General features: G+C 42.8%; 4 protein-coding genes and 1 pseudogene across 17 annotated transcripts; 2 read left to right on the forward strand and 3 right to left on the reverse strand.

The window, feature by feature from the left end:
• The first annotated feature begins 283 nt into the window (after positions 1 to 283).
• Positions 284 to 27,138, forward strand: TGM5 (transglutaminase 5). Its single transcript, XM_045901744.1, has 13 exons — positions 284 to 329; positions 3,400 to 3,579; positions 3,697 to 3,942; positions 6,963 to 7,081; positions 9,815 to 9,943; positions 10,511 to 10,688; positions 19,483 to 19,621; positions 20,467 to 20,570; positions 20,672 to 20,911; positions 24,459 to 24,824; positions 25,311 to 25,471; positions 26,665 to 26,798; positions 26,985 to 27,138. The coding sequence occupies exons 1-13, from the start codon at positions 284 to 286 to the stop codon at positions 27,136 to 27,138; spliced, it is 2,196 nt and encodes a 731-aa protein (XP_045757700.1).
• A 3,984-nt stretch (positions 27,139 to 31,122) lies between these two features.
• On the reverse strand, positions 31,123 to 64,673 carry CCNDBP1 (cyclin D1 binding protein 1). Of its 4 annotated transcripts, none has more exons than XM_045900244.3 (12): positions 64,468 to 64,673; positions 64,233 to 64,292; positions 63,888 to 63,967; positions 60,886 to 60,967; positions 60,037 to 60,133; positions 59,560 to 59,633; positions 58,714 to 58,790; positions 57,952 to 58,232; positions 56,380 to 56,440; positions 55,114 to 55,160; positions 54,748 to 54,858; positions 31,123 to 31,440 (listed from the first exon to the last, which is right to left on the reverse strand). In XM_045900244.3, the coding sequence occupies exons 1-12, from the start codon at positions 64,574 to 64,576 to the stop codon at positions 31,425 to 31,427; spliced, it is 1,095 nt and encodes a 364-aa protein (XP_045756200.1). In that variant the 5' UTR covers positions 64,577 to 64,673; the 3' UTR covers positions 31,123 to 31,424. The 4 variants fall into 4 exon arrangements, 3 of the variants coding, with proteins under 3 accessions (XP_045756200.1, XP_045756199.1, XP_045756201.1); XM_045900243.3 differs by lacking the exon at positions 31,123 to 31,440 and adding an exon at positions 53,069 to 53,259; XM_045900245.3 differs by lacking the exon at positions 31,123 to 31,440 and having other exon boundaries at positions 54,384 to 54,858; positions 64,468 to 64,672.
• On the forward strand, positions 36,161 to 53,202 carry EPB42 (erythrocyte membrane protein band 4.2). Its single transcript, XM_045900246.1, has 12 exons — positions 36,161 to 36,467; positions 37,293 to 37,526; positions 40,490 to 40,608; positions 41,997 to 42,101; positions 42,972 to 43,152; positions 43,538 to 43,676; positions 43,975 to 44,078; positions 44,861 to 45,103; positions 47,377 to 47,676; positions 50,368 to 50,534; positions 51,628 to 51,761; positions 53,040 to 53,202. The coding sequence occupies exons 1-12, from the start codon at positions 36,284 to 36,286 to the stop codon at positions 53,200 to 53,202; spliced, it is 2,073 nt and encodes a 690-aa protein (XP_045756202.1). The 5' UTR covers positions 36,161 to 36,283.
• Positions 40,873 to 43,955, reverse strand: LOC123861996 (cytochrome c oxidase subunit 7C, mitochondrial-like; annotated as a pseudogene).
• Positions 64,674 to 64,835: 162 nt separating the features above from the next.
• Positions 64,836 to 98,341, reverse strand: TMEM62 (transmembrane protein 62). Of its 11 annotated transcripts, none has more exons than XM_064570559.1 (15): positions 97,887 to 98,332; positions 97,399 to 97,624; positions 96,019 to 96,156; positions 93,131 to 93,176; positions 88,713 to 88,854; positions 86,240 to 86,364; positions 85,980 to 86,102; positions 83,729 to 83,884; positions 81,433 to 81,592; positions 80,075 to 80,170; positions 76,602 to 76,715; positions 74,609 to 74,693; positions 70,993 to 71,097; positions 68,917 to 69,035; positions 64,836 to 65,689 (listed from the first exon to the last, which is right to left on the reverse strand). In XM_064570559.1, exons 1-15 carry the CDS (start codon positions 98,064 to 98,066, stop codon positions 65,363 to 65,365), a joined length of 2,142 nt encoding a protein of 713 aa, XP_064426629.1. In that variant the 5' UTR covers positions 98,067 to 98,332; the 3' UTR covers positions 64,836 to 65,362. The 11 variants fall into 11 exon arrangements, with proteins under 11 accessions (XP_064426629.1, XP_045756203.1, XP_064426631.1 ...); XM_045900247.3 differs by having other exon boundaries at positions 97,513 to 97,624; positions 97,887 to 98,327; XM_064570561.1 differs by lacking the exon at positions 70,993 to 71,097 and having other exon boundaries at positions 97,887 to 98,333.
• Between the last annotated feature and the right edge of the window lie 9,123 nt (positions 98,342 to 107,464).

Genomic DNA, 107,464 nt, shown 5'->3' on the forward strand with positions numbered 1-107,464 from the left:
ATTATGCTTGTATTTCTTTTATAAGAAACCCCATACCCATTAGCAGTCACATCTCATTCCCACCTCTTCCCAGGCCCTGTCAAACCCTAATCTACCATCTGTCTCTATGAGTTTACCTATTCTGCATATTTCATACAAACTGAATCATATAATATGTGACCTTTCATGTCTGACTCCTTTCACTTAGCACAATGTTTTCAAGTTTCATCTATATGGGTATACCACATTCATTCATTCAGTAATCAGTTGATGGTCATTGGGTTGTCTCCATCTTTTGGCTACTATGAATAATGCTGCTATCAACATTCATGTACAGATTTTGTGTGAACGTATGTTTTCAATTTCTTGGGTACATACCTAGGAGTGGAATGGCTGGGTCATATGGTAACTCTATTTTTTGACATTTTGAGGAACTGCCATACTGTTTTCCAAAGTGACTGCACCATTTTACAGTCTCACCAGCAATGTTATAAGGGTTTCAATTTCTCCACATCCTCACCAACACTTGTTATTTTCTGTCTTTCTTATTAGAGCCATCCCAGTGGGTATGAAGTGGTATTTAATTTGCATTTCCCTAATGATTAATGATGTTTAGCATTTTTTCATTTGCTTATTGGTCTTCTGCATATGTTTTTGGAGAAATGTCTATTCAGATCAATTGCCCATTTTTTATTTATTTATTTTTTTTATCATTAGGTCGTACAAATTCTTTATATATTCTTTTTTAAGATTTTATTTATTTAAAAGAGAGAAAGAGAGCATGTGCAAGAGAGAGCATGAGCAGGGGAGAGGGGCAGAGGGAGAGGGAGAAGCAGGATCCCTGCTGAGCAGGGAGCCTGATGTAGGCCTCCATCCCAGGGCCCCGGGATCATGACCTGAGCCAAAGGCAGACGCTTAGCCAACTAAGCCACCCAGGCGCCCCTCTTTATATATTCTTGATACAAGTCCCTTATCAGATTTATGATTTACAAATATTTTCTCTCATTCTGTGGGTTGTCTTTTCACTTTATTGATGATGTACTTGAAACAAGAAGTTATTAATTTTGATGAAGTCCAATTTATAGTTTTTTCTTTTATTGCTTGTGCTTCTATTGTCATATCTAAAAAAACATTTCCTAGTTCAAGATCATGAAGATTTACCCCTATGTCTTCTTCTAAATATTTTATAGTTTAGCTCTTACATTCAAGTCTTTGATTGATTTTGAGTTCATATTGTATATGGTGTGAGGTAGGGGTGCAACTTCATTCATTACAAGTGTATAGAAATATAATTAATTTTTGATGAATGTGAATGAATGTGTCTACTAATTCCAAATTTGTGTGTGGATTTGTCAGGTTTTGCTATATTCAAGATCATGTCATATGTTAATAAAGATAATTGTACTTCTTTCCAATGTATATTGGCTAGAAAATCCAGCACAATGTTGAATAGATGGGGAGAGAGGAGACATCCTTGTTTTGTTCTTAATCTTAGGGGAAGTATCTAGTCTTACACTGTTAAGTATGGTTTTGGCTGTGGATTTTTCATAGATACTTTTTATCAGGTTGGACAAGTTTACTTATTTTCCTAGAGGTAATTTACTTGTATTTTTATTACAAGAGGGTGTTGGATATTGTCAAATATATTTATATTTGGTTTATATTTCTTATAATCTACATACGGGCTGAGACAAAACAGCTAGGCCTCTATCCTCATTGGCTTACATCTCGTGGTGGAAGACAGACAAATTAAAAAGTAACTACAAAAATATCTGAACATCTCATGCTGATCTTGAAATTAGTAGGCTCTCAGTAAAAGTTTGTTGATAAAAATGAACAAATGAGCATGATATTAACTAAACAAAGCAATTAAGTTTCTTGGTAAGTGATGAAGTTAAGTACTGTAGGTCAGTGGGAGATAGGGAGAAGGGTGGGTCAACTGGGGCAGGCTTCATGAAAGAGGTGGGTCTTCAACAGACCTTGGAGGATAGGTGGAATTTGGTCAGATATTTGGGTGGGACAGATGGAATGAGAGGGCATTCTAAGTTGGGGTTATAGCAGGATCAAAATACATGGACAGGCAAGGCTACCATTTGCTTGAGGACAGATGAGCTAGAGGAGAGGGCCCACACTGGGAATGGTGAGAAGTGAGAATGCAAGTGTAGGTAAAGACCAGGTGTGGAGGGTCATAAATGTCAGGTTAAGGAGTGTGCCTTTTGTATGGTGGGCTGTGGGGTATCTCAGAACTTTTAAAGCAAAACGATGTCATGATCAATTTGTCTTGAGGAAAGATAATCTGGTGATGTGTTAGGAGGGGGTAGTGTAGGAAGCAGGAGACCTGGTGAGGCTGTTATGGTCACTGGTATGAAGTGAGGAGGGCAGAAATGTGTAAATGTGGAAAGGGACAGGTGGACACCAGAGATATTTTAATGGGGTAGAGGGACTTGTCCACACATAAATGGATAAAGACTAAGAAGGAGGTAGGTGAGCCAATTGTGCTTTAAAGCTTGTGAGCCCAGGTGTCTGGGGACCACTATAAGACCATGGTCAAACATGGAGAAGTCAGAAATGGAGCCCTTTTGGGGAAGACACCTTGGAGAACAGTGAGATCAATCTGTATTTTATTAGAAGCTCCAGAAGGTGGAGAGTGGGCCTTTTTCTTTTCTTTTTTTTTTTTTTAAGATTTATTTTTATTTGAGGAGGGGGAGGGGCAGAGGGAGAAGGAAAGAAGAGGAAACCCAAGCAGACTGCCCGCTGAGTGTGGAGCCCTACTCGGGGCTCAATCTCACAACCCTGAGATCATGATCTGAGCTGAAATCAAGAGTTGGACGCTTAACCGACTGAGCAACCCAGGTGCCCCCGCGAGTGGGCCTTTCTTTGACTGTCCTCAGCATCCGAGATCCCAGAGCATTAGGCACATGGCATTAGTGGTGGTCAGAGAGTCAGCAAATTGCTGGGAGCATAGTACTAACTACCATTTCTAGATGTGGAGGCTGGTACAGGGGCAAGTGAAACTGTTAACTTGAGTCCAAAAACTGGATGCTAGGGTGAATCTGGAGACATGCTAGGCTGAAGGGAGTGATCACACTTAGCCAGGACTACAAAAGGGGTTAGACAGAGGCAGAAAACCATGCATCTCCAGGAGGAGGGTGTAAGCAAGATGGGGACAGAGGGTCCTGGAAGCGAGGAAGGGAGGGAAGAAGGAAGTAAAAAAGAGGCACTGGCATGCATGGATCCTCATTTAATCCTCATACCAACTGTGTAAGTCTGATATCATGGATTCTGTTTTACTGACTTGGAAACTAAGGCTCCGAGAGGTTAAGTTTCTTTCTCAAGTTTGTACAGCTAATAAGTGGTGGGCAAGATTGGGCCAGGCTCCACAACCCTGCTCTTTCATATGCCCCTGGCTCCCTGTTGCAGGGCTGGAGGTGGCCCTCACAGACTTCCAGAGCGCCTGGAACAACATGCAACACCACACAGACGAGATCAGCTCTGACCGCCTCCTGGTCCGCAGGGGCCAGGCCTTCAACATCACTCTGTACTTCAGGAACCGGGGCTTCCAGCCAGGCCTGGACAATATCATCTTCGTGGCTGAGACTGGTGAGGACCCTTGGGGGGTGTGTGTGTGTGTGCGTGTGTGTGTGTGTGGTGTATTTAGGGAGATTCTGGAGGGTTGAGAAGTTACTGCAGAGAGCCTCTGTTCTGCTTCCCTCCCAGGACCCCTACCAGACCTGTCCAACGGGACTCGAGCCCTGTTCAGCCTGACAGGTCGTCATGGCCCCAGCCCGTGGATTGCCTCACTGGAGACCAACGGGGCCAACTCCCTGGAGGTGATCCTGTGCGCCCCTCCTGTGGCAGCTGTGGGTCGGTATCTCTTGAAAGTTCATATTGACTCTTTCCAGAGATTTGTCACAGCCTACCAGCTTGGGGAGTTCATCCTGCTCTTCAATCCCTGGTGCCCAGGTAAGGCAGAGTGCCTGTGGGGGTCTCTTGTCTCTGCCCCTTTGTCAATGCCACAGAGAGCCAGGCTCAAGGATTTCTAGATCCCTGTTCCCTGGCTACCAGAAACCTCCTAACTGCATGCACTCAGCATCTACTCCCAAACACCAACAAACAGGGCAGGGAGAAGTTGCTATTTATTTGCTTATTTAGAATTTTAAAAACATGAGCCAAGTCATCTTTACTTAAAAAGAAAACTATTATAATTAAATTTGACCACTATTAACATCTACCTTTATCACACATTTTTAAAAAAGATTTTATTTGTTTATTTGGAGAGAGAGAGAGCAAGCAAGAGAGAGAGGATGAGGAGGGTGCATAGAGGGAGAAGCAGACTCCCCACTGAGCAGGGAGCCCCAGGCGGGGCTTGATCCCAGGACTCTGGGATCATGATCCAAGTCGAGAGCCAACACTTAACCAACTGAGCTACCCAGGCGCCCCACCATACATTTTTAAGTTAACTTAGTTTTTTTTCATTATAAGAGTAATAAGCGCATTGCATTGAATGTGGAATGAAGTAAAGGGAAAGAAAGAAGAAAGAAGGAAAGAAGAAAAGAAGGAAGGGAGGGAAGGAAGGGAGGGAGGCAGGGAGGAAAGTATAAGGTGACAAGTAAAACCTTATCACAATCTCCAAGTTCCAACTTCCAGAGGAAAATCCTGTTCACATTTTCTTGTGCAGCCTTACAAAAATGTTCTATGCTTAAATAAATATGTATTTATACACATATGCGTATATGTGTGATTATATATTCATACCACAAATGGGATTATATAGTACATAGCATGCCTTAACTTGCTTTTTTCATTCAATAATTCAATTTTGAATGTATTTTCCTATTAATATGTTCTTTTTAATGGCTACAATTACTCCACTGTTTGGATGCACCAAATGTTTTTAACTAGTCTCCTATTTGTGGGTATTTTGGCTGTTTCCAGTTTTTGTCTTAGACAAACAAAGCTACAGGGAATAGCCCAGCACTACCTATCCCACAATCCCTGTCATCTAAATCTACCTGGGGGCAGAATAGTTATACAGACATACAGACATGTTGTGGGCAGAATGAAGGACAAGCCAAGAGGAAAGAGTGGGAAGAAAGACAGGAAGAGTTGAGAGTAGAGAATGTGGCTGGTGGGCTTTTAAGCAGAGGCCAGACTTAACAGTCTTACTTTTAGTTCGAGGATGTCCCTTCCCCTTCCTCCCTCTTATCTACCTGCTCCCCCAACCTTATCCTGAGGGGGCCAGGTGAGTCGTACCAGAACCTGAATGGGATCTAGCATCTCCAACCACCTCCCACCACCCACAGCAAGTGTCAATGAGCAGCCCAGAGTTCTCACCCATTAGCCATGTGAAAAGGCCCTGCCCCTGGTCAAGAAGGACAGTTGTCTGTCTCTCTCTATCTCTCCCTCTCTTACACACCCCTCTCCTGGCCTCCAAGACTGTGAGTTTCAGACTGTACTGAGGCCTCCCCTGAACTGTGAGGAGGAAAGTGATATCTGTGGGGACTTCTTTTTTGTAGCTGTACCCCATCCAGGTCCCAGGGAGACTCAGTATGAGAGTAGGGAGCAGTAGGGGCTGAAGTCAGGATCAGTGGATACCCCATCAGCATGGCCAAGATATTGGCTGGGGAGCCCCACCCTGGAGCTCTGGCCACTGCTAGCCCCCGCTGCAAGGAGGGATGTGTGTGGTCTCAACCGTGAACCCTCAGGTCTCACCACACTGGTGCAAGACCTCAATGAAACACATCTCCCCCAGGGGTCCTCCTCCACCGATGTCCATGCAGGCTAAGTCTGAGGAAGCAAGGAGAGTACTTTTACCTAAGTGTTTGACAGGACTTTCAGACTGTTCCAGGACCTGCAAAGGGGACACCTGCTCCCATGGCCTTTATTTATTCTCAATTTTAAAAAGATAATTTTTTATATCATGAAAGTAATACATGTTCATTCCAGAAAATCTAGAGAATACCAATAGGCAAAAAGGGAAAAAAATTACTATTAACACCTTTTAGAATAGCCTTCAAAATCCTCTGCATAAATATGTTTTTAACAAACATCAATTTATGCTGTAACATTATTACATAACCCATTTAAACTTAATATGTCATGTGTAGATTTCAATGCCTATATATACAATTTTGTGATCTTATATTAATAGTGTACAGAATTATGGCTATTTAACCAGCTCCCAAGAACCAGGCGTTTAGGTTGTTTCCAGCTTTTCAGTGTTATAAACAGCACTCAGATAAACAGCTTAGCATCCAAATCTCTGTCACTTCCTAAATACTGTCCTTAGATTAAATTCCTACAAAAGGAATGAGGAGGTTAATGTCGACCCAGAAATTCTGGTGTGCTCTTTTCCAATCGGGATTAGTTGAGTGTAGCAGAAAGATCATGGAATATGGTATCGTATGGACTTTGTGTTCAAATTTCACTCTGTACTTACATGTGATTTGGACAAGTTATCGCTTTGAGCCTGTTCCCTCAGTCTTGAATGGGGTCAGGATGAAAATGTGCTTTGCAAACCAAGAAATTCCACCAAAGGTAAATTTTTGCTGTTCAACCTCATGTTTGTATTGAACCCGTGGCTAGTGTTGGGGGATTATAGAAGGTTGGTCTCTCCAAGAACCAGCCGCCTTCTGCCTCTGTTTGTGTCATCCAATGCCCTCCCCAGAGCTCTTTTTTTTTTTTTTTAAGATTTTATTTACTTATTTGAGAGACAAAGAGAGCACGAGTGTGGGTATGGGCAGAGGGAGAGGGATAAACAGATTCCCCACTGAAGCCAGAGCCTGGAGCCCAGAGCCCAGAACAGGGCTCGATCCCAGGACCCTGAGATCATGACCTGACCTAAAGGCAGACGCTTAGCCAGTTGAGAAACCCAGGTGCCCCCAGAGCTTAGTTTCCATGGGACTTTGCCTTCTGGGGATGGGAATGGGGTGGGAAGGGCAAACTGACTTCTCTGCTTTGTGTCCTCCCACTTTGATTCCTAGAGGATTCTGTCTACTTGGACAGTGAGCCCCAGAGGCAGGAATATGTCATGAATGATTACGGCTTCATTTACCAAGGGAACAAGAACTGGATCCGCCCATGCCCCTGGAACTATGGACAGGTGAGTGTCAGCCCTACTCTTGGCTCATGGGAAGAGGGGAGCAGGAGCAGGGTAGGAGGATGCTCCTCATGCAGGGTCCACCCAGAACTGACAGATGGGAACAGTAAGATGTGAGATGACATCTGGGAGCTAGAGGAGCAGTCACAGATGGTTGGAAGGTGTTCTTTGCTGATCATGTCTTGTTTGGAATCAGGATCTAAGGGAAAAGAGCAGCTAAAGACACCCACCCTGGAATTCCATTGAGCACGATGATGAGGATGAAAGGACAAGAGTGATGATGGCCATGATGGTGCCTGGTTTTTGTTTGTTGAACTGTTTCCAGTAGGGCCCCCTTTGCCTCTCTCACTTCATCCTCATCGCCCAGGCCACGGACCCTAGGATCAGTTCTGTCACACTGAGGAAACTTGTCCCTGAACATCTCAGCCAGAAGCAGGGTTGGCGAGCAGCAGTGCATTTCCCTCCCGGTTACCATTGCCTCTTTGTTGGTTTTGATCAGATATCTGTTTCATTATAAAACTAATACATGGCTGTTTTAAAACTTTACAAGGAAACATGGCAAAAATAGGTACTTAGAGTATGAAGGCCATGCTAAGCACTGTCACCAGCATGGTGTATATTTCTCTACATTTTCTTTACTGTGCATATTCTAAAACTTTATTTTATTTGTAAAAATAGCATCGTGTTCATTGCAATGCTTTGTAACTCCTGCCTTAATGAAAGCCTGCCTCCCACATAAAGCTCAGCCTCCAGCGGGTGCTCCAGGAAGTCCAGCACCACGCCAGGGAAGAGGGGTCTCTCTCAACACTGTTGCCAGGAGAAGACCAGCCCCGGCTGCCAGATGGCTACTGGCTGGGAAATCCTGAGGGCCCTTGTGGAGTCTTGTGTCCATTTGATATGGGTTCCTTTCCTGGATTTGCCCAAATAGAACTCTAACACGTGACTTCAGTCACACAGCCTAGGCCCACCAGGTGGCTATAGGCAAGATGAAACTTGGCAACCTCAATGGGCCCCAATTGACCTCCCCAGCTCCTTACTTAGCATGGACAAATGAGGATCTGGAGAGTCCCTAGAGACAGGAGCTTACCGTCATCTGTGAGCAACAGAAGTGAGCAACTGCTTCTTTCTGAGCCATGGATCCCTCCCTTTCTCTTTCCCTCTCATTCAGTGGACTTACATTGAATGCCTGCTAAGTGCCAGGCAGGGTGCTAGGTGCTAGGGATGTGAAAGTGAATTAAATACGGTCCCTGAGCTCACAGTGTAGTGGAGACTCAGTCGCATAAGCAGGTCGCTTACCATGCAGTAGGAATTGGCAAAGACTGAGATGAGCACAGGATGTTCTGGGAGCCTGGAGGAGGAGCACGTGGTTGGGCATGGAGCTGTCAGGGAAGCTTCCTAGGAAGGGAGGTGCTTGAACTGAGTTAGCCAAGTGGGGAAAATACCACAGAGGGAAGCATGAACCAAAACACAAAGGTGAGAAACAGTTTGGCCTGCTGAAAGGGTTACAAGGAATCTGGTGTTGGAGCAAAATCTGCTGGAGCAAAATCATGAAGCAGAAGGTATTGAGACATGAGGCTGAAGAATTAGAAGGGGGCCAGATCAGGGAAGGTATTATGTGACTTATAGAGGAGGTTAGGGCTTTGATTCTGAAGGCTTAGGGGCCTTTGAACATTTCAAAGCAGAAAAGTGAACTGATGAAACTGTCCCCTGGGGAAGATGGGTCAGAGAAGCCTCCTAATCTTGCTTATTGTCCAGGATATTACAATATGGGAATATTACATGGGAATAACTGCAATCATTTACTCTCATTCAACCTTGGAGTTGAATGTATGGAGTCCCTACTATGTGCTGGGCACTGTGCCAGGTCTGGGGCATAGAGTTACAAGCACAGCTGGAGAGAAACAGAGCATGTGCTCAGGCAGGGAAGACAGAACTTGGCTCTACCATACCTGAAGCTAAACCAGGCTCGGGTTCAGGGAAAGCCTCAGATAAAATGGCATGCATGCCAAGCCTGAAGGACAAGTCAGCCTGCCTTGGGTGGGAAGTTTTCATACCTCACATGCTATTAGTCATTCTAGAGCCTGAGTCACAGATGCCAAGGCAAGTTGGCACCAGCACCTGAGCAGTAGTTGCCAGTGATGAGCTGGGTCAGCAGCTGGAGGTAGAAGATGAGGCAACACAGTTTTAGCAAGAACATCCCATGGGCTTCGGGAGTGTGAGCATTGAAAGGTGAAGAGGGAGAAAGAGACTTTTTAACCAGTCAGACTATTGGAAAAAAAACTCGGGCGCCTGGGTGGCTCAGTTGGTTAAGCGACTGCCTTCGGCTCAGGTCATGATCCTGGAGTCCCAGGATCGAGTCCCGCATAGGGCTCGCTGCTCAGCAGGGAGTCTGCTTCTCCCTCTGACCCTCCCCCCTCTTGTGCTCTCTCTCTTTCATTCTCTCTCTCAAATAAATAAATAAAATCTTTAAAAAAACAAAACAAAACAAAAAACTCCAGGGATTTGATTTGTAGGCTATACAAACCGGGTGGGTTGTGACCACAGAGCGCTGAGACCCTGCACCTGCTCAGGAGGCAGTTTGGGTCTGGGCTACTGGACACAGTTACCTTCCAAACAGGTTTACATTCCACAAACACACTCTGTTGGAGAGCCACGTGGGGTAGGTCATGAATTTCTTTCCATATCTACATGTGCCAATCATGGGTGTTCTGCCTCTCTGCATCTCCCCCCTTGTAGTTTGAAGAGACTATCATAGACATCTGCCTGGAGCTGCTAGACAAGAGCCTGAACTTCCAGATCGACCCAGCCACAGACTGTGCCCTGCGGGGAAGCCCCGTCTACATCAGCAGAGTGGTGTGTGCCATGGTGAGCTGGGCTCTGGCTCTGCCCACCCAAGGTGTGTCCAGGGAGGGAGGAAGGAAGCCATGTGTGGGGTGGGGGTGCCGACTCCCTGCAATGGGAGGGATGAAGAGTCAAGAGCAGGGGCCCTCTGGCAAGGCCAATTTGGCTGTGACTAGGGAAAAAATCTGGGTAACAGGTTTTCTCAGCCGAGCTCAGAATTCGCTGGGTGGGGGCCGTCGCCTCAATTAATTCCAAATTGCATGTTTTAGGGAAGGCTGAGTGTAGCTCTGGTTTGGGAAATGGTCTTATCTTTTCGAAATTTCCTTTGCTCTGAAGTATTTTTAAGAGCTCGCAGAGCCGAGCTCTAGCTTTGTAGGTAGAAATAGAATAACAAATTAATTAAGGAGACAAGTCAGAATGGCCAGCTTCCCACCCCGACCCCTTCCCTAGCAGGTCTGGAAATTTCCACGTGAAATGAGATCAAAGAGTCAGTTGTGTCTCAGGCCCACAGACCTTGGGAGGCAGCCCACACATCACATCTTGCTGAGGAAAAGGACACTTCTAATGTGCCTACGTATGGTTTCTCTTCAGATCAACAGCAACGATGACAATGGGGTGCTTAATGGAAACTGGAGTGAGAATTACTTAGACGGCATCAACCCTGCGGAGTGGACGGGCAGCGTGGCCATCCTGAAAGAGTGGCATGCCACAGGCTGCCAGCCAGTGCGCTACGGGCAGTGCTGGGTCTTTGCTGCCATCATGTGCACAGGTAGGGAGCGGAAAGGGCCCCATGGAGAGAACCAAAGTGTACTGGCTCATGTCGTAGCCCTCTGAACCTCTCTCGTCCCAGGCTTGCACAGGTCCCACCAGGGAACATTTCGAGGGAAGCCCTTTCTGTAAAACGGCCTCATCACTGACTCCAGGCTTCATGGGTCTGGGCTTATCTTAGAGGATGGTTCTGAGGTAGAAATCGTACCTTTCCCTGTTCTTCCTTTGATTTTGGACAACCTAAGAGCCTGACTAGAAACTGTCTGGTCCAAGACGGGAATGAGATGAAAGGCCAAGTAATTAGAAAACTTACAAACTGATTAGTGCCCTTTCTGAGCCTGTAGAGTGGTCTTGACATGGAAGGGAAATGTGCTTCACAGTGGTGGTGTGGGCCATGGGGTCAGAGCAAGATGGCGGTTGAAGTAAAATGACTTTGAATATGGAGTTGTCTCATGTTCAGCAGGCCTAGAGGCCTGACTCAGGATAGGGAGGTAGGTGATGGAGGAAAATGGGAGATCAGTTTTTCAGATAGGGAGTAGATGCTACACTAGTAGAAGAAAAGCTAAAAAAAAATGTATGGGGGGTGGGGGCGCCTGGGTGGCTCGGTCAATCAAGCATCTGACTCTTGATTTCAGCTCAGGTCATGATCCTGGGGTCGTGAGACGTCTCTCAGGGCTCAGCAGGGAGTCTGTTTGAGATTCTCTCCCTCTCCTTCTGCCACCAACCTCCACGTGGCCCCACCCCCGCTCAGGCTCCTGTGCTCGTTCTCTCTCTCTCAAATAAATAAATAAATCTTTTCAAAAATTAAAAAATAAAATAAATTAAAAAATATGTGTGGGAGAAAGAAAGCAGATGGAAGTTGATTTGTAGGTGGCAAGAGGGCAAGCAGAAGAAAGGGGGGGAGCGGTGAATCTTGAGACAACTGACACCTGGAAATGAGTCACACATTAGAGATAGCAGGAGGAAGACTTTTGCCTCACCCAGGGCCCAACTTGCTACTGGTCCTGACCCTCACCCTGCCCCCCATGCCTAGGCCAGCTCTCAGCCTCTAGGCATGCATATGTGTATACTTGACTTGGGTCACAGTCAGGAAATTCTTATTCTTGTTAGCTGGGGCAAGAGGCCAAATAACAACTTTTGCTCACAGGACTCTCTAGTCCACCCCAGGGAGGCCAGCTTAGTGTTTATTGCAGGCTCAGCCTTTCATGTAGAAAGTCCCTATATGACAAGGGCGCCTGGGTGGCACAGTTGGTTAAGCATCTAACTCTTGGTTTCGGGTCAGGTCGTGATCTCAGGGTCATGGGATTGAGCCCCACGTCAGGCTCTGTGCTCAGCATGGAGTCTGCTTAAGAGTCTCTCTCTCTCTCCCTCTCCCCCTCCCCACTGTGTTCTGTCTCTCTCTGAGATAAATAAATAAATCTTGAAAAACAATAACAACAACAACAACAAAATTCCCTGTATGGCAAAACCTGGTGCAGTCTGTGTGCACATGTGTGCTAAGCCCATCTCTGGGCTCTTGGAGGAAGCCTAGGGACCTCCCCACCTCCAGCTGCTGAGGAGCGAGCGCCAGGCCTCTGGCCAAGGGTACATGGAGGTTTCTGTCAACACCTACAGAGGATGACTTCACATGGGTTGATGAGGAAGAAGTCCTGAGCTCTTCCTCCTCTGCCACTGCAGAGCCTCACCTTGAGTTGGAGGCTTTGATTGCCCAGGGACAGGAAACCAGGAATTCAACAGCTTTGATGCTCAGAACCACAGAGACATGAGTGAACTGGGATGTCTCGGTCATCCAGGGAGCAGGCACAGGACTGGCAGGCAGAGAATGGATCATTCTTGTGCATGATGGAGAGGGAACTTTCCTCTGCATGGAAAAACCTAGAGACTAATGGGCTGGGTGTGTGTGTGGAGAGGGAGAGGACAAGGGTTTTGGGTGTGGTTGTCTGGAACTGGATGATGAGAGGGGTGCAGCCAGTGAATGGAGATTATGCAAGGAGAGCAGGCCAATTAAAATGTTTTTGAGAATCATGGCCCCTTAGTGACCTGGGAAGCAAAAGGTTGGGCAAAGTGGGTCAAATGTGGCTTGATCCACCTGTAGCTCAGGCAGCAGCAGCCTTCCCCAAAAGGGCCAGCATGGTGTATATTAATAAATATATCTGTTTGAAAAACTCATTTATTCATCCAGCCACACTTATTGAGTCTTTATTCTAGCTAGGCACGGTGCTTTAAGTACTCTTGGATACAAAGACGGGCAAGACCCAGCCTTTTTCCTCCACTAAAAGTTAAGGATTTATCAAATTCCTTAGCTCCATATAGCTGCCAAAGCACATTTATTAGTACTATTATTTCACACTCACAATAGCTGTCATTTACTGGGGACCTCTTTTGTGCCAGGCACTGTGCTAAACTCTTGACAACCTAGAACAATGGTGAGGCATGTGGACTCTGGAGATAGGCTGCTTGGGTTCAAGTGCCAGCACTACCATCAGTTGGCTGAATAGCCTTGGGCAAGTCACTTAGCTTGTGCCCCAGACTTATAATGGAGGAAGTAATAGTATCTACCTCAGAGGGTTATTGGAAGGATTGAGGGAATTCGTATATGGAGAGTCCTAAGAATAAATAGTTTCTGGCTACAGTGAATGTTTAGTAAGTACAGCTAGGGTCACCTCGTTTGATCCCCCCAAATGACCTTGTGAGGTAGGGTCTATCATCATCATCTTCACTTTGCAGACAAGGAAATTGAGCAGCAGGGCCAGTCCCAAGTGTGGCAGGCTGTGACCACTAGGCTGTACAGACGCATAAACCTCACCAGCAGCTGCCATTTACCCAGCATCCTCTGGGCTTCAGGCACATGCTGGGCACTTTCACTCATGACCACCTGCAAAGTAGATATCATTACCATCATCTTACAGATGAGAAAACTGAGGCTTGAAGTGATCAAGTGACCCTTGTCTGACTCAGAAATGCATTCTTCCCTCTGCAGCACTGCCTCTGTTCAGAACAGCCTTTTTAAAATCAACATATTGGGCGCCTGGGTGGCTCAGTTGGTTAAGCGACTGCCTTCGGCTCAGGTCATGATCCTGGAGTCCTGGGATCGAGTCCCGCATCGGGCTCCCTGCTCGGCAGGAAGCCTGCTTCTCCCTCTGACCCTTCCCCCTCTCATGTGCTCTCTGTCTCAAATAAATAAATAAAATCTTTAAAAAAAAATAAAAATAAAAAAATAAAATCAACATATTAATTTCAACTTCCTCAAGAAAAATCACCAAAAGGAAAATTTGCATGCATCAAAGATACACTTATAATTTTCGAACAGGCTTTTTCTTTGACATCCATTTAGTTGGCTGTTATTTTGGGAATTTCAGACAAATCTCTGGCCTACCTTTTCTGTACTCCAGGCTGGCCACCCACAGCTCTTAGTCATCAGGCTTTTCCTGTTCTGGCCATCCACTCCCTGTGACCGGGAACCTGGAGAGAGTTCCAGCAGGTACCCCCCTCCACTGGCCATTTGTCAGAGTTCTAAGGCTGGTTCCTTTACACTCTCCTTGCCCTTTTATTTATTATTTATTTTTTTTATTATGTTCTCTTTGCCCTTTTAAACTGCACTTTTTTTTCTGTGTCCCAGGGCAGACTAACTCACAGTGCCCCAGTACTAACCCTCCTCACTGCAGTTCCCAGAGCTGGGGTGGGTGTTAACTTCATCACCATGTCTCCCTCTCTCTTGCCACTCTCCATGTGGTCTATCTTTTGTTGTGCAGAAGCTGTTCAGTCAGCCCTCAGTTCTTCTTCAGAGGAATTGCTCTATAAATAGGTGTAGATTTGGCGTGTCTGGAGGAAGTGAGTTCAGGGTCTTCCTACGTCGCCATATTGGACCGGAACTCCTGAATTGTACACTTTACAAGGGTGAATTTTATGGTATGTGAATCATATCTCAATAAAGTTGGGGTTTTGTTTTTGTTTTAAAGTCAGGCATCCTAGGAAGGTGACTGGTCTGTTCCTGCCCACAGCTGCATGGGGTGGGGGCGGGGGCAGCAATGACTTGAAAGACATGAACGTTTACTGTGAGCAGGTCTATGGGGCATGATCCCCTCCTCTGTAGACACCTGGGCCCCGGAGCCATGGTGGGAAGGGTGGTGGGAAATGAGGAGGCTGTGTTGCTCGGGCCTGGGCCCTCCTCCCTTCACCCAAAACTACCCCATGTGTATATCTTTTGTATATTGGATCCCCTCTTATGCCTTGCCTTGCAATGATCCTCTGCTTAAAACTTTTGAACACACCTGGGCTAGATGCCCATCTAAGATTGCCTCTCACTCAGTTGTGTAGTGGCCTCTATAAAGTACCTCATTATCTTCATTTGAATACAACTCTTATTCTCATTGTTTTTACTGAACCTTTAGCTCTCACAAAAGGTACCTCAGCCAACGTCCTGGTGCATTATTTTGCCTCAACCTTTGGCTCAAACACAAATCTATTATTCTCCATTGATTTATGAGACATCTTGGATTGTGTGGAATGGATTGTGTGGTTTAGTACATGTCTGGCACCTAGAAAAATACCTGGCACATGATTAGCTTTACATAAATGTTAGCTATTACATTTAGTCGTACTGATACTGTTTTAATCTCAGCCTTTTGGACTCCAGAGGTCTTGCTGGGTCTCACTCACAAAGTGTTTCTAGTCATCCCCTAAAACTCAGTTCCCCATCATCTCCATCACCTTTTTTACATTATTTCCTTTCTTTGTTCCATGGAGTGTTTAGGGTTAAATTAATCATATTCCTCATTTCATAATATTTATCATAACAGGTCTGCTTCAGGCCCCTTTTTAAAAAATTAATTAACTAATTGGTGTTTCCTCCCTTTTGTCTTATAATCTGTTCCTATTCACCTCCCCCCATGATAGGGAAACATTTTGATGTATTTAATATGTAACATTGTCTCTGAAAGTCCTCTTACAGAAGAAAGAGTGTATTGTTATAGTGCAATATTTTGTCCAAAATTTTTTTGTTTTATATATTGTATTTTTCATCTTTATAAGTTCCATGAGATCATCTTTCTATCTTCCATTTCACTTCTTATGTTCATGTTTTCCTTTACCTCCTCTTGAGCATATTTATAATATTTAAAATAGCTGTTTTAAGGTCCTTGTCAGTTAATTCTATCATCTCTGTCATTTCTAGATCTAGTTCTATTGATTGACATTTTTCCTGGTTATGAGTCATATTTTTCTGCTTCTTTACATGCCTGGTAATTTAAGTAGACAATTTTTTTTTTGAGAGAGAGAGAGAATGTGTGAGTAGGGAGAGGGACAGAGGGAGAGAGAGAGAGAGAGAATCTTAAGCAGGCTCTACGCTCAGTGTGGTGCCTGATGTGGGGCTCGATCTCTGATATCATGACCTACATTGAAATCAAGAGTCGGACTCTTACCCGACTGAGGCATCCAGATGCCCCTATAGTAGACATTATTTTTTAGAGCAGTTTTAAGATTCATTGCCATTGCAGACAGTCAAGAACAGTTCTAATATGACCTTGTGAAGGTATATCTGAAAAGTCAAGACAATATAACCATCTGGGTTTAAGCAACAATTAAAGGCATAGGAGCAGAAGATACTTTTACCATTTGGAAGCTTAATGTGTCCAGGGAGAAATTAAAAGATGCTAAATATCATCACATTTAAATGCAATCACTTCAACTATTAGCTGAAGCTTTGACTGTATTCTTCAGTATAAACCATGGAAGTGTGGCAGCAAAGCTGACCAAACAAATTTCAACAAATGGAACTCTAACTTTCCACTGAATTCTCTTTTAAACGGGAGCCACATTTCCACATGAAGAGGTAGTAGGGGAGCAGTGGAGGGAAAAGAACTGGTGAGAAGCTTTGCGGCCAGTCCTGAGACAGACTCCATGTTTTAATACACCACTGGGATGATGTCCCTCACCAGTCAAAAATGAGCTGTGCTCCTTGAGGACAGGAATGTCTTTCACTTTTGTGTATGCGTCTAACCCATTGCCTGGTTAATCTCAGGGGCTTGATACGTATCACTGAATGAGTGCTGAATGGCTGAGAGCCATTAATGAGCATCTACTCTGTGCCCAGCACTGTGCTGGAAACAAAGAAATGCAAGAAAAATGTCCTCTATGAGTCCTACTCTAGGTGGATTTGTGATCTGGCTGACAAGATAAGACAAATGCAGGAGATCCCAGAGAGTTCCATCCAGTGATAAAATATGCGGCACAGGTGAGAGCATGGGAAGGGAGGCCAGTGTGGCATGAAGTAGGCAGTGAAAACTTCACAGAGAACGGTGCACTGAGAATGAGGTGTTGCTGGGATGCCTAGCGAAGTTGCAGTAGTGGTGTGGCTTGTCGCTAGAAGCATGAGGATGCTTTGCGATCAGAGAAACATGGGCTTAAATCCTGCCCTGGCTCTCCTCTTTCTGCCATGTGATCTCAACCTCTCTAAGCTTCAGATTTCTCCTCTTTAAAGTGAGGAGAACCCCAGCGTTGTGGAGATGATTTAATGAGATCATGCCTGTGCAGTGCTTGGCACCGTGCCCGGCATGATGTCGTCAGCTGGCAAGGAGGATAAGTGCAACTGGGGATGTGTTTAGAAGCAGCAAGGTCTCCATACAGGCTCAAGATTCAAATTCAGGAGCTGTGGGCACACAGGGAGAGATGAGTCCATGAGACAGGATGAGCTCTTTGCGGGAGGACAGAGTAAGCAGGACAGAGGGAGCAAGAGCCCAGGAAAAATAGATGTGTATGACTTCATGCAGATCGGAGCACTGTTAGCTCCCATTGTGTGATGTGGAAGCTAAGGGAGACCTCACTCCCCATGTAAACAACCATTCTAGCCCCACCGTGGCCTCACTGGGACAAGTTGTTGTTCCCCATCCCAGGCCTCTCACAAGCCAGGAAGAGGAATGAGTGGGAATGGATCAGGGCAAATCCATCACCACTCAAAGCTTATGCTCTACTGACAGTCAAGCTTGATACCCAAAGCATAGCCCAGTCATTACGATAGTGCTGTGTGTCAAGTCAGAAATCACCGGAATGGGCAAAAGATTCATGAGACACTCAATTCACCCATCTAGCAACGAGGCACCAAATTTCTGCAAAACAGGTCTGGCTCTGTGTTGTTAATGGCTGTATAATGGTAAAGATGAATATTACACAATCCCTGCCCTCAGGAGGGCCAACTAGCAAACAAATCATTACAAGCCATGTGCTATGTCTACTAGAGAACTTCAGAGTGCTGTGAGAATAATGACCTGTGTTCAGGTGGGAAAGGTCCATCCAGCCTTGTTGAGTAGGAGCAGATAGCACCACCGACACTCCAAGTGGCTGTTTATGAATTCATCAGTCAAGGTGCATTTCGCAGGCTTGCTTCCTGCTCTCCCTGCCCACCCTCCTTGGCGTGCCTTCTCTTATTATCATAAGCGGTACCCACCCTCCTGACTGTAATCTTAGCATAAATGTGTTCAGCGCAATTCTCCTGAGTCACCTGAATGCTCTTGCCTTACTCCTGTCTCATGTTCCTTTAGTGGCAGCTTTTCCAAACTTCACCCTCCCCTCTGAGGCTGTCCTGTTTTACCTCCACCCACAATTCACTTGTCAGCTTTCCTCACTCCCTGCCCTCATTCCTTGGCCCTGCACAGACCTGCCACTCCAAGAGAGCTCCAGGTTCCCCTCTGGGCTTCTCTCCTCTCCATTCCAAGCTGTATCCAGAGATGTGTCCCCACCCTGACCTGGAGAGGATTTGTGCCAATATTTGATCACATAGGAAAATGCTTGATGTGTTTAATAAGATGAAAACACTAGAGCGCTGAACTGTGTGCATAATACTGGGAGGGGGGCTCAGAATTGAGTACGAGCTCAACAGTGAAATCAGGATTTGAGTGGTAGGTCTGCAACTTCCCAACTGTGTGACTTTGGTCAAGGTTGCCAACTTTTCTTAGCCTCTGATTCTTAATCTTTTAACGTGAGGATAATAATAGCAGCTTCTATGTAGAGTTGTCCTGAGGATAAATTAGCAACATGCCTGGCAGGTATTATTATTATTGAATTATTTTTATTATATTATTATTGAATGGGGTGACCTGCCAATGCTGGACTTGAAGTGGGAGGGTCCCCAGAGCATTGGTGGTAGGACAGGCTGGGGGATATTGCTGTACGTAAAGAGTGCAGAAGGGGGGAAATATGGCAGGGGACAAAGAAAAGAAGTTGGCTGGCAAAGGGAAGATACCTCCTCAGGAATAAAAGCAAGGGTGTACCTCCTTTCTAGAATTTCTCTACCAGGTACACTCTCACTTTTCTAAGCTTTTGTTACAGTTTCCATCCTTTTCTGCCTTCCTTTGTGATGCTTTCCTTGATAAGTTTCCAAGACAATACACCCATGGAGAGGGGGGAGTCCAAGCCACAGACCTCTTTGTCTAAGAATTTGATGGTCTGAGCCAAAATTCTGGCCAAGAGAGAAAGTGAGACTGAGTTAGGCCACTGAGTCTTGCCAAAGGGGGTGTGCCTGTCCCCTGCTGCTTGCAGGCAGGAGAACTCACAACTTGCTTGGCCTTGGCATTGTTTGTCTGAGCAACCAGAAGCCCAACCTTTGCCTGGAGTCTCTTCCATGAGCCCCAGAGAGGAGCTCAGGAAGGTGGGGAGAGAGGTTGGCAACATCCCCAACCCATAGCCACAGACAGCTCCTGCCCGTCCTGCAAGTGCCAAATGAATGGTTTCCCTGGGCCCAGGGAATCCGTAGGATTCCTGAATCCACAGCCCATAGGAGATTTTTTTTGCTCTTTCTGCAGTGATGAGATGCCTGGGGATCCCCACCCGTGTGATCACCAACTTTGACTCTGGCCACGACACAGATGGAAACCTGATCATAGATGAGCGTTATGACAGCATGGGCAGGATCTTGGAGAATAAGAAGAAGGACAGTGTCTGGTGAGAGACAACCTCTCCGTCTCTTTCCAGGGCAAACCCCTTCAGCAGAGAGTGGGTCAGGCCTGCGCCCACGAGCGTGCTGCCCTCTCATGCCCCCCTCACTTTCACCAGTCCCAGGGCTCTGTATCCCCAACTCAAAGGCTGAGACACAGCTGAACACAAAACCGATTCTGAGTTTAGGATCCTCACATCCCAAGAGCTTTCTCCCCTGGGTGAGGTTTCCCTCTTTGTCATCTCCTTCATTTAATATCAGCCTGTAGCTCTGGCCACAGGCGGGCCTGAAGCCTCACCTCCAGACACACCATGACTGGCCCTGTGAGTCAGCAGCACACACAGGAAAGGGCCATGAGGATGTTTTGGAGGGAGTGAGAGAGAGATTTTTTTTTTTAAGATTTATTTATTTATTTATTTGAGAGAGAGAATGAGAGAGAGAGAGCACATGAGAGGGGGGAGGGTCAGAGGGAGAAGCAGACCCCCTGCCGAGCAGGGAGCCCGACGCGGGACTCGATCCCGGGACTCCAGGATCATGACCTGAGCCGAAGGCAGTCGCTTGACCAACTGAGCCACCCAGGCGCCCGAGAGAGAGATTTTTAACTTCAGTTAGTTCTAGAAGCCTTCACTCTCTATTCACAGAAGAAAGCTATTTTCTGAGCAAGTCGAGGCTCACACAGGAGGAAGAGCTGCTACCATTCACCCACGGAGGTTTGAAGGCCTAGGGTGCACTAAATCTTTCTACTTAGCAGGCCATTTGCCCACCATCCCCTGCCTTGCTCTGCAAAGAACACAAGCACTACAAGCTCTCCCTTAGCTTCATTTGACACTGACTCCTCTGGCTTCTCCTTTAGGAACTTTCACGTGTGGAATGAATGCTGGATGGCCCGAAAGGATCTCCCTCCTGGATATGGAGGCTGGCAGCTGCTGGATGCCACCCCTCAGGAGACGAGCAACGGTGAGGCTGTCCAGAAGGCGGAACCCACTCCCGCAGACACCGCCCTTGCCCCTGCCTGACCCCGCAGCAACAGCCCATCATGGCTCTTCTGTTCTCCTCAGGCCTCTACTGCTGTGGCCCTGCCTCGGTCAGAGCCATCAGAGAGGGAGAGGTGGAGCTGAACTATGACACAGCCTTTGCCTTCTCCATGGTGAATGCTGACTGCATGTCCTGGCTTGTCTACAGAGGGAAGGAGCAGAAAATTCACCGGGACACGAATACGGTTGGCAATTCTATCAGCACCAAGGGCATTCAAAGTGATGAGCGAGATGACATCACGGAGAACTACAAATACATAGAAGGTATGACGGAGCCAGCCCCTGCCAGAGACCAAGTCCTGGGGACACCCTCCCAGCCAGCTAGGGAACCAGACAGAATCTGAGGGACAGAACCCAGGTCCACTGTCTCCTCAGTTTTAAGGTCCCAGTTGAGATGTTCCCACTGCCTCACTTGCTTGTGCCCACCGCCACCCCACATCCCACAGGCCAGTGAGCAACCTCCACAAGACGGTCACATTGACCATAGGGCCACTGACAGGCATCCCATCAATAGTATGTGAGTTCTTCACTCTGCCTTCCTGAAAAGTTAGCCTCCTTCTCAAGATGGGAGGGGATTTAGTAAACCCTATCCTATTAGTTAATTTAATGAATTTCATTTAACATATTGTCTAATTAACTTTGTTTTATGAGTATTTGGAAGACAATCCAGACCACCAACCAGCACCACAGCTAATATAAGGCCGAATGTTTACTCCAACACCTACCCCCTGCAGAGGATGGGTCTGGGGGGTGGGGGGACCTGGCAGGGGCTTCTTACTCAAGTCAGCAGGGGTGAATAGGCAACTAAAGTAGTCAAGCATGAACTAATTCCCCAAATTTGAGAAACACCAACCACTCGGTTCAACCACAAGGGAGCCAAGTGAAAATATACAGTCTATGAGGGCCAGAAGCTGAGTGAGGGGCAGGAGCTAAGCAAGAGTGAATCAGGAAAATAGGGGAGTGGCAGGTAGCTGAGCAGTTGCTGGGAGTCCTGGGGAGTAGGTATCTGTGGTTTGTCTATGTGGGCCTTTGGGACCCACAGGGAAGCTCCAGAATCTGAGCCTAGGAAGGGGTTTTACACAGTGAGAGGCAAGCATTGAACACAGCCCAGGATGCTGCTCATCATCCCCTTCACCTCCATCCACTCTGGGGTTATCTTGGTGGGGTGCCCAGAACAGGTCCTGAGGCAAGGATTCAAGTACAAGTGGTTGATCTGTGAGGCCATCCAGGAACTAGTGGAAGGAAGGAGAGTGAGCAAGTGAGACAGGGGAGGGGAGGAGGCCAACACAGGGTGCCTCGTCAAGCCCGTTAGCAGCACAGGCAGCTGGAGCTCAGCTCCTGCTGGGGGGCTCTGTGAGTGGGGTTGCCAGGGAAAATACAGCATGAGTAATTCTTTCATCTAACCATGTCCCAAATTATTTGTTGTTAATCTGAAACTCAATTTAAATGGCCCTGTATTTTTATTTGCTAAATCTGGCAACCCTATCAGGGATTCAGTATCAAGTGTAGAACACCACCACAGATTTATCCTACCCAAGAGGCAAGGGGGCTAGGCTATTTATCCACCAACTCCTGTCAGTCAGGGATTGAGGCCTTCTCCTTGGGGTATCAAGTCCCTAGCACTTTCGGCCTGCTCCACACATAGGCTAAGGCAGCTCTGGTAGTGAAGAAAGCCTCAACAGAGTGGAAGGTGCTAGAATTTGGAAGTAGGGCACATGGGCACTGAACTGGCGAGCACTAAGGGGATGTGGCGGCGGGGGGTGGGGGGCATTGACAGCATTTGCTAGAGGTCCACAGGGTTCCACTGTATTTTGGGGGGTTTGTAGCTATATTCCTGTGGGCCTGAGGGTGCTGCTCAGTCGGGCAGTATTTGATCTCCTCCCACTCAGCCTAACAGGATCTGGGGGTAGAGCAGACCACAGGTGAGCTAAATCTAATTCATATCTCCCTGGGCCCACTCTTGCTGAAGCAGATGCCTTGAGATCCTCTTCTGCCTGGAACCAGGCTTAGAATAACCCCCAGAGCAAGGGGATAAAAAGTGCCTCTGCCTGGGGAGGATGTGGGGGCAGACTGAAGGGGTGGGGACAGACACTGGGGGCAGTGAGTGCTAGGTGAACACATCTGCTAGGATTATTAGGGAAGCACGGGTGAGTATTCCTGCCACAGTACCTCCTAGGACCGAAGCCAGGCCTCTCTGGGAATTCAGCTTGCTTGAATTTTATTTTACTTTATTTTTTCTTTTCTTTCTTTCTTTCTTTCTTTCTTTCTTTCTTTCTTTCTTTCTTTCTTTCTTTCTTTCTTTCTTTCTCTCTCTCCTTCCTTCCTTCCTTCCTTCCTTCCTTCCTTCCTTCCTTCCCTCCCTCCCTCCCTCCCTCCCTCCTTTCTTCTTTCGGCTTCTCACTTTCATTTCCAGGACTTAGTCTACACCTGATCAATCATTTGGTTCTGGAACAGGAAATCACACCATGCTGCTGTCTTTAAGAGCCTTACTCTTCCCCATTTGTGGGCCTTTATCTTTCCCATGGGGAAGGCAGAATAGAGTCCCATGACCATGAGCACAGATTTTCATGTTGGGTAGATTTGGCTTCCACCCAGATTCTGCACCTTGCAAGTTGTGGGACTTGGACAAATGACAGTACCTCTCTGAGCCCCATTTTACTCATCTATATATGGATTATTTTGTTGTTACTGGCGAGGATGTGGAGAAAGGGGAACCCTCGTGCACTGTTGGTAGGAATGCAAACTGGTGCAGCCACTGTGGAAAACAGTATGGAGGTTCCTCAAAAAATTAAACATAGAACTACCATATGACCCAGCAATTGCACATTTGAGTATTTCTCTGACGAAAACTAAAACACTAACTTGAAAAGATATGTGCACCCCCCTGTTCATTGCAGCATTGTTTACAATAGCTGAGCTATGGAAACAGCCCAAGTGTCCACTGATGGATGAATGGATAAATAAAATGTTGTGTATATATATATACACCATGGAATATTATTCAATCACAAAAAAACAATGAAATCTTGCCATTTGCGACAATATGGATGGACCTTAAGGGCATTATGCTAAGTGAAATAAGTCAGACAAAGAAAAATACTGTATGATTTCCTCTCTAATATGTGGAATCTAAAAAAAAAGAAAAGAAAAGAAACCAAGTTCATAGATACAGAATACAGATTGGTGGATAGCAGAGGCAGGGGGATGGGATGGGAGAAATGGGTAAAGGGAGTCAAAAGGTAAGTAAATAAACAAATAAAAAAGTGCTAGTGATTTATTTTATTTTTTAAAGATTTTACCCATTTATTGGACAGAGAGAGAGAGCACAAGCAGGGGGAGCAGCAGGCAGAGGGAGAGGGAGAAGCAGGCTTCCCGCTGAACAGGGAGCCTGATGTGGGACTTGATCCCAGAACTCCGGGATCATGACCTGAGCTGAAGGCAGTCGCGCAACCACCTGAGTCACCGGGCGCCCAGTGCTAGTGATTAAAAAAAAAAAAAAAATAGTTCTAGGCCTTTCGTGGCACCAAAGAGAAGGTCCAAAGGGCCCTCCCTATCTCCACTGGGGAGCATCAGCCTCCTTGCTCAGTGGAGAGCCTGTCTCTCCCTCTGCCCCTACCCCTCTCTTGTGTGCTCGCGTGCTCTCTCTCATGTAAATAAATAAAATCTAAAAAAAAAAAAAAGAAAGCACCGTTGAATGGTAGGGAACGTCTGTTGTTGGAAATGAAGGTTTTAACAGCCCTACAGTGTTTGGCCAAGGCTTACCTCCCTGGGTCAATCTGGCCCACAGCCAATGCCGTCTCTGCCCTTCCAGGTTCCCCCCAGGAGAGGGAGGTGTTCCTGAAGGCTCTTCAGAAGCTGAAGGCTGGAAGGTCTGAAGACCCCCACCAAGCAGACTCACAACATTCCACACCTGAGCCACAGAGCGGGGACGGCCTTTGGAGGCTGCACACACCTTCCCTTCGGCCCAGTGATATTGTCCAGGTCTCCTTGAAATTCCAGCTGCTCAACCCGCCCCACATGGGCCAGGACATAAGCTTTGTCCTGCTGGCTCTCAACATGTCACTCCAGTTCAAGGACCTCAAAGTGAACCTGACTGCCCAGTCCCTGCTGCATGATGGCAGCCCCCTGCCCCCTTTCTGGCAGGACACAGCCTTTATCACACTCTCTCCTGAAGAAGGTATGGGCTCTGGGTCTGGGCATGGGGACAGTCTGTGTACACAGAGTGCGTTATGGAAATGCCAGTGGGGACAAGCCAGACCACAAGGTTCTGGGGACAGATCTCTGTGACACCAGTGTTCCTTAATGTCCCCTTTGGCACAGATTCCTTCTCCCCCCATCCTTTTCTCCTTTCTCTTCCTCCTCCTCCTCCCCTCCCTTTACTACTTCAAGGAAGGGAGCCTGGTTTAGTAGGGGAAGCCTGAGCTTTGGAGACATCCAGAACTTGGTTAGAACCTCAGCTCATCCATTTACCAGGAGAATGATTTTGGGGAAATCATTTTACCTCTCTTAACCTCAGCCTCTCCACCTGAAAACTTAGTACCTGCTTTACTGGGGCTTAGTACATGTTGGTCCTCTCTTCTCCAAAGAAGGGTCCCCCAGACCCAACCCAGGCCTAGCTGATTTTCCCAGCTACTTTCACCTCATCTTTTTGTTTTCTCCCTAGCAAAGACCCATTCCTGTAGAATTCCCTATTCCCAGTATAGCCGGTACCTGTCAACAGACAAGCTAATCCGCATCAGTGCCCTGGGTGAAGAGAAGAGCAGTCCGGAAAAGATCCTGGTGGACAAGATCATCACCTTAGCCTATCCAGCCATCATAATTAACGTAAGTGGCCTGGGGGCTCCTGGGGATCTGGCTTGGGGTTGTGGGGAGTGCAGCCCTCTGAGAGTCTGTTCAGGAAAGCAGCCCCCCTTTTCCACTTCCTATTCTGGTGTCCCCAGGTACCTCCCTATCGGGAACATGAGATTCATCTAAAAACATTGGACAAGGTGTCCATCCTCTTGCACCATCAAAGTCCTTATGGGTGGACCTTGAGCAGGTGCCATGGAGAGGACGGAAGGAGATCCTGCTCTTGTGCCACCTCCCACTGTTGGCCTTCCCTGAGGTCAACATGAGGAACTATGAGCTCAAATGGGAGGAAGCTGAGTGGGAAGAAAAGCACTGCCTGAGGTCAGCTCAGGTGTGATTTGCCATTTCTTGGCTGTGCATTCTTGAACAAGTCCCTGGGCCTCTGCTTCTTGAACTGTCAGATGAGAGGATTAGACTAGCTGGCCTCTGAGGACACCGCCTGCTGTGACATTCTGTGGTCCTCTGAATGGGAAGACTTCATGGGTTTCTTCAGTGCTGTCTCCCCAGGCCAAGCAAACTCCTAGACCCTACCAAGAGAGCCTGTGGCGCCCCCTGGTGGGGAGCATCTGGCAAACCCAGCCACTGGAGTCTTGTTTTAGGGAGGGTTTCCAAAAGTGCCTCCAGGTTTCCTGAGGCTACTTCCATCTCTCTACAGTCTTGAATGTTCCATTGCTCTTCACTCACACAATGGGGTGAAAAGAAATGAGCCCATTATGTTAAGAGGGAGAAATGGGATAGAGTGGACTTGCAGTAAGAAAGTGCCAAAGAAGATTCTATCCATTCAAATTATGCATGAGAATCCTTCGGGATTATTTTACACTTAGAGGAAATCCTTGGAGCAGAGGAAACATCACTAGAGGCTCCAATTTATCTGACTTTTCCATATGCTGAGTTGAGGGATATAAAATATTTTATACAAACATCTATGAATGTATAAATGAAGCACAGTTTTACATAACTATCTCGTGTTTCTTCTATTTCATTTTTAAAAAACATTAATGATAACCCATCGAGTTGGTTTTAAGCCATAGCTGGAAAAACATGGGCCACAGAAGTCCAGCTCTTCAGGAAATAGATCTGAAGAGCAATGCCCTCTGTAAATGTTTGGTGAATTGGGGAATGAGATTAATCTTCTGCTCCATTCTTCTCCTCTGGATCTCTCTGTTTAGGTTTTAGGAGCTGCCGTTGTGAACCAGCCACTCTCCATCCAGGTGCTGTTTTCAAACCCCCTCTCAGAGCACGTGGAAGACTGTGTGCTAACTGTGGAAGGAAGCGGGCTCTTCAAGAAACAGCAGAGAGTCCTGTGAGTGCTGGCAGCGTGCAGCCTTTGCCCCCATCCTATCCTTCCACAAGCCTTCTTTCTGTTGACGGGCACCGAGGCCAGTCTCTGAGAATACCATGAAAGGAAACCCTGGTTGCTCAGTGGAAAAGAGCTTTGGGGTTCTCATGATGCCCATGGTCTTCTAACATTCTCTTTTCTCTGCTACAGCATTGGAGTCCTCAAACCTCAACACAGGGCCAGCATCACACTGGAGACCGTCCCCTTCAAGAGTGGCCAAAGGCAGATCCAAGTGAATCTGAGGAGCAACAAGTTTAAGGACATCAAGGGTTACAGGAATGTCTATGTAGACTTGAGGTTATAAATTCTAGAACAATGAGCCAGATGCATAGATTTTAAGCATCAGGAGAAGGTGCAAGTTCAAATGCAAGCTGTGCCACTCCACACCACAATAGAGGCTTTGCAGGGCTCCAAAGTAAGCAGCAGAAGAGATGTCAGCGGTGGATAGTCCCCTGGGCCATTTGCACAGCTCCCCAGGACTCTGATCAGAGCCCAGGGACTCTATGGTATCCAATCCAGAAGTGTGAGATAGCACAGAGGTCTGAGGACACTGGTTGGACTTGGTCAGGACTTACTGCTCCCACCCCAAAAATTGGCTGAGCAGCTCACTGTCATTTTGTCACTGCAGTGGCTAGCGCCCTAGTCCCAATAAACTTCAGTCCTTATTCTCACCCCCTTTGCACCCATGCAGTCATCACTTTCCCTGCAGCAGCCCCCACCTATTCCCTGGATGCTGGCAGTGTCCTCCTGTTGCAATGCTGGAGTCCATTCAAGGGTGACTTACTGAGCGCCTAGTATGTGCCAGGCACTGCTCTGAGCGTAGTGGAGAAGAGAGCAAACAAAGCAAAGGCTCTGCCCCCGTGGAGCTTAAATTCTATTTATGGTGGATGGGTGGGATATAGACAATAGACATGTCAACAGGCAAGTAACGTATTTACAGATGATGTATCAGTCATGATCTGGTTGGGGAAACCAAAACCCCTGTAAGAGTTTCTACATACTACTGACTCTTTGTATCTTGGGGGGAAAAAGCCTACGAGATCTCTCACTTGGCCTTCCTTTGAGTCCCTTTCCATATCACATCTAAGATGTCCCTCAATCTTAACAGTTCCAGCCTCTTGGCTCCAAGTCTGCCAGTACATTGTGGTGCTGGGTGGACCTGGAATGACCGTGATTCTGGAGATAAAGCCAGCTGAATAATGCAGTGAAGTAGATTTTTGATAGGGAATGAAGTACTTTCAGACCTTTCTATTGGCTGTAGCTTGTGTGTTTGCTCCTTCTGAACACAAAGCAATTCCAATCATTATCTCCTCTCAGATACACTGCTTTCTCATGGCACTGTGCCAAGTTCGAGATGGAGAAGGGCATGATGCACCTGCCCTCCAGGCACTAGCTACATGACTGAGACAGCTATGTTGGGCATATAGTAAATGCATGCACATGAAATAAATACTTCTATTATATATAAACAAAAGGTTAAGTGTAATTGATCAGAGGGAGAGAAGAGGGTGTGGTGAGAATTACATAGCAGGTTGAGGTCCTATTAAAGAGTAGGCTGAGAACCAGGAGAACCCTGACAGCAAGGATCGGGAAGTAACATATAATTGTTTCATTCTGTAACTGTTGCCTAACAATCATGAAAAATGATTTCAGGAAAACATTGTGGATGGGAACATCTTACAGAGACAGTGACCTCTGAAGTACTTGGAACATTTCAACTACCACCCTCAGACTCTTTCATGAATCTTGATTTTAACACTACATTCATTAACACTTTCACTTGGCAAATATTCACAGAGTTTCTACTAGGGGCCAGGCCCTGAGCCAGGCACTGAGGACACAAGAAGGACCAGGGCCTGCCCTCAAGGAGCACAAGTCTAAGCATGTGGAGAATGAAAAATGAATAGGCTATAACACAGAGTGGTGAGAACTACTGTTGGAGTGAGTGTAGGGTGTTGCGGGAGCACGAGGAGGGACAGCTTGTCTAATCTTGGGATTGTGAATCAAGGAAGGCTTCCTGGAGGGAGTGGCATTTAAGCTAAAAGACCAGGAACTAGCCAAATAGACTCAGGGTCAAAGGGGTTGGGGTGGAATAAAGCAGTCAGAAACTGCAAGTCAGTCAGATAGCTAGAGATCAGAGCTGGAGGAGCTAAGTGGCAGGAAAAAATAAGGCTAGAGCCAAGGGATGAAGAGCTTCAGGCAGGCAGTCTAGGGAGTTTAGACAGTGATCACCTGTAGGCATCTGTTTCCTGTAAGTCTTGGATCACAGTCATTGCCTACAATGTCAGTGTTTAGAGTAGATTCCATTTTGCAGAGCCGAGCAGACTTCATGTGATTTGAGAAGCATGTAAAGGACATAGTTCTCCACCCTGGTCTGTTATAGAAGCCTGCAATTCCCATCAGAGTCATTCCTCTGAGTTAAAGCCTTCCCTGAATGTCAAGGTTGTCTTTCAACTCTTCATTTAACATTTATTGAGAACGTATGTGTTGAATATTCTAGGCCCAAGTGATAGAGCAGTAACCAAAGCAAACAAGGCAAAGGATTTGAATAGACATTTCTCCAAAGATGATAGGCAAATGGCTAAAAAGCATACAAAAAGATGCTCAATATCACTAATCATGAGAAAAATGCAAATCAAAACTACATTGAGATATTAAAAGTAAATGCCACATGAACCAGTAATTCCACTACTGGAATTAAACAAAACAAAAACGTTAGTTCAGAAAGATACATGCACCCCTATGTTTATTGCAGCATTAGTTACAATAGCCAAGATATGGAAGCAACGCAAGTGTTCCTCCATAGATGAATGGATAAAGAAGATGTCACCACACACAGACACACACACACACACACACAGTAATATTATTCAGCCATTATAAACAATGAGATCTTGCCATGTGTGACAACATGGATGGACCTAGAGTATTATGCCAACTGAAATAAGTCAGAGAAAGACAAATACCATATGATCTCACTTGTATGTGAAATCTAAGAACAAACAGACAAAGCAGACAGACCCATAAATAGAGAGAACAAACTGATGGTTGCCAGAGGGGAGAAGAGTGGAGAAATGGGTAAAATGGGTGAAGGGGAGTGGGAGGTACATGTTTCCAGTTATGGAATGAATAAGTCACAGGAATGAAAGGTACAGCATAGGGAATACAGTCAATGCTACTACAATAGCGTCATATGGTGACAGATGGTAGCTACACTTGTAGTGAGCACAGCATAATGTAAAGACTTGTCTAATCCCTATACTGCACACCTGAACTAATGTAACATTGTGTCAACTACAAAAAAAGTCCTACACTGAGATATTACCTTACACCCATTAGGATGGCTATTAAAAAAACAAACAAACCAGAAAATAATAAGTATTGGTGGGAATGCGGAGAAGTTAGAACTCTTGTGCATTGTTGGTAGGCTTGTAAAATGGTGGAACCACTTTGGAAAACAGTATGGCAGTTCCTCAAAAAGTTTAAAATAGAACTATCATATGATTCAGCAATCCCACTTCTGGGTATCTATCCAAAATAATTGAAAGAGGGTTTCAAAGATATATTTGCACACCCACATCCATAGCACTATTCACAATAGCCAGGAGGTAGAAACAACCCAAATGTCCATCATTGGATGAATGGGTAATCAGAATCCGGTATATTCATACAATGGAATACAATGCAGCCTTAAAAAAGGAAGAGAATCCTGTCACATGCTACAATGTGAATGAACCTCGAGGACATGATGCTAAGTGAAGCCACAAAGGGATAAATATTGTATGATTCCACTTATATGAAGTATCTAAATTAGTCAAATTAATGATATAGAAAGTAAATGATGGTTACCAGAGCCTGAGACGAGGGGGCAAAGAGGGAGTTGTAGTTTAATTGGTAGAGAGTTTCAGTTATGCAAGATGAAAAGGTTCTTGAGATCTCTTTCGCAACAATGTAAACATACTTAACACTACTGAATTGTACGCTTAAAAATGGTTAAGATGATAGAGGCACCTGGATGGCTCAATGTCCAACTCTTGATTTCAGCTCAGGTCATGATCTCAGGGTTGTGAGATTGAGCCCTGCTTTGGGCTCTGCATTGCGTGTGAAACCTGCTTAAGATTCTCTTTCCCCCTCTCCCTCTGCAACTCCCCACAACCCCTGCTTGAGCACCTGCTCTCTCTCCCTCTCTCTTAAAAAAAAAAAAAAAAAAAAGGTTAAGATGATAAGTTTTATGGTATGTGTTGTCTACCACAAAATTTTTTTCTATGCTATTCCAACATTTATAACTTTATTAGATAAATAATGGTGATAACAATAGCATCCATAGCAATGTCAGCAGGAATAAAAATCTGCATTGATTGAGTGCCTAAAAACAAACAAGCAAAATTGGGTTTCAGTCTTTGTAAGTGTTGGTCTATTTCCTATTACCTTTACTCCTGGGGAACAGTCCTTCAGGAGTCCCAGTTGAAAACCGGGGTGTTTATTGGGGTATGTCATTCCTGGTGGCCATGGAACTCCAATTTTTATCCTCCAGTCCTATGAGCTCATCAGAAGATCTGCTCAGATTTTCAGGCTGTCATCTGCCAATTGTCAATCAGCAAACATCCTAAAGGGAAAAGTGGCACGCTGTCAGGCTCACCTCTCTCTGCTTCTCTTCTCCCTGAGATCTTGATCCCTCAAATCCATGCTGCCTTGATGCCTTCAGGCAGAGCTTTGAAATATTTTATTCAGCTTTTCTGGTCACTGTCAACAGGGGTGATAGGATCAAGCTAGTCTGCTCTATCTAGAAGCAGAAATCCTTGAGAGGTTTTTTTTTTTAAGATTTTATTTATTTACTTGAGAGGGGGAGAGCACGAGCAGAGGGGAGGGGCAGAGGGAGAAGGAGAAGGAGAAGCAGATTCCCCCCTGAGCAGGGAGCCCCAGGATCATGACCTGAGCCAAAAGCAGCCACCTAACTGAGTCACCCAGGCGCCCCCCAGTCAGGCTTTTCTTTCCCTTGCAAGTTTTTGTTATTTTTCAAATAATAACAACAACATATTGTCATGATATAAAGATACTAAAGGATATACAGAAAGAAAAAAAAAAAAAAAAGCCGTACACCCAGGCACTGAATTTCCCTAGACAGAAGCATTAACTTTCCAGATATACTCTAGGCAAACACAAGCAAATTCATATATATTCTTCCCCACACCCTTTATACAAAGGTAGCATATTGTTCACACTGCTATGTACCTTGCTTATTCCATTTAATGATGCAGTTTGGAGATTGTTCCATATCAGCTTACATAGAGCTACTTCATTCTTTTTCACATTTGCATGGTTTTCTATTGAATGCATGTCCCATAATATGTCTATCTCGTAGCTTATTTATGAATGTTTATGTAGTTTCTGATATTTTGCTATTGTAACTACCAGTACAATGGATATACTTGTATAAATTTCATTTTACATGTTCGATTATTTGCATTAGAATATCTAGAAGTGAAATGGCTAAGTCAAAAGTATAGGCACTTAAGGTTTGGGTAAATATTATTTAATTTCCCTTAGAAAGCTATACCAATTTAGGGGCACCTGGGTGGCTCAGTTAAGTGTCTGCCTTTGGCTCAGGTCATGATCCCGGGGTCTTGGAATGGAGCCCCACATTGGGCTCCCTGCTCAGTGGGAAGTCTGCTTCTCCCTCTCTCCCTGCCCCTCCGCCTGCTTGTACTCTCTCTTTCTCTCTCTCAAATAAATAAATAAAATCTTTTAAAAAAAATAAAAGAAAAGAAAGAAAGCTATGCCAATTTACATTCCTACCAGTACTATAAGAGAGTAACTCATTCCCCACATCATCACTAACTCAGAAAGTTGACAAACTATCTTGGTCAATCTGATAGGTGAAAGAAATGATATCCCAGTGTAGTTTCATTTTGCATTTCTATTAAATGAGGCTGGACATATTTTCCTATATTTAAGAGACACTTGGGCGCCTGGGTGGCTCAGTTGGTTAAGCGACTGCCTTCGGCTCAGGTCATGATCCTGGAGTCCCGGGATCGAGTCCCGCATCGGGCTCCCTGCTAGGCAGGGAGTCTGCTTCTCCCTCTGACCCTCCCCCCTCTCATGTGCTTGCTCTCTCTCATTCTCTCTCTCTCAAATAAATAAATAAAATCTTTAAAAAAAAAAGAGAGACACTTGAATTTTCTTTTCTGTTATATCCTTCACCCATTTTTCTATTGATTTGTTGTTCTTATTGATTTGCAGATACCATTTACATTAAGGAAAGTAACAATTTGTGTTACAAGTTCCAAACATTTCTCCCAATTTGTTGTGTATCTTGTAACTTTATGGATTTTTCCAAGTAAAAAAATTAAGGAATAAAATTTATCTATTTTTTCTTTATGGCTTCTGGGGTTTGAGTAATATTTTAAAAGGCCTTCCCCAGGCTGGCTTAAAAATAAGTCTATAATCTTTTCTTCTAGTACTTTTTGGATTTAATTTTTTACATTTAGAGTTTTGACCCATCTGGAATTTATTTTGTTGTATGGTGAAAGGTAGGAAACCAACTTTACTTTGCAAGCTAGTTGTCCCCAAACCATTTACTAGTGAATCCTTATCTTCCCCACTGATACAAAGTGCCATGTTTAGCCCATACTTAATGTGTACATTTTGGTCAATGTGCTTTTTCAAGTGCAGTGATATCATACTATGTTTTAATATCTAGGAAGCTGGTTATACTACATACGAAGTTAGAAATGTAGCATGACGAGGCCTACTAGATAGTAAAACACATCTTAGATGTTTTCATCTAAAACATCTTTATATCTTCTTAGATCTTTTTAGATTATATCTTATATCTTTTAGAAATTTCCTTTTGAACCTTAGAATCAGCTTTTCTACTTTCAGAGAAAAACTTGTTAGCATTTTTATTGAGAATGCACTAAACTTAAGAATAGGACTCTAAATTATCTTTTATAATCATTTTTTAGTTGATTCATGGTTTCCAGGTAAAAATCACATCATCTCCAAATAATGAAAAATTTATCTCTTCATTTCTCATGAAGAATCGTTTTTGGGGGGTGTAAAAAGGCAGCAGCTTCGTTTCTTTCTTTCTTTTTTTTTTAACATAATAAGATTCTTCAAATGGACAATGGTTCAGTTTTAAAAGTTAGTGTAAACAGGAGAAAAATTATCTTCCTACCCCCTTCTCTAGCTCTCCTCTCCACAGGCACCCGATGTTCCTTGTAGTGTCTTTTATATCTTTCTACAGATAACTCATATGCGTGCAGGCCAGCACAGCTGCCCCTGAGCGTGCTCCAGGTAGCACAGTCGTAGAAGCCCTAGCCAAAGCTGGGCTTTAGAAAACCAAAGAGGGCCAAAGAGGAGGTCCTTCCCTGTGTCTTATCTTCTCAGTGACTAAATAAGTAGAAATAGAAAACACATAGGCCCTGAGTCCCAAGATAGTTCCCACCCTTCTCTGGAAGAGTGTCCCAGACCCAGAGGGCTTAGAAGAGCTGGGGCTCTGACTTCTACTTTTAGGACATTTATTTTTCACCAACAAATTCTACCTCCTTATCTGCTTCACACAGATGAATCCCAGACACACAGGTTCTCTCTATTACCAAAATAGCCACAAACATGTAGCAACTTGAAGCCCAGGATATGTTTAGGGCCTGAGATCTGGAGTTGGATGTGGACCTCCTGTTTATGGAGTCATCTCTTCCAGAGTCTTCCAGTGTTGTCCAGGTAATATCTCTGAGGGTCTCTTGAGACCACTGAAGCGACAGGCTTAGAAGTTTCCTCTTAGCTTCTCTAGTTGGCGGATCTTCCCCCATTCCACCCCCTACTGCAGCCGGGCGCAGGAGATAAAATGAAAAGGGTAACTCCCCGCAGCTGGCCCAAGAGATAGCAGTGGGGAGGGAGCAAGAGAAAAGAAACATGTGTGGGAGCTCACAGGAGGAGTGGAAGGAAACTCTACTATTTACAGATTCTTAAGCCAATGAAAGTACCTCCATCATTTTCTCTCGGGACAGATCCAGAGAGGCAGCACGGAGCAACAGTTCAAGACAGGCATTTTCTGTGGTCGAGTGGAGAAGAGCGGCCTGCAACCATGGGACAGGGTGAGCCAAGCCATTTCTCCATGGGGCTTACCTGACTCTCAGTAGCTCCTCCACAATAACGTGTTTTCATTAAGAGAAATAAGATGGTGGTGGAGGTGATGGTGGTGTGACTCTGGTGGGGGTGGTAGTAGGTGCTGCTGGTGGTGGACGTGATGGTTGGTGGGGCTATGTTGGGGAGTGGTACTGGGTGCTGTGGCAGTGGTAGCCGCGGTATGGCTATGGGTGGCAATATGGTAGGTTGGTGGTGGTAAATCAGTGGTCGTAGTTGTGACGACGATGATGACAGTTAGCATGGATTTATGGCATCACAACATGATTATTCTCACTGGGTTGTGACACCCTGGGAAAGCATGAGGGTGTCATAGCCTCAAAGCTAAGTGGGACAGAAGGGGAGGTAAGAGTCAGGGAATCCAAATACAAGGGACAGAGGCCAACATCAAGCAAGAGAATAGGTAGAACCAGAGGACGCAGAAAGTTCAGGGGCCTCTGCATAAGTCTGTTAGTATATTTACTTACAAGACTTACTGTAAAATGAGAACTGCCTGATAGGCTGTCATAATACTCTCAGGCCCTCTCCTTGGAGAGTTTTTCTGGGCTGCATGGGGCCATGGGTTTGGTGAGCCTTTAGGTGAAAGAGCCAAGTATGATCTCAGGTGAGTTGGTTCTACTCTCTGGGCCTGACTCTTCCCATTTTTAAAACAAGAGAATCGGCTCAGTGATTTCAAAACCAGCTTTAAAAATTATCTGTGTTTGATGGACTCTGAAGGGCAGGCAGGGTTCTAGAGGGGAGGGGGGTGGGAGGACGGGTTAGCCTGGTGGTGGGTATTGAGGAGGGCACATTCTGCATGGAGCACTGGGTGTTATGCACAAACAATGAATCATGGAACACTTCATTTAAAACTAATGTTGTAATGTATGGGGATTAACATAAGAATAAAAAAAAAAATTATCTGTGTTTGAAGAAGAAAGGAGTAGGGGTGAGCAAAATTCCAGGTTTTATTCATTGTTTTGTTTAGGGACCAGAAAAGAAGGTCAACAATGAGGGCAAGCATTGCTCTTACCAATAATAGTAATAGTCTCATTTAGTGGGACTTCCTACGTGTCTGACACTGTGCTAAGTGTATTAATACATTAACTCATTTAATTTCTCCAACCCTGCAGGGAAGGATGATTATTCTAAGGAAGAGGAAACTGAGGCTCAGATGGTTAAATTACTTGCTTTAGGTGGCGCAGCTAGTATGTAAGTTGAGCCAAGGATTTGAACCTCAGTTCAACTCTGACTCCAGGGTCTCCGCTTTTACTAAAGTTGTCACATTTACCTCGTCTTCATGACTTCCCTTTTCCACAACAGCCATGGGGATCAAGAACTGTGACTTCCAGGCAGCAAAAAACAATGAGGAGCACCACACCAAGGCCATCAGCTCCCAGCACCTCATTGTGAGGAGAGGGCAGCCCTTCACCATAATCCTGTACTTCCAGGCTCCGGTCTATGCATTTTCATCCACCCTGAAGAAGGTAGCCCTCATTGCCCAAACTGGTGAGTGGGGCAGGCCTAGACCCCTTTGGCGGCAGGCCGGTGGTGGCAGGGGGGGTTCTTTCTCCAGCACCTCCTCAGGGAAAAAGGGGCAAATGGCCCACAATGCATCTGAGCCTCAAGAAGTCCTGTCCACCTGGCAGGGCTGTGGTGAGGATCAAATAACATGCATAAAAAGTAGTGTTTATTGGGGTGACTGGGTGGCTCAGTTGGTTAAGCAGCCAACTCTTGATTTGGGCTCAGATCATGATCACAGGTCCTGGGATCGAGGCCCTTCATGTGGCTCCGCATCAATGGGGAGTCCACTTGAGGATTTTCTCTCCCCCTCCACCCTTCCCCCTGCTCTCTCTCTAAAATAGGTAAAATAAATCTTTTTAAAAATCACATTTATTATGACTCAGAAGTTGCTGCGCATCATTATCACTAAGGGGCTCCTTTTGGTTACAAATATATCAGTGCCTGAATGGATCTCATCTAGGCTTAAGATAACATTTAATTGCTACTATTTATTGAATTTGTACTACATATCAGATATTGGGCCAAGTGCTTCACATGCACTATCTCATTAAGACCTCACATCCATCCTACGAAGAAGGCATACCACTCCGCCCATTTTATACACTATGGACCTTTTCTAGATGTGGGTCCATGAGCACTGAGAACTTGTGCTCTCCTATCACACTTTACTGCCTCCCATTACTGGATGGACTTCTTCCATCCTCACAAAAAAACAATTTTCACCTGTTCTAACTTTATGATACTTGACTTTATTACTCTGAGTTGTGACCAAAAGGTCCAAATGACCAATTCATCTCCGTGTGACTGCAGGAGAGCACCCTTCCAAGGCCAACAAGACCCAAGCCATGTTCCCAATTTCCCGTTTGGGGGACCAGAAGTGGTGGAATGCGGCAGTGGAAGACAGAGATGACCAGTGCTGGACCATCTCTGTGACTGCGCCCGCAGACGCCATCATTGGCCGCTACTTGCTCCTGCTGCAGGTCTTGGGCAAGAAGCAACTCCTCCTAGGCCAATTCACAGTGCTCTTTAACCCATGGGCTCGAGGTGAGTTTGGACCTGAACCAGCCTGGGCTGCACCGGGACTCCAGGCATAGGAGCTGGGACACAGCTCTGGCAGGAAGTGACTGCCCCAGGCCCCAGTGCACAGCTCCAAGGACAGTACCAGCACTCAGTTACTGTGGTACCTGCTCCCTGGATGAATGGCCTCTCAGACCCGGGGTCTGTGTTGGTGTCACCCTTGGCAGAAGCAGCCTGGGGCCTCCCCCTGAAAGGAAGGGCTTATCTCACCACCAAACCCTGGTGCTGGGTCGGGCTCTTTGGTCACAGGAGTGGAGACTCACTGAGATGACCCTGGGAGAACTACTCTTTATTGTGACAGCACAGGGGCTGAGAACTGGAAAGTGGTTCAGGAATGGACACAACCTGAGGGACGGGCTTCTCGGTTTCTTCCCCGGGCTCCCATAGTCTGTGTCCAGGGTGAATCCAGGGTTTGCGGGACCTGAGGTTTATTTATATAATTTGGGGGACCCTCTTTAAGAAAAAGAATACAAAATTTTGAATTCCTCAGGCCTAAAGTGGTCTGTGCCAGTGAAGGGCCCAAAGCTTCAGCTTTATCAGCTCCACAATAAATCTGCCCTGTTTGGTTGTCTCTGCTTTTCTCCACTTGTATGTTCTGTTCTTACTACTGGCTGCTGGGTCCTCTCCACATCAACTTAAGTATTTGCTAGAGTGGCAAATCAAACAGCTAGTGGCCTGTAGCTCAGCAGACTAAGGGTGGGCTTTCCTAAGATCAGATGACCTCCTGCAGCCCAACCAGTGGCTACCTCTGGCAAAGCTGTTGGGACTATTTCATTTTCAAAAGATCATCAGATGTGGTTGACATGCTCCAAACACAAGGAGGGCATCTCCTCTTCCTTCCCATTCTGAAGGTTGAGTCTGTCTTTCCTTTTTAAATCTGCCACCCCCCACCTTAATCCTTGGGGCTTCCTGAAGCATTGCTTAGGGGGATGGAAAACAATTTTGACCAGCTTTCCCTCGCTACCCAGACAACAAATGCAGAGCCTTTTTCTTTCAGGAGTTTCACTGCCAGCCTGAAGGGGCCCTTGTTATAAGGCAGGGCTGGGAGACAAAAGGAAACACAGGGAAGCAGAAGAAATCTTCCCGGGTTTCTCCAGCCAGTTCCTAACTCCCTTTCTATGTGGCATCTGAAACCCAGGGGACTTCCTCTCTCCACGTTTCTTAGATGGGGTGGGGTTCTCCAGTCCCCCCTCCTTCAGATAGCCCTGCCTATTTTCAGTTCAGGCTCTTATTTCCTGATTCAAGGGGATGAGCAGGTAGAGCAATAGATGGGAACGAGTGTCCATTCAGGTGTAGCTGCCCCATGCGGGTAAATGTGGAGTCAGGGCCCCTTCAGCTGGGGGAGGATCCATGGCTCTTGACATATTTCCCTCCAAAGCTGAGGCCCTAGTCCCTGCCTCGCTGATTCAAACCCACAACCAGAGCTAGGCCCTTGTGGCCAGAGCAAAGACACAGCAAAGACAGTTCTGAGACCATGCTCAGTTCAGTGGGAACTCTTAGTCTTGACTCCATGCTGGGTTTCTCGCGTCTATGCTTGGTTTGACCCTGCCTGGGAAAGGCCTCTCTGTGTGAGTCCGTATGGAGATGTCTGTGTTGGCAGGGGTGAGTTATTGGCTCTGCTTCTCTGGGAGGTGATTAAGAGATTTTCAGATTATCCAGGACTCAGTCCATCTTAGCATACTTGGAGATGGGACTCTCCTGGACTCAAAAGGAAATTTTATATCGTATAAAGAAAGTCCTATTCATAAGCAGAGAACTTTATAAAAGGGGCCACACTCTGGGGCAGAAGGGGAGGGTGATGCTACCTGTGCTCTGATAAGGTACCTCCCAGAGCCCTGCAGAGCCTGGGGCCTAGCACCTCACTTTGAAGTGATTTTATAGAGAGTCTCAAGATGGAGGGGCAGGAGTCAAGGGCTCCTCGGGCACATGGTTCTATGATTTTAGGCCTCACGTTCTTCAGGGCTTCCCGATTTTTAATATCCTATCCTTCTGTTAATTTGAGTACCCTCATCCCAGCAGATGCCTGGAGGGATAATCTGGAAAGCCTTTTCTCTTATTAGTCCCCAGGAACCAGCCTAAGCACCCTCCTCCCACTCCCCCACCCCCCACCCAGCAACAGCTGCAGAGAGAGACACTTAGCAAACAGAGCAGATCTCCCCTGCCGCTCCCGGCTTCCTAGAGTGTCCTCCTCCTTAAAGCCTACCAGCCTCCTCATGAACCCCAGCCCGACCCTGTGAGGAAGGCAGCAGGACAGGCAGGAGAGACTGTGGGAGTCTTAGACGAACTTGGACGCCCCCAGGGCTTCCACTGGCTTCTACTTCACCCAGCTCCACTATTCCCTCTGACCCTGTCTTACCAGATGCTCCTCTTCCTTTCTGCTCACCCCTGTCAAGCTATGTTTGATCGTTTTTTTTTTTCCCTGAAACACTATTTTTAAAATTTTTTTAACATTTTATTTTTAAGTAATCTCTACGCCCAACATGGGGCTCAAACTTATAACCCAAGATCAAGAGTTGCATGCTCTACTGACTGAGCCAGCCAAGCATTTGGCTGTGAGATATAACAGGCCCACTGGGAAGTTCCCTGAACTGTTGCCAAACTCTCTTGGGCCAAAAGCACTCTGGCTGCCCATGTCTTCTGGGAACCAGTAGGCTTTTTAAGCTTGGCTTGTTCCTATCTGTCTGGCTGACCATGAAGGCCACTTTGGCTGACCCAGGGACTCTGACCCCTGTTCCCACTCTGCACCAGAGAAGAGTCTGGGTCCCAGTGGGGTCACTGAAAAAAGGGAATTCCTCTCCAGTTTTCATCATGCCCACAGCTAAAGAGAAGGCCGGCAGCCAAACCTGACCTGAGCAGGGAGAGCAGAGGCCTAGGTGTGGAGGGCAGGCCTAACACCCCATAGGCCCTCATCCCTGCCTGCTTTTCACCAGAGGATGCTGTGTTCCTGAAGAAGGAATCTCAACGCAGGGAGTACGTGTTGAACCAGAATGGCCTCATCTACCTGGGTACCGCTGACTGCTTCCACGCAGAGCCCTGGGACTTTGGCCAGGTATGGGGATCTCTGGGAAAGGATAGGGGCCAGTAATTGCCCCATAACCTTCAGTGTTCAGGCCAGACAGAGCTGGCAGGTCCAAAAGCCTGTAGGTTATGAGGCCATTTCTTCTTCTTCTTTTTTTTTAAGGATTCATGCCATAAGTTTATTTACAAACATCTTGAGTATGTTGAATTCAAGAGTTTGATCCATTTTTCAAAGAGACTGCACCTCTTAAAATGATCCTTTTCACATTTGTTTAATGGATTAATTAAAACACCCTTATTTCTGAAGCAGTTAGTGTCTTACTACAAAATAAGGTGAAGCAAATCCAGATCCAAAGTACAGTCATCATAATTAGTAACTGCCACTTGTTTTCCACTGAAAATGGCCAATTCTTCCCTAGGCCCTCCTCATAGTGGCTTCTACAGACCACAGAGGTTGGTGAACCTCCAGATGCTCTATCCCAACATAGCGCTCTTGGAAGTTCTCGGAAAGGGGCAGATACCCAAGATGAAAGAAATGATGGCACCACACCGAATCCTTTTTTCACAACCTTGTTCCCTGGTGTATCAGTGAGGCTTCTTTTGGCCATTTCAGCTATGTGGTGCCTCTCTTTCCTCAGGGCCACATCAGACCATCTTCCACAGCTTCCAGAGTTATCTTCCTAAGGGCCACAGCAAATCAAACCTCTGTTAAATCCCCACTGTCTACAGGATAAAAACTAAATGCCCTGGCTTGACCTCCAAGGCCCTTCAGAGCCAGGCCACTGCTTTTCTTTCCTCAAGAGCCACCCCACGCTCCAGTTTCTGGCCATCCCCTGAACAGACAGGCTGAATATGCCTGGAATACCTTCCCTCCTTTATCACCCCAGAAAATTCCTATCCATCTTTTAAGACCAGCAGAATGTTTTCCTCAGCCCCCAAAGGTTAAGAGTCACTCTCCCCACTATGCCCTCTGCTCTGGGTTGGCATCTCTCCTAGAGCCCTGGCCATGTTGCTGAGATCAGTAGTCTACCGGCCTGCGTGTCCTCCTCTGCTCCTAAACTGCGGGTCCCTCAAGAGCAAACGCTGCCTTGGTCTCCTCCCCATGTGGATCAGTGATGGCAGGAGCAGTAGGAGCACACAAAATGGGCAACAACAAAAATCAAACAATACAGCTCTGGTCCTCAAGGGCTCACGCCATGTCAGGACGGTCAGACAACAGAACAGGCAAAGGATGGGACTGCATGGACACAGGGACCGGGGGGCACAGTGGGAGAGAGGGAAAAGCCAGAACTCCCACAGGAGACAAGAAGGCAAGGCAGGAAGGAGTGGAACCTGAGTCTGGGAGAAGGATGAGGTGATGGTGGGGGAGGAGCACCCAACCTGGAGGCCCTTCATCACGGTCCTGTGTGCTCCTTCCAGTTTGAGAGCAGTGTCATTGACCTCAGCCTGGGCTTACTGAGCATGGACAAGCAGGTGGAGGAGTGGGGCAACCCGGAGCATGTGGCCCACATTTTGGGTGCCTTGGTGAGTGAGGTGGGGAGGGAGGGGAGCCTTCTGCCGGAGCTGCCTACATTTACGGCCCTGGAAACCTTCAAATCACAAATGGTCCCTTCCTCCCAGGATGTGGGGGTCAGTTCCTGGAGAAAGTCTGAGTGAGGAGGGAGGACAGTAGCATCCACAAGGGAGAGAAAAGCAAAGGGAAGTATCATCCCTCAGGACCCAAGCCAGGAGGACTAAAACTGGCCTGGAGTTCCTCAGAGCCCTCCTCCCTCCGTTGCCTCCTCCCGTCAGCCCAACCTACAGGCTTAGGTCCATGGGAAGGAGGGTTAGGGTCTATCTTGCCCAGTGTTTGCTGCTCAAATGGTTGTTTTCATTTCTAAATTACTCCTAAGAATATACAGACCATGAAGGTAGTTTGGTAGCTTCCTCCTGTCCCTAAATGTCCTTTCTGGGGAACCATGAGTTCCCCATTTCAGCTTGTGCCTCTGGACTCCCCTCTGAAGAAGTGGAGAAGGACAAGGTCAACCTGTGAGGAGAAGGAAGCTTAGGACAAGTGGGCCTTGAGGCCCCAAGAGCAAATGCCCTCAAAGGAATCAGGGTCAGGCAAGTGAAGGAGCATTGAAACCAGCCCCCAGTGAGAGGCAGCTCTCCTGCTCCTCTTATGATGTGTGCTTTGCTTGCCAATGTGGTCCACAAACCCCTGGCTTCCAGAGGACTAGATAAAAAGAATTCCCCGGGCCCCACTCCTAGAGATTATAATCCAGTGGGTAGGGTGAAGCCCAGGAGTATCCAGATGATTCTGATACAAGTGGTCTAAGCCCTCTTACTCCTGCCCCCCTCCAGGGGCGGTTCTGTCCCAGACCCCACATAACATCCACACATTTCCACAAACAGCTGCATGCTCTCAAGGAGAAGAGTGTCCTGCCCACCCCACAGACCGCCGCCGCCGCCCAGGAAGGGGCCTTGCTGAGCAAGCGCCGGGGCAGTGTGCCCATCCTGCGCCAGTGGATCACAGGCCAAGGGCGACCTGTGTGTGACAGTCAGGCCTGGGTGTTCGCCGCAGTGGCTTGCACAGGTACAGAGCTGGCTTGCCTGCCGCACCCCCGGGTCACCCTGGCTACCGTACAGCGTGCCTGCCCTGCCCCATGGCTTTCGCCCTGACACTTTCCCTGCCCTTGCCCCAGCAGGAGCAAGCCCCGGTGCTCTGTTGTACATTCTGTAAGCCTCGCCCTGCTGTATACTCTGCCTGCTGTGTAAATTGTCTGTACCTCCTCTCTCGGCCTTTACGCATCCTGGGCCTGTGGGTCAGTCCTACCTGCCAGGTGCCTGCGCCCCTCCTCTTTCCACGGTGTCAGGTGGCACTTCAGACCATGCCTGCCCAGAGGAGACACTGAAAACACTAGCTATACATACCCAGGCCTCCCTGGTATCCCCTGACTCTCCGGCCCCCTCCCACGCAGTGCTGCGATGCCTGGGAATCCCTGCCCGCGTCATTACCACGTTTGCCTCAGCCCAGGGAACCGGCGGCCGCTTGTTTGTAGATGAATACTACAATGAGGAGGGCCTTCAGAATGGAGAAGCCCAAAGAGGCAGAATCTGGTGAGAAGCCCACAGACGATGAGGTCCCAGGCACGGGAGGGCTCCAAATCCACAAGGTATAACCTCACGGCAACCCCTGCACACCCTGAGCGACCCTAGCACTGAGAGGAGGCCCTCAAGACTCTTGTAGGCAGGATGCTGATGGTCAGTCGTGGCATGTGCCCCCCACCCCCGGGAGTGTTGCAGCCACTCTTACAGTGTCCTCCCATCCCCATGGCAATAATGACTCTGCCATGTCTAGTCCTCCTCAGGACTACTTTTTTTCACCGAACTTGCATTACTCCTTTGGTACCTTCAGGATCTTCCAGACTTCCACGGAGTGCTGGATGACCCGGCCTGCTTTGCCCCCAGGTTATGACGGATGGCAGATTCTGTACCCACGTGTTCCCAGTGGAGATGGAGGTAAAGGCTGGGGGTAGGCCGAGTACCATCCTGGGCTGCACAAAGCTGTACAAGCAAGAAGTCCCTCGAAAACAGGAGAAGCAGGAGGTCCAAAGGGGGTCTGCATCTCCTAAAACAGGAGAAATGGAAGGAATGATAGTGGCCAGCAGAATGCTCACCTGAAGCCAGCAGGCTCAAGGGAACAAAGGTGTTAGCCATCTAGGCCCAAGGCCATGGGGAGACTTGCCCTACCTCAGAGCAATGGGCGAGGGAGCAGAGTCTCAATGAAGGGAAAAAGGTCTTAAGATAGCTGGTGGATGTGCTGGGTTAGGGGCTTGTGGCATGGGATTTCTGAGGTTCTGGATGTGGATAAAGAGGGTATCAAGATAGGCTCAAGCTCAGAGAAGAAATCTTCAGGAGCCATAAAAGGATTGCTCTTCCTTTCTCAGCAGCTGAATAGTAATAGAGCCTGGCACATAGTAAGTGCTCAGTAAAGGTGACCTACTCCTATCATATCCATAGCAGAGCTGGCTAAGGAACTCTGGTGTACTACGTTCCTCTGAGGTTCTACCTGTCCAATTTGAGAGGGCTCCTGCCACAAGCCATGACCAAAAAGTACTGTCACTAAATAACTGAATTTCACCACTGCAATGCCCTTTCAGAAACTGCCTAGTGCCCACCTCTGACCTTGATCTTGGGGGAGGGAAAATAGTGTATAGGATGGGGACAGAGGTTATGCAGCTCTGACTCAGAGAGAGGTCTGGGTATGGTTCCTCTTGCTCACTGACCTTTTTCTCCCTCAGTTCTGGGGTCCTGTGATCTGGCCCCTGTCAGAGCAGTCAAGGAGGGGACACTAAGCCTGACCCCTGGAGTATCAGACCTTTTCGCCGCAGTAAATGCCTCGTGTGTGGTCTGGAAGTGTCGTGAGGATGGCGCACTGGAGCTGACCAACTCCAGCACTAAGTATGTTGGCAACAACATTAGCACCAAGGGTGTGGGCAGCAACCGCTGTGAGGACATCACTCAGAACTACAAGTATCCTGAAGGTACTGGGCAGGGGAGGGCCCCAGGCTTCTCAGCACCTGAAATGCCAACAGAGGGGAAGGGATGGGCCAGAAGGATGCAGGCCAGAGAGACTCACAGTCTTCTCCTCATCATATAAAATAGGGCTTTGTAATCCCATTTGATACTATCAACATTTTGGGCCAGATCACTCTCCATTGTGGGGGCCTGTGCATCATAGGATGTTTAGCAGCATTCTCAGACTGCATCCACTAGATGCCAGCAACTCACAACAGCAGGTTGTGACAGACAACCAAAAGTCTCCAGGTGTTTCTAAATGTCCCCTGGGGGGCAAACTTGCCCCCAGTTGAAAACCACTACTATAAAACAACACACTTAATACCAAGCCCAGCTGCCAGAAGATGTTCTCCCTCTCTCCTTCTCGCCCTCTTTTCCAGCACCCCAAATCTCTTCCTTCCTCCATATTGATTAATGGCACCACCGTCACCTATTTGTCCAAACAAGAAGGCTTGCACCCTCTTCACCTCTCCCTCCTTCACTGCCCCACTTTCTCTCATAGCTGTTTCCTTATCTCCTTCCTCACTGCTTATAGAAAATTCAGGGCCTCAACATCTCTTGTCTGCAGCATTTTAACAGCCTCCTAACTGGACCCCCAGGTCCCATCTCTCCATTATCATTCCCTTTCCAACTTAGTTTCCAGAATGAGCTTTCTAAGACACAAAATAATGTTACTCCCCTGCTCTAGAATATTCCATGGCCCCCACTGCCCTTGGAATAAGTCAATTCCTTCACTTAGGAAGATGTGAGTCCCTGCAGATCTGTCCTCAGAGTCAGTATGACTTGTCCAAAAGCTTGCTCTCCCACCATTCAAGGGGCAAATGCATAACACTTGAAGAACTGGAATGACCTGGAAGAGATGCTATATCTGCAGTGGATCTGCCCAATGTAGACCTTTTTTTTAAAGTTTTTATTTAAATTCCAGTGAGTTAACATACAGTGTTATATTAGTTTCAGGTGTATAATATGATTCAACACTTCCATACATCACCCAGTGCTCATCATGACAAGTGCCCTCCTTAATTCCCATCACCTGTTAACCCATCCACCCCACCCACCTCCCCTCTGGTAACCACCAGTTTGTTCTTTATAGTTAAGAGTGTTTCTTGGTTTGCCTCTCCCTCTTTTCTCCCCCTTTGCTTATTTGTTTTGTTTCTTAAATTCCACATATGAGTGAAGTCATAGGTATTTGTCTTCCTCTGACCGATTTATTTCGCTTAGCATAATACACTCTAGCTCCATCCATATCATTGCAAATTGCAAGATTTCACTTTTTTATGGTTGAATAGTATGCCTGTGTGTGTGTGTGTGTGTATCACATCTTCTTATTCATTCATCAATTGATGGACACTTGGGCTGCTTCCATAATTTGACTAGTTGTAGAAAATGCTGCTATAAACATCAGGGAGCATGTATCCCTTTGAATTCGTATTTTTGTATTCTTTGGGTAAGTACCTACTAGTACAATTGCTGGATTGCAGGGTAGTTCTATTTTTAACTTTTTGAGGAACCTCCATACTGTTTTCCAGAGTAGCTGCACCCGTTTGCATTCCCACCAACAGTGCAAGAGGGTTCCCCTTTCTCCACATCCCCACCAAAACCTGTTTCTTGTGTTGTTGATTTTAGCCATTCTGACAGGTGTGAGGTGGTATCTCACTGTAGTTTTGATTTGCATTCCCTGATGATGAGTGATGTTAAGCATCTTTTCATGTGTCTGTTGGCCATCTGTATGTCTTCTTTGGAGAAACATCTATTCATGTCTTCTGCCCATTTTTTAATTGGATTATTCATTTTGGGGATGTTGAGTTTTATAAGTTCTTTATTTTGGATACTACCCTTTATCAGACATGTCATTTGCACATATCTTCTCCCATTCCACAGGCTGCCTTTTAGTTTTGCTGTTTGTTTCCTTTGCTGTGCAGAAGCTTCTTGATGTAGTCCCAATAGTTTAATTTTGCTTTTCTCTTGCCTCAGGAGACATATCTGGAAAGAAGTTGCTATGGCCAATGTCAAAGAAGTCATCGCTTGACTTCTAGGATTTTTTTATATGGTTTCAGGTCTCACATTAGGGCTCTTTTTTTTTCTTTTTTTAAGCTAAATGTGGCCTTAGAGGGTTGCAGAGCTCTTGTGACTTTGGCATTTGAGTAGCAATGGGTAAATGAATCTTCATCTTGGACTTTTATTAGAAGGGTCTATACCCTCTGGATAAAAGGCCTGCTTTGTTTCCTCCATTCTTCAGGATCTCCTCAAGAAAAAGAGGTGCTGGAGAAAGTCCAGGAAGAGAGAATGCGATATGAAAAACACAGTGGTATCCATCCTCCCAGTCTCGAGACTGCTGAGCCTCTATACATGTTCTTGGAAGCACCCTGCTCCATCTACCTGGGAGGGAATGCCCAGTTCTCAGTGAGCCTGGTTAACCCCAGTGACCAGGAGAGGGCAGTGCAGCTGGCATTTGGGTTGCAGGCAATATACTACAATGGCATCCTTGCTGCTGAGCTCTGGAAGAAGCAGCAGTCCCTGATGCTCGGTGCCAACATGGGTAATGCTATGGCCCCCCGGATATCCCCAAACTCCAGCTCCCCCCCTGGGAGGCAGCAGCCATGGGGCACCCCTGAAGGTCTGAAGAGGTGGCTTCAAGCCCCCCCCTGGGGTGCCATGTCTCTGCCATTCAACACATATTTATTGAGCTTCACACAGACCAAAGCCCCCCTAATTTCAAATGCAATCGGATAAGTAAAGAGACAATGGTAGCAGTTACAGAAGTGTTTGATAAGGTCAACAGAATACAATGGCAGGGGAGCATCTCACCCAGGTAAAGCAGACTGCACTGGGTCTGAAAGGACAAGGAGGAAGGGCAATGACAGGCAGAAAAGTGCATCACGAATATTCAAGGCAGAAGGAGCATGTGCACAGGTTCTTCCTCTCCCCCAAAGCCCTACTTCACTGGTCTGGGGTGGGGTCCGGCATTGGTACTTTTTAAAAGCTCCCTATGTTATCCTGGGGTTCAAAGTCCCTGGATTAGAGCAGTTGTTCTCAAACTTTGCTGCCTATCAGAATCACCTGGGGAAGTTTGATGCTCAGCCTGCATCCCCAGACCAATTGAATCAGAAACTCCATGGTTGGACCCAAACATCAAAAATGATTTAAATTCATCGGATGATTCCAATGTGCAGACAAAAGAGAATCAGTGGACCGGAGCTTCTCTACATTATTGCAACAGCCTCCTAACCAGCTCCCCTGCCTCCAGTCTCTCCACCATGTTCCCTTTCTGCAGGGGGCAGGGGCTGGATCACACAGGGGGTTGTATATCATGCCAAGGAGTTTGAGTTTTGTTCTTTGGGCAGTGGAAAGCTGGGGAAAATTTGAACTAGAGGGGCTAATGTGATCAGAAATCCATTGGAAAAAAAAAAAAGAACAGTTGTTGGAATGGAAGAGGTCATATTAGAATAATGACTCTCAAACTTGGCTCCATGTTGAATCACCTGGGGAACTTTAAAAATACTGCTTGCTTCCTGGGCCTTGCTGCCAGAGTCAGATATAATCGATCTGGTGTGTAGCCTGGCACTGGGACTATTTTCATAAAGCTCTCTCTCTGATTCTAATGAGCATCTAATGTTGAGAACCACTGGATCAGAGGTTGGAAGGTTTTGTAATAAGTCAAAGCATGAAGGACAAATTAGACTAGCAGCACTTCAAATGAAGACATATTAAGGAGGTAGGATAGATTGGACTTATGAGTATGTGTGTGGGGGGAGCTGGTGAGAGTGTTGCTTCCTCTCTAGGATAGGGAAAATGAGGAAGAGCAAGTATGGGGAGAAGGATAATGAGTTCTGTTTATGGTATGTTGGGCTTGAAAGCCCATGAGACATCCAAACAGAGATGGCTAGTAGGCAGCTGGAAACCTAAACCTGGCATTCAGAAGAATGGCCTGGGTTGGAGACCAGATGTGGGAATCCCAGCACAGAGGGAGTGGCCAAGAGTCAGGGCATTGATGAACTCCTGGGAATGGAAGAAGGATTGTGAGAAGAGAAGAGGCTGAAAGGGGAACCCAGGCAGCACCAGCATGTAGGTGGCAGGCAGGGAAAGAGCAGGGAATAAGGGAAACAGAGAGGTCAAACAGAGGAAGGAGCACCCAGCAGGAGCAGCAGAGTGGCCAGGAGATGTCAAGGCTGAAAAGCAGACGCTGAAGGAGTGGTCTTACTGAGAAGTGATGGCAAAGTCCAGCTTCCTGGGGGCTAAACTGATGGAGAGTTGAGGAAGCGAGACATCATATACAATCCTTCCTGGAAGAACAGACCGAAGTCAGCCAGGGACACTGGGTAGAGGGAGGGTGGTTTTTTGCTTATTTAAGATGAGAGAGCAGAATCTGCTTACATGCTGAGGAAAACAATCAACAGAGAGGAAAAGCCTGAAGCCTTGGGAAAAATGGGTTATAACTGATGGTGCAACCCTGAGGGGACATGAGAGGCAACTAGAATAACTGTAGCCTACTTTTGGTAGACACAGTGTTAAGTGTTCCATACACACGGTCTCATTTACCCTTACAACAACCTTCTGCGGCAGCAGCTACTATTATCCCCACTTTACAGATGAGGAGATCAAAACACAGAGAGGTTACATAATTTGCCCCAAAGTTAACGAGCAGGCAGTGGTAGGGTCAGGATGGGGCACAGACTTAAAAAGTGGAGGGTTTATACTTGGGGGAGGGAGGACATCTCATCTTCCTGGGGATGGTGGGAGCAGGGGTAGATGACTATGTCTGCAGGCTGGGACTGGGAACATGAGCTTGAGAAGATTCCTAGACAGTGGAAGATGCCTTCATTTTCTCAGCAAAAGGAGAAAGCAGAGAATAAGAAGGAATTAAGGGCATATATTCAGCAACAACTGTGTGGCAGGGTCTGAGTTAAGCACTCAGTATCTCATTTAACACAAGCCACCCACCAGGTAGGCGTTCTTATTAGACAAGGAAGCTGAGGCCAGAGAGCTTAACTTGTTCTAGTTTGCCAGGGCCTTCAACAACCCCACTGTGGTGGTCTGTCAAGAAAGTTGGAGGCAGTGATGGTGGTAGGGAGTGGGGTCTTGACTGAGTTCAAGTTTGCAATTGCTATGAGAAATAAGGCATCTTTCTGGCTTCAGTGAGATACAGACTCCTTTGCATTGTGTGTAGTATTGCCTGTTTCCAGGGCACACACCTTCATGATTTGCACTGACTCCACTTGTCCTGTTTCAGTTAACAAAACCATCAAAAACCTGGCCTTCTTCCATTTTGAGCAAAGCCCACCAGAGAACAGCTTCCTCAGACTCACTGTCATGGCCACAGCAACACAGTCTGAGCCCAGCCTTAGCTGCTTTGCTCAGGAAGACATCGCCATTTGTAGACCACACCTTACCATTGAGGTAGGCACCAGTCTTTCCCCAAATCACTCTCGTTTGCTCCTGTCTCAGAAGGAATCAGAGCCCCTCAACCTTCAGGGCAAACAACTATGCTGTAGGATTACCAGGAAATGCTAGGTTGAGAGCTCCTTCTCTTGAGATGGTTTCTTACATATGCTATTAAGGTTTACATCTTCCAACTTCTTTTTTTGGTTACATAAATATTTTAAAAATCAGGGCCTCCCCAGTTGCTGCCTTCATACTTGGGTAATACTAGCCTACATTTATTTAGCAATTTATACATATGCCAATGTATTTTCACCTTCTTTCTTTAATACAAAATCCTTGTGAGGTAGAATTATTCCCATTATACAGATGAGGAAACAGTCCTAGAGATTATCATACCCATGACCATGAAAATGGGATGTTTTAGAGGCTTATGGCTCTTGTGTAGTCCTCTATCCACATGTCTACCCTGACCAAAATGAATGTGATCTGGTCCTAGCCCTCAACGAGGTTATGTTATAGTTAAGTAAATGAGACACAATGTTAGGTCTTTTATGTAAGTGCTTCAATAGAGTACAAAGTCATTATGGCATAAGTGAAGTAAGCGGATTAATTTCAGCTGGTGGGTTTGAGGAAGGCTTAATAGGAGGCACTTATGCCGAGCCTTGAAAAATAGGTAAGCTTTAGTGCAGAGATTGGGGAAGGCCATTGCAGGCAGAAGACTGAACAGAGAGGCCCCAAAGGAAGTCTGAGAGGGGTGCTGGGATGTCATTTAGTCAAGGGAAGTAGAGGTGAGGCTGGAAAAGGGGATTGGGGTGAGACCATGAAGAGCTCTGAATGCCAACCAAAGCTGAATTCTGAAGACAATGGGAACCCCTCCAAGGTTTCTGAGAGGCACCATCAGAAATGGCCATGGATGAATCAAGGCAAGGGTAAGTATAAACGCAGGAAGACCTGTGGAGAGCTAAAGAAGTCAGGTGTGAAGTTTGGGTCCGGATGGCAGAGACAGGAGAGTAACTGAGGAGAGTACAAGGAGGGCGCCTAGGAGGGGAAGCAGTAACTGTAGCCCTGTGCTCTTTGCATCTGCTCCAGGTTTTGCCTCTTCCCACAGATGCCAGAGACAGCAGAGCAATATCAACTTCTTAAGGCTTCAGTCCGCCTCCATAACTTCCTAGATGCTCCCATGAAGGACTGTGTGATCTCCCTCTTTGGAAGGGGGCTCATTTACAGAGAGAGGAGGTACAGGTAAGAGACCACAAGCTTCTTGGGGCGCCTGGGTGGCTCAGTCAGTTAAGCATCTGCCTTCAGCTCAGGTAATGATCTTGGGGTTTGAGCCCCACATGTGGGCTTCCTGCTCAATGGGGAGCCTGCTTCTTCCTTTACTTCTGTCCCCTCCTCCCCCACCCCTGCTTGTGCTCTCTCTCTCTCAAATAAATAAAATCTTTAAAAAAAAGAGAGAGAGACTACAAGCTTCTCATCTCACTGAAACATCTCAACTGGTCAGAAAGGCAGGGACCCAAGATTAATGAGATTTGTCTGCAGAATGATGGCAGAAGTCCACATTCCCTCCAGCAGTACAGGAGTTTCTACCATTTCTCCACTTTTCTCCACTCTTGGCAATACTCAGCTTTCTTTTTTTCCAATCTAAGAGAAATAAGGTAATATCTCATTACTGTTTTAATTTGCAACTCTTCATGTTTATTACCCTTTTCTGTTTCCTCCTTGGTAAAAGATTTGTTTTATCTTTGCCCACTTTTCTTTTGGTGTTTCTGCCTTTCCACCTTGTTGATTTGTAGGAGTTCCCCGTATGAATCCTTTGTTGGTTTCAGATGTTGCAAGTATCTTCTTTCATTATCTCTTCTTCTCTCACTGTGTCCACCACATTCTTTGTTGAAAACACAGTATACGGTTTAGAGTTCACGCTGCCTACTCCTGAAATACCTGGTAGTTGTCTTGTTACTGAGCCAATGCCTCAGCCTTATGAAACTCAATGAATCACTCTTGCCAATAAGTTGAGAGGATGGACTGCCAACATTTAACTACATTTTTGTGGTATCCGAGATCAACTGTGGGGGAAAGCTCCTCAAAGGAAATCTGTGCTACTCCTGTTTTTGGTCCACAAGTAGGCCAGAAGGTTGCTGATAGGACGTCAAACACCACCTGTTAACATACTGACATCTTCTGTATATGTCTACTGTACCCTTACAGCACTTAGCAATGTGAGGGGTCCAAAACCATAGCCTTCCCAAACATACCCCAGTACTACTACCAAGAGTGGGACCAGACTGAAGTCACAGGTGATAAATAAGAGATGCAGCTTGGAAGCCCTTAGAATAGGATGTTTTTCTTCCTAACCATGTAATCATTTGCTAAAGGGAGGCTCCTTAAAACCTCCTGCTTCAACAGCAAGGTACTTAAATGTTTATTTCTTCATAGTTCACCTCTTCAAGCAGGGAAGGATCAGTCACTGGGACTAGCAAAGCAATGGGACAGAACTACCACCTGCCTTTTCCTTTATTTCAGATTAGCTTCCGTGTGGCCTGGAAACACCTTGCACACCGAATTCCAGTTCACACCAACACAGGTGGGGCTCCAGAGGCTCACTGTGGAAATGGACTGCGATATGTTCCAGAACGTAACCAACTACAGAAACGTCACTGTGAAGGCCCCTGAACTTCCCGCTTAAACGTCCAATAATCAGCGCATAATTAAAGTCTGATGTTGATAACATGAAGTTGGTCCACTAGAGAAATATGAAAATTATTAGGTATATAGAAAACAGGCCCTAGGAGAAAAAAATAAAAGAACTGGACTCCTTTTATACAAAGTTATTTTTTGGGGTTTGTGTTATTTTGTTGCTATGGCACTCTCTCAGTTTGAATTTAGTTCCTTCTCTTTATGACTCTTATTACAAGTATAAAATGGCACTTGATAAAAGTAAATTAAAACTCATTTGACGTAAGGAATTTCAACCCAAGTACCCACTAATTGCTCAGAAGAATGAATGCTGTGGCTGATTATACCTAAAAAGACCCTGGGGACATCAGCAGGGCAGATGGGATAAGTCGCACCCATGCAAGGCAAAGGACTGGCATTAGATGTTGTGGAGACCTGCAGTACAGGCATAAGGGCTAAGTCAGGTCACCGGAATACACATCATACAGGTTTATCTTGCTTTCCAATATGTGATCTTCCAGACCAATGCAAAAATATAATTAAGTCATGATGATTGTGCAAAAGGATTAACTGAAAAGGCCCTTAAAACTATATAAACTCTCTTATACATTTACAAATTTTTGATGTATAAAAATTTTGTATTTACATCTGGAAACAGATGTAATATGTAACAGAACAATAATACAAGTATGCGTAAGAAAAACAAACCTGTTCAATAAAGTGGACAAACCTAACAAATGAGCTCAATACTAAAAAATAATTTTGGAGACATGGATGGAATAATATTCAGAAGGACTTAATGGTAAGAATAATATGTAATTGCTGAAGCACTGAGAGGAGCTTTGAAGTCATCAAGTCAGGTGTTGGGTACCTGGGTGGCTCAGTCAGTTAAACATCTGCCTTCGGCTCAGGTCATGATCCCAGGGTCCTGGGATCGAGTCCCGCAGTGGGCTCCTTGCTCAGCGGGGAGTCTGCTTCTCCCTCTGCCCACCCCCTCTGCTCATGCTCTCTCTCTCTCTCAAAATAAATAAATAAAAATCTTAAAAATAAATAAAAATAAAGTCAGGTGTTTTTATTCTGAATACAGTTCTGATCAGAATCAGACGTTTAGACCTATAAATCCAAATGAAAGAGCAATGTGCTAGTCTCAACCCAATGTATTTCTGGTAGAAAGAAACTCTGGAAGGGTACTTATTGAACTATCGGCAGGTCAGCATTTTATTAAGACTATCAACATGTTTAACAATGAAACACACTTTATAGCAAATAGGGAATAAGGCAGCTTCTACACGAATCTCTGAAAGGCGATTCAGGAACACATTCATGCAATTACCATTTGAATCTAGCACAGAAAAAGATAACATACTCGTACAGTTTATAAATAATTGTCAGTCTGTCCTAACCAACAATCTTTGGTAATAATGTCTCTTGACAAATTTGGGCAGGAATTCCCTTTTGATCCAGAGAGCATTCTAGCCCCATTTTAAAAGAAGACATCAGAGGCTACCTGTGATAGTAAAGAGAGAGGAGACTACAAATGAGTCTGAAAACTCACAATTCAAGTTCATTCTGAGTGAGTTCCTTGATTCTGTTCATGCAATGATCAATGGCATTAACGAGTAAAGGGATCCAACTATCTTCTGGCTGTGGGGTCACATGACTTGCTCTGCAAATGGAATGGGGAAAAAGAGAAGTTAAATTTATACTGTCAAGGGAAAATCTACTCTCAACAGGGAGCACAGAGGAAATTAGTAAGACAAGGCAAATTTCTTTGTAGAAACTTAGCTGCTCCACAACTGAAGTAGAAAGAAAACACCACACCCACCTTCTTCCACTTCTTGAAATGGGGCTTTAGGAATTGAGAATGACTGGATGGGTTTATTCTCAAAAAAGCTATTTGATGAGAAGTCCTCATACTCACTTAGTAATTTCAAGTGCCTTCTTTAAGACAGATACAAGTTTCGCAGACTAGAAAAGAAACAAAGAAGTTACTCACCCTAAGCCCCACATAAAAAGGGAAGGAGAGCTAAGATATAATAAAAGACTCAAGTAATGAACTATTAAAAAAAAAAAAAACCTTGAAGGAAACTGCAAAAACAAAAATTCTGATTAGATTAGGGTGGTAGGATTACAGGATTCTTCTCTATTTACAAAATCCTATTAATATTGTTGCTATAACATTCCTATAAGTTTTTTAAATTTTTTAATACTTTTAAATTTAAAAAACTAGAAAAAGTTAGACTATAACCTGAATTTACCCCAACTGCGGATAGCTCCAAATATATAGCAGAAACAGCTAGTGTTCCTTTAAAAAAAACAAAAACAAAAACAAAAAAAACCTATGTACAGAATTTTAAGTACACCAATAACAAGATAACATGAGGACATACATATGCCACCAATATATGTTACACATTTAAAAATTTTTATTTGGGGTAAATGGCAAGGCATATTGCTAAAGATGTTTCTTTCTTAGGAAGTCAATTTTTAAAAAGTGGATGTGGAAAGAAAAAGTTACCACCAAAAGGATCCTATTCTACTTTAAGGTGTTCACATACTGTGAAGAAACATTTGATGAATTTAATTTCCACCATCTAATTTATCAAATATTTCTAGGATTGATAATTCTGAATGTAAGATATAAGCCATTTGGCAGTTTTACTTCTCTTTCCAATAACTGTAGAGATAATCTGAATCTCTAAAAAGAAGACAAGAGAATTCTCTCTAGCACAGTACCCAGGGCTTGAAAAAATACAATAAAACCAGATTTTTATAAAGAGCTTGACCCTCTGTAGTTAAATCACCCAATGTGTTTATATTAGAACAGAGTATGTTTGTGGACATGTATTTTTGCCTACACCAGAATTCAGAAACTTAATGACTTTAGATTAATAGGATCCTAAAGTACTGTGGTAATTCAGACTTTCTTTTCAAAGTAGGATTTTCTAAGGTCTTTGGGTTCTTCTAAGTGATTACCCAAGTGGTTATGGAAGAGAGTACTACCAAGACTCATGGCTTCAGTAAATATTTATCGAGCAGAAATACATGTAAGAATTGTGACATTATTGTTGTACTTGCATCCAAATGTAACAAATAAATATATTCTCTATAGCTTAAAGGAAATACTAGTGGTTAGTGAAATCCTACCAGTTAGGTCAGTAGCTATTCCCTCAAAGCTGGTACTTACATTGATTCGCACAGTCAAGTGGCACATAGGTGGATATATGCTCAGAGCCAAATCATCCACGCTAAGGGCAGAAAGCAAAAATAACCATTAACAAAAAAGGAACAAAGCTCAACTGGGTGGCTTCCAGTACACAGTTAAGGATGTGACCAGGGAGAACCTAACTGTCCCATAAATGCCTCTCAATTCCTTAAATTGGGTAACCAGAATCAATTCAACTGATACTTACTAAACACATACATACTCCATTTCACTAGGAAGCTGGGGAGGGGGGAACTCCCTTGGCCCATACAATAGGACATTCAGTTAAAAATGGTAGAATCTGGGGGCACCTGGGTGGCTCAGTGGATTAGGAGTCTGACTCTTGGTTTTGGCTCAGGTCACGATTTCTGAGTCCAAGTCTGGAGATCGAGCCCCACCCCTCTGGGCTCCGTGCTCAGTGGGGACTCTGCTTCCCTTCTCCTTCTCCCTTTGCCCCACCCCCGCGCTCCCCTGCTCACTGCTCTCTCTAAAATTTTTTAAAAATGGGAGGATCCAGGGGCGCCTGGGTGGCTCAGTCGTTGAGCATCTGCCTTCGGCTCAGGTCATGATCCCAGGGTCCTGGGATCAAGCCCCGCGTCGGGCTCCCTGCTCAGCGGAGAGCCTGCTTCTCCCTCTGCCTGCCACTCTGCCTATCTGTGCTCTCTATCTCTCTGTCAAATAAATAAATAAAAATGTTAAAAAAAAAAAAAGGGAGGATCTGAAACCATTAATTTAATAACTGATGCAAGTGGAGTTTATCCATGGAATGCCACTCAAGTGGGCACTATTTTAACCAAGTGATGAAATTTAGTACCACCAATAATGGGACAAACTAACATTACGTGCCTCCCCCATATGATACAACGAGAAGCACAAAACACTCAAATATGTGATATCCTTGCCAAAAAAATATTTAACTTGAATATAATCTATAATCATGAAAAAGACAATCACATGAATTCAGACTGTTTGGATATTCTGCAAGACAACTGACCTAGATTCTTTAAAAAGTCAAAGTCAAAAAATACTAAAAAGGACAGGGACTATTAGAGTTGCAAGAGACTACAACCAAACCAGACTGCAAAGATGACGACCAAATGTAATGTGACACTGTGACAGAACCCTGGGTTTAAAAAAAAAAAAAAAAAAAAAGGCTATACAATACATTTGAGAGACAAATGGGGAAATCTGAATATTAATTATTATTCTATTCAATGTTAAATTTCTTGGATGTAATAATAAGAATGTCTGTTCTTAGGAGATAAGTGCTGAAGTATTTAGGGGTGAAATGTCATTGATGTGTGCAACTTACTCTCAAATGGTTCAGGAGGAAAATGGCACATCTATCCATAGAGAAATGAACCAATATTGAAAACAATGTGTGAACAACAGGTGAATCTAGATGAAAGATATATGGGTGTTTACTACAATGTTTTTTCAACTTTCCTATAGGTTGAATATTTTCAAAATAAAAAACGGGGGGAAAAGCCTGGGGTGACAGCACAAGCTAAGATATGCTGCTGCTCACATGTTTCAAGTGGGGAGGCCGCTTACCTAGGGCTAATCTCATCAGAAATATCCACAATGTCGTCCAGCTGGGCCACCTGATCTTTCTTCCCATTCTCTGCCACTGAGATCCGGATTTTCTTCAGGCAGGCTTTGGATGCTCTCACGAGTGCAAGGCATGGGATTATGAGCTCTTGATCTTCCTCTGACCAATATAAGTCCCGATTGTTTGGACACCCCAACCCATCATCCTCTTCATCACCATGGTTGTCAGGATTGTCCTCAGTGTCATTTAAGAGGCCACAGTATGGGTCACATTCTTCCACGGCCTAAGACATGCCAAAAAAAAAAAAAGAGCCTGTTATACTTTCAGCATCATGTCTGAGTTATCCCAAAACATCAGCCAGGTATTTAAGCAATGGCCACAGACTTGATTCACTTCATAAGCCCCGTTCTCACTCTCCTAGCCCGGCAATGGACAGAGGGGAATGGCACTAAAGCACACAATGGCATAGGGTAGGAGATGGGAGTCGAAATTCAGGAGTGAGGATGGGACTTAATTGAGTCAATGCTTAGGCCATCTCCTTTCTTTTTTTTTTTGAAGATTTTATTTATTTATTTGACAGAGAGAGACATAGCGAGAGAGGGAACACAAGCAGGGGGAGTGGGAGAGGGAGGAGCAGGGAGCCCGATGCGGGGCTCAATCCCAGGACCCTGGGATCATGACCTGAGCTGAAGGCAGACGCTTAACGACTGAGCCACCCAGGTACCCAGGCCATCTCCTTTCTTTATATTCTCATCTACCCTCACCTGCTCCATTTCCTCATGTGCATCCTTCACAAAATCCACACTCTTCGTCAGCATTGAAAGAGCCGCAGCTTTGTTATCTATGAGGGAAAATCAGAAAGCACTAGAATAAAAGAAGAAACCTACAATTCTGTCAAGTCTGCAAATGACAACCAACTGTGTTCCCATTTGAGGAGAGTGCCCAGGATAGTCAACAAGAGCAGTGGCTTAATGTAAAATTTTTCTAATACCCATCGTCTAGGTACCCAGATAGGAGTTAAAAAGCTTTTCATCATTAACCACAAAAAGAAATAAAATGGACACACGAGGGGTGCCTGGGTGGTTCAGCTGGTTAAGCATCTCCCTTGGGCTCAGGTCATGATCCCAGGGTCCTAGGATCGAGCCCCATGTTGAGCTCCCTGCCCAGCTGGAAGTCTGTTCCTCTCTCTCCCTTTGCCACCCCACCATGTGCTCTCCCTCTTTCTTACCCTCTCTCAAATAAATAAATAAAATCTTAAAAAAAAAAAAAGGTCACACGATATTTCTCATCAACGTCCTCTTGGACGAACACTGCTTTTGACCCAACTGGCACCATCTCAGAAGTGCTTCAGTGTGTCCTGGGCAGGACCAGTAGAACAAACCACATTTGTTCAACAAGATAGGGCCCCAGAAAGAGGGCTAAAAAAAGTATGAGAACTAAGAACAGAGAAAAAACATTAATACTTATCTTTTGATGTTGGTGGTAAACTATATGTACTCTACTAAACTGTAAGTTAAAATACATCCATGCTACAAAAGTAGAAACCAGATAGGAGAGAACTGTCTGCTTTGGCCAGCAGAGTCAGTGGCCTGTTTCCCACTCTCACCCACCTCTTGGTATCCGAGGCACCTGCTGGCATGCAGTCCAGACACTGTTATAGGAAATAAGGTCACTGTTCTCTGGGCTGGAGAAAGGAATCAATAAGGGTATATCAATAACCAAGGTTCTTCTCTCCTAAAAAGCTCCTTTCTGTTAGTCATCAATCTTAGCTGTTAGTAACTTTGCTGGGAAAATGAGGTTTTGGGGGGGGGGTGGCGCCTGGGTGGCTCAGTCGGTTATGCGTCTGCCTTCGGCTCAGGTCATGATCTCAGGGTCCTGGGATCGAGCCCCGCATCGGGCTCCCCGCTCTGCAGGAAACCTGCTTCTCCCTCTGCCCCTCACCCTGCTTGTGTTCCCTCTCTCACTGTCTCTGTCAATTAAATAAATGAATAAAATCTTTAAAAAAAAAAAAAAGAAAATGATTTTTTTTTCCCCTCCCTGAAGCAAGAAACCCCACTAACTGATAACCCCAACTGTGGCATTACTACCTCTGAGCTGGAGTAATGAAAAGCACATCCACAAGCTGAGCCATTCCATCTACGATGTCCAGAGTAGCATTCCGTACCAGCTTTCTCAGGGTGATTCCTGAAGAAACCCAAAGACTAAGTAGCCTGGTCTTCTTTCCAGAAGTCACCATCTGCTTTCTTGAGCATTTAAACCATTCAGAACTTGAGGTAATGCACACCCACATGCTTTAATTGCAGTGCCAACACAAAACTCAGGTCTTATGTATTTCCCCATGTCATTTTCTTGCTCCTCCCACCATTCCTGAGTACTGTTCTCCAAGAGAGATCAGGAACAAAATCTTTCCAGGACAGCATGTATCCATTCATTAAGGTCAATGGTCCCTTGACAACGGTGGATGAAACACTTGAAGTTTAAACCATCTGTGACTAACCCTGAAGATCCATGAGACATGTATTCATTTATAATTTTGTCACAATTATAATCAAAGCATTAATCTACGGGCAGAGCTGGAGCTCACTTAACCGTAAGGGAGCTCAGAAACAGGGTGTGATGTAATATGGGTGGAGGAGACTGGGGAGGCCCCTATAGATCCAGCATCTGTAGTGGTTAGAATGGGTTAGAGAGGGAGGAGCCAGTGAGAATTAAAAGCCTTAGAGTCAGGCAAAGCAGGGAAGGTGGTGGCACAGCATCTGTACCTTAGCATAAAGGCTTATTTATGGATGTTATAAAATTATCCATGAGGGTTTTATGAGAGAAAGTTACATTACATGCTCAAATTGAGGACAAGGGAAAAGTCTCAAGACATAAGCTGTTATATTAGCAAAGATCTACCCTATAAACCAAACATTTCTGTGTACACAGTGGCTTACCCTGATCCTTGGGAAGTGAATAGTATACTGTAATGACTGCCGTGATGGCAGCACGCACTTGTTCACAGAACCTCTGGGTTTCCTATGAGGTGATGGATCAATTTCAGAATGAAAAAAAAAAATGGATTAGATTCATCAGCCCATCTACTGTAAAAGAGAGATGTCTGTACAGCATGATCTACAAACATTTTCTGTAGTCCCATTATGACTTAGGCCTTGTGCTGTTCCTGCCACATAGCACAGAGGAGTTAGCTGGACACCAGAGAATGAGGGGACAACTCAATAAAACATTAAGAAACAGCAGGAAAAACTTATTCCTAATACTCTACATCCTGAGGTACTCATGATCTGCTGTGAGGTATTCATCATATCTTAGACCAGGAGCTGGCAACTATGGCCCAGGGCCAGTTTTTATAAATAAAGTGTTACTTGCACACAGCCACGCTCGTTTACGTATTACCTCCAGCTGTGTTCACACTACAAGGACGAAGTTAACTAGTTCACCTGCAAAGCCTAAAATATTTACTATTTGACTTTTTAGAGAAAAGTTTGCCAACCCTTAGACCATTAGCCAGGTGTCTGATCTCTCTCTCTAACAGAATCACAATATATCTAAAGGTAATTAGCATAGACTCTACATTGCTCAATGTTGACTATTTTCCTTCTAAGCAGTCACTGACTTTCTCCTATCTTCCTTGTCCTCACTTTTCTGCTAAATTCTAAGCCAGTGCTACATAAAATGTGGTCCACAGATAGGTGCCAGTCTCTGAACAGTTACCAGTCTGGGACGGTGGATAAGCACAGTGACTGAGAGTAAGTGTTTAAAAGTTTTTATGGCAATGTGACATTGCTTCAACATCCAAACACATAAAAAAAAAATTAATTAAAAAAAAGCCATTCTTCAGTAAACTAACGTGCTAGGATCCTAAGACAACAATCGTCATTCAAATACATATAATTCAAATAAAACTAAAACTTTTCACCTATGAATGAAACCACTGTCCTGAGCATGTACAGAAAAATAATACTATGCTACCTCCTCATGGTATCCCATTAGCTTTGAATTCTAGCAACAAGTCCTGAGTATATCTGAAAGAAAGGAGGCAACAGATAAGAAAAATAAGGTAATATTACTCCCTTTAAAATAAATATTCTTTCTTGCACAAAGCTTTTAAAATGCTCTCAAACAATTCATTTCTTATTTTCTCATCATAGATCTCTGGGGTTGATAGGGGGAGAGTTTATCATTATAGGTGCAGCAAAAGAATATTTTCTCATTTCAAAACATCTGGATACATAGATTGAAAAAGAATGAAACTATTGATTAGGAAAACCAAATAAGGCAATGAATACGCCATTTTAAAATAACCTTACTTCTGAATTAAGTATACCTAGTTCTAGAAAAACGGCATAAAGCATACCTGGTCATAGCCAACATGTTTACTTTCATCAGTTTTACAGTAACAGGTTATTTAAAAATGCATACATTTGGGGTGCTGGGTGGCTCAGTCAGTTAAGCGTCTGTCTTTGGCTTGGGTCATAATCTCGGGGTCCTGAGACTGAGCCCAGAGTTGGGCTCCCTGCTCAGCGGGGAGTTTGCTTCTCCCTTTGCCCCTCCTCATCACTCGTGTTCTCTAATAAATAAATAAAATCTTTTTAAAAATAAAAATGCAGGGGCGCCTGGGTAGCTCAGTCAGTTAAACATCTGCCTTCAGCTCAGGTCGTGATCCCAGGGTCCTGGGATCAAGCCTGCATCGGGCTTCTTGCTCAGCGGGAGCCTGCTTCTCCCTCTACCTGTCACTCCCCCTGCTTGTGCTCGCACTCTCTCTCCCTCAAATAATAAAATCTTTTAAAAAAATAAAATGAGGGCGCCTGGGTGGCTCAGTTGGTTAAGCGACTGCCTCCGGCTCAGGTCATGATCCCAGGGTCCTGGGATCGAGTCCCACATCGGGCTTCCGGCTCAGCAGGAGGCCTGCTTCTCCCTCTCCCACTCCCCCTGCTTGTGTTCCTGTTCTCACTGTCTCTGTCTCTGTCAAATAAATAAATAAAATCTTAAAAAAAAAAAATAAAAAAAAAAATAAAATAAAATGAAAAATAAAATGCATAAATTCCTTTTCCAGCAATTCCACTTCTGGAAATTTTTTTTTCTGATACACATACATACAAAGATTGTCCTAGGCAATTTACCACAGCACTGTTTATAATAGTTACAAGTTGGAAAGAGCTTAAATGTCCACATGAAGTATTGGTTAAATAAATTATGGTTATATCCACTCTATTGGATACCATGCAGCATTACAAAGAACTGAGCAACTTTTTATGTGCTAAGAATCAATGTGCAATCCATGTTGTTGATTTTTTTTAAAGGAAGGCCCAGAAAAGTGTTTATGGTATCCTATCATTTGTGTAAAAAAGCAGGCATATACACATAAGTGTGTATATGCCTCGAATATATATGGAATAACACAAAAGTAACTGGGGAGGGGAAATATAAACTTTTTAGCACATTTAACTTTAACATCTTCTGAATTTTATACTGTATACATATGTTACTGATTAAATATAAAGAAATTCGATACAAAAGGGTATTATGTAGTATAACAGAAAAGGTGTAGTTTAGACATCACAGACCCTAATTCAATCCCAGCTCCACTGCTTATTTACCTTAACCTGAGTTTCTAAAGCTGCTTACTCATCTGTCAGATGGGAATCACGTATGTGAAAACACCTAGCAAATAGCGAGTGTTTAAAAAATATATATCAGAAAGGAAATAACCAGGATGAACCGCAGATTGAACGGATACCTATTTAGAAGACCTGCCTACGCCGTGCCGGGTACCGCACTTGGCAATTTGGCCTTCACCGCAATCCTCTGAGAACGGCAATCCTATCTGACAGGTGTGGAAAATAAATGCCCTGGCTTGAGTGTAGAAGGTGGAAAGAAAGTGACTGGATTCCTAATGAACGATGCAGCACAAGATTTCCAGGAAAGTACAGCCCACCTGTGGAGAGGGCAGTGGCACTCGAGAGAAGACTTCAGTCAGAGTCGTGGCTTCCCTTGACACGTTCACAGCTGCCGCGTCTGAGGGAGGAGCCAATACGTTAGTGCCAAAAGGATGAGCCTGCAGCTGCCGCATGGGCTTTGAAGATGCCAGCCTCACCGGCTGAGACGTCTCAAAAACACCTCCCAAAATCAATGTTTCATATCCCAAACTTCGAAGTACAAAGGATGGGTAAGGTGAAGTATCCCCACTGAGAGGATGCGGCGGCGGTAAAAGCGGGAGGGAAAGGGGTGGGTACACTGGAAGGATGAGAAATGCTAAGTCCCCAACAGGAGAGGCACTCACTGAGTCTCCTCCAAAACGTCTCAGGATTAAACTCCTTGGTGGTCTCTCGGGCTTCTCCGACTAGTGGGTTTAGCATGTCGGTCGGGCGGTGGCAAGAGGAAGAGCACAGGTAAGCGGAGCCACCCCCAGCCCCCACCTCCTCCGCTCGTGCCCCCGCCTCCGCCCGCGCCACAGCCGGCCTCTTCCCGAACCAAGCCCGCCCCTGCCGTCGCCCGTCTCAAGGGCGTCAGCTTACCCCGCACTCCAGGCAGGAGTAACCGCAGCTCCACTGCCAGGTGCCGCATCTGCTCCAAAGGCGGAGCCAGGGTGGGGACTGCGGCTGTAGGTGCAGCTGCGCTCGCCATCTCAGCAGATCGCCTGGAACCTCCAGACAAAAGCGGCCACGGAAGCTGCCCGGGCCGCACTGCCGTAGGCGCTTAACTTCCGGGAGTCACAGACCCGGGTTCGTTTCCGGCAACAACCCGCCCGGCCCCGCCCCAGAGCCCCCGCCACACCCCTTCCGATCTCCCGAGGCCGGGCCACGCCTCTCTTCCGCTCCGGTTGTCCGGCCCCGCCCCCACCCGCTCCCAAAACCCTGGTCGCAGACGCAACGCCCAGTCGGAGTTCTGAATCATCACTCTTTTATTTGATTAGCTGAAAGCACCCACACCTAAAGAAGCCGAGAGCCCATAACCCCGAGAGAAAAGAAGACCTGGAGCTAGTATCTCGAGGGTAGTCAGGGGAGGCCTCAAGTTCGTACTGCTTCCCCGACTCTGAAGTGGTGCCGGCTACCGAGGTCCACATACCGTGCTGGGTACTTTACATGAGGTAACCATAAAAAATACACTGGGCTTCTGATACTCCCATACACACATCCAGACCCTGCCCTGTGGATCTCCTGATTAGAACTTTCTCTTCACAAAAGTAAATCAATCCCCTGCCTTCTTGGAGAAGGAAGGAATCGTGGCATTATTTAGAGATTTTTCTGCAGTCCATTCTGCAGGAATCAGAAGTGGGCAATCCCCCCAACTCCTAGGTGTCCAGAGTGCCCCAGCTCCCTGAAGCTTGCCCATCAGCACTGGCCTTCTGGCCTTCTACCTGCTGCTGGGGCAGGGGCCTGGGCTCCAGGGGCAGATGGTGAGGCAAGGCCTTCAGGAGCTCAAGTGGCTTTTTAACTGTGCTATGAAGGTTCCAAGCTCGGTAGAGTTCAGAGTCCACACACCTCGAATGATAACAGGTGTCAGCAGTGTCAACCAGGTCCGCAAAGGGGAGAAGAAAAAAGCTAGAGCGCCGTATGTCATATGAAGAAAGTAACAGGAATAAATCTGCCAGATGTACAGCAGTAACATAAGTAGGTGAACAGGTACGATTTTCAAGTATTTTCCTTGACGGAGATGAGACCGGAAGTTGTGACCACAGCACCGCTGCAGCAAGCTCCAACACAGGTAAGCCATCAACGGTATGTTAAAAAATGCCAGCTGGAAAGAGGCAGAACAGAACCATTAGCTTATTAGCAAGACCTTAGAGGGTCGGGTCTCATGAACGCATTATTAGTGGCTCCTAAGAATATGTTGCTCTCTCTCGGGGGTTAACTCTCTGATTCTTTATGCTTCAATCACATTTGCTTATAACACTCAAAATAAGTGACTTATAGTTGTGTATTTACCTGCATCCTTTTGTTCATCTTAAAAGTAGGTATCATTTATGTTGAAGCCCTCAGTAATGTTTAAGGTGGAAATGAATTGAATACATACACACTTCTTTTGGCACAGTGAGGGGGGACTTAGGTATCAATATTTTTTTCTTATCTCTGTATTTTCTATTAATTTTTTTTATTTTAAGTAAACTCTACACCACACATGGGCTCAAACTCAGAACCCCAAGATCAAGAGTCACATGCTCCACCAACTAAGCCAGCCAGACACCCCCGTTATCTCTGTATTTTTAATTAAAGTAGCATCATGAGTACTGGAATACAAATCAGAAGATTTAAGTTATAGGGACGCCTGGGTGGCTCAGTCGGTTAAGCGGCTGCCTTCAGCTCAGGTCATGATCCCGGGTCCTTCGATTAAGTCCCACCTGGGGCTCCTTGCTCAGCAGGGAGCCTGCTTCTCCCTCTCCCTCTGCTGCAGTTCCCCCTGCTTGTTCTCTCTCCCTCTCTCTGACAAATAAATATTTTTAAAAATTTTTATTTATTTATTTGACATAGAGAGACAGTGAGAGAGGGAACACAAGCAGGGGCAGTGGGAGAGGGAGAAGCAGGCTTCCCGCTGAGCAGGGAGCCCGATGCGGGGCTCGATCCCAGGACCCTGGAATCATGACCTGAGCCGAAGGCAGACGCTTAATGACTGAGCCACCCAGGCTCCGCTATAAATAAAATCTTTAAAAAAAAATTTTTTTTAAAGATTTAAGTTATAATCTAAGTTTAGCTGCTGTATGATTCTTAATTCATTCACCAAATAATTATTGTGTGCCCATTACATGGCAGGCACTGTGCTAGGCTCTAAGCTAAGGACACAGTGGCAACTCAGAGAGGATGCATCATAGAGCTTACATTTTAACAGAGAGAAGAGAGACCAAAAAAATAAACACAAAAGATCACTATAGATTGTCATAAATTCAATGAAGGAAATAACTGGGTCACAAGGGGGTAACTGAGAGATGGGTTCTCTGAGGCCTGAAGAACAGGAATGACTCAGTGGAAGGAAGTATATTCCAGGCAGAAGAAACAAAAACCCCTGCGGTTCCCAGGAGAGGCCTTGGCCCATTTAAGGCCAATAAGCCTGGAACATGATGAGCCAGGTGGAAACTGAGGCAGTCAATGAAGGAGATAACTGGGTCACATGAGAGTAAGTAACTGACAGATGGGTTCTGAGGCCTGAAGAACAGGAATGACTTAGTGGAAGGAAGTACATTCCGGGGAGAGGAAACAAGTAAAAATCCCTGATGTGGGAGAGGCTTTGGCCTATTTAAGGCCCATTAGCCTAGAACATGATGAGCCAGGTGGAAACTGAGGCAATCAGCAAGACCCAGATCATGTCACTGCTCTGCTTAAAGGGTTTTAAGCTGAAGAGTGAGCTGATTAAGGTTTTAAAAGGACAACAGTGGATGCTCTATGGTAAACTGAGAGTAGGAAGAGTAGCAGTGGGAAGACCAATCTGGGGTTCCTGCAGTAGCCCAGACAAGAAATAATTATGAGTTAGACTAGCGTAATAATAACAGAGATGAAGAGAAGTGGTGGATTCAAGATATGCATTGGAAGGAGATCAAACAAGGTATTACTTGCTAATGAATTAGATACAGGGTATTAGAGGGAAAGGGCAAAATTAAAGATACATCCTAGAAAAACTTACTGAAATTGCAAAGAACTGGGGGAGGAACAGGTTTGAGGTAGAAACTAAAGGTCCTATTAGACACATAATATTGAGATGCCTGTTAGATATCTAAGGGAAGATATTAAATGGCAGATGGGTATATAGGCACTTGAAGTGCAAAGAAGTCGAGGGCAGAGATTAACATATTTGGGAGCCATGGGCCTATATGATACATAAAATCCACTAGTGGTGTATTACTTATTAAAATATGAATATAATCCCCACCTTTTAGTAAGGCTCAGGTTTTATTTGGTATCAGAGTGCTCCTGAGAGACAGCCTTCATCTACATAATGGAAAACTGAACCAGACTCAGGACTTACTCACATATAAAATGCTGCTATACAGAGAATGTTCTGTCTGTGGTCAATGTTTCCTAGGCAGAAGTCTTCCCTGTTTTGCTGATCACCTTTTACTGTCCTATTATGAGGTTGTGAACTCATTCTGAACAATATTTTTGGATCTCTTCCCAAACATGAGATCATCACCTGAGATTTTAGTACCTTAGCCCCATTAGGTGAATAAAATACATAAATAGGTAAATACTTTTCAAACCTATATACAGAGATTTGCTATTAGTCCGTTTTTTGTGTGTTTGTTTTTTTTTTTTTTAAGATTTTATTTATTTGAGAGAGAGGGGGAGAGAGCACGAGCAGGGGCAGAGGGAGAGGGAAAAGCAAAATTCCCAGTGAGCAGGGAGCCTGATGTGGGGCCAGAGCCCAGGACCCTGAGATCATGACCTGAGCTGAAGGCAGACACTTAACTGACTGAGCCACCCAGGTGCCCCTGTGTGTTTCTTTTAAAGGAATCTCAATCCATGTGTAAACGTAATCTATCAGTGTTTTCAAACAAGCAGCAGCTAAGACATCACTGAAAGGCCCAGGTCTGGTGCTTGCCCAGTGCAGCTTCCACTGGACAACTGACCCATTTTTCTTGTAAGTCTGTTTTTCCTTTACTCCCTCCGAAACATTTGCCTTCTTCATTATCATAATCAATTTTGGTTTACTTATTTATTCTACTATAAGTCCCTTATTTCATTTTTTATCAATGGGAAAGCACAGTAAAACAAACTACAAAAACAAAAATCTCTTTCACTTTTTATAAACCCTTCCTGCCAAAATGTATTTTAGATGTTTACGAGAGAGTGGTGGAAGAAAGAGCTTAGGAAGCACTTGAAAAACAAACAAAACACCAAATATTCAAGATTGCCCTGCCAGTAAATTAGGAAATATGATCTGTGGTGTTTAGTTGGAGGCTCTGGATTTAATTCATAACTATTATGCAGTAGTCCAAAAGGCCAAGGCATTCTTACATTCCATTTCTGACTTCTTACCTGCAGAATTCCAACTACAAATGTTAGGCTGCCTTGTAGGAAATGTCCATCAACAAATATCCCAAAGGAAAAGCAGCAACCCACTTTGCCTTTAGTGATCTCACCAACAAACCACGGTCCTGAAAGAGGCAATGGGCACAGAAGGAGAAGATTAAATGACTATGATTCTGATTATATACATCACAAGGTGCATTTATAGGAATAACAAAGAAGTATGAGAGTTGCTGATAAGCATTTTATTGGCATAATTTTTCTTCTTTATTAATCTCTATGTTGCACCATACGTCCTAGCTAACCAACCACTTGCTCCTTTGCTCTCCACTTTTGTCTGATTATAAAATCATCTGAGTACATGCTATACCTGAATAGATTCAAGAAACAGGTCAGAGTATGTTCAGAAACTTTAGAAGATTCTGTTGCAATAATAATCTCAAAATAATGCATTAACATTTCCTTTAAAAAGCAAAGAGGTATTCTATGGAAGTTAATTTTCCAGATAACTGATATATACTCCTTTAAGCAATAAAACTTCAACCACTTTCATCTTTCTAAAATGCACTTCTTCTCTTTCTTATTAATGAATGTATTCTGACCTTTTCTTGCTGACCCAAGTCATTACTTTGTACATCAACTATACACTTGAGGTTAACATGTACAAAATTTAACTTCTTTAATTTTTCATTTAGAATGCCAGAATGACTTTTCTCTCCTCCCTATTATTTACTGCCCTTCCTAGTGTGCAGGTTTCTGGAACTACTATATTGTCAAGGGTGATTAATGAACAGTCAAGACTTTCTTTCTTGGGGCGCCTGGGTGGCTCAGTCGTTAAGCGTCTGCCTTCGGCTCAGGTCATGATCCCAGGGTCCTGGGATCAAGTCCCGCATCGGGCTACCTGCTCCGCGGGAAGCCTGCTTTTCCTTCTCACACTCCCCTTGCTTGTGTTCCCTCTCTTGCTGTCTCTCTCTCTGTCAAATAAATAAATAAAATCTTAAAAAAAAAAAAAAAGACTTTCTTTCTCAAAATGCAAATACCATCATCTGCTGGTAAGAAGAGGGTTCAGCATTAAAAAATCATAGGTAATTTTAGACTGTGGATGCACAGTCTAAAAAAGTGTTTTCCCTGCAAGTTTCAACTTTTAAACATGGAGCAACTTCTGTCCTTTTAATGTTTTCTTTTACAGCCAGGAACCAAATCATGTGCTTTCCCTTCTAGTGTAAGGCAAGTGTCTAAAATAGCTTCAACCTATCTTCTAACAAGGAAACTGACCTCCAAAGGGCCATCTGCCATAGCCTGGTACACAGAATTGTAGAGTGTTATATATTTTTTTATCTAACTACTCTCTGTTCTCTGGTTGGAGTTACTAATGAGCAAAGAAAAATCCGGAAGTGGAATAAAAGTATAAGACAAAGACCAAGCAACAAGTAGGCTAATCTACTCCTAACTTTTAGTCACTAAGGAACATTAGTAAAAAGCTTTAAAAACAGAATCACAGTGCTTCCTGCTTCCATAAGTGGCTAAGTGACTAAGTATTAGGTATAATAATATAACAGAAGAACCTGGATATGCCTGAACTCACTGCTCATCTGTTTCTCTTTTTTGAGCTGAGTTTTTAAGGGGCATCCATAAGTAAATATTCACTGAACTACATACTAGACATTGTGCTTAGTGCTGGGCATAGAGGTAAACAAGACAGACAATACCTCAATGGATATTCTAATGAAGGAAGAGATGATAAACACAGAAGATAATCATAGATTCTGATAAAGTAATGAAGGAAATAAAAAGTGTGATGAAATAAAGGATAAAATTTTAAGGTAGTCAAAGAAGGCTACTCTGCATACACATACTAATTCTTTAATGGTCCTCTCAGCTTAAGTTAACTCAGTGTCAACTAAATGTCCTTTGAACATGTTAGGAAAGAACTTTATTTCCTAAAACCATGTTCCAGGAAATGATTTATGAAGAAGCCATGTGCTGTTCATTATGTTCTCAAGAGTCTAAATGACTCTATTGTCAAAATTCTCCATATATTCTTTGGCAGAATTCTCCACAATTCAGGTTTCCTAATTGACTTACCCAGTGCTGTATATAGGGTTAGCAACAACACAGAATAATAGAAGATGTTTAGTTTGCTCAGGACGTGGAGGGAAAATGAGGTCAAATTTATAAATCCTGGAGACCCTAAACAGAATAAATTTCAAAAATCCAGTGAGCACATGCAAAGTTCAATTTCTTTTTTTTTTATTAGTTTCAGAGGTAGAGTTTAGTGATCCATCAGTTGCATACAACACCCAGTGCTCATTACATCAAGTGCCCTCCTTAATGCCCATCACCCAGTTACCCCATCCTCCCACCCAACTCCCCTCCAGCAACCCTGTTTGCTTCCTGGAGTTAAGAGTCTCTTACAGTTTGTCTCCCTCTCTGATTTCATCTTACTTTATTTTTCCTGTCCTTCCCTTATGTTCATCTGTTGTTTCTTAAATTCTACATGAATGAAATCATATATTTGTCTTTCTATGACTGACAAAGTTCAAATTCTTTATAACATTTTCTAGACTTCCATGGGCTATCTTTCGTTATATAGTAAACATACAGATGACACCATTTTAAATTCAGAAGTTGACAGGAAGCCTGATAAGCCAGTCCACTTGGAATTGCGGGGGGGGGGTGCGCCTGGGTGGCTCAGTTGTTAAGCTTCTGCCTTCGGCTCAGGTCATGATCCCAAGGTCCTGGGATCGAGCCCCACATCAGGCTCCCTGCTCGGCGGGAGGCCTGCTTCTCCCTCTCCCACTCCCCCTGCTTGTGTTCCGTCTCTCACTGTCTCTCTGTCAAATAAATTTTAAAAATCTTAAAAAAAAAAAGAATTGCAGAGGGTAGGAAGTTCAAAGCAATGGTGTAGTTGGGAGACACGCATGTGCATACATGCACACATACACACTTTTAAATGATTAAATGATGTAGGTGTGAAATATAGTGCTATGCTCAAAGTCTCTGTTTTCTATGGGATTTAGTATCCAAATGTACACACTTCCAAATCATGTTATCGAAATATATCAAAGAAATATCAAAATTTCTCCAGTCTAATCTTAAGTATGACTGTCCAATATTCCTTTCCCATATGTGACATAGCTCTTAACTCACAGCCATCCTCTTACTCCAATTGAAAGGGATCCCTAAAGCTCTTCAAATTAAGATCTCTTAAAATATAGTGCCAAAATGCCAAGCATATGGGCTTCACACAGAGAAGCTCCATTCTGTGGTCACAGACTAAAGTATCACAGATCCTCAACCTCAGCCGCCATTTCACTCGTGTGTGTGGCTGGTCATAAACCAGTCAGCAGAAGACTACGACACGAAGTTCGGTACACACTGAGCGCCCCTAGAGGTCAAAGACAGCCTGATATAAGTTAAATAGTATGTCTCTCCTAATAGGCCAACATATCCATTTTGTACTTAAAACACTGTTCAGCCTGACAGTTGATTTTGTATAAAACCTGATAATGCATGACCTTCCCCACTCCGTTACATTCTTGCTACTCATTCTTCTCTTAGATTCTTTCTTGTTCTAGTCTGGTACTTCTCAAAGTATTCATCTATATATCCATCTATAATAATTATTTCTTTTTAAAGATTTTATTTATTTGAGATATAGAGAGAGTTGCGCTGGAGCATGAGTGGAGGGAGGGGCAGAGGTAGAAGCAGACTCCCCAGTGAGCAGGGAAGCCTGACATAGGGCTCAATCCCAGGACCCTGGTATCATGACCTCAGCTGAAGGCAGATGCTTAACCAACTGAGGCCCCCAGGCACCCCAATAATTATTACTTATTAAAAATAAATAATCCTTTAGCCTTGGAGGCAGCTATGCTTTAAACTTTCAGCATAAACTTTAAACATGATTTTCTATTTTGGCTCCACATTAGAATAACCTGGAGGAACTCTGAGACAATATTCATGCCCAGGTCTCACTCACCAGAGATTCAGATTTTTTTTTTTTTAAGATTTTATTTATTTATTTTGACAGAGAGACAGCGAGAGAGGGAACACAAGCAGGGGGGAATGGAAGAGGGTGAAGCAGGCTTCCCGTCGAGCAGAGAGCCCGATGCGGGGCTTGATCCCAGGACCCTGGGATCATGACCTGAGCCGAAGGCAGATGCTTAACGACTGAGCCACCCAGGCGCCCCCAGAGATTCAGATTTAATTGACCTGAGGGAGAGTGGAAGCTTAGGCTGCAACCCAGGTGATTCTAAGCAGCCAGGACTGAGAAATACTGCTTTAGTCAGAGCTGAACGCCTCAGCCTTGACTGCCCATTGGAATCATCTGGGGAGCTTTATAAAATACTGATGCTTAGGTCCTACCCCTAGCGATTCTGATGTGATTGGTCTAGGGTGCTGTGTAGACACCGAGATTTTAAAAGTTTCCCAGGGGAGTCTAAGGTGCAATCGAAGTTGAGAAGTGTTTAAAGAAAAGAACTGACCTGGGGTCAGAAGACATAGGTTTCAAGTCTCTCCTTTATCTCTTATTAGCGATGAGACTTTGAACAACCTTCACAACCTCCCCAGTCCTTAGTGTCCTAATCTTTAAAACGGGGACAATAATACCTATTTCACAGGATTGCTATAAAGATTAAGTGAGATAATGCAGGTAAAAATATGTTGTAAATTTTAAATAACTACACAAAGATATTGGTATCCCCACAGAATGAGGCTGGGGCCCTCCCTTAAACATTTATTTATTTACATTATATGCAGGAACATATATGTGTGCAATAATGCTTCTTGAACTTCTTCATAGAATTTGTGAAAATATATATATGCAGGAAAACATTCAGTAGGATGTGTACATTCCCTCTGCAGTTAGCCATTTTACTGTTGAGTCATTGCTGCAGTACTCCCGTCCCCTACAATCAGTCCCTGATCTCAGGGATTTCATCCAAGCCCCGAAGGGGTAAGGAAAATTTAATTCAACAAGTATTTATTGTCTGTTATGCACACAGTGCTGGGTGCTGTGAGAAACAGAAAAGAAGCAGAAAACAAGAGCTCCTATACTGAAGAACTTACAGTCTGGTTGAGGAGAAAATGTATATATACATTTGGGGTGCTTACGTAAAGCAAGGTGACTGACTGGCCAAGTATAGCATTAATTATCAGGAAGGACTATAGGGATTCAGAGAAGCAAGAGCTCATTATGACCTGAAAGGGGTGGAGAAAATGGTATGGAAAAAGAGGGTTTGAGGTGAGCCCTAAAGGAGGCTAAAATATAGATAAGTTTAGAAAAATAACTTAGAGATAATAGCCTAGGCAAAAGCACAGAAGCAGAAATGAGTATGGTGTGTGTAGGGAACAGTGGAAAATTATCTAGGCTGAAATATAGGTAAATGGTTGAAGATGCGGCTAATTAGGTAAGACCCAACTGTGGAGGATCCTTAATATCTGGCAGAGACGTTTGGTCATTTTGAGCTATATTGTGATTCTTCCCCCATTTTCAGGTTGAGTTTCATATTACTGCAATGTAGCAGCAAAAAAACTGATTTTTTTTTAAAAGCTCAAGTACTGTGGACAAAGTATAGTAAGTTTGAAGAATGCACCTCACAAAGCTCAGGAAAGATAATTTATATTTTTATCACTTGGCAATAGGACATTATATGACACTTAAGAATGAAGTCTTCTGAGAATAAAAGGAACCATGACTAACCTTTATGCTCTGGATATCCTCGGTGCCTAAAAGTAATGAGAATGGTGAGCTGGATCAGCACAATTATCACAAAAAGGACCCGGGCCTGCAGAGAAATCAATGTTAATATGAAACAGATACATGGGTACAACGACAGTTAAGGTTTTTAAAATGGCCTCATTAACAAAAATGGAAAAGACATCATTACCAGAAATGACTATGCAAGAAAAATAAATGACCAAAGAGAATCAAACAACTGATCCACCAAAAAAGAAAATTATAAATTGCCTCATCATTGGGGCGCCTGGGTGGCTCAGTCATTAAGCGTCTGCCTTCGGCTCAGGTCGTGATCCCAGGGTCCTGGGATCGAGCCCCACATCAGGCTCCCTGCTCAGCGGGAAGACTGCTTCTCCCTCTCCCACTCCCCCTGCTTTTGTTCCCTCTCTCACTGTCTCTCGCTCTGTCAAATAAACAAATAAAATCTTTAAAATAAATAAATAAATAAAATAAATTGCCTCAGCATTGCTCTTTTAGAATTTGGATACTGAGACCAATACTGAAACAAAGTAATTCATAGTTATATAAAGTGATCAAATTAAAACAGTCCAACTTCACTGTACTAGAAGTATAATTGGTTTTATTTCGAGTTGTAGAAGAGTAAAGAAAAACAGTACATAGTGCACTGCAGGCTGAGTGAACTGAGGCCGCATTTTCGTTTGCTTTCTCCGTCAGGGTGGCATTCACTTGGAGATTAACTCACAGTGAAGAGACATAATCTAGGTTCTGGTTTCTCAAAGTATGGACTCCAGCTCATCATTGGGATCGCCTTGTGCCTGTTGGGAAGGCAGAATCTCAGGCGCCATCTCAGCCCTACTAAATCAGAATCTGTCTCTTACTAATGTTCCCTGGTGATTCATAAGTACATCAAAGTTTCCAAAGCCTAATCTAGGTGACTATTAAAAAAACCCAAAAGAAAAACAAATGACACAAAAGGAACTTGTAAAACTGAGATATAAATGCCCATTAGTCATATTTCTAAAAAGCTTAATCATACAAGTAATACAAGTAAATTAAAATAATAATAAATTTACATCGTAAGGCTCTGAAGATATATAGTAAAGCTATGTCTGGAAGGTGAAATTAAAGGCTTAAATTTTCTTCTCAACATTGTAGGGTGTCTCTTTGGTGCGTTTTATGTCAATACCCAGTTAACAATAGAAAAATGGTTAAATAAATTAAGGTATATTTATGCCAATAGACATCATTTTTTAAAATAATATAAACTGAAGTCAGAAAATAGGGGATGCCTGGGTGGCTCAGTCGGTTAAGCAGCTGCCTTCAGCTCAGGTCATGATCCCAGGGTCCTGGGATCGAGTCCCACATCGGGCCCCTTGCTCAGTGGGGAGCCTGCTTCTCTCTTTCTCTCTGCCTGCCGCTGCCCCTGCTTGTGTGTGCTCCCTCTCTGACAAATAAATCTTAAAAAAAAAAAAAAAGAAAGAAAATAGTCAAAACAAATTCCTCAGTAGAAAAAAAAATCAAACCGCAAGAGAATGAAAATTACTATTTTACATTAAAAACTCATATACTAATATATATGAGAAAAAAAGAGTATCATAATGACATACAATGGTTATAATAAGTAGCGTGATAAAAGAATAATGTGGGGCTGATTTACTTTATTTCTAAATTTTCCAAGTTCTCTACATTAAGCATGTATTATTTATGTAGAAAGAAATATTATTTTTAAAAGATCCTTAATCCAATTTTACAGTTCCTACAATTCCCTTAGTTATTCTGGTTTTATGGTATTGCTTAGAACGAGGTTCCAAAACAGGTATTACTTGTCAATGCCTCTGCTTCTTTTAATTCAAATCAACTTTAAAGCATTGTAGTCTTCTAGACAAATAACTAACTTAATTTTGTAAGGTTCGTCTTTCTCACCACATGATTATATTAATACTTTGGACCCACCACTAGATTTGACCTAATCTCATCTAAAGATGAATTTACTCACCACGATGCAATGGTCAGTAAGGAGAATAAATGATGCCAGGGGATCAAATCTGAGATGAATATCCTCTTGAACAGAAAATAGGTGGTGCACACTCCTACTTCTTCCAGCAGAATCCTAGTTATAAGCACAGCAGTGATTCTCATGCACATTTATATGTATAATGTTCCAAGATTAAGTTCCAGTAATATCTGTCCGTTATCTCTGAATAGCTGTATTTTTTTCATTTATTTTTGCTTCTTCCTCTAAGCACTTTAAATATAACTTCTTTTAAACCCTGTAATTCTAGATTTGAACTGGAAATATCAGCATGTACCCACAATATATTTTCTCTTAAAGAAAAATTTGTATTTTCCCTCTCTCTGCTCACTGAAAAGGCCTAAAAATAGTAACAAACCCAAGATCAAGGGCCTAGCTGGGCTACTGCCCAGACTGTACCCTCAAAATAAAATTTCTCATTACAAGATCAGTGCTCTTTAGAGAAATAGCTGATTCCAGTTCTTGAACAAGAAATACACAAGAAGAGCTTGAAATATCTTCATACCAGAAAGCAAGAACACTTAACAAAGACTACTGGGATTATATCGAAAGATTTAGTGGCCAATTTGGAGAGGCTCCCACTAGCCAAAGGTGGGACAATTTGAGCATTAAAAATATAAATGCCATGGATTGAAACATACCAAATATATATATAATTTTTAAATTTTGAATTCATAATGATACTAAAAATAAAAGATTCATTTGGTTGCCTTTGGCAGATGCTAGAGAAGCAACTCATTACTCTGAAAATTGGTTTAGAAAAGGGAAGGTGGGGGAAGAATTAAGAATTTATCCCACTTTTCCTGTATGAACTTCTCTATCTGGGTGCCAAATAGATAAGGGAATTTTTTTCTTTATGGTACTATTCTAATTAATACTCATTTTACAAGGAGTGCAAATTTGAATACCACCATTGTACAATTCTAATGAAATAATGGACCTAGGCCAAGACCATCAATAGCTGCTGGAAATCCTTCAGTGAAAAGCTGATTGGGTACTTCATAATGAATGGAGGGAAATGCCAGCAGTTATCTGAATGCTGAAGCTGGCTTGACGGGCTCACAAAAGCCAATCGTTACATTTTCAGGAATTTTGCAGGCCAGTTGATACGTTGGTAGCTTAAAACCAGCTATGGTAAAAATATTTATACTATGGAAATTGGTATAAATCAGGGAAACACTATAAATCAGGGTTCCCCCTTCAAACCTGTCCCAAGCTGGTGGATAGATATTTACCACCACACCAATGGATAAAGTTAACAACACCTGAATACAATGATCAATCCTAACATTACTAAAAGAGAGACAACCAGATATCACAAACTTCTGATAAGAGCATAAAACACCAAAGGAAGTATTCCTGCCAAAAACAGACTCAAATCTGATCAAACTCCTAATCTAACTACCAGTTATAGAAACTAGAGGGGGTGGAGGAACATGCTGAAGGATACAACATGAATTTAAACATAAATCTAGAATACAGGAAACTCTACAGGATAAAAGATCCAGTTTCCAAAGTTATCTAAAAAATAAATTGCAATGAAAAAAAAAAGGAGAGGGAACCTGTAGATTAAAAGATACTGAAGAGACAGATCAGCTACATGCAGTATTTGAGCCTTGTCTGGATTCTGATTTGAACCAACCACATGCATGTCATATATATATATATATATATATGACTAATTAGGAAAACTGAATACTAGCTAGTTTGATATTAAGGAATTACGATTGATTTTCCAGGTGTGTGATGGTATTATGGTTACATTTTTAAAAAATAGTTCTTTTAGGGATACATACTGTCATATTACAGATGGAATGACATCGTGGTGCAGGGGTATAGATGAAACAAAATTGGTCATGAGTTGGTAACTGTTGAAGTCAGCTAATGGGTACATGGAAATTCATTATAATATTATCTCTTGCACATAATTTTAAAGTTTCCCATCATATAAAAGTAAAAAATAACAAAAAAGAATTTATACTTGTTTTTATCAGACTTTAATTGCTCAAAATGTTATTTTAAGTTGTTTGTTCTTGTTTTAAAGCAGAGTTTTTCTTTAATTTAGAGATACAGAGATATAGAGATTTAGAGATATAGAGATTTCTGGAGTCTGCTCTTTCAATTGGCAAAGTAGGCACAATAATCTAAAGTTCTGGTTCTCAAACTTTAGTGCACATCAGAACCACCTGGATGGACTGTTGAAACAAGATTGCTGGGTCCCAACTCCAGAGTTTCTGATGCAGAAGTTTGGTATGGGACCTGACAGTTTACATTTCTAACAAGTTCCTGGGTGATGCTGATGCTACTAATTCAGGAACCACACTGAAAATTGATCTAAAGGTCTAGTTGCTACTAGGCTGCTCAGAAGTATAGACATTCAATAAAAATAGTGAGCGGGTAAAATATAAGACAATAAATTGATGTCTCTCACAGATTTTTCTCAGACTTATCTATAGTATACTGTATTTAAAAGAATAGAACTTGGGGCACCTGGGTGGCTCAGTTGGTTAAGCATCTGCCTTTGGGTCAGGTCATGATCCCAGGATCCTGGGATCGAGCCTGACATCGGGCTCCCTGCTCAGCGGGGAGTCTGCTTCTCCCTCTCCCTCTGCCCCTGCTCGTGCTCATGCTCTCTCACTCACTCTCTCCTCAAATAAATAAATAATCTTTAAAAATAAAAATAAAAGAATAGAACTTTCCCATTGACGAATGAAGGGACCAAGTTCCCTATTTAATGTTCAGTAGACTAATCTTTTAAAGTTATACATATATAGAAGAAAACAGGTCAGTGGTTTCCTGGACATGAGGGTGGAAGGAAGACAGCTGCAAAAGAACACAAGAAAACTTTTGAGGTGATAGACTATATTGATTGTAGTAATGGGCAAGGATATATATATATGTCAAAATTCACCGAATTATACTCTTTAAATATGTAGTTTTTTTGTATGTAAATTATACCTCAATAATGTAAGAAATGTTAAACATGTAAAAAGTATATGTGATTTCACATTTTTTTTTTTAAAGATTTTATTTATTTATTTGAGACAGAGAGAATGAGAGAGAGAGAGCACATGAGAGGGAGGAGGGTCAGAGGGAGAAGCAGACTCCCTGCAGAGCAGGGAGCCCGATGCGGGACTCGATCCAGGGACTCCAGGATCATGACCTGAGCCGAAAGCAGTCGCTTAACCAACTGAGCCACCCAGGCGCCCTGTGATTTCACATTTTTACTAGGATTTAACGAAGCAGCCAGAAATGTTTCAAGGAACATGAGCTAAGTTTTTTTTTTTTCTCATAAAATTATAGAAGCTGGGGTTTTGAGGCAATCCAAGGATTTGGGAGTTCCCCATTCCTACAGCGAGCAGGTCTCCTATGATTGCTCCCACTTCCTCCTCATAACTGTAAAGATAGGGAATAATTTATTCTAGGTGCACTTGTACCTTCAGGTTTTCTTTCAATGATCCAACTTCTGATAGAAGGGATATTAAGAGTTCATCCCCAGTCATAATTCCTTTCACATCCTCCCCGAGTTTCTTCTTCCTCCAAAGCAGAACACTTCAAAGATGGGTGGCATTGCAAAGTGCCTTTTCTTCCTTCCTCATCTATGAACTGGGGATAAAACTACCTACCATAAAGGATTGTTATATGGATTAAGTAAAAAATTCTAAGTGTCTAGCATTTCCTTAGAAGGAGCTCAGTAAACAGCTCCTTCCTACTCAAAATCCTTCTCTGTCACACACACACACACACACACACACACACACACACACACACAAGATAATGAAAATAATTACATGTGTTTTCTGAAGGATTACTTGGTAATCTTCAAACTTAAGACTTAACAGTAGAAGATGAAATAGTTAAAAACTGTCATCAAATCATAAAGTTGTGGCAATCGATAGATTTTTTTTTTCAGAAACTAATTCCTGAGCACAGTATCTCCTAAAGAATTTCACAATATTGACGAAAATGTCCTATTTGGGTAATGAATGAACACTTGCTACTCTGGCAGGTGCTAGTGAATTAAATGCCCCCAAGCTGAACTGGAATAGCAGGCAGACTGTTACTACATATGCTATCAGTGCATACTCCCCAAACAAAAAAATTCTCTGGGATGCCTTGAAAATACTCTATCCTACAGCTTTCAAAATAGTGACACAATTTTCCTGTACTTGGAGAAAGCAAGCAAAGGCATGGGTACATAAATACATATTTTCTGACTTATTCTATTATCTTTGGGTATGTTGGGGAATTTGCTGCCATTATTAAAAGACTCTAGCCAAAGTTGAAAGACAATAAAAGAATGATTCCCTGGGGCTCAAAAAGAGGGGACTGTGGCCAGTAGTTACACACTGAGAAGTCTAGTTTTTTGTCTAACAGAATGACTCCTCTGAGTGCTCATTTCCTGAATATACTAAATCCAGTGTATTCAAGTTTTGTTGTTGGTTTTTTTTTAAGATTTTATTTATTTATTGAGAGAGAGAGAGAGAGAGAGCCAGGGAAGGGGGTGGGGAGGAGCAGAGAAAGAGGGAGAGGGACAAGCAGACTCCACATGGAGCACAGAATCTGACACGGGGTTCAATCGCACAAAACCCTGAGATCATGACCTGAGCCGAAATCAAGAGTTAGATGCTCAACTGACTGAGCCACCCAGGTGCCCCTCAAATTTTTAATTAACTTAGTTTCATCTCTATCAATTGACTGAAAAAAAAAAAAACAAAAACAAAAAACCCACAGCAGAGTTTAGTGTAGTTACAGCCAAATCCTTTATATAGCAAGTTGAAAATTACTAACTTACCTGGACAGTTACTTCTATGTTATGTGTCCTGTTACTGTAGTTTCTTGGGTTCCACTTCAGTATGAAAATAGGACCAGATAAATGAATAGCTTGCCCTAAATGAACTCCATCAATCGTAACTGTGACAGAAGTAATGGAGGATAAGGAAAAGGCCAAGACTCTAAAATGAGAACATACATACACATGTGGTTTTAGATATTTTCACTGTTTTTAGAAAGGAGAATAACTCTATTATAACCTAAAAAAAATATAAATGTAGGCAGAACCATCACACTGTATAACTGTTTATATGACCACTACTCATGATCTGGTTTCTTTCTGAATGGTGGCTTTTGGAGTTCCATAATTTAGCAAACCTAAGTTGGTGAGAAATTAGAAACTATTTTTGTACTTTTTAGAAAGGAAAATCAATTTTCTTTTGACAAATAAAGCTAGAGTAGATCCAAAGTTCTTTCTGATAAGTCCTGATTTTTCATATAGGAAAAGAACACTGGTTAGACATCTTACTTTGTTAATCTCATGTTAATCCTACCATCCACTCATTTGTTTCCCAACTGTCAACAAGACGCAGTATCACAAACAGAGCTAAGGCTACCAGGCCCTTTCAGAGAATATAAAGTCTAAATCAGATATCCAGCTCCTGTCAAAAAAACCCTGAGAGTCACTTCACTGCTGACCAAAAAAAAAAATAGAACAGCTTGATATCATTTTTCCAGATTAATTAGTACATCTTTTTAAAAGCACAATATCCAAAAATGATAAGAGTGCTGTGAAATTGGTACTCATTTGCCTGGTAACATTATAAATTAGTATCTGTTTTAAAAAGTAATTGGGTACCTTATGCACTGCTCGTGGTAATGTAAAATGGTACAGCTGCTATGGAAAACAGTATGGTGGTTCCTCAAAAAATTAAACATATAATTACCATGGGATCCAGCAATTCCATTTCTAGATATATACCCACAAGAACTGAAAGCTGAAAGCAGGGATTTGAACAGAATATACCCACGTTCATAATAGCATTATTCACAATCGCCAAAAGATAGAAGCAAAAGTATCGACAGATGAATAAACAAAATGTTGTATATACACACAATGGAATATTAGTCAGCCTTAAAAAAGCAAAGAAATTCTGACACACTCTACAACATGGAGGAACCTTGAGGATATTATGTTAAAGAAGCCAGCCAGTTAAAGGACAAATACTGTAGGAGTCTCCTTATATGAGGTTCCTAGGGTAGTGAAATTCAAAGAGAGAGACCAGTAGAATGGTGGCTGCCATGGGCTGGGGAAAAGGGTAAATCAGGGAGTTATTGTTGGATGGGTACAGAGTTTCAGTCTCGGAAGATGAATATTCCGATGATGGATGGTGGTGATGGTTGCACCACAAAATCAATATACTTTAATGCCACTGAACTGTATACCTAAAAGCTGGTAAAATGGTACATCTTATGTTACATATATTTTACTGCATATTTTTAAAAGAAAAATTATTTTAGTTACAAAAAAAAAAGTAACTGGGCAATCTTTATCAACAGTCATAAAGGAATTCATATTCTTTCACCAAGACTCACACCTTTAGAACTTTACCTAAAGAAATTATTCAAATGGAAAAAGAATCTACATGCATCAGATGCTCATTCCCAAGTTAGAAAAAATTGTAAGAGTTCACCAGTAAGGTAAGAAAATGGTTAGATAAATTGTGGTACATTCTCTCTGTTGAGAGATAAAAAATTAAAATAGACTTTGTTAATCTCATGTTAATCCTACCATCCACTCATTTGTTTCCCAACTGTCAACAAGACGCAGTATCACAAACAGAGCTAAGGCTACCAGGCCCTTTCAGAGAATATAAAGTCTAAATCAGATATCCAGCTCCTGTCAAAAAAAACCTGAGAGTCACTTCACTGCTGACCAAAAAAAAATAAATAAAACATTACAACTATATAAAAACATGCCTCAAAGAGAATGCCTGAGTAGGAAATCAGAAATGTCAGTAACAGCTCTATTTGGGGTTAGGGGGATTATAGCATGTAAAACATGAAAATAAAATACACAAAAATTGCAGTGGTAGGGTTATGGGTTTCTGGAGGTTTTTTAAATTTCAACAGCTTAAAAAAATTATTTTTTAACTGAATGGGAATAAAGCAGTAAGCATTTTATCTTTATATAATGTTTAGATTATTGGGAAAATTAAAGTATGGCATCTCACAGTTTTCACATGGGATTATAGTCACATTGACTTATTCTTCACTAATATCAAACTGAAAGGAAATTCCGAAAAAGTGCTACATACCTGATGTGTGTTGAATGAAGAAGTCTTTTTAGTGGTTCATGTCTAGCACAGCTATATAGGAGTGACTTAGGATTAGTGATAAGAACCACAGGCCACTCGCCAAAGACCAAATCTGCAAAGCTAAAGAGGTCATGATCAAAAGCAAAGATCCGGTACCTAGAGACCAGAGACAATAAGGTAATTTAGTCACTTCTATTATAAGAGGGTATGAAGGTTATACACAGAACAAATGTAAAAATATAAAACTATACTTTCTGAGATCATGAATTTATACAAAGTAAATAATATTGTTTCTCTGCCCTTCTTCCCTTGCCCCTACCGCTTTATAGTTCACGTTTATCACAAATGGAATCTTACTGAAGACATAAATTTACTGTGCCCTAGAACAATGCCTGGTACATAGCATGCACACTTTCATTTTTAAATAAATGCTTGATAAACTAATTCGTTTGGTTTCTATACTTTAAGACTCTTTTGAATCTAAGACAGTCATCATAAGCCTAATACCTGATATTCCTCATCTCATCAAAAATGCTAATATTAACATAAACACAATCAGACATCTTTCATTCTTCTTTTAAACCTTTATTTCTATAATTTCAAAGAAATTAACAAAATTTATTTTGGTTTTCTAAATGCATGGTGAGAGGTATAAATATTCATTAAAGAATAACCAAAATTTTATATTTTCTACTTTTTGAACTGAGGAAAGAAATGATTAACTATGGCAGAAACAATAGTGCTCACCAAATACTCCACGTGCTCCCCTGCATTTCCCAGTCTCCCTGGTATTAGGTTGGGACCATGTGACTAGTTCTGGTCAATGGGCTGTAAACAGAAGTGACATGTATCACACTTCTGGTCCAAAGTACTTAAGAGCGGGTATGAGTTCTCCATGCTCTCTTCCCTGCCCTGGGATTGAGGTGTTGAGATAGTGGTATTATGAGATGAAGAAAATCTGAATCCCTGAGTCACCCCATGGAAGAGAGAGGTCCTGGCTCATACCAGATTTACATAAATGAAAAAATAAGCATCTGTTGTGTTAAGCCACTGATATTTTCCAGATTTATTTGTATCCACAACAAAGCCTAGCCTAATATTACTAATAGACTTTTAAAAGCTCCTCTATTATCCTAACACAACTTAAATGTTTAAAAGGGCAGGTAAAGGTTAGGTCCTTTCAGTAAAACTCCAGATAAAACCCCAGGGGTGGAACAACAGGAGAGCAGGTGGAAAGAGAAAGAGAGGAAATGGTTTCATGACAGCACTTAACTTGTAACTATAGCATTTATAAGAAATAAAGAAGCTGATCAAGGATTAGGAAGGCTATCTAGTAAAAGGCAATCCCAGCCCAGCCCACAACCTCACAGTCATGAATAGACAGGTCTAGCTCAAAGTAATTACAGTTGCCAACTAATTTCAGGCTTCAAGCATAGCTTTTAGACAGTTTCTAGCAGAGCCAACTGAAATGAGTAAGTACCTTCCAAGATGTAAAGCTATCTTTTAATTAATGGAAGTAGTTAAAAACAGAAAGAACATATTCAGCTCAAAAAATATTTACTAACTAACATCTTCAGAGAACTGAGTTTGAATAAATTAAATAGTAATTGATAATAGTTCAACAATGAGATGATACTCATCTATATTTAAGCTACTGTACTTAGTTATTCTCAAAATATGTATTTAGTTCTTTTTTCTCTATATATTTAACTATACTGTATGCTTTTGATAAACAGGCTGTGTTTTCTCATAGAAAGACTTTAATCTTAATAAAACCAACTATCGTGTATTTGAAGAACTGAAATCACTAACATAGTAATAACTACAAAGGTAGATATAAAATTCAGAGGGTGATACAGTTCCAGTTCTAATGTTTCTCTAAGTGTGGTCCATAGAACACCTGGTGAGTTTTAAAAAAAATCAGGTCTGAAACCAGACCAACACAACCAAATTCTCTGGAGATTTGTTATTTTTAATAAGCTCCTCCACAATCCTTGTGCACCCTAGAGTTTGAGATCTATTTCCTAATGGATGCATCTTGAAAATCCAATGTAACATAGTGATGGCAAACATAACTGTTGCAACGAGGTTTTTACACACCGACACACATAATATCTATATCACTTTAAAAACTTAGGGAGATCATAAGTTTTTCCTTGACTGGGATCACCCATGGTAGCAATAAGAAAACTATCATTGTTTTAGCGAAACTTACACGTGTAAGTTTTATTGTGTGGGGTAGTTCCCTTACCTTCTGTTATCCTTCCAGTCTCCCACCTCAAGTTCCAAAGTGCCCTGGAGGTGACGAGTGTGCAAAACAGGCATCAGTCCACCAAGAGTATGGAGGTGCCCACACAAATACGCTGTAGCTGAACTAATCGATGAAAAACGAGTAGAATAAATGAACAGATAACTTGCAATGCCAAACTAATAAAAAGATCTCTTCAGGAGAGCAAGAGTAACATAAAAGAATTACAAGCAATTAATTTTGATTTTGGAATCCTGCCTCACCTCATTATTGACCGAATTCCAGGTGATGGAGAAAGGATAGTGGATGTTGTATAGTGACCAAACCAAATACTGTGGTTACTCTGACTACTCTCCTTGGCCAGTAACAGAAGTTCCTCCATCCGCTTCTGAAATGGCAGAAAAACACAAGGATCTTTCATTAGGGCTCAGGCTGAAATCTACAGATTAAACATCTGCCTTGAAGTTTTATAATAATAAGTATATTATGTCTAAGGCCTAAACCCTACTAATTAGTGACCTGCATGGACCTGTATAAATTTCAAACTGTTTTCATATACATTATAATTCATTTGGTCCTAAAAATAACTCTATGCTAAGTAGGGCAAGTATTATCCCCATTTGATAGAGAAGGAAACTGAGAAATAGAGAACAATCTTTAAATGACATAAATTTCTTTCTCTTTTTACAACAAAGTTCTTTATAGAAAATAAGAACCATTAATCTCTTCAGCCCTGTATACTACATTGCAATTACTAAAGAGGAACTTGAAACCAAACTTCTAAAATAAGATGTACGTATGTCCACAAAAAGCCTGTACCTGAATGTTCACAACAGCTCAACTCAGAATAGCCCAAAACTAGAAACCATCAGTATATCCAAACAATGGAATGCTATGTAGTGATAAAAAGGAAAGAATTACTCAAACACAATAATATGGATGAATTGTAGAAACAAATCATAGAAATATACTGGGCGGACGCCTGGGTGGCTCAGTTGGTTGAGCGACTGCCTTCGGCTCAGGTCATGATCCTGGAGTCCCTGGATCGAGTCCCGCATCGGGCTCCCTGCTCGGCGAGGAGCCTGCTTCTCCCTCTAACCCTCCCCTCTCTCATGTACGTACTCTCTCTCTCATTCTCGCTCTCTCAAATAAATAAATAAATCTTTAAAAAAAAAAAAAAAGAAATATACTGGGCAAAAGAAGCCAGACACAAGAGTACATACTGTATGATTTCATTTACATAAAATTCTAGAAAAAAAATTAATCTATACTGACAGAAAACCCATCAGTGGTTCTCTAGGATTGGGGTGAAGACTGACTACACAAGAGAACTTTCTGGGATGATAGAAATGTTCTCTCTTGATTGTGGTGACAGTTATACCAGCATATATATTTTTTGTCAAAACTCTTCAAACACTTAAAATGAGTGCATTTTATTGTATGTAAATCATCCCTCATAAAGTTGATTTCAAAAATAACTTGTACAGGGGTGCCTGGGTGGCTCAGTCGGTTAAGCAACTGCCTTCTGCTCAGGTCATGATCCCAGAGTCCTGGGATCAAGCCCCAAGTCGGGGTTCCTTGTTCAGTGCACAGCCTGCTTCTCCCTCTCCCTCTGCCCCTCCCCCCTGCCTGCACACATGCACACGTGCTCTGCCTCTCTCTCTCGCTCTCTCAAATAAAATCTTTAAAAAAAAAATAACTCGTACATGTATAAATATACATTAATTATCTGTAAAGTGCTAATAGCAATGAATTCCTGGACCATACCCTCAGGGTTTCTAATTTGATAAGTCTCAGGGAAAGCCTGGGAATCTGCATTTTACAAAAGTCCAGCTGATTTTCATGAAGATGATCTTTGAATCGTATCTTAAAAAACGCTGCTCTAAGGAGTAGGCTTTAAAATAATAAGTTAATAAACTCTGTCTAAAGACAGTTGGAGGATAAGAAACCAAATATACCTTCATTAAATAAATGCCTAATATAACACAATGCATTTCACAACATTTTATTCACTTGATTTCAAGGTCTTCTGAACCTTCATATCACTTTGAATCTCTTTCAGCACTTAGCAAATTCTGCCCTTTATTATAGTTATTTCTGCACTAGTCTTATGCCCCTCCACTAGATTAAATATTCTAAAAGGCGAGTGACTTGATCTTATCGCTCTTGTATTCTTCCATGCAGGCACATATGTCTTGCATGTAGGCAGGTGCTCATTAGTGATCTGACATCTGTTGTATTAAGAAATAATGAGAGGTTCTCATATGTGACTTTCCAGACAGTTTTAATCCAGCAACAGTTTTCACCTAACTTGCCTTAACAGAAATTTATTTACTTCAGTGGTTGCCCTTCTCTTATTAAAATAAATATAGTCCATTAGTTAGAAATGGCAACTATGGGGATTTAGGAATATACCATATGGTATAAAAGCTGTATGCCTTGCACCTTGCAAAGTGCATGTTGCACTTAGTATATATTTAATAAATGCTTACTGAATAAATATAAAATGTGAGGTATTTCTTCACGAGATTTGGGGACCAGAACATGGACAGCAGTGATAATGCTCAAGTAGCCAGTGATTTCTTCTAGCCATACTTGGAACCACAGTAAAATTTTTCTCAAGAATTTCTAGATAAGAACTAGTTTACCTAGGATAACCTTAAGTGAGCCACATTTATCCAAGAAAAAACAAAATAGGTTAGTTAGCTACAAAGGGAAGTGAGATTTTTACTGTACCTCATCTAAAATTCCAAAGAAATTATAGGGTCTCTTAGGCCCTGGATTTGGGGTGGCATCCAAAGAGATGAAAGAATAGTTGCCAAAGGGAGTACTGTGGACATAATGGAAAGAGCCATCCCTACGTACGGCAGAATATTTCCTAAAAAATATAAGACAGGAAAGTTTTAGTGCAATCATAAAAAAACAATGAGTTTAAATTCCTCCCCGTATATCACACTATATTTTGCCTCCCTTTGAAAATTTCCTAATCTGACAGAGAAATACATAAACTAATCCACAATAAGCTGATGAAAAGAGATTTTAAAGATTTTTCTTCCCATTTTCTATAAAGATTCAGGCAAACTAATTCATAAGTAACCAAACACAAGGTCACCAAGCAAAGCAGAGAAGGAGGTGGCTATTTTAGGCAGTCCACCGAACACTTAAAGAGAGATCAAACAGAATCCAGGGAAATGGTACTTATCCATCATTGAAAAATTTAGTGAGGACCTATGAAGTGCCTAGCAGAACTCTTGGTGTAATGAGATAAAAAAAGGTGTTTACATCTTGAAATAGGACTACAGAGGCTTAACTCACAATAAAGCCTTGCAAAGACGAAGTCATCAAGAAAAATGTCAGGTCTGGGTCAGTAAATGTTTTTCAGTTCCTAAAAATATATCTGTAACCTATACAGGGTATACATTCAGTAATGAAAGTCCTTACTACCTAAGTATCAACAGTGTTGAGGTGTCTGTAAGGTTGGAGAGTGAAGAACGGGGGAAAGAGGGGGTAACATAGTACACAGTGTGGGAACTCATTAGTATTTGTTGAATAAATGTGAAGGAAGGTATAGGTTGGGGACATACCTATATTACTCAAATGTCAAGACATTATAAGAAAATAGATAAGGCACATATGGAAAAATACAAATAAACTCCTGAAACCTAATGTGCTATCAGGGAGCTATATTTAAGCCACGATAGCCATCAAATATATCATAAAATAAACACATTATCACAGATATTATAATTAAAAGTCAATTAGTTCTATTGCCCCTCTTCCCAGTATTTTTTAAATTTTCTATTTTGGGGGGCACCTGGGTGGCTCAGTCAGTTAAGTGAGCAACTCTTGATTTCAGCTCAGGTCGAGATCTGAGGGTGATGGGATCTAGCCCTCCATTGGGCTTGGCACTCAGCATGGATTCTGCTTATTCCTCTCCCTCTGCTCCTCCCCCACTCGCATGTGCTCACGTGTGCACACACTCTCTCTCTCTCTAAAATAAATAAATAAATAAATAAATAAATAAATCTTTTAAAAAAATGAAATTTTCTATTTTGAGGGTTTTTTTTCCTCTCATTAAAATTTTTATTTATATTTTTCCTGCTTAATTTGTTTTCAGTTATTCTTTAGGATCTTTTTTTTTTCTTTTAAGATTTTATTTATTTATTTGACAGAGAGACTGAGAGAGCACAAGCAGGGGGAGCAGTAGAGGGAGAGGGAGAAGCAGGCTTCCCGCCAAGCAGGGAGCCCGATGTGGGGCTCGATCCCAGGACCCTGGGATCATGACTTGAGTGGAAGGCAGACGCTTAACCATCTGAGCCACCCAGGCACCCTTCTTTAGGATCTTATAATCTCACGTATATTGTTTCCTTTCCTACATTTTTAATACGTTAAAACCCATTATCTAAAAATAACCCAACTATTTGAAAGTAGAGATTAAAATATATGATAGCTATTAACAGTTTTTGAATTCTGGATTTTGACATTCTCTGGGCCATTCTTTTTTTTTTTTTAATATTTTATTTATTTATTTGACAGAGAGAGAGTGAGAGCAGGAACACAAGCAGGGGGAGTGGAAGAGGGAGAAGCAGGCTTCCCGCTGAGCAGGGAGCCTGATGTGGGGCTCGATCCCAGGACCCTGGGCTCACGACCTGAGCCGAAGGCAGACGCTTAACGACTGAGCCACCCAGGCACCCCTCTCTGGGCCATTCTTAAGATCAAGATTTAGCTTTAAGCTTTCTCGTTCAGGCTGATATATCTGTAATGTCCGTATCTCTGGCTGTTTATTAAAATGCTGTTTATTGGGGCACCTGGGTGGCTCACTCATTAAGCATCTGCCTTCAACTCAGGTCACGATCCCAGGGTCCTGGGATCAAGCCCCACATCGGGCTCCCTGCTTGGCAGGAAGCCTGCTTCTCCCTCTCCCACTCCCCCTGCTTATGTTCCTGCTCTCGCTATCTCTCTCTCATTGTCAAATAAATAAATAAAATCTAAAAAAAAAAAAAAATAAAATGCTGTTTATTAAAAATTCAGATACAGTTTAGGTGGTTAGTAACAAAAATATAAAGGTAAGAAACTTCCAAATGACTAATAGCTTTACCCTCCCGATAACCAGTCAGACCCAAAGTCCTGTTAATTCTTCTTTGAAAATGTTTCCTAGTTCCATTCCATAGTCACCATCAAAGATACAAATAGATAAAAGGAAAGATTTTCATCTCTGACCTTTTCCTTTCTCACATTAAAAACAAAGGACAACTTCATCCTCCAAGTTACAGTGAATCGAATTATATGTTAACCAATGCTGTTTGACCTGCCACCCTCCAGCTGATGACACTGTCCCCATATATATGGACTTTGTTAGAAAGGTATGTCTCCTATTCATTTCAAGCCCTTCCATATCATGACTGGACTATTACAGGACTCTCCCATTTGTTCTACATAGCTTTTTTTCCTTATTATCCCTATCTTTTCTCTTTTTTGTTGTGTGATTGCCCTTTATAAAATATTATTTCATTATCTGACTTGTCTCCTTAGGAATCTATACTGGATTATGAACCATTACACAACACATCTAAATTTCTACACCTGTCACTTAAGACCTCCATAAATTGGCTCTAAGCTACCTACCCAATGTCATACCAGTCCTCAAAATGATCCTTTTTTCTGGTGATACCAGTTTCCTTACTGTCCCTAAAAGCTCATTCTAGCTTTTAAAAATTCTGTGGTTTTGCCTAAAATATACCCCTCAAAATTTCTTACTTCTCCGCAACCCTTCTTTTAAGACTGAACACAAGTTTTACTTCTTTTATTAAGTCCTAACTTACACCTAGGTAGATACATAAATTCAGAAGATCTAATGCACACCATAGTAAGTATAATCAACAAATCTGTTTTATAAGCTTCAAAGTCACTAAGAGACTAGATCTTAATTATTCCTACCACAAGAAAATGATAATTATGTGATAGTGATCGAGGTATTAGCTAATTCTATGGTGGTCCTCATATCGCAATATATTTATGTGTCACATGAACATGTTGTATATCTTAATCTTATACAATGTTATATGTCAATTATATCTCAAAAATAAGATAAAGTCTCCTCTATGTCCAGCCCATGCTGACTTCTGCCCTTTCCGATTTCTCATAGTGATTATCATGTCTACCAAATAATGTAGCATTTCATCAGTCATCCCTTCATGTTCTTTTCTAATTGTTTCCCAAACAATTCTTATCTCTCTTAACTGGACTTCCTTGAAGGCAGAGGCCATATTTTTTAATATTAGCTCTTGTATCTCTCACGCTATCCAGCTAACGATGGGCTCTCACCAAATTCTCACTACTTGAGTGATGGACAATGTAGGACAAAGCTGTGGAATATCCTAGAACTGGAAGTGAAACTGCAACTAAAAGAATCCCAACACATTGAAACTAGAGAACTGGTTTTCTAATGCAAAGAGCCTTTCATAGTCATAGCCTTTTTCACATTCATGGCATATAAAGAAAATTTTAATATTTCTGTGACAAAGTGGGTGACCAACTGGGCTCCTCAGCCACTGTAGAGGCTGAGAGCATCAGTTTCTCAGTATTCCTAAAATCGACAGTACTCTCATAACAAGCTCTAATCTAAGTGACTTCTGATGTATAGCATGGTGACTACAGTCAAACACTCTATTATATATTTGAAAGTTGCTGAGAGTAGATTTTTAAAGTTTTTCACAAGAAAAAAAAATTTTTTAATTATGTATGGTGATGGGTGTTAACTGGACTTATTGTGGTTATCATTTCACAATACATACAACTCTTGAATCACTGTGTTGTATACCTAAAATGAATATGTTATATGTCAATTATATCCAAGTAAAAAAAATGACTAATAAAAAAATGACTTCTGCTAAGTATCAATGGCAAAAAAAAAGTTTGTGTGAAATATTTGAAGTATCATTAGCCAATAAAAAGCATAAAGTGTATGAGATAAAAGGAATTAAAGGAAAGAAAAAGTCTTGGGGGAAGAAAGTAACTGAATCTGTCATACACACACACACAAAAATTCTAAGTTACTAGAAGTTCTTCTATTAAAAAATATTTTCACCCATTCATTGACTTGACTGCACTCCCCTTATACTACTTCATGGTCTGTATTCTGTTCACTACAGTACCTGTAATAATTCTCGACACTCTCCAGACTTGGAATGTTGAATGCATCTAATTAAAAAGAAAAGAGCAATGAATCACTAAATTCTACTCCTGAAACCAATATCACACCATATGTTAACTAACTAGAATTTAAATAAGAATTTGGAAAAAAACAAAAAACAAAAAAAGCACATGGGAAAAAAAAAGAGCAACCATCATCTATATTAAAAAGAAAAATACAAACATCTTAATGACTAAAGAAAAATGACAATATTTTCAATAACATCTCTAAATGGCAGAATGCCAATAAATTAGCCTGATAGTTTTTAAAACTTGATAACAGAATTCAGATTATCTGGAAACTAATTTAAGGCACCCCACATACTGGAGAATAAGAAATACTTTGATATTATGTACTATTCAGAATAAATCAATTTGCCGTTGTAAGATTGGACTGTTGATGCTGTTTTAATCATGACTGATACATGGATCCATGCCAAGTGTTTCTAAACAGCTAATCACTTTGATAACAGGACCTAAGACCCTCTCTTCTTAAATCTTAAAGAGATTCAGTAAGAAAGGAGTTATATAATGGTAAGGGGTAAGGTAAAAGATGTCATAGAACACTTATCTGGAAATATAATTATTTCATTGAGCTTGATTGCCTGCTTGCAATAACTAAAATTATTTACCAGCTTGGAATTCCAAGAATCCACTATATTTCTAATAACTTCAGAGAATAAGCTGTTAAGTCCAATTTAAGCCAAAAGAACTTATTGTGTATGCAATCCTCTTACTAAGAGAACTACACTGTTATAGTTAAATCTTAATAAAAATTAGTTTCCTCCTATCTTAACACAATATATAAACATATATATACACACATACTATAAGCATTTGTGCTTATACAAGTCAAATTAGATTATCATGACCTCCAAAGGACAAGCTCTGTTCACAAGATCTCATCACAAGAGTCTGATATTTATTACTTGAAATAAGTCAGTAGTTTGGCTTAGTCAGTGGATTGACTAATGCTGTTAAAAAATAAACTTTTTTATTATGTACAGACTTGCTTTTATTGCAAAAGAATTTGACCTGTACCACTAATTAAGATCAGGAAAAAAGGGAAATATAAATTCAGATCTTCCTCAACTTACAATGGGGTTATGTCCAGACAAATCCATTTTAAGTGGTAAATATTTAAATAGAAAATGCATTTCATACACTGAACCTACTGAACATCAGAGCTTAGCCTTGCCTACGTTAAACATGCTCAGAATGCTTACATTAGCCTATAGCTGGGCAAAATCATCTAACACAAGGCCTGTTTTATAATAAAGTGTTGAATATCTCATGTTGAATATCTGAGAGTGAAAAACAGAATGACAGCATGGGCACAGAATAGTTATAAGGTTAATGGCTTTTTACCCTGGTGATTGTGTCCAGCATAACCAGAGTTTCATATTGCATATTGTTAGCCCAGGAAAAGATAAAAATTCAAAATTCGAAATATAGTTTCTATTGAATGTGTATCAGCTTCATACACTGTAAAGTTGACAAATCGTAGGTCAAGGGGCGCCTGGGTGGCTCAGTCGGTTAAGCGACTGCCTTCAGCTCAGGTCATGATCCCAGAGTCCCGGGATGGAGCCCCGCATCGGGCTCCCTGCTCAGCAAGGAGTCTCCTTCTCCCTCTGCCACTCCCTCTGCTCATGCTCTCTCTCTCTCTCTCACTTGCTCTCTCTCTAATAAATAAAATCTTAAAAAAAAAAAATCGTTGATCAAACCATCATAAGTTGAACCATCATAAGTTCAGGATCAGACTTACAGGGTATACCAGAGAAAGCTGTAAGCCAGATATCCCATCATCAATTAATAATTCCTAGCTGCTTTGTAAGAACTATTTATAAAAAGGGCATTTTCTGATCAAACCAAAACTATGTATTTCACCAGACAGAATTATCTGTTTAAAATGATAGTTTTAGAAATATATATAATTAGGCACACAGCAGCAATTAATAATCAAATGAAGCAGACAAAGTACTTAACAACCAATAAGAAAGTCAACCTTTATAAAACAAACCTGTTAGGACACTTTGCTAAAGAGTTCATTACTAACAAGACAATAATAATGTAAAAAATGTGAAGGGATTATCCATTTCTCCCCTCATACATAGAGATTTATTTGCAATTTTAATTTTTTAATGTATACACAGTAAAATTCATTCACTGTAATGTATAGTTCTTTGGGTTTTGACAAATGCACAGTCATGTATCCACTGCAATGGAGATACAGAACAGTTACATCATCCCAAAGTTCTCCCATGATGCCTCTTTGTAGTCGGCCTATCCCCCCACCCTCAACCCTTGGCAACCACAATCTGTTCTTTATAGTTTTGCCTTTTCTTGAATGTCATATAAATGGAATCATACAGTATATAGACTTATGGGTGGTGCCTTCTATTAGCAAAATGTATATCTATAGATCTATATATATGTATTTATGTATGCAGTGTGAATGTATATACATATGGACTGATTGACTGTAGGCTCCACACCCAGTGTGGGGCTTGAACTCATGACTCTAGATCAAGGGTTGTGTGCTCTACCAACTGAGCCAGCAAGGCGCCCAAAATGGTTATATTTTTAAACACCCTTCTACATAGGTTTTGCTAGAAGCTTTTCTTCATGTAAAGAAGAAATGACCATCCCAACTTTCCCCTCAAAGGCTTAAAGTGACATCTGAAGCTTTAAAATCACATAATATAGTTGTATTTCAGAGTTGTGGCCTTCAGTCTAACTAAAACTATGTTACAATGTTCCCATTTTATAATTTTATATTCTAAATTGGAGAATCTAGGCCCTTGAAGGGGAAAAAATCTAGTTTTAATTACATGTGGGTCTTGACTCTTACCATGATTTCCTTTAACATCGAGCCACGTCGTTTTTTCCATGACCCTTGTCTTCTTCAGAATACCCTGGTAAGTTTGCCATTCTACCTCATGCTGCCTGGATCCCAAGTGTTCCTTTGTTTTGGCATCAGTCAGGTCTCCTGTAGATTTACGTAAGACTTGAATCACAATGCAAAATAAACCCAAGGGGTTAAAAATGTTTTTAAATGCACACTGAAGGAACAAAGATACTTAAGTACTCAACATGTACAAGCATAACGATTTGTAAGTCCATCTATGTCCAGAGCAAGCCCTATAAAATGAGATTTTCTTGGCAAAGACTTTCTTATAGGTTAGCAAGTACCTATTTAACTTCCCATGGTATTAGAAATGGGTTCTGAAAAAAATTATCTTTAAAGAGAGCAGTACAAAACGCATCGTGAAACTCTGACAAAAATGCAAACTATAAGAAATTCCAACACTCTGGGCAGATGCCTGATATCTATGACAACCATATTTTCCACACCCAAAATCAGGTTATGTAATCTGGCCAAGTGTTATTTCCACAGCAAGAAGTAATCTAGAAGGTGTGGTTGGTCAGTGAAATACCAAAATTTCTGGAAAACTAAACGGAAAGTTGAAATGGAGGTTTTCCATAACATAAGGACTGATAATCCATCATATCAGCAGAGGTGTTTCAGTAAGGTGGGTAGGATATGAATCCCCCAATAAACATGGCAGATGCTCCTTTACTTTTTCTACAATGCATTTAGGGAGCAAATAGAAGTTTGAAGACTAGAGAACCCAAGTCACAGAAGTACCAAAAGATGAAGAAAAGTGTCCTAAATCACTTTAAGCCTCAATTGACAACATAAGATTGACTAATGCTGTTTAAAAAAAAGGTGGGGGGGGGAGTTAGTTTTTTTAAAAAAGGTAACTTTGGGGGCACCAGGGTGGCTCAGTCGGTTAAGCCTCCCACTCTTGGTTTCAGCTCAGGTCACGATGCTCTGCTTGAAATTCTCTCTCTCCCTCTGCCCCTCCCCCCTCAAAGAGAGGAAAGAAAGAAAGAAAAGAAAAAGAGAAAGAAAGAAAAAAAGAAAGAAAAAGAAAGAAGAAAAGAAAAAGGAAGGAAGTTAGGAAGGAAGGTAGGTAGGAATTAAGAAAAAAACTTCATTTGTGGTTAAAGGGCTTTCCCTAATTCTCTCTCAAATCCAGAACTATAACAACAACGACGAACGAATACAAACATAGCAGACGGTATGTATACTAATGAGAATCATGAGCCTTGCTTCTACTGCTTTGACAAAACCTTGCTATGGCAAGCCATTTAGCTTGGATCTTGATTCAATTATCCATAGGCAAAGGAAATTACAATGTCCCATCTTCTCTACAGGAGGACTCACCTGGAGCTGGGGCTATAGTGTTCCCAACATGCCCGAAGTGAAAAGCTGCAGCCCTGCCTAGCATTCTACCATCCGGACCACAGAACAACGCGACAGCACGGCAACCCTCCCTACCTGTTGCCAGGACGAGAGCTGGTTGAATGATGCCAATAGTTTCTGAACAGAACTTCTCTAAGTCTACAGCTCTGCCTGGATCACGAAACCTGCTCAGGTGAATGTCGGATATCTGCCGAAAGCAGGTATTAAACAGAGAGATCTGAGTCAGGAAGAGGCAGCACGGAAGCAGGCGACCATGCAGCTCTCTCGAGGCGGAAGGAAATGGCAAGGATGCAGTGCAAGAACGAACGCCCCCTCCCCCCCAAGGAAAGGACAGAGCCCCCAGCCGGGAGTTTGGGTCCGCGGCGGTCGCACCCCGGCGGAAATTGCCCGCGTCTCACCGCGTAGTGACGCCTCTGCACCCACCCCAAACCCTGCTCCCGCTGCGTCACCTGCAGCCCCCAGAAGATGTTGCTGGCTCCGGGGCCCGGTGCGGGGTGTGGGCTCCGGGAGGCGCGGGGCTGGGGCAGCGGCGAGGGCTGACCGGCCAGGCCATAGTGCTCCAGGAGCACGGCCGCCAGCGCCGCTGCCGCCAGCCCCACGACCACCCTGATGGCCAGCGCTGCGGCCATTCGGCCCGCCCGGGCGCTGCCCTCGCTGTCCCGGGCTCTGCCCGTGCGGCGCCCCCGGGAGCTGCTCTGGCCGCACTTCCGGACTCTATGGTCGCAGGGGCCGAAAGCTCAGCTCGGCCGCCGCCGCCGCCGCCGCCCCTGCACCTCGTCGGGCACGTGCCACCCGCCTGCCGCCCGCGTCTCTGGGCTGGGGTGGAAAAAGGAATGAGGGTGAAATAAAGGAAACCGAGACTCCCAGCACCAATCAAGGTTGCCGAGGAGTGGCGGGGAAAGAACCCAGGTCCGGGAGGCGGAGTCCTGGCTCCGCCTTAGTCAATCATTGCTGACCCCAGTGGGTCAGTTTCTTACCCATAAAACGGAGCTAATGATGTCTCGCGTGCGTACTTCACAGGCGTATGTATGAGGACGCCATTTAAATTCCTGTTCAGATGTGACAGCCGGCTTTCTCTCGGCCCTTCTGATTATTAACAACGTGTTTCCATAGGTTTTTAATAGATATAGTACGTATGTTTTGTAAAGTTATTTTTTCCTAAACCTGATTTCTTACGCACTTGCCTATATAATATCCCGTTGCCTGGGCGCCTGGGTGGCTCAGTCGTTAAGCGTCTGCCTTCGGCTCAGGTCATGATCCCAGGGTCCTGGGATCGAGCCCCGCATCGGGCTCCCTGCTCAGCGGGAAGCCTGCTTCTCCCTCTTCCCCCCGCCCCCTGGTGTTCCCTTTCTCGCTGTGTCTGTTAAATAAACCTTTAAAAACAAAGAAATCCTGTTGCCACGTTATACCGTTCATTTAATAAACTGTAAATACTCCCTATGGGCAGTCACAGGAGAAGAATTAGATTCGGGTCCTGCCCTTAATTTATCTAACCATTCTGTTATTGTTGAACTTTTGGATTACTTATGTTCGAAATGTTCTGAATAAACATTTTTGAATAAACATTCTGAATAAACATATTGCTGTTCTGAAAAAAACATTTTTTGTACAAATAGCACCCTTTTAAACACATCTTCGAGTTATTTTCTTGGGATATGTTGTCAATATTGAAGTTACGCCAATTTCATTAAAATACTTTTTGTGTACATTTGGAAAGCAAGACATTGATCTAAGCAGAAAATATAAAGAAACATAAGTAGCTAAAGAACCATGGTTCATTATCTTAGAAGCCTATGTAGGAGAGAGAAATACATAAGTAAGTTTAATATAAGACCAATATGCCATTTGGCACAAGAGACAACAAGATATAAAAGGCCAGAGGAGGTTTACCCAGGACAGATCACATCTATAGAATCAGGAAAAGTTTAAGGAGGTGGCATATAGTAGATGGATAGTATTTTTGAGTGGCAGAGATTGGGGATGGGGTAGGGGGAAGCACTTTCCAACGGTACCTAACATGAATCAAAGCATTAAGGTGCGAAAATGCAGAACATGATGAGGAGACAGTGAGTACTTCAGTTTGTCTAGGCCTAGGGTATGCCTAGAGGAATAGTGGTAATTGTACCAGACCTTTAGTTTGAGCCACATTTTGGAAGGCCTGTATAAATGCCAAGAGTGAAGATAGACCTGGCAACAGCATAGGGAACCAACTGGACAGAGGACAGGTATGGCAGAGACTCCGGTTGGAATGATATTGGGATAATCTAGTGCTATGGTCCAAATGTGTCCCCACAAAATTTATATGTTGAAATCCTAATACTCATTGTGATGGTATTTAGAGATGGGCTCTGCCCTTGTGAACAGAATTAGTGCCTTTATAAAAGAGACCCTAGAGAGATCCCTCGCCCCTTCCACCATGTGGGGACACAGTGAGAAATCAGCAATCTGCAATCTGGAGGAGGGCTTCAGCAGAATCAAATCACTCTGGCTCCCTGATCTTAGAATTCCAGCCTCCAGAGCTGTGAGAAATAAACTGTTGTTTACAACCCAGTCTGTGATGTTTTATTTTAGCAGCCCAAATAGACTGAGACTCCAAGTCCTGAAGAAAGAAGATGGGAGAGTGTAACACTGAGATTACAAAGGAAGGATCAGATGTAAAATAATTGTGAAGACCGAAACTACAGATTTTGACAGCTGATTGGATATTTGAGGGAAGAAAAAAAGATAGTTAAAAGTTAGTGCCAAAATTTGGAAACCAAGTGACAAAAATACTAGGGCTATGATGTATGTGTGGAGAGCACTGTCCATATGAATAAAGTTTTTGGTTTTGTCTAATATTGCACTAGAAAAATATCTGTATGGATACCTCTAAACCAAATTTGGAAGATACGTTTGAGATGATCGGATTTAAAACATAAGCAGTATGGCATATATGATACGCATTTGGAGCAGTATGGCATATATGATATGCCTTAGAGGAACTTTAAAAATATGAGAATTATTTTCCAGAAATGGAATACAACAAGAATCTGCGTGATAGATGATAGGAACAGACATGCTATTAAGACATTTTGGAATTAGAAACATGGTTTAAAGTCACAAAGGCCAGCAGTCTGGATTGCAGATGCTGAATTGTAACCAAGCTGCTTCACTCATAGTGTTCATAGTGAGTAGAAACAGGAATTATTTATTTAATGATGGTTAATGATTCTTCAGGGAATACAGCTAATACACCACAAATCATCATACAAGGTGATTCTCAGTTCCTAATAGCCAAAGGGGAAAGGTAGATATCTTGTTATCTCATAAAGAGAGCAAGCAGGAATGCACCATGAAAGCAAAATATCCAAGAACTAAAGTCAAGAGAGAATGTATCATTGGGGCATTTCACAAACAATGGACATTGTCATCAACAGTCATAAATTGAACTATGTGATTCTCATAAACATGTAGAAATTATCTTCAGATTACTATTTCTTATACTAACTTTGTTTAAAAATCAAAAAATATGGGGCGCCTGGGTGGCTCAGTCAGTTAAGCATTAAACTCTTCATTTTGGCTCAGGTCATGATGTCCGGGTTGTGAGACTGAGCCCCACATCAGGTTCCATGCTCAGTGCAGAGTTTGCTTTAAATTTTCTTTCTCTCTCTCCTTCTAACCCTTCCCCCTCTTGCACAGGCTCTCTCTTTCTCTCTCTCAAATAAATAAACCGTTTTTTAAAAATCCAAAAGTACAGTATTTAATCATTGTTCTGTGAAGTTATTTCTGTGGACAGCTAAAGTAATGTAATCAAAATAGCTTTTTGTGTATGTAGGGATTTTTAAATTTCAAAATTGTGATATATATAAAACTGACCATCTTACCCATTTTTATGTATATAATTTAGTGCCATTAAGTACATTCACATTGTTGTGCAACCATCATCACCATCCATCTCCAGAACTCTATAGCATCCCAAACTAAAACGCTGTACCAATATTGGTGCCTCATCCTCCCCTCCCCACTCCCTAATGAATGTTTTCACCCATGTTATAGCATGTGCCAGAATTTCCTTCCTTTTTAAGGCCAAATAATATTTCATTGTATAAATAGGGGTGCCTGGTTGGCTCAGTCGTTAAGTGTCTGCCTTCGGCTCAGGTCATGATCCCAGGGTCCTGGGATCGAGCCCCGAATCGGGCTCCCTGCTCCGTGGGAGGCCTGCTTCTCCCTCTCCCACTCCCCCTGCTTGTGTTCCTGCTCTCGCTGACTCTCTCTCTGTCAAATAAATAAAATCTTTTTAAAAAAATATTTCATTGTATAAATATACCACATTTTCTTTATTCATTCATCTGTTGATGGACATGTGGATTATTTCCACTTTTTGGCTATTGTGGATGCTGCTACTATGATCATCGGTAGGTACCAGTTTTTCAGCTTTTTAGGGAGCACTCCATTCATTCCTTAGGAAAACAAATTTGAGGAGAATTTCATCTAGGTAAGTTAAGGCTCTGTATAAGGAACCTGAAACACGAGCATAAGTAAGAAATCACAGATCAAGGAAATTCTCGCACATGCTATAATATGATGAACCTTGAGAACATTATGCCAGTAAAATAAGCCAATCATAAAAGTACAAATACTGTATGATTCCACCTATATGAGGTACTGAGAGTATTCAAATTCACAGAGACAGAAAGTAGAATGGTGGCTGCCAAGGGCTAGAGAGAGGGGGAAATGAGGAGTTAAGGTTTAACAGATACAGGTGGCACCTGGGTGGCTCAGTCATTAAGCGTCTGCCTTTGGCTTGGGTCATGATCCCAGAGTCCTGGGATCGAGCCCCACATCGGGCTCCCTGCTCCGCGGGAAGCCTGCTTCTCCCTCTCCCACTCCCCCTGCTTGTGTTCCCTCTCTCACTGTGTCTCTCTCTGTCAAATAAACAAAATCTTAAAAAAAAAAAAAAAAGTTTAATAGATTTTCATTGCAAGATGAAAAAGTGCTGTAGATGGATGGTGGTGATGGCTGCACAACAGTGTGAATGCATTTAATGCCACTGTACACCTGCGTTGGGCTCCCTGTTCGGTGGGGAGCCTGCCTCTTCTTCTCCCTCTGCCACTCCCCTAATGTGTGCTCTCTCACTCTCTCTCTCAAATGAATAAATAAAATCTTTAAATATATATATATACACTAAATTAAAAAATAAATGTGGTAAGCTTGATCTTAGGTTACTATTAAAATGATCACTATTTAGGGGCGCCTAGCTGGCTCAGTCAGTAGAGCATGTGACTCTTGATCTTGGGGTTGTAAGTTTGACCCCACATTGGGTGTAGAGATTACTTAGAATCTTTTTAAAAAACACAAGCACCATTTATATGTCATTTTATGGTTGAGTAAAAGAAACAATGATCACACAGCCACTTTGGAATGAGGCAATCACGACAAGTTTGGATGACATTAAATCCATTCTTTACATGTGTTTAAATATATAAGATAGATGGAAAAACAAGTTATAGGGTTGTCAGCTTTCACATTCCTGAGATACAAATGCTACTTTGCCATCCCTGCAATGAAGCATGAATCCAAAAGCCTTAAAAAATGCAGAGAACTAATACCCTCATCAAAAGTTAGGGAAAGCACCAAACTCAGTAATTAAAATGAAAACTACCAGAGAAATATGTGGGTCACATTATTATTAGTTATTGTTATTATTATTTTTTTTTATTTTTTTTAAGATTTATTTATTTGAGAGAGAGCACAAGCAGGGGGGAGGGGGGCAGGGCAGAGGGAGAGAAAGAATCCTCAAGCAAACTCCTGCCATGTTTGAGCCCAATGACATGGGGCTCAATCTCAGGACCTGGAATCATGACCTGAGCCAAAATCAAGAGTTGGCTGTTTAGTTGAGCCACCCGGGATACACTTAAGATTTTATTTTTAAGTAATCTCTACACCCAACATGGGGGCTCGAGCCCACAACCCCGAGAACAAGAGCCACACACTTTGCTCCACTGGCTGAGCCACCCAGGTGCCCCCCATTATTATTTTTTTAATATTTAAAAGTTAGCCTTTATTTCTTAAGTTGATGGTGGATATACTGGTCTTCATTTTACTGTTATTCTTTAACATGTACATATGTTACATGTAACCTTTAGTATTATAAAGTATTTACCATAAATTCTTGTGAGAAACATTTAATAAAAATGCAATAAATGCACTTATTTTTTCCATTAAAAATATGAAAAATATTTAAATGTGCATCTTATTCAACCTGGCATTTCTACTTAAAATAATTTATCCTAAGGTAATATATGGATGTTTATAGAGACTTACCAATAAGTAGGTTTATTAAAGTAAGTTTATAATAGGAAAAAACTGGAAACAAAATACAGTGAATATTCTACAATAAGAGTCTTAAAAATAAAATGACACAGCCATATAAGGTAATACCATGCAGTAATCTTAAAATAATTTTGAAAAAAAATTAACAGTATGAAAATACATTGATAACATGTTAATGGGTATTCTGTAAAACTGTACAGTATGCCATTTTACACACACACACACACACACACACACACACAAAACCCTGGACGCATATACACCGAACTGTCAATGATGGTTATTCTGGGATTCTGAAATTATATGAGATTATAGGTTATTTATATTTTCTCCTCTTTGCATATCCATATTTTCTGAGTGTTCAACAATGACAATGTAAAGAGAAAAGAAACCTTTTATTTTGTTTTGGGTTAGCAAAATTTTTCTATAAAAGACCAGACAGTAAGTGTTTTAGGCTTTGTGGGCCAGGGTGTCTCTATTGCAACTATTCAAATCTACCATTGTACAAAAGCAGCCATAGTCAATATATAAATGAATAAGGTGGCAGCATTCCAATAAAGCTTTATTTATGGACACTGAAATTTGAGGTTTATGTATTTTAAATGTATTATAAAATATTCTTTTGACCTTTTTTCAACCATCTAAAAAAATGTTAGAATTATTCTTAGCTTGAAGACTATATTAAAATAGACAGCAGGTGGATTTGGGCCCGTATTTTTCTAACACCTGTTAAGGACAACCTATTCTTTGCTTGCACAACTCATTTTCCTGCACTGGTAAATTATCTTGATTTTTTCTATGTGTTTGGTCTTCCAAGTTTTTTTTTTTTTTTAAGATTTTATTTATTTATTTGACACAGAGAGAGAGACAGTGACAGAGGGAACACAAGCAGGGAGAGTTGGAGAGGGAGAAGCAGGCTTCCCTGCTGAGCAAGGAGCCCAATGCAGGGCTCGATCCCAGGACCCTGGGATCATGACCTGAGCCGAAGGCAGACGCTTAACCGACTGAGCCACCCAGGCGCCCCAGGTCTTCCAAGTTTTTAAAACTAATTCAACCTTAAACTCTTCAGCAGTTGTCTAAACCTCTACCTGGCACTTTTAAAACCTTAAAGTATTGTGTCATTTGTATTTTTCAGAAGCAGCCTCTCCCAGAGCTTTCTGACTTCTAACCTGGCCTGTTTGCTCACCACATCTGGTGCACAGCTTAACAGCTGCATCTGGTATCTGCTTTCACTCTATGCTCAGGGATGGATTCTTTTTGCTGTTCATCTGTTAGTAATACAGTGTTCCATGTATTGCTCATACTCAGCTCATCTACCCTTTAATGCAACTTTTGTTGAACCTCCTTTTCTCCAAAGTGTCTAGCACAGTGCCTAGAAAACAATGTTTAAATATACATATTTATTATTATTACTATTATTTATTATTATTTATTTTTAAAACAATTTTAAAGGAATAAGATGCCTGGATAGAATATATGGATGGTTGGTAGGCTGCACTGACAGGTGCTCAAACCATCATGGGTCCAGCTTGGGTCCTTTTTCCAGAATTTACTCAGATCCTGGAAAAATAAATTTGTTGATGTTCATTTAATCTGTTCACCAAAGCACTTGAACCCCATCACTGATGCAGTCTGCTGCAAACTGGGGCATACAGCTCTCCACAAACTTTGTGGAAGGATCCAGTTTGTCTCTCTCCAAGTCAGATTTTTTTAATGATCTTTTTTTAAAGATTTTATTTATTTGAGAGAGAGCGAGACAGAGGGCATGGGTTGGGGGAGGTGCAGAGGGAGAAGCAGACTCCCCACCGAGCAGGGCGCCAGACATGGGGCTTGATCCCAGGACCCCAGGATCATGACCTGAGCCACTTTGAGGCAGATGCTCAATCGACTGAGCCATCCAAGCGCCCCTCCAAGCCAGATTTTATTCTCCTGGTAGGTTGAGCCATTTCTTGCATGTCTAAACAAAGTTCCTTCCATTGATCATTCACTCTCATTTCTTCTCAGTCATGTGCACATTTCCGCGTCCCGGCTCCGCCGTAAAGAGCATGCTCCCTGGAGTTGTATGGACCTTGATCCACATCCCGATTCTCTCTTCCTATTTGTATTACCTTCGGCAAGTTATTTATCTATTTCTCTTCCCAGACTTTTTCCCCTCTACCAGGGCTGAAGTGTTTTTGTGGTTTATCACCTGCACAGACAGGATTGTCTGACCAGCAGAGCCCTTAAAATGAAACCTCTGGATTCAGGGCTGAGAGTGCACCCAAGATCCAGGCCTATTTGGACCCTCAACCTAGGTCTGACTCAATTTGAACCAGCAATCTGAGTTTCACTCCAGAAATGACTCCCTATGTATGGCTATCTTTATTTTTAAAATGAAGCCAACCCCAGAAATGATATCTCTGAACCCAGAAATGATTCTCCTAAAACTGGTGCTGAAGCCTCCAGTCCTGACTACTTTATCACATTCTCAGGACTTTTCCAGTTCTAACATGTGGCTATCTCCCCACAACTGTGGGAATGACCTTTGTCCCAGACTAAAAATTTCTGTTCTAATGAAGACCATCCCCTCTCCATCCTGGTTTTGACCCTAAAGACCTTAATGATCCCTGCTTCTCAGCTCAATACGGGAGTCTTTTTCTTCAAGTGACATGGGGATGCCATGGTCCACAGACTTCCTGAGAGGACCAGAGAGCCCCAGGCCCTTTCCTTAGCTCAGAAACGAGCACTCTTGGAAACAGCAACTTATAAATAGCAAAAGTAGACTACAGTCATAAGATGAGGACAGTGGCACCATTCTATAATTTTTTTCTTTTTTGTTTGCTTCTTTAAAATTTATATTTCCTTTAGTAAGTACAAAATTCAGTTTGGCTTTATATTGTTTTGTTTTCTAGACTAATCAGTAATAGTAAGTATCCTCCTGTATGAAGGGTCTGGGTTAACTTTTCCACCGAAATACTGCAAAACAAACAATCATCAATCTAACCAATAAACATTCACCATACTGTAAATACCTTTTCCAATTTGCAGAGGCGGGGGGGCGCCTGGGTGGCTCAGTTAGTTAAGCGACTGCCTTCGGCTCAGGTCATGATCCTGGAGTCCCAGGATCGAGTCCCGCATCGGGCTCCCTGCTCTGCAGGGAGTCTGCTTCTCCCTCTGACCCTCCCCCCTCTCATGCTCTCTCTCTCTCTCAGTCTCTCTCAAATAAATAAATAAAATCTTAAAAAAAAAAAAAGATTTCAAATTTGCAGAGGGGGGCGCCTGGGTGGCTCAGTTGGTTAAGCGACTGCCTTCGGCTCAGGTCATGATCCTGGAGTCCCAGGATCGAGTCCCAGGATCGAGTCCCGCATCGGGCTCCCTGCTCGGCAGAGAGTCTGCTTCTCCCTCTGCCCCTCCCCCCTCTCATGTGCTCTCTCTCATTCTCTCTCTCTGAAATAAATAAATAAAATCTTTAAAAAATAAATAAATAAATAAACAAATTTGCAGAGGGTACATTGGATTATCTCTGAACATGCTTAATTTTTATATTCAAGTTCCTGCCATTTAAAAACCATGTTCAAGGGCTTCCCAATAGCTACATTTCCAACAGACCAAAGATTATGCAAAATGAAAAACAGTCTCTAATGTTAAAAAGGAAATATTTCTTGACAAAGAACATGCCAGGCCCAATTGAGATAATGCAGTAACTCAGTCAATGAATTAGACAAATAAAAGGCTA

Source organism: Mirounga angustirostris, unplaced genomic scaffold (assembly GCF_029215605.1).
Source record: "Mirounga angustirostris isolate CCGP_5_RB_7025 unplaced genomic scaffold, mMirAng1.0.hap1 SCAF_9, whole genome shotgun sequence".
In the NCBI taxonomy this organism is placed as follows: Eukaryota; Metazoa; Chordata; class Mammalia; order Carnivora; family Phocidae; genus Mirounga; species Mirounga angustirostris.

Excerpts from the sequence above, each read along its gene's own strand:
- TGM5 (XM_045901744.1), top strand. The coding sequence starts at position 284 with ATGAATAATGCTGCTATCAACATTCATGTACAGATTTTGTGTGAAC. Across the intron at positions 19,622-20,466 it reads AAGAAGAAGGACAGTGTCTG|GAACTTTCACGTGTGGAATG; the intron begins GTGAGAGACAAC and ends CTTCTCCTTTAG. Across the intron at positions 25,472-26,664 it reads ATCCAGCCATCATAATTAAC|GTTTTAGGAGCTGCCGTTGT; the intron begins GTAAGTGGCCTG and ends CTCTCTGTTTAG.
- EPB42 (XM_045900246.1), top strand. The coding sequence starts at position 36,284 with ATGGGGATCAAGAACTGTGACTTCCAGGCAGCAAAAAACAATGAGGAG. Across the intron at positions 40,609-41,996 it reads AGCCCTGGGACTTTGGCCAG|TTTGAGAGCAGTGTCATTGA; the intron begins GTATGGGGATCT and ends TGCTCCTTCCAG. Across the intron at positions 47,677-50,367 it reads GATGCTCGGTGCCAACATGG|TTAACAAAACCATCAAAAAC; the intron begins GTAATGCTATGG and ends GTCCTGTTTCAG.
- CCNDBP1 (XM_045900243.3), bottom strand. The coding sequence starts at position 64,576 with ATGGCGAGCGCAGCTGCACCTACAGCCGCAGTCCCCACCCTGGCTCCG. Across the intron at positions 64,293-64,467 it reads ACTCCTGCCTGGAGTGCGGG|TCGGAGAAGCCCGAGAGACC; the intron begins GTAAGCTGACGC and ends TAAACCCACTAG. Across the intron at positions 56,441-57,951 it reads TCTGATGAGATTAGCCCTAG|CGTGGATGATTTGGCTCTGA; the intron begins GTAAGCGGCCTC and ends TTCTGCCCTTAG.
- TMEM62 (XM_064570559.1), bottom strand. The coding sequence starts at position 98,066 with ATGGCCGCAGCGCTGGCCATCAGGGTGGTCGTGGGGCTGGCGGCAGCG. Across the intron at positions 96,157-97,398 it reads CACTATAGCCCCAGCTCCAG|GAGACCTGACTGATGCCAAA; the intron begins GTGAGTCCTCCT and ends GTAAATCTACAG. Across the intron at positions 81,593-83,728 it reads CTTCATTCAACACACATCAG|AGTCTTGGCCTTTTCCTTAT; the intron begins GTATGTAGCACT and ends TTCTCATTTTAG.